Here is a 139,586-nt window from a genome sequence, read left to right as displayed (position 1 = left end):
AAACTGGTCTTTTCTAATGTGAGATCTGAGGTGACTTTGACTTTTGATTAATGACAGTTCTCCAAAGGACATATCACCGGGAAAACTTTCCACAGCATAAAATTCACTTTCAGTAAAAGAAAAAAACATCTATATCTCTGTGCATACAAAATCCAGCACAGGGTGACTGCATTCAGTGTGAAATCATACCCATGTGCCATCACAGGAGGCAAACACTGAACGTGTTTGTTATTAAAATATTTGTACTTTTTGGGCCCCAAAGGCCCACTGTGCTTTTTCTCACTTATGCATATTTCCATTATAGTGACATCAAGCAAACAGAGAAATGCTGCTGCTGCCTCTCTCCGTTTCTCTCTTGAGTGCTTCTCTCACAGGCTGTGAAAACACCAGCCCCAGGGAGTATTCATATCCCATGAGCCCTAGGGCAGAAGGCCCGAGGACACGCTTGGGGGATGTTTTAAGGGGTGTTGTGTGGAAAAGGATAGCTGCACAATTTTAAAACAAATTCTATAGATAAACGTAAAGCAGATGGTGATTGAATCAAATCCGCCCTTTTGGGATTTTGATATATATAGAAATGACTTGAAAAAGCAGGATCAGTTAGAACTTTCTAGAGTAAGACCACTAACAAACATGCAATGACAGTTATTCTTATTGATTGCTTGATTTCATGTTTTCAAATATTTAGTTTAATCACATGCTGCCTAGAGTTCAATATAGGATATATTTTTAAAAACTAGAGCAGCAAACAAGTCTTTGCCAGGTAAAGATGCAGTTGAATAGTTGAATTATAGCATTCTTCCAAGGGAATTAAGTCAGATACCCTCTGTGTTTTCTATGTATTCTCATCAGGGCTTCTCTGTTCTACTTCGTTTTGGTTGTATGTATGTTGCTCCCATGCAGGTGGAGGCAACTTTCCAGATTTTGTTGCCCTAAATAAATCAGGTTCTAAAGTTAAAAGATGTCTGCAAAAAGATTAAGAAGACCAGAGGCAACACTGGTCTGGCTCTCCTGAGATGGAGAGCTTTACTTCCATTTGTTTTGATGATTTGCTGGTACAACATACACAGCACCTTTTAGCATTTTAACAACATAATCTTCATCACACTTATGATTTAAGCTTCTGGCAAAACTACAAATGTACCATTTTTCAACATGTTCTTACTTCTTGCTGCTCACATACTCCAGCTTGGTGAGAGTAACCTTTTGCAAAATTTTGAAAAAAAACCTGTGGAGAGGTCAGACTTCAGTACAAGTCTTTCAGCATCTGAAATAGACTGAAATGTTCTTTTAAAGTTAAATTAAAAAAAAAAATTAAAAAGTTGAATTGAAATTAAAGTCATGAGAAAATCTAGAAAATGTACAAGAAAAGACAGGCAGGTGGCAAACAAAGATCCACAAAACCAGAAATGTAAGAAAACTTAGAGACAATACTCAAAATATGAAATATAAACAAGCACAAAGAGAATGACCAAAAACCATAGACACCATCTTGAAGTGATGATCACTTCGGGCCAAGCTTCAGAGTGACACTAGAAGCCTCATCGTTTGAATTATTTTCCTGACATCTTCTCAATGAATTATTTTCAAAATGACCACCAGCATACTCATCAAGAAGCTAGAATTTGGTTCGGTGTTTTTATTCTTTGACCAAAACTACAACCTCCAAATATGGATTTATTGGTAAATGGAAGTCCTCACCCAGCAACATTCATATGTATATCACCATACAAATTGATGCTAAAGGGGTATCCACTGCATTAAGATTTTACACGATGGGATTCCGATTAACTGGCGAAAGAAAGTATTTGTTAGGAATAAGGAATAAGGTGTATGAATAAATAGGCTATTCATACAGGACATTGATAGCAAAACACTTGAAACGATTAATCCCCTGACAAAGCAAAGTGGGTGACTCAATGCTCAAATTGGTCACGTCCAGGCAACAGGCTTTTAGAGATCAGAGATCTGTACGTGATGTAATTGTGAATTGGAAAATAAGAAGATGTAATGAACATGGTCAAGGTAAACTGGTGTTGCACAAAGGCCTTGAAAAATGCACGAATGTCAGATATTAAACGTGGTTTGACTTCAGGACCATTAAAAGATACATGTGAGTGAAATACTGTATATCGTAACTGATTTCACCAAAAGGTTTTTACCTCATGAATTTCCAGTACCCTGTTGAGCTGGCGTACAGGGTCCTGTGTGTTGTGGTGCTCGTGGTGCCGACCGGAAGCTTTGCCAGAAACACGTCTGTTAGATTGTGGGACAAAGGTCTCTTTGTCTGTACTCTCCTGTATGATCTTATTAACTGTCAGCCAATTTAACAGAGAGGCCTTTGGGGAGTGACAATGGGGATGTTGGGGAAGAGGAGGGGACGCCCTCCAACACACACGCAGACACACACCTTTGCTCTAATTCACACTGACCTCTGTGGCCTCTTCACTATGCCTGTTTTTGTATTTGATAGAAAAATCAATAGGCTTACTGGCAGAGAACAACCTCCTTGAAGAATTAAAACAAGAAAAGTGTTGGAAGTGGTCAATCATTTTTCTGTCAGCCAATGCTACACTTAATGATGCAGATGTGGATACATTTCCTCTAGCTTACTACTAGTGTGAAGTTGATGGTGCAACAATGATAGGTTCAATTCCAGAGATGCACAACAGTCTGAGTCAGATTTTTTGTAAAAGCTCTTTGAAAGCAGAATTTAAACATGTTTTCGTTGAATACAAAGTGTTATGAAGAAAGGTTTAGCAGAAAAAGAAAAAAACATCGAATTAAAGTTGAAGAAGAAAAATGTTATATCGGCTGAAACTGTCTCATGCAATTTGCTGCACTTCACCCTGTCCGTCTGAACACAGAAAGTCTCTAAGCGGTGCCAATCATTGCTAGTTTTACAGCTGCTGTGGTTACTAGCCCACATTTACATGACAGCCTTCTCCACAGGGAGTGGCTCTGGAGCAGAGCAGAAGCACAGCAGAGAGGGAGGGAGATGGACCTGCAAATTGAATGCATTCAAATGTTCAGGTCCACTTTCTTTTCGGGGTGGCACGGTGGTTTGGTGGTTAGCACCGTCGCCTCACCGCAAGAAGCTTCCTGATTTGAATCTTGGCTGGGACCTTTCTGTGTGGAGTTTGCATGTTCTCCCAGTGCATACGTGGGCTCTCTTTCTTCTCAACTTTACCAAGTCCTTATTAAACCGAACAGATCAATGAACCACCACACTGGAGCTAGTTGGTCAAGCCAAAGCTAATGTGAACAAACACACTTTTACCATATAAAGGTCTTCAGAGTTGTTCTTTGAACTTGTTTGAGAAAAGAAATACTCTCCTGTTCTGATCATTTATATGATATTAATATTTATGCTAAATTCATTAGGAGTCAGTATTGTTGACTGTCCTCACACCCAAAACCTTGAAGTTGCTGCCAATAAAGGTAACATAATGTGTGCCCAGCCGTGTGTTTTATTGTTTCCTTCCTCTTTACATTAAATTTAGAATGTATACAGCATATGATTCCGTTTTTACCTCTTTTATGCTATGAAGATAACACACACATTTATTTGTCTAAACCTTTGCAACTCTTATATTACTATGGAGTGTTTTTATATTCTGTTCTTTGTCAGTGGCTTACCTCATATTTCTTCCAGAGAAGAATGAGATGCTTTAAATCTCAGAACTGGTCCTGACAGGGGTATTGTTGCAGCAAAGCTAAGTTCTTGTTAAGTTGTCTCCATATCTTTTTTGAAGTACGGTACTGTAATCTTTTACTTTGCCATAAAACTTTAAAGCTTCAAACTTTAAAATATCATGAAGGTCAGACAACTAATTTTAACCACTGGGAATCAGCTTTGGAAATTGATTTCAAAGGTTTAATTCATCACCTTGCCCACAGTCTGTGGTCTGAGCCCAATCAATTTTCCTACCTTGATATCCTAATTGATGCTTTATTCTTTTAACCTGCCACAACCGATTTCATGCTTTCAGCACTTACAAAGCGACATATTCAGCCATCTGAAGTTGTTTCTATAGCCTTCAGATGAATACAAGTCCAGTTTTTCTGTTAGCTGTGATTTTAGTCTCCACCAACTTCCGAGGGAATCATAAGACAGTGAAGTGTTCACCAGCTAGTTGTTGCAAACTGTATATGACTGCAGCTGGTAAACACTTTTACTTTTCACTAAAAAAGCTTCACGCCATGGCAGAAATTCTTTGTTTGGTCAGTTGAGATTTGACATTAGAATTAACAATTATAGCTTACTGATACTTGACTCAACCCTAACCCTCCAAAAACAAATCGGAGACCATGTTTTTTAAAAAGACTACATCAGATAAACAATAAATGGTTATTCATGAAGGACATTCTAATTGTAACACAATGATTTGAAAGTTTGTTATGCAGCCACACTGTATTTGTGTGTGATGGGACAAGATTGGTCAGATAGTAGAAAGTCTGGAGAAATATCTGAAAGCTATATTTGAACATTTTGTAACTGCCTCAAAAACTGCCACAGACTGTGATAATATATTATATACCGATAACTGAATGAAGGAAATCTGATTCAGAATGGCCTTGCCAATTAGTTGGCTTACCTGTACCATAATTTTTCAGTAATTTTCATACTTAAATTGTGCCAAATCTCTGAACTTCAACTATGCTTGCAATTATTAATCTAAAAATAAATTTGAATCAGACACATTTCCGTTAATTGGTTTGAAGCAAATAAAGTAGGCTGCGCAGTGTCACCAGGGGATATTGCAAGTTACTTTTCTAGTGGTGCTAATTCTTCTTAACCAGAAACAAATCTTGTGGAGCAAAAAAAACAACAAATGCGGCTGACATTCACAAAAAAAGGAATGCTTGGTACTGTTGACAACTCGGTCAAGAAACACATAAAGTCTCTAAGCGGTGCTTTCAGGTTCTGAATCAGGATCAAAAAATCTTTGTTCAGAACCTTGTTTATGAATTGCCTCATATTGGAAACAGCTGATGTGTGACATCATTTTCAACTCCTGTGTCAAGTCAGACTCAATTCGCTAAGGTGTGTTTCCATTCCCCCTTACTGTAAATGCATCAAGTATTCTCCGCAACCACCTCAAGCAAGCGTATAAACTTTTTTGAGCATTAGTATTGTTTTTTTTTTTTATTTGTACCTTTTCCATTTACCATGTGAATAGGTTCACATGATTTATAGCAAATTTAGAAAAAGGCAATGGAAACCCTATATGAATGCATCCTCCAGTTGCAGAAAGAGTGACTGTTGATCCAAGGTCAAGCAGCATAGACAGGCCTCTTTCATGCCAGTCTTGAGGCGATTCTGAACAGATGTTGGCACAGCCAGCTGGACATGGCGACCTTGAGGAAATCTCGAAGGGGGAATCTCTTTGGCAGCGTGGGCACCAATTCTCCCCCCTGGCAAAGGAGACCCAGAGCAGCAGCGTATAAGCAAGTGATATGTGTGTGTATGTGTCTAGAAACCAGCATTGTGTGTCATTCAAGCTTCAGTGAAAAGGTACCAGTGAATCAATCACATGCCCTGTGTAACACAGCACTAAATGAAATTCAATGGACTGATTGAGTGAGTGATGGATGATTCACATACATACAGCCAGAATTAAGTGATGGAGAAACACTCAGAAGGAGAGTGGAGGAGGTGAGGGTTGGTTAGACCTCTGAGGACTACATGTGGTATGTGTGTGTTGCTGTGTGAGTGAGTGTGTGTTGCAAAAAAATTTAGACATAGAGGGTATAGACTCTGAAGGCTGAGAGCCCTGAGGAGCAGCCGTGTTCGTACCCCACATCTGCCCTCCCAGGATACAACAGAATGTGTGTGTGTTTACTTCTGTGTGTTCATGAGTGTGTGTGGTTACCATCTGGGCAGAACATCAGGGGTACGCTTGGACTGCACGGTGAGCCAGTCCACTTTTAATCTGCCCAGCGCCCTCTCCCCACCAACGAAGGTCACCGCCTCGGCAAGGACAGCACTGTCACCCCTGTAACACTGACGGCGGGGGTCGGCACTGGCTATCCATAATAGATGGCAGCTGGCTTTGGTGTACATCTTCACTTTGCCTGGGGCAGCGGTGTGAGCCCATCTTTCATTCCCAAAACTCTGCTAAGCTAATGTGCTGTGTTAATGCTTGTGTGAATCAGGAGGAGTATTCAGTCGTGTGTTTCCCTTGTAGCTACCGAGTGTTCGTGTCATTGCCAAAATAGGACAGACAGTGCTTCAACAAAGGAAACAATTATCTGAAGGTATCACAGCGTGGCAATAAATTCAACATTAATAGTTTCTAACTGCATCAAGAAGAAGAAATGAGATGTGAGGAACTTTAATGTGACAGCAGGCCTTTGGTAAACCTCTACAGTATATATTAGAAATCTGGTTTACACAGTTACCGTAGTTGCTCTCATGTAAAAGTTCTATTTCCTTCTTCTCTTGCTATGAACAAGATAGACAATTACATTCACAGGCTTGTGTCAGGTGTCTGTGCAGTCCAGCTCGCCCATCAAGAATATTTTTTTCCAACTTGCCAGTGAGACTAAAACCATTTTAAATGCAAATGACCTAAATAAGATTAGCGAGGTAGGCAGTCCGCTCCCTGTTAATTATCACACGCAGTAGTCAATTAACAGCCCTAACGATGGGACACTTAGTGTGCGTTAACCCAATTTACCACGGCTGAGAGGCAGGTGGACACAGTTACAAGGGGTAACTTAAGGTGGAATCTTGAGGAGGAGGGGGTCACATCTGTATTGAGCTATTCCTCTCTGTTAACAAAGCTCAGGGGTCAGTGACTTTGAACAGAGCATTAAAGAAATAGAAACTGTTGGTAATGCCATGTGGTCTCTCCTGGCCTATGCACCACAACATGATTGCGAGTTGGACACCATGTGGGTGGAGGGAGAGTCGGGACTCATCTGGGGGTAATAAGAGTTATCCAGGATGAGTTATCCAGGATGCTGCTCTGCAATTAACATCATTAGCCACGGCGCGGATTAAAGCGTGCTCTGATTTAACAGTTGTCACTAGGCCTTGGCTGTGAGTGGCATGGGTGAGTGACAGGTCGAAACAGAGTTCTCATTTGAATATCTGAGTGTTTGTATAGAGTATGTGCTTACCTGTAATTGTTTGTGCACAGGAATATTTGTGAATTTGCATCTGTAGCTTCTGGCATTCTTGTTTCGTGTGACCTTGTAAACTAAAAAATCAGTGCTTGCACGGAACTCTCTAGTTTTAAGTGTACAGATCAAATTAAGACAACAGAGTACCAATACATCTATGACTCAAACTGTGTCAAATTTTGGTATCAGACGGTGAATCAGACATGAACGTCCATTTAGTTTTACAAAGAATACAGGTAATGCTAAAATATGCACTCAGTGAGTCTGGAAAAAGTTTAATGAGATCTGACCATATAAAAATGTTTTTTGCAGTTTCAGTTATTAGTGTTTTAGCAATTATATTTATGGTTCAAATCACATTAAAGCATATTTTAATGTCTTTAAAGAACATACTGATGTGTATGAGGACACTACAATGTATTTGTAATCTAAAAGAATATTATAACATCCATGTTGCTGCAGGAAAAGGGTACATTTCTTTAGTTACTTTGCTGGTTTAATATTGATTTGTATCTTTTTGTTTTGCAATCCTCTCCCTTACGTTGCTGCTTACTCCTCCACCTATTGTCTGCATCGAGATCTTAACCTCAGAAAAACATTTTGGCTTAAATGTTACGAATAAATTACCATTATGTGCAAGACCATAAATGAATAAATAAAAACCTCACGAAGCAGCTGAAAATTCCTGTTTAATGTCGTATGAGTTTTTGGGATTTTTAGAAGCTGGTCCAGCAGGCCAGTCCATAGGTATGAATGTTAAAATGCTCACTTTTGCAGGTCCAGTCAGTGACATTCAGGCAGCTCTATCAGACAGCCTCTATAAAATGACACATCTGCCCCACTAACATAAATCCCCATCACAGTTGGGCCCTGCCCACCTATTTCCATCTGTGTAACCAGAGCTCTGGGCGTCAGCAGGAAGTGTACTGGTGTGAGCGGCCTATTGATCATTGATCTGGCGCCATTGATCCAAACCTCTTTCCCTCCCACTCTACTGTTCTCTCCTTCTGTAATCTCTTCGGATTTACGGGGACATCCTCTGACGCCAGTCTCCCAATGGAATGCACACATAAACTCAGCTAATGAGAATAAATGGCGGGTCTGACGTTTTTTTTTTAAATTTTATTTTCCAGCTTTGGTCAGTGTTGTTAACTACAGATCCTTCACCCTGTGATGCTTCTGAAAGTTATTTTTGTCTGTAGAATCATGACTTTGTATCCTCCGTAGTTTTTCAAAACAAACAAAACCTGTATTTGATACAATAATCATGCATGTGAGAGTGATACTGCATTCAAACATGTGAGGAATGGTTAAATATGGCACACTTACATCTTGGTCTCTTCATCAATGGCACAAATGTTTGAGAGTAAAAGCCACAACAGTATGATGTGCAGATCAATATCCACATGATTTACAAACTACAGGGCAGGTAATCACTGAGTCTAAGAGTATATGAAATATACATTACAGGAATTCTGATATAGTGCAGACCGCAGACTTTGATAAATAGTTAAGCCATTAATTTTTGTCAGTATTGATTATACAATCCAGAGAGTTCACCAGAATCATCTGTCTTGTCTTCTCCTTTTCACTCGATCTTCTTCTGAGAGCTTATTTATCATCTGATTTATGATCAGATAAGCAGCTGTTGGTTAAAACACAATGGAGATGAATAAAAGCAATAGGAAGTAAAGAGTCCTTAAAGTAATTTTAACAAATGACTTGACTTTGTTTGCCATACAGCCTTTTCTGGGGGTGTAGTTTTAATTTAATCAAAGAGATTTCTTTGGTTTGTTCATTTGAGTAGACTAGTCTAACAATGCACCACAGATTGCTATATGAACCCTTATTTGTCAACATGCTACTCTCATTCTGAGCTTCTGCCTCCACTTTGTTCCAACTGAAAGACATTTCTTTTTTTTTTCCCCCACAGTGCTTTTTAGTTATGTCTTCCAGCAACTTAGAATCTCCCCGCTCCAACCAGCACAAACATGGCTACAGCTTGTCATTACACTAACAAATGCACTGGGACTCCTGATTTAGTGAGGCGCTCTGGCCCCTGATGTATATTAATACCACAACAGTACTCCTCTTACCCAGGGTTCATCATTCATCCAGGTAAAAGAGGTGGAATTGAAAAGCAGTCCTTGTTTTTGCTGGAACCTGGATCACAGTCATTTATTGTGTCATGAGACGGGGCGGCTTCTCCGCATGTCCTTCACCTCCACATGCAGTGCCAGCTCCTTTTAGATACTAAATTGTATTTGTGTGTAATTTTGAGAAACATGTCGATGTCAACACTGGATGACAAACTTGAATATTTGTGAGTGAGGTGAGTCAGATGTGGTTTTGTGAAATTAAATGTTATTTGTTGTTCTTGCTGTAATTTTATTTATGATATTTTTGTTTAAATTTGTCTGTGCGTGTGTGTGCTAGCGACTGAAGCAAAACACTAAAGTAAAAGGATTTGCATTTCATTTCATGCATATTTTTAATCATATCTCTTTCTGGCTCTGCCCAGCATTCCCATTTAAGTCTGGTGAGGTTCTCATTGAGTGAGTGGTGCTGCTCTGGGTTCAGTTAAGTGATGACTGCTGATGACAGATGTCCTCCACCACATTGCTAGCACTTCTCCCAGACAGACCGTCCGTCCCTTTTTCATCTCTTCCTGAGTGGACGTGAGGGCTCACCCGGCGATACAAGACAAATAACACTTCTGCCAGGCCATCACTCTTTCCAGCAACAAGGCAGCTTACCTTTCACTTCACTGTAGCCAATGTAGTAACAGACTCAGCATCACCTCCTGGAGTGCTATAAGTCCTGCCACAATGTGCATGGGTATTAGTATGAGTTGCTACGTCTATTCAGGGCTTGGGTTAAAGTCTGTGTGTTTTCTTTTTAAATGGCATGTATTAATTTGCTGCAAAGTGTTAATTATTTCATCAGAAACTAAACTCCAAAATAATTGAGACAATAATCTGCAAAAAAAAAAACTGAATCCAATGATTTACTCATATTATCAATATCAATATTTTATAATAAAGTGTGAAAATAGCATGATACGTTGAAAGTCAAACATTTTACTATTTCATGAAATATATTAGCTCATGTTGAATTTCATGGCAGTTGTGACACAGCCGTGTTTACGGCTCTGTAACATCCTCTCTTCTTTTAACAACAATCTGTAAATGTCTGGTGAACTAAGGAGACCAGCTGCTGGACCTTTGGGAGAGGAATGCTATCCCATTGCTGTCTTGGTTTCTAGCCGCTCGACAGTTCTGGTCTGCTTTGTTTTAGTTTGAGTTTCATAATGCAAAATGTTTGGAACTGCTGAAATGTCCTGATTCAGGGAGGCCAGTCCAGCTCATATGGGAACACATGTTGCTCTAAAACATGTATATGCCTTTCAGCACTGATGGAGCCTTTCCAGATCAGCAAGTTGTCAGTTCTATTAGCACTAATGCACCTCCATACCATCAGAGGTAAAGGCTTTTGAACTGAACAAGACAGATGGTTCCTCTCCCCTTTTGTCTGGAGGATGCATCGTCCATGGTTTCTAAAAAGAATAAAAAATTTTGATATGTCTGACTATGGAGCAGTTTTCCACTTTACCTTAGTCTATTTTGAAATTAGGTTTTTCCCAGACACGCGTCTTTTTGGATCTTTTTCACGTTAGACTTCTTCGTGTGATACAGATTTTACCTTCATTCGTGGAGGGCAAGGTGAACCCTGTTCACAGACAATGATTTCCATGTGAAATTCATGCATGTTTTTAATGCATTGCTGCCAGAAGGCCCAAAGATCACAGGCATTAAATACTGATTTTATGCACCATGATGTCTCCAGATTCTCCAAATCTTTTGATGATATTATGTTCTGAAGATGAAAGACTAGTCAAAGCCTACATAATTCTATGTTTTGTAACATCATTCTTAAATTGCTCCACAATTTATAGACGCAGCTTTTTGCAGATTATTGTTGAACTTTTGCCCATATTTTTCTTTTGAGATTCCCTACTTCTCGAAGTTGCTCTTTTTATACCCAGTTATGTTACAGACCTGTTGGCAATTAACCTAATTAATTGCAGCATGTTCCTTCAGCTATTTCTTTTTAGTATCACTTAATTTTTCAGCCTTTTGTTGCCCCTCTCCCGACTATTTTAGGACCTGCATTATATTACAAAATTTTACATGACTATATAATAAAAAAAATATAGATGTGCTTTTTTGAATCTATTACAATTCATATTAAATATAGAGTTTTTCAGTTCTCTCCAGTGATGATGTTTTTACATTCCTTGAAATGCATCGTTTGAATTACGATACCAGCATTTTGCTACTTTATGCCTGTTATACTGGTTTGCAACAGCTGTCTCAAGTTTAGGGCATGTTGTAGGTATTATCGTTTCCGGAGCAATTGTCTCAAATCACTTCATGAAAGAAGTACACGGTGAGTATATTGATAAATCCCAGGAAACATTTTGACGTGCTGCTGAGGGATGAGATGGAAGATCATTACCCACAGCTATATGAGAAGTGATATATCGTAACTGAAATTAATTAGTCTAAATAGGAATTTCTCAACCATGAAACATTGGTTCAGAATGCAAACTTGTCAAACTTGTAAGCCTAAGCCATGCTTAAGATGTCAGCTTTGCTTTTAAAATAGGGTGATAAGAGGAGAGGAAATGTGCTGCACATAAATGTGCAACTTAATTACTGCAGTACATGTAGTACATGTAAATCCGGTCTCCTTTTTGCATGATTACATGCAAAAAAAGTGCTCAGATATCAACTGACTAGTCTGTGCGCTCAACATTTTACACTATTAAAATGATCTTTGTACAAAAGAAAAGCTTTTTTTCTTAAAAGAAAGGATTTTTTTTTTCTTCCTGACTTGCAAAGTGCAGTAAATGGGTTGTCTGTGTATCGGTGTGTGACTAGTCTACCTATTACTCAGGAGGATGCTGGTGTGAATGTGCTTATATGAAAGAGGAGCTTCGGTTGAGTCTCGACTCATGATTCGTTAACTTCATAGGCACTCTCGGGGAATCCTCAGGCCACGCTCCCCCTGCCACCGCCCTGGGCAATTATGCTCCTTTGAAATGCAAATAGTGGTGTGTGTGTGTGTGCGTGTTGGTGAGTTTACATACAGGTCTGTGTATGTCTCCATGCACAACTGTGGGTTTGAGTGTGTTTCCCCGTAACTTATCTTGAAAGCACCTAAATCCTCTGGCACCACACTGCAGCAGTAGTCAAATACAATAACATCTAAAAGCTCTGTTAGCTTGCGCTCGCTTGGTCCACAGAAAGGACCCTCCAAAACGCAGAGCCGACAAAGAACATACCTTCAATTAGCCAACGATTAACATTTTAGAGGAAGTCTGTGTTTGGGTCCCCCGGGCTCTCTGCACTCCCCACCGGTCTCCTTTTCATATTTAAATCTACAACATAAAAGTTAGTCATATCTAATCCTAAAATATATTTTTTCTATTTTTTAAAGAGATAATTTGTGAAGTTTTTGCAAGGCTGTGTAATTGCTAGGTTATGGAAGAAGGTGTACACTTATGTTTGGTAATCGTTGTAGTTCTCAAGTGCTCCTATCAGTCAGCACAGACAAAACTTTAAGGAACTGAGCAAATCTGTATGATATTGTCTTTTCTAACTGAGCAGATGATAAGTCAGTCATTCTAGCCTACATACATTTAAACAAGCACCTTGTGGGGGGGTGGCTTCAATGCTTGAGTGGGTTTGTGGTCATTATCATGTTGTGCTGTGGTTTGGTCTTCTCTGTAAGAGACGCCACTATTGATTTGCTTCATTTTTGTGTCTGGCTGCTGTCACTTAACCGTGGCATCTTGGTGTTGTGTAGGCACAGGTTGCCCATCTGCCAGCCTCTATAATAGAGTGCAACATGGAGCAAAATGGTTTTGTGTGTAAGCCATAAACTTTGTGTGAACTTGCACCACCCTCCTCTGCCATCAGACACTTAACACAGGGTAAAGTGAATTTTTCCCAAATATTCCTCTCACAGGACTCACAGAGGTGTCTGTATAACCTTTGTGTGTGTGAATTTAGAATTAGCTTTTCCAGACACATTTCACAATTCATGACTGTGCTGGCAGTTCTTATTAATGCTAGACCTCACATGCAATAGATTCAATTTTGAGCTGCATTTGCATGCATCTATAGGAAACTGTCTTATATAACTCAGAAGTGGAATTATAGGTAAATAATCAGTAATTAGCATTGTCATTGCTATGAAATACAAAAGAGAGATTAACTTAAAAAGATATATATATATAATGATTAAAAACAACCAACTCACACTGGTGAATTGAGACATTGATTCAGTTGAAGGAAACACCCTATGAAATGCTGAAATTATGTATTGATTTTCCTCCTGTCTTTCGCCCCAATGCCTCTGGGTAATTGCCTCTTTGCTGCTGCTACAGCTGAACTGAACCGTCAGGGTGTCTCAATGTCTCATGCCTGTTATGCAGACTCCCAGAAGTCAGCCTGGGTGACTTCATATTGCGTGTATGTGTCTCCAACAAAATCAGCTTGTGCACCACAGATGTAATGTATATTAACTGTTTGTGGGTGAAACATTAGAGTGACAGAGGGTAGACAATGAACAGTTTTATGCTGTAAAACTGGAATTGAATGTTGCTATGTGTACTACTAAGGATATTTATAAACGTATATATTATGCTGAAATGAAATTTTCAGAATTTCAGGCTTGAAAAATAGACCAAAAAAACCTAACAAATTGATACATTTGACCCAACTGTAATCTAAAATATCATATTGGACATTTCAGAAAGTTGTCTGAAATGATTGTCTCAACGCAGCTCATTGACTCGGAAAGTTACATTGTGATACTTTTTGGTTAAAAATTTTAACGATTTAGTTACACCCTTAAGTACAATTTGCAGGTCTCCAGTGAAGGGCGAGTCCCAGTAAAGCAAAACCACATTTAATGACTCACAACTTTGTTTTACTAAATTGTCAGTTCAGTCTTCTTCAGGACTGCAGATGATGGAGAGACTAAAACCAGCTCAGAGCATCAGATTTACGCTCAGTGGATTGAAGGGCCAAGTTAACAATCTCACATCATCGTTATTGTGGGATTAAATGTGCATATACTGGAGTTACATACAATAGAACAACAAAATTTCATGTTGTAAAGAGCCAGAACCCTGCCACAGAAATTAGAGCGTGGCACACCAGCTAAGAGAATGTAAGTTTCAGGAGTAACTCCAGTAAGTCGAAACTAGATGGATTGATTTTGTGCAGAGACATGGTGTTGAGAACTAAATCCACAGCTGGTGGCTAACCAAAGTATTTAATATCTATTGTGTGTGTTTTGGCATCTAAGCAGTTTAGTTCAGTTAAAAATAACTCAGTTGTGTTTGGCCTATAGTGTGGCTCATTTGAGTTGATCTGAGATCTGTAAATCAGCATCTTCACCATATGTCCCCAAGCGTATCGGAGCAGAGATCACTGCTCATTATTTCTGTAAACTTTATCCCTAAGTGTGGGCCCAGATATTTTTCAGAAGAGGCTCATTTTGGCTGCTTGTATTCTCACTTTATTGGTCACTTCCCACATCGCGTGCCCTTCGGAGAGAGCTAGAATATAGATCGAAAGGTAAAATTGGCAGCTTTGCCTTTTTCGTTCAGCTCTCTCTTTGCCATTGCACAGTGGAATAGCGCCACAACGATATATCCGTTTGTTCATCTTTCAAACTGTTCTACCTGAACGGTTGACAGACCCCTAGATCCTTAAACTCCTACACTTGCGGTAACAATTCAGATATCTTTACGCTTGATATAATGAACATCCATTATGAACAACCAAATGAGCAGCACTAGTGTGTCATACTGGAGCCAGGCCTTTCTGAGGGGCTTGTTGGCAAGTGCAAGCGGGGTCTGGACAGGCAAAGACCAAACGAGCTGCGTGGGATCACTCTCTTTTGGTCAGCCACTTGCGGGAGGTGATGTAAGGGTCGGGTTCATTGTGGGTTGAGCGGTGATCGGGCAGAGACTTTGGCAGTCCAATTCCTGTGTGGTGAAACTGTCTATATGGACATGCAACATACAAGGACACTGATATTCAAAACATGAGCCAGTATTTATATGAATGGGAACATAAGAATGGTGTGTTTATAGACTTTTGTTGAAAGCATATTGCTTCGTTGAATTTAATAACTCAGCACAACTAAGCATAAAACATTTTTACACTTTTCTTGTGTGGATGGAAATATTTAGCATCTTGTTAAATGTATTCATTCCTTCAAGGATATCTTTTTTTTTTTTTTCAAATTATCTGAGAATCATGTAAGAATATGTTCACCAAAATGTCTGCACCAAAAACAGATGTTCTTGAAGACAGATGTTACAACAGAAAGGATACGTTTGACCATTTCAATCTCCTTTACTAATGCGACGTAAAATCTTAGATCATATTTGTATTTTTTCTTTACGATATTGTAATTTACTACAATTTAATGGTCTCTTACCTATGAAATAACTTGCGTGTATCTCTCCGCTTTACAAACATGACCAGGGGTCCCTAGGTGAAACCTTAAAATAGTGATGTGTCGAAGGAAAACCACCTCACAGCTCCTGCTTGACAAGTGTCAGCTTTGGTGCCTCAGAAAGGTTTAATAACACAGACCTTTTCCTGAGACTTGGCACGATAAGGTCAGAAATATTTCTATATTTGTGTCACAGATGCTGATGAAGAATTTGCCACCTTGCCTTGAACTTGGCCAAAAAGAGTCTTTCTATGCTGAGGGTCTCGACTCAGGAAGCTTGACTGTTTTCTCAAAGTGGAGGACAATGAACAGTTTATGTGAAATGTCTTTTTTAGGACAATCGGTCTTGTGGGCTTCAGATAGATAAGAAGGCAAAGTGTTGATGACAGTCTAACCCGCAAGATCAACGAAACATGTTTTTCTCAATTTTCTTGTCTTATCTTTGGTCGAGAGAAGAAGGTTGTCCATCACCAAGTTTTAAGAGCACTCCTATGAAGGTGTCGTCAGGTGTGAATGTCATTCATTTGGAGGTTTGTTTTTAAGGTTACGCTGACAGTTTAAGGTTAATAAACGTTTTTAAACGGACACATCTCGCAGCATAATCAGGTAGCATAAGAATATCAGAAACAAGAAGGAATTAAAACTGATTCAAATTCCTTTGATGTGGCATTGTCTCACTCAGATGAAGAGAGAGCTGTGGTAAATTGCTCTGTGAATGTGGCTGCCGAAACCAATACTGTTTTCTTTGCTTTGCTAATTATTAATTACCCATCTCCATGCATATGTGTTTATTCCTAATTGTATTTGATGGATGAGTGGCAGCTTTGACACCTCATTAGACCAGATTAATTGAACGACACAATATTTATGTCTCGGCAATGACCAGTTATCCTACCATCTATCATTGAGATGATCTCACTGATTGAAAACCACTGGTCCGTGTAATCCTAATTATTTTGAATTAGAAAAGAATTTATAGCTTCTTGTGGCGTTTTTCTGTGATGATGGCAAATTGGAAACATTAAATGCATAACGAGGGAGAAAATGAGAGGAAGACACAATCATGGAATTAATGTGGGTGAATGTCTGAGAAGGGGGAAGGGCGCATTAAACAGAGGAGGTGCCTGTCTTGTGAACCCACGGCTTTCCATAGCACTGCTTAGCCTTAGACACAAACTCTTATGTCTTTTCAAGCTTCTGGCATAACATTTGTCTCTTTCTCATAATTCTGTAAGGTATTGCCCACAGGATGCCTATTTAGTGAAAGGCTTTTTTCACTTTTGACTAAACCTATTCTTCAACTCCCCATCCACTCACCTCCGAGTATGCTTCTGTGGAACATCTCGATCCATATTCGTGCCTTTTATTAAAAAGTTGGCTGAGTGAAAACATCTCTACTGAACTTCATATAACCCTCCACTAACTTCTGCAAAGCTTTGCCCCTCACGGGAGGAGCACAAACTAAAATCCAGCATTTGAGCTCATAGAGAAGCAACAAGGCCCAGAAGAGTGGAGCTTTTACTATCATACAGTATAAGAAAGCCTCGAGGAGCAGACTTCTTTCCCAGGTAGTGAGAACTTCCTCAAGCTTATTTTTCCACTTTTCAAGTTTCTAACACCATTAGCTGACTCCCTTGTGGTCTTGAAAGTGGTAGTGCTGATTGAATTAAGCTGTTCCCCTCTTTGAGACATTTTGACAAGCTTTCTTATACAGAAGTCAGTCAGTGCTGCGACTACACAGACCCGCAGCAGTGTGGACACACAGCACTCACACACACACATATTCAGATACGTATGCACATATCCACATGTGCATATATGATACACACAAAGATGTGCACACATATACAGGTAAAAACTAAATCTGTCAAACCATCTGAAGTAGAAATCTGCTGACCAGAATCTTTCAATGGGATACTGACCAAAGACATTCTTAGAAGCTGCTATGTAATGTCATTTACACCATACTATTTTAATCAATTTAACTGGCCTTTTTGATACACTTGGCTCAAACCGTTCTTTCTCATTTTAAAAATAGGACAAATGGTCTTTTAAAATCAGCTGGGGAGGAGTTTAATCTCATTGAATGGAGCCATAGCCAGACGTTTAGCTCCACACAGTGTAGAATACAAGATTATACCAGCCTGATATAGCCCTTCCACCACCCGTTTATTTTTATCCTCTATTAAGGCAACGATATCCTTAAAGGCTGCCAAAATTATCCTGTAAAAATGCTGACTGGTAAATATGAAAGGTTCCAGGCGGGTCTAGTAAGCAATCTGTGCGCATGGTGGAGCAATGTGACTGCTGTGCTTGCTATACCAACAGGGGTGACCCCAGTTGGTTGGAGAGGTGAGACTAAATGAAAGTCATCCCTGGTTCTTAGGGGAGCCAAGTCTGGAATACCATGCCTCTCTTCAATATGAGATTTAATGCTGCTTTGCATGCATTTTTGTTTTGTCATTTTTAATTGGATGATTTCTCAGTAGCTAAAATAATGTTAAGATCACTGTTAACCAGTTTCTTTCTTCCACGAATGACTCCCTACCTCAGTATTTTGATAATTCTATTCACCCATGGTGTAACATCTCCTTTTATTTTCGGAAGAAAGAGGACGATTTTCCTTATCAAACACGCTGTAAGCCATTTGAAAAAGAAAGTTTTGTACCAAACTTAACTGTTCCTCAGAGTGAAGTTGGTAACTGAAGAGTTAGTGCTGCTGTGTGGCTGAGTCCAACTGGCTCTAAAGTCAGATGTTAATGATAAGATTTACAAATGAACAGGTTTACTATCATACATTATGCATATTTTTATACACCTCCAAAAAGCCTCATGTTTTGTCTCATCAGTCTGTCAAGCAGATGTCAAAACCATCCGTGTAAAGTTACCTTCTTCTGTGTGGGCGAGCTGTTTTATCTGCAGGGTCTAGATGCAGCAAGCTTGCTATATACGCACAACCGTCATAAAGCTCTAAAAAGCTGACACCACGAGAGCCCTTTTTGCCAGCTGCCATATTGGAATGAACTTGAGATGAATGTATTGATCCTGTTCCTGGATGGCAATGACACCACCTGGCTTCACTTTAAAGGTGACTCCACCCAGACCCTCGTGTGTTATACGGTTGACGTGGACGAGGATTTGACTCGTGTCAAGGAGCTATTTAAAGTTAGGGCATGGGCGTACAATTGATTTTGTTTATATTTGATGTGATTAAACAGAGCGGAGGCTGTTAGCTGTTGCTGGAATCACAATCATGGCTTTTAGTGGAGTTACACAGGTTAGAGAAATGCCCTCAAGATAATATATGCCATTTGGTGATTATATTTAACCACAGTGACTGAAAACATTCTCATAATGAGCAATGCACTGAGACCAGTTCTGATAGTGTTGGGACACAAATACCGTAAGCAAGAAATTGTCAATAACATTAAGATAACATTACCATAAAGTTTTTTCTGCACTGCAAAGCTTAATTAAAGATGGTTCATTTGGGCATCCAGGTATCATCATCTCATATGACTATAACTGTTGCACAATCTGAAAACATCAGTTATGGGGAATCTGTATTTTGAGCATGAGGCATAAAATAATATGAAAAGGGAACTTAAAAACTATTCAGTTGGCATAATTTCACATAAAATACATGACACGCTCTGCCTGTTGCTCTGTATCTGTTGTATCACCCACAATATTGTAAATGATCAAAGGTGGAGTGACCGCTTAGATGTTTAACTCCACGATGCAGAGTGACGGACAAAAATATATCCACTCACAATGCAACCAGCAGGCATTCCCTTCTCTCATTGTGTGAGTCCGGCTCTCTCAATCAAGACATCGCAGCCCCACCGCAAGCCTCTGATTAACACCACCGCTCTTGTAGCTTTGTTTTAAGTCTCCTCGGTTAAATGAGAAATTAAGAGGCAAGAGATAGAGGCTAATAGCATTTATTAACCCAGCTTGAGCTTGCTGCGCTCTTCCACCAGCCCCGTCTAGTCCTGGTGGCTCCGCCAGCGTAGCCAAGAGGGGGGAGTGGAACATAACAAAAGCCAACAAATGCACCCAGCTGATTAATGGAGCCCTGTGGCTATAGCAATTATCCCTCTCCACACTCAGCCAGCAGATGAGCCAAACAAGTGTGCGGCTGCGAGAGGGAAATGTGCAAATGATGGATTTGTGGCACTCTTCTTTAGTGAGCTGCGTGTAGGTAGCTGGATAAAGACAGGTTTGTTGATTTGGTTGACTGCGGAGGTGAAGTTCTGTGTTTGAAACTGATATTTACAAAAGAAAAAGTAAAGAAAAAAAGAGTGTAACTGACAATTTATTTTGCCATAAAATATATGATGTTGCTATATTACTGTATCAGATTTATAATACCAATTACTGACAAAATCCATGCTAAAGAAAATGACTTTTTGATTCAATGCTTTTCCCATACAGCTTGATTGTTTTCCATTTCACTGATTTTTTTATTAATTGTCAGTAATTTGACTACAGCAGCTGTTGATTAAGGGTCATGTGATGCGTTTGTTATAACCGCCATGGCAGCTACATGAGTACTACTTGCTAAAATTGAAGTATGAGTCAAATAAATCATGGTAACTTCCATCACAAATGGAAGTAAGGAAGCAGTTTTGGATGTTTTATGTCATTATTGTGTTTCCTACTTCCATTGCTTCATTCTTAGATTGTTGTTGTGTTTTTGTTAGGAAATAAACCGTTACATCATGATGGGAGAAACAACGGAGTTATATATGTTTGTGAGATTTTGTTTGTCGCCGTTGTTTAAAGCTGTTGCAGTTGTCACAAACTGAATCTACAGCTCACAGTCGGGAAGAAAGACAGCACAGCCACACGGTAGTTTTAAAGAGGTCAGGAGGACACACAAAAAACAAAACACTTTGCTCATGAATAAGGAATTTAATTACATATAAGCAGTGCGACAGGGCGATTGTGTCCCACAGCCCAACACAATATGTAATTACTATTTATTGACACATATAACGATTGGTTCTTTTTATACATTTTACCAACAAGCTGATGATTGCACAGGCAGTTCAGTCTCAGTGTTTCTGACCTGGTTTTTGTTTTCTGAGGTTTGATATGTGCATACAATACTTTTGTTTGGAAAAAAAGAAAACCCAAACTGCATTGTTTAGCTCTTTTCTGCTGAATTAAATCTGGATTCTGGCATTTAGAGACACTTGAAACAGGGAATAATGTATTAAATATATATATATATATATATATCAATGTGAATCATTAACATGAAAAGAAAAACTGTGGCAAATGTATATACTACTGCCTTTATATGCGCCATAGATGCTGCCCGGACTTTTAAAAAAAAATAATAATAAAACCTCTGAAAATCATTTCTTACTTAAATACAGACTTAATGTTTGGATTACTGTTTCTTCGTTTGGCGAGAACACGATGGTGGGATTACAGGCTCAATAGATTTACTGTCAGATGCCCATCTCCCCACCCTATTGAAATAGGCTGGCTTAGCGGAAGCGGGGCAGATGAAGCTCAATTGTACGTATGACTACCAACACAAAATTTAACCATGAAAACTTTAGGCAGTAAATCTTTGAATTTTCACTTTGAATATATTCAGACAAATGAAACTCAAGTTTTAAAATATTAATGAACCAAATTAGCAGCCCAATCTTTAGGTACTTTCACATGAATGAAATTTAGCAAAGAAAATAATCTGGAAAAAGAAGGGGAAACGGCACATATTTTTGATACAATTAAGATCCGCTCCATTGTCCAACCCTGATGTAAAATCATACATGTCATCTAAACATAAGTTCTTCTTCAGTCTTTTTCTCTGCAAACATAAAAACATAAACACATCTCCTTTATTGATTATGTCTGGATGTCTTAATCAGATCAGTAGGATTATCCTGCTTTTCCTCTGCAGGAAAGTACATTAAATGCCAAAATATTGATCAAAACTGTAATTGAGAATGCACAGCTCCATCATTAAAGCAATCGGCCTTTGGTCGTATGACTCTGATATGGAGTGACATGAAAAGAAAACGTTCTAATTTATAATTCCTTTTTATTTAAAAGACGGCAGGGAAACAGAGTCTGTCCTGAGGCTTCTGGCGACACAGCAACGTTGTGATCAATAAAAGCGTGTGATGGGTTTTGCATCGATCAGGAAAATGTGGGTTGATGAAGTGGGTTGAAGGTGGGTGGCGGGGCGTTGGGTTTTCCTCTGATGGCTGCAGCATTTCACAGACGTTGTGAAGATCCACTCAAACTTCTCTGTTGTCGTCATCATTAGTAGTGTTCCTGCTGAGGTCATTATCACTCTTTGGTTTCTTGCGTCCTGTCTCAGTCAGGATTGGTTGTTCCCTTCCCTTCGCAGCGTTATTGGTGAACTGCTGTGGGAAGCAGCTGTCATTACTTTAAAGGAGGGCAGACTGTGGAAAAGCCAGATCCACGGTGAAGAGGATAAAAGACTAAAGGGAACAGTTTAGCTCCATAAGCTGGCACTGAGCCCTTTAAAGCACCGTAAACAGACCTGTAAATCACCCTCAGTGAACGTGCTGCCACTCCTGCTTTTTGCCAATTCCTGCTGACCTCTTCTGTTTACCTCTGTAGTGTGTAAAAACAGGCAAGACTTCAAAGAATCTATCTATCTATTTATCTATCTATCTATCTATCCTTATATCTTTGGGGGGTGGGGCTGGTGGGGGCTACCTGTGTCTCTGTTATGCAGTTCTCCCTTGTGAATGGACGCCGACTAGTTGCCCATTAGCCCATCTCATCTCTGTAATCTTTCATCCCCATTGGCCGCTTGCAGGACAGCCTCCCTGAGTTCCACCAATGGCAGCTGCTCCATATGCAGCAAACCCCTCCCACCTTGTCTTAAAGAGTCCCCTTGACTTCAATGGAGACTCAATCCCCTCACTGACTTACTCGGCCAGGGTGCGCTCACACCGCTGCAGCTCTCCATCCATCTGGCTCTTATCTTTTTATTGTCTCTCAATCTTCCCCGCACTCTTTTCATCTTCTTTCTTCACACTTCCTTCCCCTCTGCTTTCATTTCTCTGTCTCTTTTCGCACTCTCCTCTCTCTGTGCCAGCTCTCTTCCGCTCCTCATCTGTACTCCTGAGCCTGAGCAGGCAGAACCTGTGCAGACTGGAGTTTGTTGGGCTGAAGAAGAAGGTTTCCTTCTTCTTTTTTTCTTTTTCTATTCTGTGTGCGTTGAACAGAGGAGGGAAGAAAGACACCACCCAGGAACAGTTGATCATCATTTCACGAAGATATGTGGAGACTTAGGAACTGATCTCCTCCTGCAGCTTTTCTCTAGCTGTTTATCTCTCTCTTTTTTATTTTTATTTTTTTATTGCAATACCTGGAATGCTTAACGGGAACTGATGGATGTTTCCGAACTGTGCATCCCTGACCCTCTCTGCTACCACAACCAGTACGTGCTTCTTTTCACTCTTTTTTTTTTTGCCTAGTTTTGTATCTGTACTTTTTCTGATTTAGGTGATGGAATCATGTATTCCTTTGTAGCAAGAAAGAAAGAAATACTCTCAAGTAAACCATTTCAAAAGATCAGGAGCTCCTAATATGCTGTGTTCTGTATGGGACACCCGAGCTCAGTAGAGCCAGTAGAGCTGCATCAGCGAAGTCTGTAGGTCTGTTGCCCCAGAGCTGTCCTGCTCCACATCAGGATCCAGGGTTAAACGTCTGCAGCCATATAGAATACTGTTTTTACTACTTTGTAGCAGCAGCTCATGTTTTAGGATGAATAAAACTGCCTTTACAGCTACACCGTTTATGTGAGAATGTTTGTTCTTATGAGAAATATTAGTGCGCATTTCAGAGGTAAGACAACTGTCTGTGTTTTGGATAAAGCCTTAATAGTTGGCCCCTTTTTTTTTTAATTTGTGGGTTAAGAGTAAATCAGCCCAGTCGAAGAAAACCGATAGGGAGAAATTAATCAGCTTTATAGTGGAGATTAAGTGGTGCATTTAAAAGTGTAGGGATCAAGCAGCTTGTTTTACAGTAATTGAAAAAGAAGTTAAAGGAGCTCTCAAATCTGGTAGTGAGCACCGGCCTTTACTGTTGCTGAACTCTTTGAATACCCAGGCAAAAGTTCTTCTTACAACCAAATATGAATGAGACGGGGAAACCATGCAGTGGAATCCTCTTAATGTTAAGCTTTGAAATGGGATTAGAAAGTTTTAACCTGCTAAGCACTGTTTACAGCATTGTCATTATGGATGTTTAGACCCCTGCAAGACTAAAAGAGTAGCAATTTCTGTACTGTTAAACAACTGTAATCAGCATATAGTGTAAACTGTACTAGAGCTAACCCCCCAAATAGATCTAAGCAGCAAAGAAACTTTAACAAGACATCAGCTGGAATTTGTTTTCAAAGATGACAAAGTGTTGTTCTCTTCAAAGGCATCTGCTTATTTTAGAGCTGTTCTTTTTTTCTCTTGTATAAGAAAAGCAGATATTTATTTCTTTTTTGTTCTTTGCAGTGATCTCTTTGCACGTCATAAAAACATATTTAATTAATTTTTATACTTATTTCTTCGGTTGATCTGAAATCCCAAATTACACTAGAGTAATAAAAGGGGGCAGTGTGTACGGTGCTTTTAAATGGTAAAGATAAATGTTCGAGAACGTAAATACATTTAATGCAAATCAGTACAATCATATCTTAAACACAGCTGTTCATAGAGTCAGTTGTTTTAATGCCTCACGGTACACAGATCTCAGTTAAAAATATATCTGCTACATGATGTATTATAAACTTTGTTATCCAATATCATAATTATTTTTTTCAAACAGAACTATCCAATTAAAACTATTTTTCTCTTCTTTTAATCACTTTAAAAAAAACACGAATGGCAGAATCAAAACTGACCTCCAGTGACCGTGGGTCAGTGTATGTGTCTGTTTCTTAACTGGCACGCACCTACACACATAAACTACGTACATATGCGTGTGAGTATTTTTGCAGAGTGTGATCATGCATACGTGCATATTTAAAGATTTTGAAGTTTACAAATGGTCTGTTAGGTCACATTTGATCAGGCTGCATTCCTCATACTGACATAACCCGAAAAACTCACACCTTTATATATTTGTTTCTCTTGAAGCTGCATTTTCTGGAGGATTAAATTAAACTTAACTCTTTTGTCTTGACATTTCTCTGGTTATTCATTTTATCCAACATTTTACCTCTAGGAAATAGATGTGTTGCCACTGCTCATGTGCAAGTCGACTGACCTAAAATGTGTGTGATTAGTGACAAATAAAGCTGGGCTTAGAAAGGTTTGGCTTTTTGAAATGCTACAAAACCCTTTGAGAAGTTTTGTCAGGGCCACCTGCTTGCCAGAGGTGAGACTTATGATGACAGTCCAGCTGTAACGCTGTTCGTCTCTGTTAGAAAAGCAACCACATTCCTCTACCAGTGGGCTAATCTTGATTACATCACCTGATTTAATCTCAATCAAATTCCCTCATTAAAAACATTTTGTTACTTCTTTTACTCGTTGTGATAAATTTGATTTAGTGTGTAATCAAATTAAAAGTGTTTTGCAGATGTAGCTGTGGCTTAAAGAAAAAAAGCGGAATTAAACTTTGTAATGGTATCAAAATGACCCCCCCCCACACACACACACACACACACACACACACTTTCTCCACACTTTTTTTTCAAAGTCAAAATTTTGAGGAGAGCTGCAGTCCGCTTCCTACTTTAAACTGTTTCTGCAATCTTTTCTTGTGGAAGGCTCCTCGTTTTAAAGCCTCATAATAGAAATTTCACACATTCACAGAGAATAAACAAATTATTTTGCTGTTGTAAATGTTTAGCAAGAAATAATTTATGATTAGCCTGGACAGTTTTGACAAAGGCATCACCTCACTTTGATCCAATAAATTACATATATGTTTTTCTCCTTCCACCTGCTGTTCACATAGGTGCCCTTCACAAGCAAGCAAACAGGAATGCATAGGCGGTTAAATGTATGCACACGCACACGGACACAATCATTGACACACATATGTGCACGTACAAACGGATTAGACCAAAGAATCGCACACTGACCTGGGATCTAATTTTAGCAGTACCATACATGGAAACACCTGACTGTGTCTGTTAAGAGAAACACATCTTCCTATCATGTGTTTCATCTGCGTTCATCACGCCAATTTAAATGGTCATAAGGCACAGCGCTTATAGTTGACCTGGGAAATGTTCACGTTAATCTGAGTAATTAATGTTGAAAGAACGAAAAGATCAAAAATAAACACCGTGGTGAAGCCATTAAGTTTTCTCCCCACTTAACAGCACATACAATGTGCAGTTTTTAAATTTGTATAACAGGAAATTAAATCGCAGCAGATTTATGAAATATTTTTCGACAGCTGCCTGTTGCTGTGAGGCAGTGAATTCAGGTACTGCAAATATGCAAGAACTGGAGGTATTCGCCTGCTGAAATGTTGTGGCATGACATAAAAACCAAAATGATAATGTTAATAATAAGTACAGAAGGAAGTCGTGTTGTTATATTTAGTTTTATTTTAAACTGCGTCTGCTACAGACATTATTTCGAAACAAATTTATAAGGTTTTATTTATGACAATTCTGTCTTCTGTGTGTTGTGAAAAACAGTTATCTCCATGTTGTAAATTGAATTTTAATTGTGTTCAAAGCAAACAGTGAAAGCCAGTGCATTCAGGGTGCACTTTATCACTTTGGGGAATGGATAAGGTTCCCAGCCACTTCTGCATAAAACATAACACGATCAGGGTTCAGCTTTGTGCCAAAATGTATGAAAAGGATCAAAACTTTTCTTCGGGTGCGGGATGTGATCAATCCCAGCTTTGTTTCATAGTTGGCCAGTTTGGCCGGAAAAATTAAACCCAAAAGAGTCCACTGATGGATTGGGGGAGCAGGTGGTTGAAAAGTATTGTGTTGCATTCGCATAGGCGAGCAAAAGAAGACTTCTCTTTTTTGCGCTTGCAGTTGAGCAATAATTTTGAGAAACAAAAACCGTTCTCAACCTGAAAACTTGCTGGTGTATTTTTTGTTATGTTTATTAACGGCTCTTCTATTAGAGGATACAGCCAAGCTCTACTGGTTCAGCGTGAGAGGCAAAATAACTTCATAACATCTCGTGATCCCCCTTGATATTGTCATGTCCTTTAGGAAGCCTGTCAAGGGCTCTGAATTCATGAGGCTGTAGATGGATACTTTTTTTCCCACAGGCTCCTCACTCAAAACACAAAACTGTCTTTTATGTGCTCAGCACTGAGCGTAAGCCACAGAGAGGACTTTTGAGACGGAGTTTGTTTTATTGATCTAATGAAATTAACACACGCAGAGAAGAAGCGGTGCGTCTAATCATGGAGTGTGGGTCAGGCAGCATGTTTAATTTAATAGGCCTCATCGTAGCTTCGCAAGGTCTCACATTGTGAACTTAATTCCTCTTCACCACGTTAATTTGCATTGTGTCAATTGACCGAAGCGCTTACTGTATCAGCTTGAGTCTCACTTGAAATTCAGCCCATGCCCTAATACCATTAGGCAAATGCAAAGTTGTGTCATTTACACATTTGTGGGGGGGGGGGGGTAGAGCAAGAGGGAGGGGGTGTGGAAGAAAAGCCAATTTGTGCCGAACAAGACTGGCTTGTGATTATCAGTGGATGTTATTACTGTGGAGAAGCAGACGTTTGAAGGTTATGTTTCTGAGCAGTAATTGAAATGCAAAATAACATTAGGATCGATGGCCATCTCTGTTTATTTATGAAATCAATATCGTAACTGTCCCTCATGAGTCCTCCTGTGATTCCCAATGACGGCTTAAGTCTCCGCTCGTTTATTCTTTCTCCCCGTAACCTCCTTCTTCTGTCTCTTTTTAAAAGGCAGTTAGGGGTGTGTTTGACTTTGCAGAGAGAGCAATTTCCTAGAGGTGGTGGATGTGTATGTAGATGGGGGTTGATACTCCAGGTAAGGAGACATCATCCATGTGGGAAATCTATGCAATCTCTCCTCGTGGCAGTGACATTGAGGAGGCCATATGCTGGGAGTTTTGTGTATGATGAGTATGACTTATTTGTGTTTGTATGTGTGTTTGTGTGTGTGTGTGTGTGTGTGCATGTGTGTGTGTATGTGTGTGTCAGGGAGACAGAGAATATAAAACAAAGTATATCAGTGCAGTATAAACATACCATTCCACTGTGACTTAATCAACCTACAGCTGTAACTTTTAATCGTGTCCCACAGCCTTCTTCAGCTATCACATTCTTTGCAAGGGGAGCTTCCATTTGGATTGAATGCAGCTGAGATCTGATATAGTCCTGAAATGAAATCCCCGAATCTGAACTTTAACGCCATTGAAACGTCGTTATCCCATGACTGTCCTCAGTAAACTGTTTTGATAGCAGATTGTTTTGGCATTTTAAACACAAAGGTGAAAACTCATCTCTCAAATTAAAAAGTAGTTGGATTTTTTTTCTTTCTTTTTCTTTCTTTCACCGTTTTCCAAACAATTAAAGCATGGGATTAACTGATTAATCAACAATCAGTAGATAAATCAATATCTTCATTTTCACAGAAAGAAACCTTGTTTTGGAGAGAAACATGGAATTCTCACAAAGCCAAATTGAATACATAAAATCTAAACTAAAGCTTACAAAAATGTAGGGAATAACATTAACAAAATGTAATATCAGAGTTGATATACAGCAAATTCTGCTTTTTTCTTTTCATTTTATCTATGACAGACTAAAGAGTGGCAGAGCCTTGGTACATTTGTAGGTTTACACAGCTAGTAAGCACAATTTTAAATGTGATATTTAGGTTTAAGAGCATTTGCACTTGACTGAAGCTGCACAGGATGTGGCACAAGATCAAAGATTAAAGCTCAGATTTTGAATATCACAGCTGATTCTTGTGATTTATTTGTCTCTTTTGTAAAGATTTTTCAATTACAGGTTTTGCTTCAGCTTGTGACTCATTTGCATTTAAAAACACACACATTTTTGATGACCTTCATTTGTGCCAATGCTATGTTGCCCACGTGTTGTTGTTTGTACTTAACATTTGGATGACACGAGCCACCCCATTTTCCCTCTCGCATGACCATTCATTTCCCAGACACCGCGGCCACGGACTAACAGTGTAATCTATGTGTCAGGCAGGAAGGGGCACTCCGTTTAAAGCTGATAGAGTTTGCCCCAAACAAGGACAGCCTATCATAGAAAGATTAATGAACTAATTTCATGCATGGCTCCTTGCCTCTGTCCTTCTCTGCTTCCATGTTCGACTGTGTGTTCAGCACAGTGATTTACGCTGTGTTGCTTGCTACAAGCTTAACCTGAAGCTTAACAATAATATTTCCCTTCAGTGGGAAAATACATAATAAAAAATGGAGAATCCTTCAAGAACAACATTAAGTCATTGTGAAGAACTGCCTTGAATGTGTATTCTGTTTCATTTTTTTTATTTTTATTTAAGGTATAAATCTACTGGGTTGAAATTTGGAGACTGGATAACAAATCTCACGGAAAAGAGGTGGATGGATTCTGGATTTATGATGGGAAGCTGGGGATCTGCAGCTTTGCCAGCATGAGGAGGAGAGCCAAAATACACACATACACATGAAAACATTTGAGATTTTAAGCTGCTCTGTTGGGGCATTTTTGCGCCCATCACACTGGCTCCAAAACCACAAAAAGGCAGTTGTCACTGATTTGGGCATGCACCATGTTCCTGTCATGTTAAACACTCTGGGCGGGTGGTTGTTGCCGTGTGGCGGACAGACTGAAACCTGTTCTGCTGCTCTGAGACGTCCACTGTGGGACCGTCTCACAGCCGCAGAACAGAAAAGGCAGGTGACCTTCACGTCTGTCTGATGAGTCTTGCTTGTCTGCTCCGTTTGTACTATTTTTCTGCGCAGCGGAGCAAACACTAACCCATTAGATATTAGGTGCAATGCGTTTGAGTGTGTGTGTGTGTGCCTTGCCAAGGGAGTGGGACAGGTTGAGGAGAGTCAGGCTGTTCTCAGAGTACACTATGTCTCTTTATAATAAGAGGGGGAAAACCAAATTATAAAACTATGAAGCTATTTCTGTCTGTGCGAATTGGTGGTTCGTGCCATTATTTCATTTGGACAGATTTGAAAGTACCCATTAGAAATTTCCATTAAACCTAACAAAAAAACATCTCCCCAGCGTTGCTGTGTGCTAAGTGTGGAGTGAACTACTTTTTACATATGCCACAATGTACTATTCCATTGGGAATCCCCCTATCTGGCTGTGATGATGTATTAACTGTTACCACGCCGCTCTCACCACTTCCCTCAGACAGAAGAAAATATACTTTCCAACTGAATCTAGCGCATGCTGATTTGCAACAAGGTTTAACATGAGTCCTGTGAATCTTCTATAAACCACAATGGCCTCGCACTGAAGACTGACATAATGTTGTATCTCTCCATCTCTCACAATGTTAACAGTCTTGACTGATTAAAAATGCATAAGGAATGTCTGGGACCTGTAAGAGGAGGGTTTGTTTTTTTCATGCCTCTTCCTCAACAGGAAGGAAGCAGGGGATCAATAGATCTGATCTGGGCTCAGGGCTAGAGGCTATCTCCTCCACCGTCCTTCCATCCGCTACCCGTTAACAGTTAAAAGAGGAGTTTGTGTTGTCTTTCTGACTTTATATAAGTGGACAGAAGCAAAAGGTGGGGAAATGTGTCCCAAAACACAACTCCGAATATCAAAAAGTGGAAGCTCCTGGCAACGAAAAGGCAAAAAAAAAAAAAGTTTGGATGAATCTAACCAGTATTACCCTGCTGTTAGTTTCAGACATTCTTGACATTTCTCTGTACCACTCTCAGCCAGTATCTACGACTCATAGGGCCTGATGTTGTGTAAGATCGACAGCAACTGTGACAGACAGAGCCAGCAGTTCTAACTCAGACCCAGGCCTAATTTCATGCTTTGTTGAAGAGAATATTATTGAATGTTCCGCAAGTACAGCAACATAGAGAGGCTTTACTGCCTCAAAGACAAATTGCTGTCTACCGGTTGCAGTGGTAGTTATTGTAAGTTACCCAGCATACACAGAGCTACTTTAAGCAAAATGCATAATTGATTTTGAAAGTTATGCTTTAAAACAGAACTTGTACCTCAAAAAGTTCCCTTTCTATGATATTACTGAGAGTTTTCCAGAAGTTCGACAACACTAGAGAGGCCTTTAGGAATAGTGTGTTTGTTTGTGCAGAAATACACCCCTTTTTTAAAAATGTGCCTTCCCAGGTTAGCACCTCTTGCCCAGCCAACTGTAACCCAGCACCATCGACTGGCAAAATAACCGGGACTATCGATTGGGTCATGTATTACCCATGAACTTCCATATGCTGAGTGTAACACCTCTCTTCGTCCATTAACAGCCTTCTGAAGTTTCATTCAATCATTCATTTACTTCTGGCAGCTGACCAATTGTAGGCATTGTTTGCAAGATGTATGGAGCATCTGTTGACATGGTCGTTAGTTACCATTTTCCCTGAGAGGAATAGGCTCCTGCAGTATATCACTTGGCATTCCAGCACATTAATGGTTGCGTCTGTAACGTAATCTATCAAACTCAGAAGAACCAGCTGATGAATTTCTCTCGGGATGACAGGGCAATGATGGTTGAAAGCACCACATCAATGGGGATAATTTCATTTGTACTACATTTTACTGATGCATGTTTACCTCTGTTATCGGAGCAATTCTTTGCATGCAAGATAAAAAATGCCTAATTTTTTATAAGAATGAAGCTGTGAATAAGCTTTCTGTTGTATAGAAAGACTACATTAGCCAAAAGAGGTTAAGAAAAGTGGATGACACAAGCAGTATCTCTTCTCAGCTCCTTAGAATGGAGCAGTTCTGAAAAAGACCAAATAATAATGAACTGTTTGACACTACATGAACAGTATCACTCTGAACTGAATGCCACTCTGCTTTTGTGTGTGTGTCTCCAGGCTGCTATCAAGAATGCCCTCTGACGACCGACACCTATCCTCCAGCTGTGGTTCTTACGTCAAAACTGAGCCTTCCAGTCCTTCCTCCTCGCTTGTGGACACTGGCAGTCACCACAGTCCCAGCGGCAACTCAGACGCTAGCGGCGGCTACATTAACGGCAGCAGTGGACGCTCACACGCCTTGGACTCCCCACCAATGTTCAACCCAGGCATGCTTGGGGGTGGCAGCGCCTGCTTACGACGCTATGAAGAATGCTCCGGCAGCATGGCAGATGACTCGCCAATCAAATGCGAGTACATGCTCAATGCCATTCCTAAGAGGCTGTGCCTGGTGTGTGGCGACATTGCCTCAGGGTACCACTACGGTGTGGCCTCCTGTGAGGCCTGCAAAGCCTTTTTCAAAAGGACGATACAAGGTACTTCTTACATTCTCTTTGAACTTTTACAGAGCTGATTCCGGAAGTCTATAAAATTCTGCTCTCTTTAGTTTCCCGGGTGGTGGTATATTTTTATGTAAAGGCACTAATACAACAACCTAAAAATACAATTGAATTCCAATGCCTAAAGCCTAAATCCAAATCCCCAAAATGTGCCCAAAGAATCCAAAAGTCAGCACACAGAAAGGCAAACTGTGCTCATATGACCTATAAGCAGCACTTCACTATTGATGATAGAGTTGGAGCTAATTTAGCTATATTACACAAAGTTGCTCAGTTAAGGAATTAAAAATTCAGGGATTGTGCTCCTGTCATCGGATTAACTGTTAAAAGGGGAGGCTGTAGTTTAGGAGGTGAAGCATTTAGCTTTCAGTCAGGGCGTTGGTGGTTCGATTCCTAACTTTCCCAATACACATATTGTTGTATCCATGGGAAAAATGCTAAACCTCACATTCAGAAAAAAAAATCATCATGTTATTCTTCTAACTTTTGAAATATATGTTAACATGATATTTAAATCTAAATCGCACAGAATTAAGTTCTCAAAGACACACCAACACCCAGACAATGAGGTGGGTTGAATGACTCCTGCATGTATACACTCAATGAGACTCAAAAGTGATTTTGAGTCTGTCCAATTCACCGCTTGACAACGGTAATAATTTACGATTGATTTATTCAGCTGTACATTTTTTTTTTTTTTAACTAATCAGCATTCTTTCATTTCTGACACAGACTGGGCTACATTTTGAACCAAAAGAAAAAACATCTGATCAGGCGATATATCTCAAATCTCTTACGCAGCTGCTAAAAACTTACAGGAAACTGAAAATTACTTACATGCCCCAAACTAGAAACACGATTTCTTGCAAAGGAAAATATGATTTCTCTTTTTGTTTCTTTTATAAGTTGTCCTTAAAAAAAAAGTTTGAAAACCTGGTTTCATAGTAGTTCTTGACCAAAGTAGTGAAAGTAAATGCATAAAAACAGAACCACAAACAACATGAAAAGAAGAATATTCTGTTAAAACTTATTTTAATATTAATAAGTGAATAAAGTTAAGGTAATTCAGAACTTAAATGTACACAAAGCAAGTGTAGTCCTTTTCCATCATGATTTTATGTAGATTTTATTAGCTTTACCATGACAGTTGTGACAGCAGGGAAATCACATTGACCAGATGAGGAGCTCATTGTCATGTGTACCTCGTCTTCATCAGTGCTGCCATCCAACCCGCTGCTCTTATGGGACTAATATGGTGTAGCGATTACGAGTGTCTACAGCAGGCACTAGGCCCAGACTGTAAATCCGTCCTGGGCTGTGATTTTAATGTCTTTGCATGTGAATCATACATCTGGCATCAACTCTGCCATGTGTGGGATATATTCCAGTAATCATTGGGGCAGAGGTAGTGTGCCACAAACTGAGATCCAGATATTTGACTTTTATTTGCAGCATTTTGGTCTTGGTGCGTAAAGTCAGGCTGCAGCTGCAGGTGTCTTCTTCTTCATTGTTACCCTGTTTAATCGTATTGTTGGAAATCAAAAACCGTGACAGGATTAGTGCAGACGAAGATTTGATGAAAATTGTTACTTCACGTAATCGTCGGGGTGAAGCTCTTCACCGCACTCTCTAATCTCTTTTTGTGTTTCTTTATCATGTAGCTGTTGAACACCAAACATATAGAAACAGTAAGTAAACTGATAGATATATTTTTCACAACAAATTCTGACTTTTTCACATACTGACACTTAATTAGGAGACTTATTAATAACGTTTTAACACTCCGGGTACATTTGTAGCATCTTAATCATTTTCTTGCTCTCTAATTAACTGCCAAAATCAACATCTAATAAAAGGATAAATCCTGCTTTAGTTTAAAGCAGGAACAACCACTACTTCTGCAGAAACCCTCTCGTCCACTTTTTTGGATTAACACAAAGAGGAGTCGTAAAGCAGCAATTACACTAAAACCATTTTTTACACATGAACACTGGAGATTTTCAGGAACAAGTGCAGACAGTCTGATCTGGATTAGGCTCCTTGTCATGTTGATATGAGTTCTGCATGTCCCTGTATGTATCCACAATGGTGAGAAACAAGCAGACAGCAGCATACAGATCAGCGGAAAAGACAAACTCTCACCAGCATGCATACACACACACACACACACAGCAGCAGCAGCAGCAGCAAACGCTCCAGAATATTTGCTGAAGTGTTCGTATTTTGAGCCAAAATTTTACCACGGTGCTGGATGTAAAATCTTGACAAGAAGTCAAGAAGAATTTCAGGATTTCAATGCGTGTTTGAAAGCACCTTAAGAGAAAACATTGGCATTAGTGTCATTGTGTCAGCTTCAGATACTGAGGGGCATCTGCTGAAGTCCGCTCATAGAAAAATGATGATTAAACTGATACCCTGTGAATTGAAAAACGATTGGAAGGGTCCTGACCAAGCATCCATTTTGGCGAGATTCTTCTTGTTAACCACATTTATCTTTCTTACACTCCTGTACATTTCTAAATACAAATACACAGACAGCAACGGCAACTTTATCTCAAACTTTGATATGAGAGAAAACATTTTTAAAGGCTTTTCATATTGACTTTAAAATTTGTGTTTATATACTTTTTGGGTAGCTCTTCTACGGCTTAACTCTTTATTGTGATAATGACATATAGCCAGTTTAAGAAATCTGAAAGCACAAAAAAAATTACTTTCAATGTCATTATTTGATTCACATATAGTAGTTTGGGCTCTGTTTTTTTAACAGTTAAAAAACAGAATATGTTTCATTCTGGTCTGCAACACATTAAGGATTGTAAATAACTAATTTGTGAATTTGTGTCCTTCTTCTTTTTCTTCATCTTCCTTGCACTCTCCTTTGTGGAGGACAGGCCTGTAATGAGCTTAATCTGTCCGTCATTCGTCCTGAGCCACGGGAGTTTCAGTCAATAACAATCAGTGTTGGGTGACTGTAATTAAGAGTCAGGCATTTCATTGGGAGAAAGTAAAGAAAAAAGGAGATCGGGAGGTGTGGATCTGTTCTTTGCCCCCAGGCCCCTGCAGTCGTTACGCTTGGGGAAGGAGGTGGGGGCCAATTAGAAGCTCAGGCACGTGTAGCCGGGGCAATAACAGAGGAAGGGGACAGAGTGAAAGCGGTATGGTGAGGAGTCCTCTAAATAAAGGCAGAGGGACAAGGGACATGGTCAGTCACAGAATGGAGAAGCCACTTTAATGGAATGGTAATCAGAAAGGGGGGTCCCGGCCTCGGTAAAGGAGGAGGACAAGGAGAGGTCCAGCTAGAGTGGAGATGAGTGCGTGGATAATAGCATGGCATAATAATATATCAAAATTTAGAGAGAAAATAAGAGAGGTTAAGGAAGGATATTAGAGTGGTTGAAATGTCCTTTGAGAAATAAAGGTGGACACAAGACCTGATTAACTAAGAAGGCATGCCGACAGTGAGCTTTTAGAGATAGGCAATTTTAGTCTATAGAGGACCCCCAGTGCAACCACCCACCCACACTACACACAAACACTTAATGAATGCCCAAACAAGCATACACAGAGATTATTTCAATTCAGGTAAAAAAAAAAAGATTTCTTCCAAAAGAAAATGTAATTACCGCGTTATCTTTTTCAACAAGCAACACTAAAAACGATTACCCGCGCCATAATCCAAATTCCAGTTTTAACCAGTTTCAAGTGTGTACGCTCGCACTAAAACCCAGTAACTTTTCTCACTCTGATGTGGAAATTTGTGACTGTACACACTAGATGGTACACACACAAGGTTTGGTTTAAAACAGCCTTCTAAAACCTGCCAGTTTGCTGGAAAACTTCCTCTGCCTCTGTAGAAACTAGAAGCATGAAATAAAAAGCTATATGAGAGGTTAAACCTTCAGCTTTTATTGTACATTACTGAATTTGTGTTAATGTTTATCAATATGATATTTCAATTTAAATAGAATTTGAATGAGGTGAAATGTCGCTGCAGGTCATTAAGGGTTGAATAAAGTACGATATTAGTGTCTTAACCTTGATGTTAATATAAAGTAATGCTACACAATCCAGAGCACAAACAACGGATATTGGTGACACAGCCTGAGGAAGATATTAAGAAAAATAGAAAATACATTTAGTGTCTTTTTTGTAATTGACTAATGTCCATCAATACACATACTGAGTCATTTCCTGCTAGTACTTAACATTAAATTGTTACAGGTTTCCAAATTAAGTGTATACAATACACAAGTACTGTGTCGTATCTGTCATGGTGTTTCGTTATCACCGTGTACATTCAGCCGTTGCAGTACAATAGTGGTTGATAGATGTGAGTTCTTCAAACGCTGCTGCCCACACCGCTTACGGAACGGGATGGTTGGGACTGATGGTTGATTTTACAAAGCTGATATCCAGTTTTAAAGGTATTTCATTTCAAGGTTGTTTATCATTTATTTCACACTGTTCTGTCTGCAGTGTCTCTGTTTGCTTGAGTAGTTCTGTGAACTTATTGAAAAAAAAAAGTGTCAAAGCTCTTTTAAAGTCCATAACTATGAAATAAACATACTTCCACGGCAGTTTCTCTGACAAGTCGCCTGCACGGCACGTTGGTGCTTATTTTCTTCTCTCTTTTTTTTCTCATAAACAATCTGTCAATCCCAATTATTACGTTTCACATTTGATCAGCTGACCAAATTAATTGTTGTATCACTAGTGAACATGACTATACATTGAAAGTTTCAATGCTTCATATATATATATATATATATATATATATATATATATATATATATATATATATATATATATAAATTAACAAATACAAGTTCATTTTCTATTTGCTTAAATGATAAGTATTGTGTATTACAAGGTGCATACAATTAGTTTCTTCTTTCTGGTATACAATGTGCGCTACCACACATGAGTGCTGCAATGCACTTTATTTTCCTTCTGCTAATGCCTCTCAGTTTAACAGACTTTGCCTACCCTGAATTCAACCGCAATCTCTGCCAACATCCTGGCATGGTGCCCTGGGCCCCTAACTGTGCCTGTGACCCCACTGGCACCATCGATGCCAAGGATCCTGACAAATGTTGGCACCTTCTCCTTGACCAACGGGGGTTGTGCACGTGTGTGTGTGTGTGCAGAGGAGTTAGGGGGGGTCTGGCAGATCTGCAGCAGACAACACCTGGTTTGCTGTTTTTAGGCACCATTAATACATCGCTGGGCTTACGGGGCCTTGTTTAAACATTCAATCATGGGATGTGGGTGCTTTGGAGAGAGGATTTGTCATGGGATTCTGGGGGTCGTGTCAGCTTTTGAAGGGAGTGCATAATGGTTCAGAAGAAAATTTAAAAAAGAAAGAAAGAAAGAAAAGTTGACCGGAATCTGGTGAGAAAGACAGGCAGCAGATTCAATATGTCTGCGTTTCTGTCTGTTTTTGGATCCGAGTGATTAAATTGCATGGGAAATATTTCCATAGTGAGCCAGCAGCCGTCACGACAGACTTGAATAATACATTGAGCTTGGCTACATGATATGGGTGCCTTAGATCACCCAGTCTAACAGCAGCTCCTGGTCTTTACTGGAGGACATTGTGCAGAGTGGAGGGTGAGATTTCCCATCATCCTTTGAATGAAGAAGGATGGGCTGAAAAGGGTCACAGTGAGCATCGGGGAGAGGAGCTCTGCATTAATGAAGCTAATTTATCTGCGGATCAAAATGGTAGTGGGACTCCTGGGTGGGGAGGTGCTTTTTACATGTCCCATCAAAATGCCACTAAACCCTCCTCTCCTTCAGGGATGTCACAAAAGGTCACCTTGGGACAGGTGTGTCTGTGTGTGTATGCGCACATGTGATTGTGGCTTTAATTGTCTTTCTGCGCCTGTTGTTTATCGCTTGTGATTTGATCTCCTTTTCTACGCATTTCAAAACAAATTATTCCTAATTGCTGATGCATATCTTTCAGGTACACAGAATAATGAACTCATGTTCTGATCTTCCACAGGGAATATCGAGTACAGCTGTCCGGCCACCAACGAATGTGAGATCACCAAGAGGAGACGAAAGTCCTGCCAGGCCTGCCGCTTCATGAAATGTCTTAAAGTTGGCATGTTGAAAGAAGGTGAGTAGGTTTTTTTTTTGTTATATTTGTCATATCCAGAAGCTACACAATCAGTGAGTAAACTGATCAACAGACGACATTGCTTACAGAACTTGGGTCAATAATTAAGAAAAAGTTGCACAACTGATCTGATTTGTGTTTTTTTTTTTTGTTTGGAAGTGATCTGGGCACGTATGAAAACTGAGGTATTTCTCACCATTTTGCTCATTGTATGGATAGAGTTGGTGATAATTGCGTTCTTTTTTAGTGAGATCCTAATACTAGTTGCTAATCTCAGAAAGTAAAGAAAATAACAACTTAAAACTTCTCAAAATGGTAAAACTCAAATTTTCTGATGTCTGAGTATTTAATTCCCTTCTACTGCACCTAATATGTCCTCTAAAATGTCTTTGGTACGGTCAAGACGTCATGATAAAGCTAAAAGCAAATGTGTTTTTAGCTCCTGAAGTATTGATTAACTCAAAACATAATATATTATAAAAATATAATCAGACATAATCAGAATAAACATTTAAAAAAACTTTTCATGGCTGTGGGCTACAGGAATTATCAAATTTTAATGCTGGCCTTGGAGAGACACCGGTGACATCATGCACAAGCTTTACTTTCTTCTCCTCACACCACAGAGTTTGGGTGCACTTAGTTTAGGCCGGTTGGAGGAAAGCTGCTGAGTTGGATGTTCTTACTAAGACTGACTGAAATGTGTAACAGTACTCTTGAAAAGCGTACAGGCCATTCCCCCAAGACTTTCCTCTCCCCTGGGCTCTGGGTGTCTCTCTCTTTCTCCCGCTATGTCTGAGTCTGCCTCCCTTCCCCTCTCCTGCCTGGCGTATTGATCCACTAAATGCTTTCCGAACATGCCGGCTTACTTCCTGCACGTGTTGTTTTTCCTCCGATGCGAGACCTCTGGGAGTACAGACAGAAAATGTTGCTGAGAGATTTTCATTTTCTTTTCTTTTTTTTCTTTCTTTTTTTAATGAGAAGATGATTTTTTTGTGCATTTAGCTACAAGAATAATGTCTTCGTCTGTTATTTTTATTATTATCAAGGTATTATCAAACCTTGAGATCAGAATTTGGGCATCCTTTCTGACTTTCATGCAGCCAGACCTTAAAAATTCCTTATGTCATGCAAATAATCCCCCTGCTTAACACATTTCTGTTAGTGACACTAAATTCAAAAACAACTAATCTCTAACAGAAAGATCCATATAACTGCAATTGATCATTTGAGAAATAAAAAAGAATAGCTACTAATTACTTTAGAAAAGGTGATTAAAACTGCAAACAAAAGCTAATTTCTAAAATTTCCTAATGTGTTGACAGTATTTCAGAAATAAAACCAATTGTACCTGTTCAGTCTGTGTTTAGCTTATTAGCGTTCACCCTGATTGTATCATATGCAGTATTTATTTACTATTTCTAAAAATAGAATGGTTCGGGAATTTGTTTATAGGCTCCACTTACAGTTTTAAATATCCTGAAATAAAAACACGGTGTCACAGTTTTGTTATGTTCCTCCAGCACCAAATATTTCTTATGTTTGAGGCCAGTTAAATGCAAGCTGGTAGCACAAGACTGTATGTATGTCAGACCGGTTCATTTTCACTAATGCTGCTCTGCTGATATATTTGTGTTTGTTCTTCTCAGTCTGGGGTTATCCATTGTGCTGGCATTACAAGGCTATTTTTACACGCTCTCACTTTCTATGTCTTCAAGCCGGCCCAAACAGTTCAAAGGCTGAAACTATTAGGACATGCTTAGAGGAAAAACGCTCTGCCTGTGGGAAGCTCAGCTAAGCTGTGGGCAGTCAGTGTGTGTGTTAGAGAAGGAGTGTCACAAGCACCGCGATACATTGCACAGTTGGTGATTCTTTAAAAGTGATGGCCTTTAATTAAAGGTAAAAAGACATTTAATCTTAGCATAGTGCTGAGGTGTGACTTCTAAGACCCTGGATGGGAGGGGGGGCTTTGAACTTGGAATCAGTGGGGGGCGGAGTGGTGGGGTGTGGCTTGTCCTGCTTATTGCAATGAGATCACCAAATAACAAGTAGCCAAGGGCTGGTCATGGAAAAGGAACAATCACTTTGTGAAATATGAAAGTGGGTGTCATGTAACTGTAGACATGTGAACTGTCAGGAGACTTTTACAAGGTTCATAAGTTTATTTCAGTTAGATGAAATGACATTTGAGCCAAAGAAAAAGCACACTGAGCTCAACAAATATTTTATTCTATTATAAATCAAGTCAACATCACAGTGAACTTATCCGATTCTAAGAAAATTGGAATATAAACTAATAGAGAACAGTCAAGAAGTCAATTCAGAAAAACAAAAAACAACTTGTGTCTCCACATTTGGATAAATTGTCAAAAAGTAGAAAAATATGGGACTTTATACACACTTGTCCCACAAGCAGACCCAAAAAATTCGGGAGCAGATTGGCAGTGAGTTAAATGACAAGAAACAGTAGATTTGTATGAGTTATTCTGAAATAATCTAAGTTTAGCCTGCAGCAAAGACAAAACTTATACAGAAAACGTTGTTCCAGCAGAATATTAGCTACTACTTAATATTTGTCTTGAAGAAAATCAAAGACTCCGAGAACGAGCCAAAGACCTAATCTATGTAAATCACACAGAGCACCAATGTGATGCTAAACATGCTAAAGAAAAAGAAACTCCGTCTGATCAGTCCGTTGATGGCTCTTCTGAAAATACTTAAATAATTTAATAGATATTAGGCTTGAAACCCATTTATTTTCCACCAATTTTCCACATATGTTCCCTTTTGGCTCAAAAATACCAAGATTGCGACGATTAAATGCAGAGCTCGAGGCTTCACAAACAGATGGGGGATTTTAAGTGGGCCTGGGTGATTTCGCAGATGCAGGTTGTGGCTGTCAAAGTATAGGATTTCACAATATAGGTTTTACAAGTAAATGGTAAAAGGGTCAGGTGAGTTTGTGTCTTAGAAATTCAAGAATAAGAATAATAGAGATCATAGATACTGATAACAAACACCATATGCAAAAACTGATGTTCTGAAACATGTTTTGGACAAGTTTGGAGGAAATTTGAAGAATGTAGGCAGGTTTTATTGGACACAAAAACACACAAACAATGCAGTCTAATTTTGTAAATTATATACATATATCCCTCATGCCCGGATCATGTATTAGAAGTAATAATTGATTTATCTGATAAGTTCACATTTACCACATTTTGCATTGTAAACCTAATTTTCCATATCAGAATCTCGTATTCTCCACTCATCAGCATATTTTTGTTTACATACATATATATAAATATATGTTTTCTTTTACAGTTTTAAGTTCCCTGGTGTAAAACATCCCACAGCCGTGTCTGTACTACGGTAGTCAGAGTGCAGCAGTAACTTAAGAAACGTCTTGCTGAAGGTGCTGTGAGGGCTTGATGTGATCAGTTGTTCTAAAAGTATCAAATATTTCTCCACCTCATGCCAAGCATGCCATCCCGTATCATAAAGTGCCAGCTGCCAGGGTTTTTCAGAACCATTAGCAGGCTGGGAAAAACCCCTCCTCTTTGTGCCACCTGCCACTAATCAGCTGACTTCAATTCTCTAGCAGTGTTTACTGGCTTCAGGTGTGTTTGGAGTCCAGTAGTGCTCAGAACAAATAAGGTATTGTGAAGTGTGCCAGTATTATTTAGCAAGAAGAAAAGAAAGCTAATTGTGTCAGTAAATACACATTGTGCACATTTATATGTTTTATACACCTTCAGTCCTTATGAAATTCTGGAGGCTGTGCGGTTTACTGAAAGAGCAGATTAATTGAGTGTGAGGAACTAAATCTATGGGCTCATTGAAATCAGAAATGACAGGCATCCCTCCTGATCTAGCGTTTCTGCTGTGTCACAGCAGAGCACCTGGATGAGCTGGGTGAATGGTGAGCGGGCGGCTGGTTGAGCAAACCGGCCTCGCTGGCTGACCCCTTGAATGTCCAGTTGATGCTGATAAAAGGTCACAGGTTCAATGGAAAAACTCTCACGTAATTACAACTCGCGGAAGGTATGGTGTCAGTAACCACTGCCAGGAGCCAAAGCCTGCAGCTAATAGCAGCGCTAATACCCCTTACCATTACCATGTGGTGTTAAGTGATGCAAGAATTTTCTGGACTGAATTTATATTTTTACTTTGTGTTTTGAATCTTTTTTTTTTTGCTGCTGGAGATAGAAAATGAACTATTAGCGTTTAATGCTACAGGATCATTTTATTGTAGGTCTTTAAATCAGCATCACATCATCGTGTTGACACATTAGCATGTTTAAAAAGTATGACCCACTGAAACAGAAGCATACAACCCTGTAGACCTACTCAATTTCTGCCATGAAGGAAACTCTTTAACAGCTTGAATAAACGACACCTAAGCCTAGAAATCAGACCCGGGTGGTTTAGTGATAGTTGGGTGTTTTTGTAGAGATTTTCTGACACTGCTGTAATGTGGTGGATGAATACAAGCTGCCAGACTATTTTGGCAACCTACACCGCTGTCTCGCCCTCATCCAACCACAGATAGGGATCAGCAGTCTTTCCTGAGCGAACGTGGCTACCAGGGTAATGTTACAGCCTTATTTTCCTCCAGCCACATACACAAAAGATTAGTAAAGCCATATCCAATATCACAGACTGTCAGGTCCCTTCCCAATCAATAGGCTTGGATCAGAAACCAATCTATACACGAGGATTACATCATCAAAATAAAAATATACAATATGGGTGATTATAGTTATGGCTTTGCACGCATTTCTCTGCACCGTTTAAGGAACGGTGCAGAGCTGCTCTCTGTCTTTGTTTTTTTTCTTTGTATTACAAACTTGTCTATGCAACAGCATATGTGTGGGGCCTTGTTTGCTTTTTAGGGTGTCAGAGTAGCTGGCAGGCTGCAGCTGAGAGTCAGCGCCCACCCAGAGGCTCTGCGCTGGCCTGTCCTCACTGTCTGGCAGGTGATAGATCAGACACGGAGGCTAACACGTGTTCCTCTGAAGAGGGGGATTTAGTGAAGCGCTGACCTCTTTACAACCCTCTCATACACAGCACACATTCACATACACACATGTCAAGTGTATATCACCCCTGACAAGCGACATGGAACCGGACCTTGAGGTGCACGTTTCCTGCCAGCAGCCTTCTCCCTTTCCTCTTTTTCTCTTTTGCCCACTCCAACACACAACAGTTTGTTGGAGTGCACACCACAAAATGAGCACCTTCCACAGCAGCTCACCAGGGATCCTGGGATCAACCCAGCCATCTCCGGCATTGCAGATGTTTTCGATTATAGGCACATTTGTGTTTTCAGTATGGCTCTGTAATACACAGTAATACCACTTATGGACACGCCAGCTCAGCTTCATGAAAAGTGTAAAACATGATAAAGGGAGCAATGCCAGTGGTCCCAGTTGTGGGAGAACAACTCCAGCTTTGTCTTGTCAGCCCATCGGGGGGTTGGAGCAGGTGGGGCACCATCCTGATTTCTTCCTGTCTTCCCTCCCTCACAACAGCCCACCCAGAAATCAAACAAATCTGCCCAATGCTTGCTGTAACTCTTTAGAGGCTGGCAGACTTGGCCTTCAGCAGAAACCTGGAAGGGCACCGTCCGTGTGCTCAGTGAAGGGTGAGTGACTGCTCAGGAGAAGAGGGGGTGCACCGCATCCCTCTGATTTTTCCCAGCTAAAATAGGGAGCTCCTAATCTCCCTTTGGCAGCGTTAGCTAGCCAGCCAGTTCTGACACATTCTCTAGAAAGTAGCGCCTCTGACAGGTGAGAGGCTGAAAATAGTTGCGTGAGATAGACACACACATTTACACACACGCACGTGTTCAGATAGTAATACGCAATCTGGATTCGTACTGTGCTGGATGGCCACATCCATGTTTGTGCAATGGGATCTTTTCATTTTCATTTGATTTAATTTGTTTATGCTTGGTTGGTTTCTCACTCAAAAATATAGAAGTGGGAGTATAGGACAATTTTTTTTTTTTTGTAGTAACATGAAGAATTTAGACTATGTTGGATGTTTCTTGTGTACTTAAGTGGAAATATAATAATGGTACATAATTAACAGAACAAACAAGATGCAAAATATTACAACATTTTAGTGTTTCTTCTGACTGGCTTTATTTGAATAACTGCATTTTGAAGACTATGACCTTAACAAAACATAAAAGGAGTACTGGAAACTACTGTGGTGAGGTAAAGAGTTTTCAAATTACTGAATAAATTATTCACATTAAAGAATTAAATGGCTCTACAGGCAAAGAGTACACAAAGCTGCAGGAAAACACAACTGCTTCATTCAGGATTTTTGCTTTGAGGTTCCACGAGTCAATACAAATAGTGAATGTGAAAGGCGAGTCGGGGTCAGGTGGCCATAAAGATTGTTCAAATGTAAATACACCTCATCGTCTTTCTGCACACACATAAACACATAAATAACAAGGAGAGACTTTTGGCCTGTATCGTTGTCTTAGTCCAACTCTGGCAGGCAGCACAAAAGTGTATGACACCCTCATTACTTGTAACCCGACATCCATATTTTGCTTTACACACTTTATGAAAGGCCAGCAAAAATTAGGAAAAAAATATGTTTTATGTTTTTAAGGTGCCAATCCACCTGCCTCCATATCACAAGCTTGTTTCTGAACCTGCATTGTCCTGAAGCATGAAGGCTTGTGTGGTAGTGAGGCTTGAGGTGTGGAATGTTGTGCTGACGATGCCTCCCTCCTCCCCACTCCCCAGCCCTCCACAAGGGGCCTCATCCAGCTGTCTTGTTGTGGTCAGATTCTCAGTACTGTTCCGTATCACATGGGGGGAAGATAATCCTGCATTGGTTGAATCTGGCGCGAGCTGGGACAGGCAGAGCGGTGAGGGTAGAGATGTACACCCAATGCTAAGGGGAGGGGAGAAAGAGACAGACAGAGGGAAAAGTCAGTGAAAGAAAAGAAAATGAAGATTTTTCTCGCAGAAAACTGATACGTTCAGCCAAAAACAGCAGCTTTCTTTGTCTTGTTTCCCATCCCTCCCATTCTTCAGCATTATCTAACCCTTCTTTTTCCTCTCTTGTTTTCTCTGCCCTCCAGCCTCGGGTCTCAGCCATTTTCAGTGCCGCTAAGCTGTAAACTGAAACTGGTTAGCGCTGAGCTCTTAATTCTTGTCAGCGACTATTAATTATGAGCCAGTTGGATGTTCTAGTTCAAACAGCCCCTGCGGATCTTGGAATTCAAAGTCCGGCTGTTTGGTCACTTGTCGCTTGTCACAGCCTCATGACCCAGCAGCCCACAGCAGGGAAACCAGCAAGTGTGTGTGTGTATGTGTGTGGATAGTTGCAGCAACAATTCACTGTCAGTCTTAAATTTATGGTTTATACCTACTTAATATGCTTTTGCATCGCATAAGCTTATTGTTTTGGAAGCCTTTACTAACTGCATATCCCTTTATTAGGCCTGTGTGCGTTGTTAAATAGAGAGAAGCTTTTGAATTGATTTAATATCTAGAGTACATGCACACAGTTTCCTGAAGTATAATTTATTATTTTAAATTTAACTTAAGCAAGAGTAATGGTAAAACAACAGCTAAAGCACCTTCTACCGCAAACCCAGCTCCTGGCTGCCTAACTGACTAATTAAAACCACATCCACATGTGTTCAAAGAACAAGAAGTCTATTTGCAAGCCTTATTGATTACTTTAAGGCGTACAAATGGAAAGCTGTGTTAGGAGAGGGGCTCTCGATTTAGCTTCAATCTGCCAGGCATAAAATGATCTCACTGTGTTTGCTGGGAAGAATGAGCTCCCTCTGGGCACGCTGGGTAATTAGGTTAGTGGATAGTCGGTGTCAGGAAATTGAAAGACCATCCTAATCGGATTCTTTTGTTTCCAGGGGAATCAAAGGAATTTATATGAGTCACTGGGAAATCTCACACGACTCAATTCCACTTGACCATGTAAAATCTGTTTGCTCTCCCTCAGTGCTCAAACAACTTTTAATACACGCGTGTAAATTCAGCACATAAGGTGCATCGAGCCTGTGTCCTCTGCGATGGCTTTGGAGATAATCCCAGATGTGTCACGGTTGTGTGTTTAGACCTCTGCTGAACAGCCCTGCTTGAGAGTCAAAATGCTGAAAGTAGAGGAATAGGTTTCACTAATCACAGTCTTGCTTTTTTCTTCGGCAAAAAAAAACAAAACACTGACTACGGTTAATTATATTTGGATTTTTTTTTAGTTTAATGACTGAAAGAATAAACCCAAATGTAACATCAGAAGATTCTTATGAAATTTAGCTGATTGAGAGAAAAGTGAAGCAGGAAAAATAACTTAAATTTTTAAACTATTACAGTCGATCGAATTCCTCTTCATTATATTCTTCTAAATAATCAAAATTAGACTCTCTTTGGTTTTGCTGCCATTGTACAAATGTGATCATTGTTTTCAGGTGTGCGTCTGGACCGGGTGAGAGGAGGGCGACAAAAGTATAAGCGGAGGTTGGACACAGAAAACGGCACCTACCTCGGCCTCACGATCCCCCCTCCAGCCAAAAAGCCATGTACGTATTCCAACTGTTTTTTATTGGTTTTTATTGGTTTTTGGAGGATTTTTTGGTCTACTCATGTATTTATCTTTCACTAAAATCTGGGTGAAAGATCTGCATCACAGAAAAGTTTAATTGTGCACACGTAAATACTACACAAGTTTGTTGGGATCTAAAGCTGTAAACTGCAACACTGTGAAAAGAAACATATAGATACTTTACAGCATCTTATTGATAGAAACGTGCTGATCACTGGTAAAATTCAGTCAGATTCATCATTCATGCAGTCTCCCATCTGACTTACTAAACTATTTAAAATAAACTCTTCCCCCTCTCTTTATCCCTGCATCCTCCCTTTACTCTCTCAGTGACAAAGATCGTTTCCCATCTCCTGGTGGTTGAGCCAGAGAAGATCTATGCCATGCCTGACCCTACCATGCCTGACGGAGACATCAAGGCCTTGACCACTCTGTGCGACCTGGCCGACCGCGAGCTGGTGGTCATCATTGGCTGGGCCAAACATATCCCAGGTGATGAATGATGCTGTTGTGTTGGATCTAGCTGTGTGAACACAGATGTTTTGATTACAAAATATACATTGTACCACGTGCTTTTTGAATATTGATTTGCGGTGAAATCAAAATCAATAGATCAGCACCAAACCATACAACTGCCATTTGCTCAATTTCTCGAAAAAAATATCTTAGATAAGAAACAGAGTACCATAAGTTGCTCATTTTAAAAAATATATTATAAGGAAAGAACTTCATGTTTGCTGTTTGACTTGCTCAAACATTACAGTGAGATTAGTGAAGTAGTTCACAGACTGTTGTACATAACCCCTCCATCCTCCCACTCACACACATGTACACACACAGGATAATTAACATCTGCTACTCATCTGCACCTATGGGAGAAGTGAGTCCCATATTCTGAAATCTAATCAATAAAGAGCAGCTGAAACCTTTGATTTGACTGGGTGGGATGGGAGAGTCTGGGGGCTGGGATCCGCCCCTATGTCAATGTATTCCATTTCAATTCCAGACTTAAAGAAAGCAATCCTCTTACTTACTTAAGGAGACTACGCAGAGCCTGTGGTAAAATTGATTTATTTGGAGAAACACTGGCGGATTTCCCCTCTCCTTCTTGGTGAATTCTTAAATAAGACTTTTTATGCAAATATGAGATCTTGTTTTTCCCCTCTTTATTAGAGACAGATGCAGGTTAGACTGAAAACATAAGCAATTTATTGAGCCAGTCTAACAAAACATGCAGAAAGTTGCACATGTTGCTAGTTATTTATTACTCAGCTATTATTAGGTTAAATAAAGTGATATTTTAATTGTTTTTTTTAAATGAATTTTCAAAAGGTTTATCTCAGTTTGTTGAGCTTTGGTAATTTGGTGTGTCCAACCGACAATACAAGCACAAAGTTTGTTTACTGGTTCATGACACAATGATTATTTGCAATCTAAGCACCCAAACTGAAAGTCTGTTATTAAAATATCATGATAATCCAGATTGATTTATCTGATACATACCTAAACATATCAAGAGCATTTTAAAAAAAAAATGTATCCATCTTGATTTTAGCAAACACTAATCAGCTGCTTATCTGCCCAGGGTTTCCCCGAATCATTTATTTGTCTTCAGATTTATGTTTGACACTTGAAGCAAGACCATGAATCTTTTGCTGAGCAGAGGCAACTCCGTTCGCCGCTGCTTCGAACATGACAACGTGGCGCCCCTGAACCAAGCACAAAATCATCATCCTTTTATAGGCAACTAATCACAGTGTCTGCCCTTGTCAAACTGACGTATTATCTGATATGTGTGACTGAAATGATCTGGACTCAGTAAAGGTTCACGCTAAAGTGTAGCTAGTAGGAACGAGCTTAATACTGGTCACACCAGGGATAGTCCTTCCCTTTGCAGAGATGCTATCTCACACCAACAGAAAATGAACCCAACATGGCAATAGGTCGCTCTAACATTACGACAAATCAGCTTCACATCTTAATGACTTGCATGGGTAAATAAAGGTTAGATTAAATATTTTTAAAAAGTCAGTCATTTCAAAACTAAATTTGTCAGCTTTTTGTCATAGTCAGCAATAGTCTGTGGCATTGTTCATTCCTCTGCCTTCTCTCTGTGGCTGATGGAGGAGAAGCCTCAACAACTATGTTTCCATGTAACTGTCAAAGCACTTTGACGTGAAGCTTTGAAATAGTTTAAAAAAGGAAAAGAACTGGATCGAAGCACATAAACTAGGCTGCATGCTGTCTTCAGAGGGTGGCGTTATAGGGTCATTTTTACACGGCTCTAATAAATGCAGAGGAAGATGTAGAGATCGCTAACTGAAAACAAAAAATAGAAGAAGAAACAAAAGAAAAGAATGTACCAGGTGCTAGAATTATTTTTTGGGCCTTGTACTTTCGATTTGATAAGACACATGAGTTAAATGCTTATTATCTCAGAGCTCATTCAGCAAACACAGCATACACAACGCAGAAACAACAGAAACGTTTTACTCCCATGCCAAGATGTGACATAAAGTAGCCAACGGTTTGTAGAAAACGGCGATAGAAGTTATAAGTAAATGGCATGTCTGTTTGGCAACCCTGCTATGATCAATGAAATCTGTTGTGGAGTCCAAAGCAGCTCTTTGAACATCAGAGGAAAGATTGAGAGGAACTGTGAAGCCTGATTAAGCAATTGGACAGCAGAGTGCTTGGTTTTAAGGCAAGGGTGCCGTCTTACTAATCTGGACAGAAGAACAAGCATTAACAAAACGAGAAATTCTGCCCAAAATGCTTCTTTTTTTTTTTCTTCAACTCTTTTTCGTTCAGCACCTTTATAAATGTGATACATCTTGACAACTAGTACACTGGTACAGAAAGGATATATTTCTTGTGCCTTGTTTTCTGCTACATTTTCTATGTAAATTATAGATCGTGTATGCTGTGAGAATCTAAATTCAGACCTGACATAAGTATTTAAGAAGCATGTGGCACTCTTGGGACACTTTATCCGGGGCCACCGGGTCAGCATGTCACCGAGTAACGATTAAGACAAAAAGGGGTCCCTACAGTTTAAGAGTCCACACCCACCATTACACTCATAGCCCACTGCCCAAATGGCCTTAACAATGAGGTAATAAGAGTCCTTAGTGCGGATTGCTCCATTAATGTAGGAGTCTTTTACCATCCAGATGTGGTGAGCTGGGAAGAAACACGCAAAGCTGAATGGGTTTTCTGTTACATATTGTGATATTGAAGGATTAAATATTCGTAGCGAACAACTGGGCTCAAGATAACTTATTTCAAAGTGTTTTGATGTTTGAGACGACAGCTGTAACTTGTCGCTCAGTAGCAGCTTATTGGCCGTTACACTTAAACACACTGGCATGAAAGAGAATTTGTTGCTCGGCTGTCTGGGGTCAGGAGCAGCAACTAATTTGTGCCACACACGCACACACATATCATTTCCAACGTCTACACAACGTGTAGATCGTAAGAAGTCAACAGCACTGAGCGGCTTCTGGTATTTAATGCTCACTCAGTTCAGAGCGTCGCTTTCCTCCTCTTCGATTGTTTTTCTCGTTTTTTTCTGCCTCTCCTGCCTACACAAGCACACACACACGCACTCCACTATCATATCTTTCACTCTCTCAGGCTTCTTGTTCTCCAGTTCCCCAGGCTCTCCCCCTCCCACTCCTCCTGCTCATATAGGGCCCTCTAGTCTCATTATTACCTCTGTCTTTTTATTAGGCGCATTAGGGCTCTTAGGAGGCCTGTAATGATACTAAATGAATAGAGAGTGAACTGCTGTCTGTTTTAGACCCAGCTCTCAATGACAGCTTCAAGCTTCACTGCCAACCACTCAGTCTCTTCACTGTGCTGAATAGGGATTCAATTTGTTCTTTGATCTGTACTTGTACTGTACTGTTGCGTCGCCGAACCACTTTTCTTTTATACAAACAATCGCCTTTGGCGTGTTGAGAATTTCTATTGTACTTTATAGTAATAGTCAGCAATGACATATTGTTAATGGCATGCTACAGTGGCTATATGGCTTGTAGCATGATGGTGTGTTTCATGTAGATTTACAGTCCCAGTATGTTGAATCTAATTTGCAGTGCAGAGACTGAACTGACTCGGTGTTGTTGTCATCTTCACACTGCAGTTTAGGCAACAAAATAACTTTTGTTCTGGCTAGAGAAAGATCATGATGACAGCTGAATGTTTAAAAAAAAGTAATAATTTTCAGTATGACCAAGTACAAATTCCCCCCTCTCATCTCTTTTATGATGAAGTATTATGAAGAGACAGTTACATACAGTCCAATAAGATCCAGTTGTGAAATCTAGAAATACAATTCCTCACTCAATAAAACTTATTCTTTATGTTATTTATGATATTTCCTAACCCTAATTTTGGTGGTCGTCCAACATGGCTCATCTAGCCAGAGTTTGCCACTATAGATTTGTCACTATATATTCATACATTTACTCACCTGACTGTCTGCATTTCGTCTGCTTTGGCCAGCCTAAAGTAGATCAATGGGTCTGTAGCTCTGTGGCTGAATGTGTCCACACATGTGAGAAAGATTTCATGTTGTATTCCTTTTATAACCCTTGGCAACACACTTTTTCGGAATGGTCAAAGGACCAGTCAATGCACTAAAGAGTGATTACTGCTCAGTTTTGCGCAAAATGTCAATAGAATAACAAAGAAACTGATTCTGATTTTTGTACTGGTTTCAAAATGTGAACCAATATTTCATTAATAAGTGCATTGCATCCACAGTATGTTGTTCCCTTGCTGTGTCTACGGTGTTCCATAAGAGTTTTTTCAAATATCGGTGTATAGCGTATTTTAAGGATTTAATTTGTTTAGCTAAATAGCTAAAAGGAAGAAGCCTTTACATTCCCCCCTGTGACATTGTTAACCAGTAGAAATTTAAGGTATCTCTTGTCTCTGTTCATGCTTTTAGTCATCAGGCAGTGAGACTGCAGACACGAGGGACATTGACGTTCCCCAGTTTGCTCAATATTGTGTCATGTTTGGTCAAACGGCAGTAAATCAGTGGGTGAAATATTGATATTTCATCAGGGGGGAATCACCTTCCACAACGACACTTAACTCAGCCTCCACAGAGAGACGTACCTGAATCTCCAGGGTGACCTCGGCGAGTCAAGAAGTCACTTCATTGCTTCTGTAAATTGAGTGGAAAGGGAAAGAGAAAAAAAAGTGGCTGTGGGGAAAGGGAGGTCTGATTGAGTAAAGGAAGTAAAGGTTGAGGAGGGGGTTAGTTCTTCCACAGATGACATGACCACTCAGAAATAAACCAATGTTGGTGATTCCAAGCTTATTCTGACTTTCTTGTTGTTCCATAATGAGAGGTTGATACAGTAGATATTAAAAAGTCTTATTTTTAGTCTGAGTCATTACTTCTTACAAATACATGAGCGGATTTTAATGCAGCTTGTTTACCAGTGTAGTCATGATGTCCTTCCTCTGTGTTCTAAGTACACCTCACAGGATTAAAGTCATCAATTTTCTTGAAAAGGGTCTTTTGGGAATCTAAATTCATGCATTGCTGATACAGCCTAGATATCTACATTCAGGGATCCTGTAGTCCTCCCATCCCCCCACTAAACATGTACCGGATGTCCTCCATCAGCTGTCTGTTTGTCAGATCTGAGGCTTGGATCGATCCCCCTTTCGCATTTGGTGGACTGATTACAATCTACTAATCAATGACACCCCCAGCACTCTTTTCTCTCCAGCTCATTCTCTCTCTTTCCATCGTTTCTCTATTTGCTTGATAAGAAACATCGGGAGGGCCCCTTTTAAGTCAAGCTGCCCAATTCCGATCCATACAAGTTCACATTTAAGTAAACAGCGTGGTGGGTTCAAGGCCCCGGTCAATACCTCACAATCACCTTCCTATTCACCATGGAGTAGTGAAAAGTATTGTGGTGGTTGGAGTCTTTTCAGGTGTCCTTCTGTTTGATGTGGTGTGTGTGAATGTTAGAGGAGAGAGTTGATGGGTCGACCTCGAGATCTGGATGAATTGCCACTCTGAGTTCAAAAGGGGAAGCACCAAAGAAGAAGGAGAAAGTTGTGTGGAATATGCTTGTAAGCTTTTGTTTAACTTGAACTTTTCTAGGTTTAAAGTATTTACCATACTAATATCATAAAGTATTAAGTCTTTATGTTTATGGCTTACATAACTGTATATTTTAAGCAGTTTTAATCCAAGCTTCCAGACACACATTGGTATAAACTGATGTAAACAGAACTTATTTGCAATGTACTTTCCTTCTCTTACCAGTTTTCTGATATCTCGCTTTTTGGGAATTTTCAAATATCATCAATCATCAGCATACTTTAGGTTCTTGTCTGCTATCCTCAGTGGGCTGGAAATGCAATTCAGTCATATCCGCAATGTAGTTTTTGCATTATATCCTGCTTCCCGTTGCACAACACATCACATACTGATAGTCTCTTGTTGTTCGGTATATGTAGAATGACACTGACCTAATGACAAATTATAAATAGTTACTTTAGCCTTTTCCTATAAAAGGCTGATTTAATTTCATACCAATAATTTTGTCACAAATAAAATTACTTTCTTCTATTCTTTCTAAGAGGTAACAGGGGTTAAGTTTGTTCACACTGACCGGGGTCTCATGTGCTTAAAGACTGGATTGCAGAAGGACTGCCTGTTGATGGTAGAAACAGCCCTGGCTCATGTTTCAAAGGCCCTCTACACTGGACAGATTTATATTCCTCCCTTAAGCCACCACATACAGCGGCTGGCCTCTGTTTCAAGTTGGACTTCTCGGGGATTGTACCGCAATTGTACATAGTCCATAAAACATATGGAGGACTCAAGTTGGCCAGTTTCAAAGTTAATAAGCTGATCAGTTTCAGTGTCACATGACTTGACTCTGTGAGTGCCCAGCAATAACTAGAAAGAAAATCCCACAATGTAACAAACTCTCTCATTTCCGCAGGTTTTTCCACACTCTCGCTTGCAGATCAGATGAGTTTACTGCAGAGCGCCTGGATGGAGATCCTGGTGCTGAGCATCGTGTTTCGCTCGCTGCCTTGCGAGGATGAGATCATGTATGCAGAGGACTATGTGGTGGACGAGGAGCAGGCAAGGATCTCAGGCCTTCTGGACCTACATGTCGCCATCCTGCCGCTGGTTCGACGCTACAAGAAGCTGCGCATTGAGAAGGAGGAATTTGTCACGCTCAAAGCCATCGCGCTCGCCAACTCTGGTAGGGTCATTCCCGATAGTACTCACTAAACTTGAATGCTGTGTTGTGCATTTGGTGTCCTGGATATGCAAATATACAAACTCTTACAAGCTAAATTTTGGGACTAGCTCCTTCATTTATATGCACTCTCTGTACAGTATACATTCTACAATCCCACACAGATGAACATAAGTATGGGGCAGTATGGCAGTATAGGGGTTTAGGACAAAGTCGGGGCCTGAGGATTGTTCCATCAAGCTCCCAAAAAGAACATGGCCACTCCACCACCGACTCACGGCTGCAATTGAGCCACGTCAGCATTTTAATCATAAAGATGGAGCGTCAGCAAATTAAAAAATACTGAAAGTCAAAGTGAAAACTCGGCAAAATATTTCCCCGTTCATGCTTGTGGCCTTGAGGTGCGACACACATCATGAGACAAAAAAAAACAAACACACATGCACAGACAAAGAAAATCAAATTCAATGAAGTAGAAAAAAAATTAATCAAACATATTTCAGAAAACATAACAAAACCAGATACCCAACAAAAATAACAAAGCATCAAAAACACATCATATCCTATTAGATAAATAGAACTTAAACACAATGACAATTCAGAAAACAAATTAGATTGAAAATAAGGGGACTTTTTGAAAATCACACAAAACAACAAGAGCTCGAACTTAACATTTCAACAACAAAAGTGTTTTGTTTCCCGATTTGTTTATGAGTTTTGGGGAATGATGTTGGGATTTTTTCTTTCTTTTCTGTTTTAAAGGTTTCATTGTTGTGTTCTTAAATGTGTTTTGAGAGATTGATTTTCTGCATTTGTTTTCTGCCATGTTGTTTCTTTTTCTCGTTGTATTTACGGTTCTGTTTTTGTGTCGTTTGTCGCCTCGGGGCCACTGCTGTAAACCAAAGAGTGTGTTCTCAAATTACTTTGGATTCACAAATATTTGACCTTTTAAAGGCTGATTTCTTTTGAGGTATCGTCAAGAACTTTAGTATTCAGTGACACGCCACCTCTGTCTCCTGTAAAACATCAGTCAGAGAAGAATATAAACAGTGACCGATCATGTAATATTTGTAAAGGAAAATATGCAACAGAGCTATTTTACTTGTTTTCATTGGACTTAAGCCTACTGATTGTACAAATTGATCCATTTGGCTAAATATCTTTTATTTTTCTCTACAGTAACATGAGCCTGACTGGAATGTAAAACTCTCAAATCTCAAATAAATCAAGATCATTGGCATATAATTAAGCAAGTGTTGATGAATATCTTGAATATCTTCAACAATGACAATTTACTCACAAGAGTGGATGTAAAGGTCAGGAGTATGTTTTATTTTTTCTCTTTTAATTCCACACAGGTGTGTGAGTGTGTGCACAGCTGTGCTTTAATTTGCGTGTGAATACACAAGCATGCGTGTGCGACTGTCAAATCGCGCTCCCATTCTCTCCATCTCCATAACAGTGGCTGCCAGCGTGCCTCAGCCGAGGGAGATATATTTAGCATTTCATTAGAAAAACAGGGGCTGTCAATAAAATGTGTTAAGTGGAGTGGAATGAGCGTTGGGGAGCGACGGGCCTCGTTTGTTCCAATGTGAAGATGCTGCGCCCGTATTGACAGTTTGCTTTTCATGAGGCTGGGCCTGTCCCCCACTAATCAATGCCTGTTAGGAGTCTTTTCTCCTGCCTGACTGAAAAATGAAAAATGCTGAGCCCAGAGCTTTAGTCTTCTGATGACAAACACTCTGTGTGAGAGGTAGAGGGAGTAAATGAGAGGGGAGGGAAGGTGATGGAAAGGTAAAAGAGAAGTGTGAGAGAGGAAGGCACGGGGTTGTGAGGGTGGCTCAGGGAGGGCAAGAGGGCAACTTCGGCTCGTTTGAACAAAGTCTCACAGAGCTTCGGCTCCAGTGGTCCTGTGGATGTGACAGCTGTGGAAATTCAAGGCCATTGATTTTGTAATTAGCAGAGTATCGACGGGATTGATGCCAGGCTGCTGACGGATTACATGGAAATTGTTTCTTCAAAGTTAGTTTTGCATTCCGCCCCTAACCTCCTTAAACACACACACATGACAACACACATGCTCGCTCTGTGCTTTTACACACTCTTGAAAATATTTTCTTTTCCCCTCCCTCTTTTCTCTTTCTTGCACACACACACGCGAGCGCGTGCGATGGCACAGCCAAACGAGGATCAGATCAGTATTAACATGAAGGTTTCAAATGAAAAGTGCTGGAACACATGTGCGGTCCACATAGCCTAGTTAATTTCCCAAGATAGAAATGCAATTTACACAGAAGGCGACTGGTAAAAGAGACTTAATCAGTCAGTTAGGAACATAATTAGCCTTGTACTTTTCCTTTTTTCTGCCTCATTTACATGTTCGTACACGGTCTTAACTTCACTCCACAACTTTCATGACACATAGCAGAGCTGATCTAATTCACTCACTCTTCAGTCAGTAGCCATGTTTGGTTTTGCTTTTAAGATGATTGTGTATGACTTGATTAAATTATAATACCATATAAAGTTGAGTTTTGTTGCACGCAGTTTCATCCATGAGCTGATGAGCTGTGTATACAATGTATACACAGATTAGACTTGACGTTGTAAATCTGTGCTGTAAAACAGGCTGAAAGCAAACCACTGCTCATCCATTAAAACTCTGCATGAGCTCGTCCTTTTGAGGACAAGCCTGTTTTTCTCTAGCGTGTAGACTTATACATGGAGAGCAGTTTTTAATAAGTCTCAACTGGTTTTATTTTAGAGCCTATACATAAGGGGGCCAACTGCTCTTTCTTATGGAAATGAAGGCCATCTGCCACCATCATTCAGCTGAACGATATCCTAGTAATGCAGCCATCTGAATTCATTAGCGGAGAGGGGGATGTGGTGGATGTATGTGGTCCATGATACCTAAAAGAAATGAATCTTTTTCCTGTCCCACTGTACATTTATTCAGTCCAGCATTACCTGTATCTCTCCCCAGAGTCTCAGCCACATACAGGCATTTATTTAGGGAGTGTCATTAACCACTAAGGAGAGAAAAGCTCTCTTTAAAATTACTTGTTCACATATACAAGCTGTGGAATGTAAAACCTCATAATGCAGCTGCAAGTTGCAAATGAGGTTGTTGCTGCAGCTGCAAGTATTTCTACCGTCATGCAAATGAACAGAAATGCTGCTCTAAGATATGACAAAGACGAAACATCTCAAGCCAAAACTTAATTAATTTTTAGATTTTCCAGTCTTTCATTCTCGTGGGGGAAAAAAAAACAAATACATGTTTTAGACACTTTGTCTTAATACAGTTTGTCTTCTGAATACACATTTGATAGAATAATGTGTCAGCAAATTTAGATATGTTATACAAAAAATAATGTCTTAATGTAAGTAATCAACAGGGGAAGTTTCATGGTGTTCTCGCAGTTGGAAATTTTACACTATTCTGTTGTGGTGTAACAGCTGTGTTTTCCGTCCTTCTTTCTTCTTCATTTCTCCTCTTGCTCCAGACTCCATGCACATAGAGAACATCGAGGCCGTCCAGAGGCTCCAGGATTCCCTACACGAGGCCCTGCAGGATTTCGAGGGCTCCCAGCACCCAGAGGACCCCCGACGGGGAGGCAAGCTGCTAATGACCCTGCCTCTGCTCCGTCAGACGGCTACCAAGGCCGTTCAGCACTTCTACAGCATCAAAATGCAGGGCAAAGTCCCTATGCATAAACTATTTCTGGAGATGTTGGAGGCCAAGGCTTGACGCCTGGGTCAGATGCTTGACAGACAGTTGCATCACCCGGTCCGAGGCGAGTGACAGCCCGTCAGAGATAAAGGTGGAGTGCCAATTGAGTCAAAGGTTGAAGCTTGGACTCCGGAGTCATTTTAACACTTTTAAACAGTACTAAGGGTAAAAGGAGGAGTTGGACTAGTTTTAAAAAGGGTGACTATCAACCAGATTGAAGTGGGATCATGCATATGTATATAGAGATGTTGTGTACAGAAATAAGGTAATTGGGGTCTTGTTATAACCAGAGACCCATTGCTCTATATCACCTGAAGCTTCTGTGAATTTCTTTCTTATTTTATTTTATTTTTAAAAATGAAAGTGTGATAATATAAATGTCCAAAAAAACTGTACAGCTACGTAGCCACATGATGTGTTTCTGTTTCCTTATCTCATATTTTCTAATCTCAGTTGTTAAAGCAATAGTCTATAACTGGTCTACATAATATATGTGTACTGTAAATTGTGTGAAATTGCACTTGACGTGGGGGTGGGGGGGGTGGGGGGGATTGTTGGACATATTCTTAAAGTCATCATCAAAAAAAGTAACACCGGATTACCCATTTCCTCATAATGTATTTACCTCGTGGTAGCTTCATTGACTCAGTGGTTCAGTCAACTTGGTGCTTACAGAAGGACAGTGGTTGGCTGGTGATCACTGCTCACTAAGTGTTTGCACTAAGCATCTACGAATAATGTGGCAATAATGGGTATTGTACAAGCTAGCTCTGTCTGAGTCAGCGTTTTTTGCTTGTAGAGACTGAACCTGTCTTCTCTCTGTGTTAATCATACACGCATACTGGCAACTAAACATGCTGTGAAACATAGACATGAGAACGATAAGCTATATTTTGTGCTGAGGATTTCTAAGCTTAACTGTACAGCTGTGTGTCAAAGAGCTTTTTGTTAAGGGACACGATACCAGCAGCATCTCTTAGATTAATGCTATCTAATACTCTGTTTAATGCAACCTGATAGCCCTGCAATAAATATTACTTTTGTGATGATTGTATTTTTCAGTCTGCGTCACATAGCCACACATTCAATGATCTGGTCATTTTTACATTTAAATTTAAATTTATGGTTGCATTGTATTGTCAAGATTTTTTTTTTCTTGTGTCCACCTGTCTATGTTAAATTTTTCAAACAATTGTCACTATATTGGCTATACTGACTTTCATGGCCGATCTTTCTGGGCTTCCAGTGTCACCAGCTGATATCAGGATAGCAGATTTTGTTTTTACATGGTGGCAAAGGCATAACCCGCTTTACTCTGGTTTACTTTGATATTTTTAAGCCAGTCTCAGCCAGTTTCCCAATGGCTAACTCACCAACCAAACAGGTGGTACAGTTATTTTTCCTTTCAACAAAACTTTATTCAGAATCTGATCATGGACATCCAGGCCTGCACTTTCTGTGGATCATTCAATGTTTGGATGCAGAATAATTCAAAATTTACTTAACGATAGCTGATAAAAACTAAACCTCAGTGAAACAAAAGCAAATATCTGTGTGTATTAATTAGTTTTTTGGTCAGTCATATGTCTTTGCCAAAGTCTGTGTATTAGCCTCACACATCTAGATTTTGAACACTTTTAATTGCTCTGGATTTTTTTCTTTTTTTTTCTCAGAAAATTTGAACTACAGGGTAAAATATTAAGGCTCAGCCATAGGATGCTGAAATTGTCCAGGTTCATATAACAGGACAGCTATGCTATATCACGACTGTCTTTTAATTCAACATCATAGCTCCTTTATGAAGCTGCAAAACATTGATTAAGGTGTCGATAGGCAGTAATGGTTTTTATCTCTCTTTTCTTAAACCAACAGTCAGCTGTGGATATTTGTCAGTAAAATGGCATTTGTATCTGAAAACAACTAAAATTTCGCTCTGAACTGCAACAGTGATGACAGAATGCAATATTGCACCTCACTGATGCTTTGCATCTTCGTTTATTTTAGTTAATATAGATGAAGGTGCTAATCATCGAATAAAGCTCTGTGTACAAACATTGACACTAATAAATTAATATAATCCAGAAATTATCGTAAACCTTTAGAGTGTAATATTTATCAGTGGCAAACCAGTTGCCAAATCATTCAAAGAAAGCAGTAATCGTAATGTGATAGTTAACAACATGCCATATTTCTTACTGTCCTAATAACCTGAGCAGATTTCATGAAAAATGCAATCGTAAAATCAAGATATTATAATGATAAGTTAAGCAGCTGTTCTTAGGATTTTAGTGAGACAGATATTGTCCCTTGTGAATGTTTTAAAGCAGTTGTCTTTAAAGTGTCAAGTGCCATTAGCTTCTGCCCAAACGAGAAGAAAACATAAAGCCAAGCGACCAGTAACTATGACGATCCCCAGAGGGACACTATTGATTCACTGTAATGTAATGCATAGATAATTATAACCCAATGCCATAGAGAATACGGTGCCTATAGCGCACTTCCCCAGTTGTTAATCAGCTAATCCATCCCGGTTGAAATGAGGGATGTATTTATTCAGTAGCAAACCAAAGCAGAAAACTGATACCACTGCATTTTGAGCAAGCCTGCTGTTTCTACATAAATGGGGGGTTACAGCATATTGTTGGTGATTAGAACTTAAATCTACTGTCTTCATTCTATTTGTGGTGGGGATTACTCCAAACATGATTAGCATTCATGCTTTTTAGCTCAGTCGATATAATTATTGATCGAACATCTGCTTATTTTTGGATACAAAACAAAGGGTGAGGTCTAAATAAGACATGTTACTTATAGAAAAAGTTTTTATTGCTATGGTTGTAAAAGAGAGCAATCTGTGTGGTGCATCAGTTTATGTTGTGTTGGTTTTGTAGCGTGTGAATGAACACAGTCTGACTTGACCAAAACTGGAAAAGCTCCCCCTGTTCTAATCGTTCACCGACTCCCTCTGTGCACTTTGAAGACCTGTAGCAGATCATTGTTCCCCAACTTTCCACTCTACCAAATTAATATTGAAAAATAAAAGAAAAAAAATGCCTACTTTATTTTCAGACTTCTAAAACGGTTCTACTACATCCAATTAATTCTAATAGTCTCCTAAGCTGAAATTCTCAATAGAAATGGAGCAATTAAATTTCTGCTTTGGCTCTACCTTAGGGACGAGAGACGTTTTATTTCGGTTGATGGTGGGGAGGGTTCTTGTTGAAATCCGCACAAAGGCGATTTCATGGGTGTCTGTAATAGTTTCGCAACATAGCAGCGATCACTGGGCTATGCAAGGCAAGTACGGCCACCTGTGTTCCTTGTGTCGTGGAGCATCACATTGATATTTAGTTGTGCTTTGTTTACAATGTGAACATGCAATACAAATGCATTGTGCATATTTCACTGTACTATACTGTAACTGCTGTGCATTGATGTGACTAAAATCCCTTGTTTAATTTACGACTTTAATGTATTCTCATGTGGGATTAGGAACTTCAGTTCAAATTTAGAGCCCACTGTGAAAACAAGTCAGTGTACTGAGTCATATAAGTGAGAATAAGTTCATTATATTTGGTCTAAGATGGGATCTTACTTTTTCTGTGTCTTTGTGCCTCTCCATGGTGAAACACTCTGTGTCATCATCCTTTTTGGTTATTAGCACATTAGGACATATAGCGGCTGAAGTTGTCTCGACCCTATACCTCAGTTTATATTTTGAAAATTACACTGGGTTTGGAAGCGGGCCATGAGTTCCTCCTGGGAATCTGTGCCACAGAAACAAAGTGACATCACCGGCTGGGTATTAAAAAAAAATGTAGATGAACGTACTGCAATTGGGGGAATACATTCCTCGGAGGAGAGAGCTGCTTGTTCGCTGCTCCATTTGAGATTTTATCTCCATGCTCTCTGAGATGACGAGATTTACATAAAACATGGAGGAACCTCCCTGGCCATTCTGGTCCGCGGTGTATAAGGAAACCTGCTTGGTGTGTGTACCGCAGACATGTTATTACCCAAGGGGTTTACTTCCTTAAGAAGCAATATTTTAACATTTGTGATATATAAATCAAGTTAAAAGGGAGCTTTGGTTCATTTAAATGAAAAACTTCCCCAATACTTGGAGGAGGACAGGCTAACTATGCACACTGTCCTGGAAAGGCAAAACCCCACAGCTGGGATACACTGGACAGTCCTGTGTGGCATTTTCATGTTTTGTTTGGTGTGTTCATGTTTTATGTATCCATATGTAAATATATGCTTTTTGTGGGGAATGAATCAAATCTAATAATGCACTGAATGTACAGTGACAATAAAATGACATGGTTTATGTAATCATTGCAAACGAGCTTTATTGAAAAATCATGAAAATAAAACATAGCATATTTACTTTAACATGAAATACACAAATTTGTTCAGAATTGGAAGATATTCTATGGTCAGTACACTGTTATCTCTAATCTACGTGAACTTAAAAGAGTTTTTTAATTGAAATTAAATTAAATGAAAAATGTTCATGTAAATCGCACAAAACTTACAAAAAGCTTCGTGATAAACGTGTGCCTCGTGATAATTGCCTATGTCAGTGCAATCCTTTGTTTAAGCACCTGTTTAGATGAAGGCAAAAAAAACACATATGACAACATAAAATCTTATATGTGTAACATGTTTTATTGGCTTTTTCTGCTGATTTGTTAACTGATACATATACATATACATAGGTTTAGGCACACACACGTCCAAAAGAACATTTTCAGGTAAGAGTCAAAGCATTTAAGTCATGTGGTTGGTTAGTTTCTTTGTCTATCTATAATATATAGTTGTTTTTTATTATTTGTTATGTGGTTGTAATGATTCTGTTTGATCAGATTTTTTTTTTTTTGCATACAATGGTTATCAATAAAATCATCTATAAGTAGAAAACCTAATCCGTTGCTCTCATCAGAGCCGTCTCGTGGCCTTGTCTCATACAGTAGAAAGGTGACCAACTGAATGCGTGCATACAAACATGTGTCTGTGTGCACTTGTATGTTTAGCAAGACGGTGCCTCGGGGTGTAACGGCATCCTCCTGCCCCAGACCGTCAGTCGGATGACTGTCTACACAATGTCCCGGTTGACCTTGCGTTGGCTACGACACTGGCTGAATGCACATCTGACACACTCCCTTCCTTTGTGGTGCAATCCTGTGGAAGTCATTTCATTTACTGGGCTTTCAACTTCAGCCAATATGGGGGCTGGGGGAGTAAGTCTGTGTTTAATCAGCCTGCCACAAAGCATTCCCCTAAACAAAATCAACCATGATGTCCTGCAGAAAAAAAAAAGATCTCTCAACAGAAGATTGAATTAAACAAATAAATGGGCTTGTCACGTTTTCATTTTTTATTTATCATCTTGGCACGACTACACTCGGCACTCCATATTATTGCTGCAACAAACAAGTGCGTAATAACTTGTAGCTTGTTCTGCACTCTATATCAGTGTAACAATGTTATAGTAGAGTGGTTGTGTAAGTGTGCACTGACATTTAAGTAAAAAGAAACTGCAAGGCGAAGAAAAGAAAAACAAAGAAGGATACATGCTATCCTGCTATCCTGTGAACTTGTGTCTGCGTCAACCAACAGAACTGAAAGTGCTTTTTTTCGAGTTCTCCATCTTCAGTCATATAGTCGGGAATTAGGGCATGTCCCACTGTCCTCAAAGTTTCCACAGTTTCATCACCAGTTGTCTGTACTACTGTACTTATGAAGAGGGGGCTGAGAGTGTAACACTGCGGCCTGTTAATCAGCCAGTCATGTTGCTTGCTTTAAATCTATAATCACACTCGGGGTGCAACCTTATTCTGGGGCTGCCGCCGGCTTCTCTGCTCTTCTCTTCATCCTTTGCCTCATGTGGGGATTATTCATCAGCTGAGGTGAGAGTCCACTGAGAATAGGCTGTAAAGTGTCAGTCATAGTTACCCAGAGTGGTGTTGTCTTAGAAAATGTAACTATGTGAAAGTGAGTGAAGGAGATAGGAAACCATCAATATGCTCCCTGTGTAAATTGAAGAAGGTCATGATTTATGACTCCTGGCTACAGCATACATACATGCTGAATCTACTCTTTTTTTTTTCCGCTCCCGCCTGACTCAAGGACAGGTTAGTGTGCTCATCTCCGCCACCATGCAGTCTGTGGCACTTAGTGATAGACAGCCCAGAGAAAGGCTGTCGGTTATCAAAATGAGCTGAGCGCCATCTATGGGCATGAACAGTAACTGAAGGCAGGCAGAAACACACTATCAGTGTGGTACATTCACCTGTGATATTCCACCTGCTTCTTGGTATTTTTCATCACCTCATCAGTCATGTCCATCTCCCAGTCTTCTTTTTACTGGGGACTCAGACAGAGAGGGGACAGCTGTGGGTTTTTAAGGCCTTGCAACAGATGCAAACCCCGCATGGCAGTGCATCTGTTCAAGTCTCGCAGGCTGAGTCTCAGCTAAAACAAGTTACAGTTCATATTGGGGTTCTCACTGGTCTTAGCCTATTAACCAGTGAGCAGATGGAAGTTATATAGCTGGGTGTTAGGCCTGAAAATGGACTTGCAAGCATCTTGCTGTCTTAAGTATGCAGTTTAAAATGGGCCAATTTAAATAAGGCCACATGAAATAAAACAGGACTCATCCGTGAATTCATTCCAGGAGGTACAATGAACACCACAAAGTGTTCCCTGAATTTTTAAATTTATTATTTATTTGAATGATTTATAGCATCTTGGTGCCTCTGACGTTGTTACTCTGCCTTTGGAGGGAGCCAGACATAGCACATGGTGCGCTCATTAGCATTTGACCTCCACATTATGCTTTGTTTACCTGCCTCTCCTTGCCTCTGTATCTCCTCAGACAAAATCAGGGCTTTCACAAAAGCCTCTGTCTGTGACACAGTTTTGTTACCAGGCGGAAGAGGTAAGCGCCACATTTGCATTGAGAGATTTTTTTAAACAACTTGAGCATGCAGAAACAAGTCGGGGAGCAGTCCTCTGGGACATAGCCACTCCCAGATGCTGTCGTCCTGGCTTTGGAGTCCCGTCAGCCTCAAAAATCCCAAGAGATGATGAAGAGATATGTGAACAAAAGTTACTGGCGACAGTCACTGATACATCCGTTTTTGTAAAGGAAAGAGACTGTTGAGTCTGGCCTGGAAGTTGTTTTACTAATTGCTTATGTGGAGAATGTAAATAAGGAATTCAAAGGTTTCCATAAGTGTGCAAAAGAAATCTATGCATTGTGCTTCGTGGTGCCTCGTGCTATTTGTAACTCTTACATTCAGGCAGCTATGCCAAAGTAGTAAAACACACTTGATATTAATAATATCAAATCAAATGAGGGGAAAAAAAGAATTAAAATCTGGGTGGAAAAAATCATTACAAATGCAATTATATGCTCTGTGAAATATTAACATTTCCACGTTTCATGGGCAAGCAGGTCATGCATACAGTATGTGTAAAGAAAATCGACAAGTAACAGGAGATTGGCAAACATCTACAAAAATACATCCACAAACACTGCGCACTCACACAAACACACACACACACATTGTATCAGCAGAGCAGCGGGTGTGGCAGGTAGCTGTCTCTGCTGTGGTTAATTGCACAACGAGAAACTGTTCTCTAATTTATTTCTCGCCTGTCCATACAAGAGTGATCATGAAGCCCCATTCATTTCACAGAACACAATTTTCATATTTAATGAGCATGACTCCAATACAATTACAGTAATTAGTCAAATCTCACTCACGGCCAATGGAGCTCACCACCATTATTAGTGGGTCTTATTAATGATGTTGCACATGTGGTGCTCGTAGGGTAATTGGGGGCATGTGTGGGTACGAGAAAAGGGGTACTGCAGATTGGAAAGCAGCGGTGGTGTCAGTCTGTTTTCTGTCTTAACTGGGCCTTCTGTTAAATGGAGGTCTCCTTGATTATAACTTGGTGGCCAATCGTGGTGGGATTCACCAAAACGTAAATTGGCATGAGTTCAATTCTGCATATATTTAGTGTATTTTAATCAAAACGTACCAAAAATAAAGAGCAGGAGAGAGAAACAGATCTTTGATGCTCCATTTGTATTGAGTTTACAGTCGTGTAAAATGAAACTACTAATAGAATCCAATGATTTAATGATATAAACTTTATTTCTAATATATATATATATATAAACTTTTTTTCTAATATTCTGTCTGCTCATGACAGTGCGATACTTAAAAAAAATTGGGAATTGGGTATGTTTACGTCTGTGTTGTATCTTCCTGCCTCTAATAACACTCTTTTATAAACCTTTAGGAAGTGAGGAAAAAATGTAAGTCATAACCGTACTATAGACTATATTATAACATATAGACTCAACCATGTATTTCTAATTCCAAACCCAAACTGTCAAAGGGTGAGAGCGCACAGTGATTGTATGTGCAGAGCGGGTCTCAAATGAATGAGCTCACTCTCAAAGATGTTCAGAGTGACAAAGGAATGCAAATGGACGTCATCAAGCAGCAACAAGTGGAGATGTTGGGCATCAATGTACTAGCCAATTAGAAGTTAAGCTGCATTTGTGTAAGGAACATAGAGATCAAAATGCAGTCATGGTACCATTTATTGCCTTTATTGTGAGGGTGAAACATTTTGCACTGGTTACCAGTGTAGCTGGTTGACTTTCTTTCAGTAGATCAGCTGGCATTCAGCGTCAGTTGAACCGTGACAGATGTGCAAATTCCATGCGCTATGTCAGCTTGTGCACACTTGTACCATCGCAGATGCTGGCTTTTCATACTCTCTAATTTCACACTGATCGGTCAATTCCCAGGGAAGTTTTCGACTTTGCCTCAATGCTTCTTTAATGAGCTCTGTACGGAGCTCTGTAATTTTAGTTTGTACAGTAGAGTTTCTGAATTCATTAGTGCACATGCAGCAACAAATTGTGTTAACTGAAATTTCATAATTTAGGGATCTTCACAACAGGATCTTGTTCATTTTTAATGCAGTTCTGCAATGCAGTTTGCATAGAAAGATTTCTCCAGAGTCTCTAAATATTTTTATACTATGTATCACACATGATAAAATGTCTTATTCAGCATTTAAATTAAGTTGTTTAACTGCTTAACCAATTCAGGGAGTCTTTAACAGAGTGGAAAACCCTTCCTTGGCTGTACTTCTGAAAAACTCAGCTGACATATTCTATGCATACAATCATGTTACTGACCTGTAGCCTATTAGCCTAGTTAGTTATACAGCATTCTACAACATTATACAGCTTTTCCAGTAATGTGTTGCTCGTGTCTCAGAAATATGACTCTGACATCAGAGATCAGTTTCAACACTTATTATGTTGCTTCATCTTCAGTTGAATATAGGCTTTGAATGACTTGCCACTCATTGCACTCTGCTCTTATTTCCAGTTAAACATCCTTACTTTTTTTCACAAATGGGGTTTGTACATGCTAGCTTGAATAATTGCTTACCAGCTCGGAGCATCACTGTGCACCAGACCCAGGAGGATCACAACAAAAAGGACAAAAGTAGAAAGTGGAGGAAGAAGCCTATTTACTGTGAGTAATGATACTGCAGTGTGTGACATTTTGGAGTTTTGAGGAGCTTCTCTGTCCCGACTGGTCCTTATTAAACCTGTGAGCTGCGTTTGCATCTGCAGCAGCTAGTCATATATCTCCTCTCCTGTGGAAAAAGGCTCATGGTTTGCTTTACTTGTGCAGCTGTGGTGAGAATATTTTCTGATATGAAATTATGATAAAACATTTAATGGACTGAAGCTTTTTACATATTACTAATGTCTTATAAAGGAGGAAGCAAGACAAAGGCACACTGCTATTTTAGGGAAAGCTAACAGTAATATTTAATGTGCTTCGAACCAGTTGGTATCAGGGTTTATGTTTATAGGCAAGTGATAATTCTAATCAGAGAAATACGACTTAATGGCCTCTTATCCAATTAAGGGCAGTGTCACCGCCAAGTTAATGAGTGTGACGCTGCAACAGAAAAACCTTCATTAACACCACGTAATTAGCGGAACACAGTGGAATTAGACAGCCCCATTGACAGTGCTTTGGTGTTTTCATAATTAGACATTGGAAAAGACAACAATTAAGCCAAATCTTAAAAGCCTTCAATCTCATTCAAGCCAAGGAGGACATGTTTTGTTTTGGGAAAGCTCTGGAGATGCTGCTGCTGCTGTGTGAAGTTTGAATTTCAGCTCAAAGACAAGATTTGAAAGTGAGGGAGGTCATGACAGCTCAGACTCAGAGCAGCATGAAGACATACACAACTATCATAGATGCCATGTTTGCTACAGAGGACAGACTGGTGACTACTCTTAATTTCTTCTTTTGTTGCCCAAAATAAAACTTGTGATTTTCCTTGGAACCAAACTGTAGAACAGATTAGTGTTTCATCTGGCAGAGTGCTGGCAGAGTGCTGCAGCCATGCAAAAGACACAAGACAACTTGATCTTCTCTTATCTAATACAAAAAAATTCCCCCCATTATTAATAATTCAGTGTTGGAGAAGTTCATTGGCTGCCTAAAAATTCAATTACTGCAGGTTTAAATTACATTGAAAGAAGCTGACCTGAATTAACTGCCCTGAGAGTGTTTTTCTGTGTTTGTACAAATTGATTTTTTCCAACAAGACTCTTCAGGACTTGACTCTGTTGTTGGGATGCATCTCAGTCTGAACCGAGTGATTATTCTCACCACAGCAAACCACAGGGCAGGCCTTATTAGTGATGTGCTAATGTGACATTAATTGCTTTTGCTTTTTCACTCCATTAAGAGGCTGCTATCTGTTACAGGAGTGTGGCCAGATGGTTTATCAGCCCTGCACTGGCAGCGATGTCACAAATGGACTGAAGCGCAGAGAGAAAAGAACCACAGCAACAGTCCACCCCGAGAAACCCTGTACCTGATCAGCAAGTGTGCCGGTGCTGGACACTCTATAACCGAGCTGAAGATGTGGAATGTTAATACATAATTAATATACATATATACATAATTAATACATAATATAAGTATATATCAATAGGGCTGAATTCCCTGTGAATTGGGATCAGATCGCTAAACACATCAATAATTGACTGAACAGCAGGCTATTAAGACTGCGCACCAACTTGTGGTTACTTTGAGAATTTCGAGACTGTCCCTCAGCTCTACTGAAATAATGACTTTATAATTGCTGCATCATCCAAAGAAATCATCACTCACATAACTTAGAGACGTCTGTGCAGTGATTGCAGTTATAACTACGTGTACAACCATCTCCCACAGAGAAAGAAGCTGCAGAATTGTCTTGTACTCTTTTCTCCCAAAGTTTACATCATTGCAGCATTGGGCGCACTTCAGTCAATAACTCGAGCCTTCTATTGTTCATGTATACTGGGACAAGGACTTTTTCATTTGAATTATTTTGTGTCTTTGCGACTGAATGCAGTTTCTTTGTGAAAGGGTATGGTGTTCTCTTGCCAGTAGCTTTCACTAGCTTCTATACATCCTGTCACTTTGTTCATTTGCCATCACTTCCTTTTCTTCTTTCATTAGCTCCAGAGCAGACTCGATACTGTGATGATCCACATCCCATCTAGTGATATAATGTACTACTGAAGTGATATTTTATCTATTTTATCTCGGCTATATCTCAGAACATAGGAGGTTTTTTTATATATATAGGATTATAGATCTTGCTTTTTTTCCAATTCTGTTCTGTAGTTGTTGTCTACTTTTGTGTTTTAAACATTTCTTTCAACAAAGAGCACCTTTTTGTTTTTGATGAGGAGCGGTGACAAGTCATCATTCTAAATATTGGCAGCCTTTGACTTCTTGCTGAAAATAAAGATGCTGCATTAAGCTGCATAAAGCCAGGACCAGGGTCAAATGCTAAATAAGAAAAAACTGGCTTGAGAGACACCCAAGGGAAGCTTCTTCCTCATCCTCTATGTCCTTATTCTCTTCCTTCTTTGTCCTTACTCTCCCGTTTGCAACCGCCCCCGCCCCCCCCCCCCCCCCCCCCCCCCCCCCCATCCCCTGCCTTGATGCCAAACCACTATGACCTAGGCCAAGATCAATAGCACAGTTTAAAGAGGATGGACTGTGTAAATAAAGATGATAGATCCTGCCAATGAGGATGCCTTGACTACTGGTGGATTCTGAACAAGCCTAACGTCAATGGCTGTCAGTACAAATCTGACAAATTTTTGGAGCTTGTCTTAAACATGGGACATAAAGACCACAAAATTAACACTGTTGGATCCAAAAATGAGAGGTTTATTTTCAGTTAATTGTGTGACAGATGATGATGAAGCTTTTAGGGATCCAGAGCAGCAGGTAGGTATGGTAGGACAACCAATAGCTGTGTTCTGAAATGTATTGAGAAATATCTATTTGTAACTATTTTTGATAAGTTAGCAAATAAGTTAACACTCCAAAGAAGTTTGCTGTTAATGTGTTGGGGTACCATCACCAAGGTGCTTTGATGAAATGTCCATATTTACCACCCTGGGAATGAGAGTAGATTGATTCTACAGCGTATTTTACAATGTGGCACACCACTGCAGGCGAAGCTGCTGTGTAAAGTATTGCCTGCCATCAGGCGCAACTTGGGGTTTCATGTCTTACCCATGGGCACTTCAGTATGTGGTGGGAACACCATACTGCCAACTTTGCCAACTTTGTGATTAGTGGACGCCTCACTTTAACCAGACTGCCCCCCTACACAGTCTTCAAGCTTCTGCTGTTTTCTTTTCTTGGATTTGGAACGCACCAATCACGTAAGCATGCTACATTCAGAGCCGAGCGGAGTTTGCCTGTAACTTTGCAAACAAGAACCAAACTGGCTCTTGTAGTTCGAAAAGCCCCTTCAGAGATTCCGGCTACAGATGTTTGCAAAGTTAGTTTTTAGTCCACAGCTCCATTTTTTAACTAAAATTAATTGATTAAAGTCAATGATCTGACATTGTACAATTTCTTCTAAAGCCCCTTTAACCCTTTATACATATACAGTAAGACTGACAGAGGCTAATGTGCAGAATCAATGTTATTTCCCTTTAACAGGCTTGTTTCCCTTAGGGAATAAACTGAGGATATCAGCTTCGTAAAAATGCTTATCCGATACATCCAGTGAACAGGTGAAGTTTTGGTATAATTCATTGCTACAGCATCAATATAAGCAAGATTTATGTGGGTTTTTTATGAGTAAACAAACCCTTTTGAACACTTTTTTTACAGACTACATTAGCAGATATCATCTTATCATCCCAGTGAATATATAGAGACAACAGAAACATTATTCACCAACATTTACACAGCATGCATATCAAGCACAACACTTGTGTTGCAAGTGTGGAATGTCATAATTCTGCTGATCTCACACTTGTGACAGAACACATTTTATATAAACCAGCCTACTACCACATCTGTGAGCTACATATATAACACCATCTGCTGAACCTGGAGCCAGCCAGCCACTCATATTAATCATACAGCCCACTTCCCTTTATGACACAAAGTAAATAGTCATAAATGCTCTTATCGGTCTTTCTAATAGTGAGGACATAACAATCAGATTCATGGTGGCATAAACTATTACATTTCATCCTTATCAAATCGAACAATCACTTCTTTCTCATGAGCATCGTTTATAACAACTGGACAGCTTGTTGCTTAATGAAATTCAAAGTCCTCTATCGGTTTGAGGCATCGCCCTCTCCGTTTACTTATTTACATATATTCATGTGGATTTAGTTTTTTCACAACAGTAGCAGGCGTGACGAATGCATGACTGTAGTCCTGCAGGGACACGTGACTCCATTCAGAGCTAATCTGTGATCAGGCAGCTTCTGTCCTTTTCTTTAAGGTCTGTAAAGTATCAGGCTTCATTTCATTACGATGCAGCATCTTCGTCATCTTAATGCGATCCGGTTTCTTTAGAGTATTGTATGAATGACATAACTGCATCAATTTGTTTGCAAAGTTTTATAAGACATTGTAAGAGTAATAACATTGAAGTCAAGGCATGTAATTCATATTTTTTGAATCCCTTACTCAAAACTCTAAACAACACCTGTTAACTGAATGAACTGTTTGTTGCATATCAAACATATATAAATTTGAACCAGGGCATTCTTCACAATCAAACACGGGGGGGAAATTTCAAACCTCTGATTTGTATACTCCTACCTCTGGAACACTTTGATTAATCAATTAATATTCTTTTCTCAAGGTCTTTTTATAAACCTATCATTAATAAAAGAAGACATTCAATTAGCAGCTAAATCTTGATTGCCAATTTTGTCATAACAGGCTCCCTTTCTATGCTTTTTTTGTTTGGGAGGGGGGATGGTTATAGTTGGGAGTATGGCGCGGGTGGGAAGAATTAACTAATTTCATTAATCTAATTGTCATCTCTCTCAACCATCCCACTAATAAGTACAAATTAATATGATTAATCAATCTGACGACATAAACTCATTCAATTACAGTTTTTCAAAGGCAAGTGGGTGTGTTGGGTTGATAGGGAGGTGCGGCAAATGAAGGGAGGAGGGCGTCCAAGCGGCTTTTTCTGTGAGGAGTTCAGCCCACAGCATTGAAGTCAAGCCAGGCAATTAGTCATTGTGAATGATATATAAATGGAGATGAAGTGTAGAGGACAGACACCCCACCAGCAGTCCGATTTGATTCAGAAAAATGTATTCCTTTTTATGCACAAATAATAGTCAACCTGTCTCTGTCTATTTTTTCTTTCCTTTATCGGGATTTTATATGAGAGACTGGCAGGGGGGGGGGAGGAAACAGGTTTTGTTTAAATTTGCAATTTAACATGTAAATATATTCCCAGTTGGAGTAGTTCCTATAAAAGTTATACACTTTTAGCTTTTAAGGGCCAGGCAACTTACTCTGACTGGTTAAACTTTGAATTCTGCATCAAATGAAAGAAGATAATGTGACGCTATTTGTCCAAAAGATGAAAATAAACTGGAAAATATTAACACAATAGAGGCTCAGAGAAACACAGATGGAGATCTCCATGAAAGTGTAAAAAACTCTCAATGTGACACCTGTGATCTCCCAACCTTCAGAGGGTATTTCATCAATAACCATGATTAATTAATAGCTAATATAACTACATGTGCACGGGATTGCTGTAGGATGCCTTTGTCAAGTGCTACAATACAGAATTAAATTCACATACGTCCACTTTAAACTTCACTGATTCTTAACTTCTCTGGGCTCTGAGGCATCTGGGATGCACCATCCCACAGTGACATTGTTTTGTACTGTGGTCACACAAATCAGTATTCCAGCAACAAGTCCAAAAGCTGGGCTCTGTGATTGGGTTGAATCAGTGTTCTTGGCAAAACTCCTTCATACTTCTGTGATGGCAGCATGAATGCAAAAACGTTCATTGTGATCTTAGAGCAACATATGCTGCCTTCAAAAGCACAGCTATCCATGTAAATTTTAACTAGACAGTACCCTCAGTACGCTAAGTGTTGTGAGAAGGAATGGCAACAATACAAAGTGGTAAAATGTTTACTGTCTCAACTTTTTGGGGAATTTGTTAAAGGACTGAAATGAAAATATTAATACATATATTCATATATGGCAATACGCATGTGTCATATTTCACTGCAATGTGAAATAAATCATTTCTTATCTATAATCAATGTTTTTTATTCTTGTACATTCATTTCCTGTATTCATTTGTGATTCTTGTAAGGGTTATGCGAAATACTAAATTATTATTAGGCTTGCAGAACAGTAGTTGCGTAGAATTTAACAGAGAAAGTTAAATCATTAATCACAGTTATTTCTTTAACAAATATTCATCCACTAAAATAAAAAAAAACACAAATTCCTTTCTATAAACGATGACAGTGTGACACGACCCAGCAGGCACATTACCTAGAGTGGGTAAATGGATTTCAGCAGTTTGGTTTTTCTTACTGTGACTTCTCTAAATGTTTTGTAAAAAAAATTTGAAATGCAATAGACCAATATCATTTAGAGTGATTTAACAGTTAACCTGTTAAATAACAGCAACCCATTCTAAAACAAAATGTAAGCATTGGATCTTAGACCAGTCTTTCACCCCTATAAAATCCTTTGGGAATTATTACCCTCTTACATGTGTTTCTGTGTTCTGTGGGCACCTATTAAATGTCACAGAATAGCATTAATCTTACCAGTGAGTGGACAGTGCTGGAGTGTGCTCTTCATTATGTCGGATGGAGGCTGAACAGTGCGAGGTGGGAGACCGTGGTTGAGTTCATAACAGCAACTCTCTCGTTTGTAATCACCCGCCTGTTCATTCCCATTAGAGCTGCCATAAACTCTGCTTATCGTTTATAATCGCTCAGTACATTGGGATATATTAACTCAGGTTTCGGAGTAGCCAACAGGCCTAAAACTGGTAGCTAAATTTGGAACATAATTAAGGGAAAACGTCACAGTCATATTTAGCCAACACTGATATTGAAATGATTTAAATTTGTGCAACATGTGTAGTGCATGCATAGTTTCGTTCTCTTTTTATTACTATCTCCCTTTATATCATATTCCATGAAACTGAACCGCTAACATTAGCCTTTCCCATGGCTGAATTAAAGTTATTCCATCCAAAACAAAAAAGCGTTCCCTTATGATGAACACTTGAAGCCATATTCCACATATAATAGATTACAGACCAAGCACACACATATGTGGAGTACAAATTAAAAGAAATATTTGTCTTGCAACATACACCAAACAAAGTACATATAACCCTGCTGCAACCCCTACTTACTAAAAGTTAGAGATCCTATCTTTTAGAGTTGAACAAATTATTGTGTTTCTGTTGTTGCATATCAAGCTAAAGTATGTCTTGAATGACTTTGGAGGTCATCAAGTGACATCAATTTCTATTTGTGTACTTTATTTGCAACTAAATTCATGTAGAATCTAGATGGGATAGACCTTGTCTAAGCAATAACAAAAATGAATAAATGTAGAGCTTTTGCACATTATCAACTTTGAACATCAAGGGGCAAAGGGGCAGGTGCTCTACCACCTTTAGCCTCTTCTCTGTGTGTGCTTAGTTATGGCTCCCTTCAAAGAAAAGGGGAAAATCACAGTCAGTCATGTGCACCAACAATATTTCATCAAGCTCTGCATACAGAGAGGTTCATATTGTTTTCCTTTTTTAGAGGGTTTGAAGTTCTGGTATATGATCTTTTAGTGATAAACCTTAGTTCAGCAGCAAACAATTGCTTGCTATGTGAAAAACTGGTGTTGTTGTGATATGAACTTAGCAGAGCGCACAGCCTCTCCCCCATTAACGATTGTATTTGGGGCCCATATTTATTTTCATGTTGTCTGAAACATATGGATTGTTCAGGGGTTCCTTTGCCTCATGTGAATTGCCCACCAGGATTCACTTAAGTAGTTGTCCCAGATAAGATGCCCATTTTGGGCCCATGTCCATTCATTACCCTTGTACTGCCCATAAGAAGTGTGGGACTTTTCCTGTGTGGGTCCCATTCATATTCCACATGAGCCCTCTGTGTGCCTCTTATCTCTGCATGTGTTGACATACATATGTGTCTCTTAAAGGGTGAGAAAAGTTCTGGCTTTTTTTTACATTGAATAACACCTTTTGGGGGGTTAAAAAGACACCCATGAATACAGAGATAGATTAGTCCAAAAGATTTGATGAAAAGATTAGAGTCTTCAAACACATTTTTAACAACATCTCACCTGAGGAGGAGAAAATCTAGATGACTCAAAGATGTCCTCCTTGGCCAAAACAAGTAGAGGTAAGCTAATAGTGAAACAAAAGGAGACACTGTGTTAGCGACTGTAAATCAAAGCACTCTGCCAACACTTTCTATAAAATAGAAACAGCAACTGAATGTTGAATTTGATTGGAATGTATCTAATTTTACTTGTGCTGGACTTTACTTTAAAAATACCCTTACAGGACTTTCAAATCAAAAAATTATTTGAATTTAACTGAATTTAACAGAATTTAATTGAATTGAGCTGTAATTGTGTTGCTCATATTGCTACATGTAATCACAAGCAGTGACACACACATTTTGTTAACCCAAAAATCTCAATCAATGACTGAAGTTACCCTGACATCCAACATCATGAAAATCCCAAAAGAGGCCAGTATTGGTCACCTTAAAAAACAAGTGAGTACCTTTCACTCTGGTGCTGGAGTTGAAGGCTCCATCATTCTCAGCAAGCTCTCCTCTGGAAACAGCAGGCAGTACTGTGAGGATCTATTTCTCAAGTGCTTTTGGTACAATTCTTCCTGCCCTGCTGTGTGAGAAGCTCCAGAAAACATGTGCAGATACCTCTACTAGTGACTACCTCCCAAACAGACCACAGTATTTTAATTAGGGTGATGTGTGCCTGGACAGGTGTGCCATAGACGACTGTTGAATATTTCTTCTGTAGACTTCATATTGGGCTCAATCCTCCCTTCAATGACCACAGTTGTTGGTCGTCTCAGACATGAGCAGGAGGATGAGTACATGGAGCTGGTCTATCCTTACATTGTATCATGGTATTCAAAAGAGATATTTGTGGATTTATGGAAGACAAACAGGAAGCAAAACATAATTTTCCTCCTAGAACGGGGGTTAGAAGTGGTGGAGGACTACAGATATCTGAGTATTCATCTGGACAACAGACAGGAACACTGAGGCAGAACAAGTACTGCAAGTGTACAGTATTTACATCCTGATGACTGACTGCTGGCTGACAGCTGAAAGGATTTAATTGTCCCCAGCCAAGCCACAGAATCATAGTTAGGGCCAATCAAGATTTTCTTTATCATGAGAGCTGTGATGAAATATTAGATCACGTTGCATTTTTCTTCCAAGTAACTTCATCGTATCAGCAGCAATCAGGGAACAATGACTTTCAAAGGTTCACATGCTTATTAAGTGGAATGTGTTCTTAATATACTTAATAACATGTTATGTTTGGATGTTATTTCTTGGCATATGTCAGGTAAGAAAATCTAACCATTTGAGTCTTTTAAGAGCTGGATGTTTGTTTAAAGTTTGGACAATTTTGAAGCCACAAGAGTGCAGACCACATGATGAGCATTGAGTACATGGCAGAAACTGTTGGGAGTAGATTTTTTTTAGTTTTTCCACTTATTTTAAACAATGTTTACCAAACTTGGAACATCTTTCAAATTATTTGGAGAAACCAGAAGACAACAGACATAAAAAATTTGAGACATTATATACCGCACTCTGGCTAAGTTAGTGGGTGTGGTCAAATCAAATAAGTTCCATATACTCACTGACCTCACAGACTTTTGAGTTGCATTTACATTTATGTAAAGGCTGTGTTTCCACTTCTAAATGTGTCAATTACTGTCAGTTCAGGTTGTAACCAATGCAAATGTTGAGTTATAAAAGCGGCAACAGAAATCAAATTGGATCTCTACAGGAAATGCATGTTTCAGTCAAATATAACACTTTGTTGCAACAGATTCATTCAGTTTCACTAAACATCTGTTTTGTGTCTTGTCATCACAGTCAGCTGTCATGTCTGCATGCTAAACAGTCCTGTCATTGAATCAGATTCACATTGTGATACTGATCCCTTTATGATTCTTATAGACAGAATGTTGCTTATCTTTACTTCTGATGCTTCCACAAACATCATTGAGAGTCTCTGATTTCTGTACAGTTGTTATTCAGGGGATTCAGGCTTCTTGGGGTAAGGGTGATCCTCACCGCATCCCAGTGATTACACTCTTAGTTGGAGCTAAAAGATCTTTCATAAGATACCCATCAGCATGACAATTGTTGGAATGAATGTCTCCAGTTTTGTGAGTAATCAAAAATCTGACAATAGTTCTCCGGTGGAATTCCTGGAATTCTGCCGGCCGGGAGCTTGTGGATGTTGGTTGTTCATAGAACATATTGTGCCTGTCAACTGTTAATATTTGTATTATGAAGTCTGTTCCCCAGTAATCTTGAATATAGTTCCTCTACTTAACACCTCACGCTGCTGGTAAACAAAAGTGCTCCACCAAAGATGGGCCGTAACATATTCGAGACATCAATATAAACCGTCACATATCAAGACAAAATGCATCCATACAGCAGATACATAACCAGTTTTTCAAGGGCATTCATTTAGGTGAATTATCCTTTGCATTCTTACTGTAATTGCTCTAATTCAAATCAGCTTCTGAACGAAGATTCATACATGAATGAACTATGATAGATTGATGAGTGTACAGTTGACTTGAGCAGCTGCTGGGATCTGATTTGTGTATTTCAGATCTCCTCTGCTGACAGGAAGATATGCTGGCACAGCAGTTTGGATGATGCCCTTTAATGCACTCTGTCTCATCAGCCCAGCATTACACCCCCACCCCACCCCCACCCCCCCTTAAAACCCATATCTGATCGAGCAGTGTGATTTTATTTGTTCTTACATTTGGAATAGTTAACAGAGGTACCATCTCTAATTTGTGAATTGGGGTATTACAGAGGAGACAATTAGACCGGGATTCGATTGGCGTAAAGAGGCTTGGATGCTGACAGTCAAGAGAAGGCTTTCAAATGTCATACCAATTAATCTATCCAGCCATCAAACAATATTCTGGAAACAAAGTCAGGGGGGGCGATCAATCCGCATCACTTTTCTCCTCACCGGGTTATGGGAAAATTGATTTGTCAAACAAAGCATTTTAGAAGCAGTGCATGGACTTGTTCGGGATCCATTAGCGTCCATTGAGCATTTTGTTTAACATAGGATTTTCATCACAGAGAAAATGCCGTGTCCTCAATATTGTGAGCCACAACTTTACGATTTCAGATTTCTTTGTTCTTGCTTAGAAAGCTTCAGAAAATGCTGATGGAGATCAAAAAGGGCTAACACCTTGTGCTTTTGAATATCTTTTATAGTTGTTTTACTCTCATATACTTATCAAAATGGTTGATAAACATTTGAATACTAAACTTGTTAGTAACACAACAGAGAAACTAATGATAATCAGCCTTGATCCCTCCCATCTAAAAAACCCACCAAGCATTAGTCCCCAGCTTTGGTATTATTGTACACTATGGGGCAATCCTGCCATCCTATACAGTGCAGCTTCCCTAAGCTGTATCGTGAATCCCCTGCGCAGTGTATTGTTCTAAGACAGAACTGTATCACATTGTGCCCGTCATGCTGTTTTAAAGGAGAGAGAGCTTCCTCTATGGGATTTCTCCAACCCCCTTCCCCTGATAATCTATCTCTCCCTAAAGGCTAGGCCTCCATGACCTTGTCTTATTCATCGAGGGCGTCTTAAACTAAAGAACTGAATCCTGAATGGGCCATTTCCCCTCTTTTAACACCCCTTGAATGTCATCAGTGAAATATGAAGTCATTAGGCGATATTAAAACACTGCTGACAAACTAATTAACGGGAGACATTAAACAGGACCAGCTTGATTAATCCGCTTTAACGATTCCTTTTAAGTGGTTCTGGTCAAAATTAACACAGATTTACTGGTGATCTTAAGAAAAATACTCTTATGTGTATCAGGCCTCAAGGGCAGCATAAAGTCAGTGGTCATTTACCTCGCACCACTCTCGTTGCCTCTAATGAACACAAAGTCTCCACAGACATCCTGAACTCACATAGTTTGACTTTAAGTCTAAAACTTACTTTTAGTTATACGGATGCACATGTTCTAAGACTTTTACAAAAGAAATCCCCCCCTATTTTGATATTATGTTAATCTACTGTCTTTTTCGTACTTGTGTTTGATATGAAATCTATTGCACGATATAATACATGAACATAAAACATGATCATTGTTAACACAGGTAATGTTGAACATTCTAATATATTATTGTCATTATCATTATCTAAAGTATTATTATCATACTTGCCATTATAGTAGTATTGTTATTGTTATAACGGTTGTTATTTTAGGAGGTTTTCATTTAAACTACCGTCAACTCTTAGTTGCGGAGTAGAAATGCGCTTGTGTATGTCTCCCTCTAGTGGTGGAAGTATAAAATGCAACGTGTAACTGTAATTACTGTGGGAAGCCGATCACAAATAGCCTCGAAAAGAATAATGATAATAATTATTATCATTATCTTTGTTGTTATTATTATTATTATATCAAATGAAGGTTTGATAATAATAATACTAACATTAATACAAATTTCAAATTCTGTTCAATGTGTTGCAGTTTTGTCTATCTTAGGGTATGCATCCATCTCTCAACCCTCTGTGTCATAGTAGAGTGTCATAGTAGAGATTTCTCTCTTTTCATGCTTTCCAGGATACTATCTTTCCAAAAGGATGGTACAAACAGCTATCCGTGTGAACAACAACAGATGAAAATAAATTGTTGTGCTTCCATCAAAACGTTCATCTAAATAAAGATTAAATAAAGTTTTAAAAAATAAAACAATATCCGAATGAAATATGTGAGCTCATTATTCTCAGTTAAGAAAACTAAGAAAAGTAATAAGTCATTTTAAAGCAAAATTATGTTCTGTAACTTTTGAACTTTGCGCTTCCGGATGTGGTCATCGTACGTGTGACGTAATTCCGTCTTCAGCGGCGTGTTCCGCTTCGCTTCGTCGGCCCTTCAGCGACTTGTAGTGTTTAAACGTTTATGTAACATATTTTTCAAGTCTGAACGTGTATTTTTTTTATCCTGTAACTGATTAGGGTTTCACTTCAGTATCTTTTATTTGATTTAACGCACCGCCGGTTGGTTGATTAAATGACAATGTCGCTATTGGTTTTTATGTAAAACACTGGTCGACGTTAGCTTTGTTAGCCACTCTGAGCCCAGCTGCATGATTGCACACCGGCCGTGTGCGGCTTTGTTTTGAATTATGTATCCGTCTTGGGGGAATTACGGTGCACCTCCGTCGCAAAGCTATGGCGGTCCAGGGCCTCGGAAGCCCCCGGTTGGCAGCCACACCAGCCCGGGGTCGGGGTTTGGCGGCTTTGAGGCCTCGTCCAGCGGCTCGCTCTTCTCCAGTCTTCAGGAGCAGCACCGCCAGCAGATGCAGCAGCTGCAGATGCTGCACCAGAAACAGCTTCAGTCTGTGTTGCATCACGGCAACAATGCTCCTGCGTACGGTGGTGGACATTCGGGTGGATACGCGGGGTCATCATGGCACTCAGGAGGACCGGGACATGCAGACGGTGGTGATGGTGCTCAGTCGCACTATAAGCAAGACGAGATACCGGCTCAGACGGCTAGACTCCCTCCAGCCCCTAAACAGGGTCTCCAACAGCCTCCTCCACCTCAGCCGCACCCCACCGAGCCTCAAGCGGTTCCTCCTCCTCCAGAGTCCCAGGTACCAAATCCACCAGACATTAGTGGTGCTACCAAAGCCAGAGAGGCCAATAACAAGGACTCATCTGCGACAGAAGACAGTAAATCATTACATTTGCAGGTACTGTTTTATATCTGCCTGGTTTGATATGATTTGGTGCATCATTTAAACCATATGTTTGCATCCTTTGTTCTACTTTGAACCCACCCCCCCCAAAAAAAACCTCACCCATAAAAGCATAAAAGCATATACATGCATAATTGTAGTTTGCACAAGCATCATGTCAACAAGCTTAAAGTGGTGGAGTTCTTATTATAACAAATAGCGCTGTCTTCATATTTATTAATATGTTTCTGACCAGTACAACTGGAATTCTGATGTGTATCAGAACTACTACATTGATCACTGACAGCAGAAAATTGCATATCACACACAAACATGATCTATTGAGGCTGTGAAAAACCTCTCCCAGAACATGCAAGACATTTCATTCTTCTTTTTTTTTAAAGTCAGAATATGTTTGGTGATTATTTTATTGGTGAGCAAAAATATCAGTTTTTCTGAGAATAATATCGATTATTTCAAAGTTTCTCCTGAAAGGCCATGTGGCGATTTAGACCGCACTTGTACAAAAGCACCCTCATCACGCGGTCTTTGTTTGGATAAAGAAATGGTGAATATTTAAAAAGTTTCACTGCTCGTGTCGTGAGAGTTTTTCTTGGATTGTTTTGAATACAAGAAACCAGAAAAAAATGTGTCCGATTTGGGACATTGTGTTGCTTGACGTGTCGTTTTTAACTGTTGTCACTCTTGCTGTGTGATTTGTCATGTTTAGAGAGTGGCTTATTTTCATTTTGAGACATTCTTTTTGGTTGGATCTTAGGTTCTACCGGCCCGCTGCGGAGGAAAGACCTTTGTTTTTCAGTCTGTGTCTCACTGAATTATTGATATGGGCAGATCAAATATGTGACTCTGTTTCCAAACTGTTCCTGTAGCAGGTGCAGTGTACTTAGGGAGGAAAAGACAGCTCTGTTGTGCTCGCTCTCTTTCTATTTGGGCTGTTTCACATAAAAGTTGAGAACAATTTGAAGAAGTGCCACACGTGGTTTTCCCGAGCCTGGCAGGGGTGAAGTGTTCTTCGGTTGTTGTTTTGTTGCAGTTGGCAAACGGCTCGATGCATTACCCACACATTGTGGCATGGCAGTCCCATATTGAGACAAAAGTCATACAAACTGTTCAATTTCCTATTATTTAATGACTATTTGAAAAGTATTGTCTGTCCCTAGTGTAAAGCACTGCGGAGTCATGGGGAGACGGTAGTGGATGTTTTTTTTTTTGTTCTGATGTTATCAGAAATCAGTGGCTTGGTTGCTTTCGCCACAGCTTCTGTGACTGTTTATTCTTCTTTGTTGGAGTGCAGCAGTAGCTTTCAGTCTTCTATGTCTCAGGTGACAGAGCATCCATCATCGCTCCTTTTCAGCATCCCCCGGCATGTTGTTCTGCCGGGTCATCGTGTGAGATCCACCTCTTCTGTGTTGGCAGATCCAACCTTTTTTTGCCATTGAACTCTGATGGAAAATTGAAGCAATTACAATTACTTGTTCCACGAAAGCTGTCAACAGGTGGGAACCCAGGAGCTGCCCTGGAGGCTAAACTGAGTGCGTGGCCGGAACAGCCACTTTGAAACCGCTCTGTCAAATCCACGATTGGTGCAACATTTGCTTCATTGTTTGTTGCCTCTATGTTGCAGGCTTTACTTATGGCCTTGCTTTTGACAAGCTCTTCTCTTTAAAATACATTGACTTTTAAATCGGGACAAAGTGCCTTCATTAGTAAAGCTCCCGCCATGTTGGTCAAACCCAGGTCTGGTGTGACCAAATCCCATCTTGTTTGCTACACAAGGCTAAAGGTGGTCCAATAAGATATTAGGATGTTGTTTGTTTTGGTCGGGCATTGTATTAGTTTTGTTACCGATATTTCTTTTTTTTTGTAAGGCAACTTTTAAGACACAATATGTTGTTTGTTTTGGTCATTTGTTGTTGAGTTTGTATCACTCCACTACGTCCCCCATCGCTAACGTAAGCATAACATCGAAGTGTGATGATTTCTTTGGTCTTTTACAGCATTAAAACATTTCTATCATTTTTCTAACCATTCTATCTTTTTTTTTTTTTTTGTCGGCTGCAAACAATCGAATGTGTTCTGTCGTTGCATCGAAGCAGATTCGCTGTCGTTCACCTCAAGATGCATCTTAGAACTGAGAAATTCTTACGTCTGCACTAAGCTTTCTTAAAAGTGACATTTGAGCAGATTTATTTGCAGAGATGCCCTTAAATTCCAGAGTCCAAATTAACATAAAGATGGTCAATGAAATCTGATAAAAGTTGTCCCGTGTTGTTGTGTAAAGAATCCAAGAACAAACCAAATTCCACACACGTGTTTTCTTAAAGGCCTTGTGTGTAAATATTGTGTTTTACAAGTGATTCGTCATACCTCTGTAAGTTAGTTTTTCTTATGAATGAAGACCACCATAGAGGTTAAAGGTCCGTCATGTGGTTTATGGGATGTTGTTGTGATTGTTTCTGCCAGGAGCAGCAGCAGCTTTGGTACAAACAGCATCTCCAGAACTTACAGAAATTAAGGCAAGAGAAGGCCAAACAGAATCAGAGGGACGGTGATACCTCTTTGCCACCGATACCCCCCACAAGTCAGACAGTTCCTCCTCCTCCTCCCTCAGAACCACCGAAAAACAAACCGCCTCCACCCCCTCCTAAAGAGGAACCACCTCCGCCGCCTCCACCTACAGAAGTGAGGGTAAGCACCCCTTAAATGTCATCTTGAAAACATCAGTTTCACACATTAAAAAGATCTGCTCGTCTTGTGTATGTGGTGGGGCTGGGCAGTATACCCACTTTTTAATTGTTACTGGTATTTTTTCAAATGAGGTATGAAATCGGTCATTATCTAACTGATATAACCTGCAGTCTAGTGTGACCCCCACCTTTCCCTCCGTGTATGTCGGCTACACCCTGTGCTGCAAACTGGAGGGATTTCAATTTGATTACAGCAATCTCTGAGATATGAGATAATAATATGCACATGACGCTAAGTTAAAACTGAACATTGAGCCTGATTCATACTACTGTCACATGTTGGGTTTTAGCCTAGAAATGTCGGTAATGAATTTTGGTCCACATTGCTCAGCCCTAATGTGGACAAAGATTGTATAAAACCTTTCGTTTCCTCTGAAAATGCTATGCAGCATCTGTTTAAGGAAGAGATATCACTTGAAGTTAGTATGGGCTGAAAAAAACACTTCTGTGTGTAAAATGATCTGGAAATATTGCCAGAGCTCATCAGAGCCCTGTGGTTAATTGCCATTTATTTGTGAAATAGGTTAGCAGCTAAATTAGCTGATACAAGCTGAACTCACTTCATTCTTAAGCCAAAGTGTTGATCGTTAAGTAGCAGTGTTTTAAAGTTCCTTTACAAGGAAGGGGGATTCATGAAGAAAGTCGAAAGAAGAGGAGGTTGTACTGCTGAAGATGATTTTTTTGTACAAAAAATAGCTTGTTTATTTAAAATAATACAAAAACGGCACAGAATGTTTCAATAAAAAAATGTTTTAATTAAATGAAAGTTCAGTTTTGACATTTTTTAAGTATTAAAAAAAAACTTTTGGAAGTTGTCACTTATCCCTGTGAATTTAATTTGGTGTGTTTGATGTGTTATGGCTATACTATGGTCACTAATTCAAGAAACAATTCTACAAATAAAGACGTATTTATGTTTGCCATTTACTCTGTTTTTGCATATCCAGGAATGACATTTCCTCACAGGCCTTTATGAACATGCCAAGTCCAGTTTTCTAGAAATTTACATTGTCCTGAGATCTAAACATTGTTTATGTTTTTTTTTGCATACATTTACAGAGTGAAAACGTAGGAAACTCACCCACACTTACTGACACAGTAAGTCAGACTGCCCTGTCTTTCATTATCACAATGTCCATACATATTTCACTGGTTGCCATGTCCGGAGTCATAGCTCATGGGCCCAAGCACATCCATTTGTTATTCCCCTGACTTTTTCATATTAATTGCCCCTTGTTTGTTGTTTAAAAAAATTGCACAGTGCTTACGTTATTAAGTGATTGTTTCGTAGACTCTCAGTAGTGCCTTGATTCCATCTCCAAATATTTCCTTTCTTGCATTATCAACTGCTTAGTTTGTCTCCTCCAAATATGTCAAACATGTTGTGATTTAAAAAGATAACGCTCTCCCTCAATGTTTCATTGTTTTAATTTAAAGCCTGAAGTCCCAAAAGACCCAGAGGAAGCTGCCCGTCTCCAACAATTACAAGCTGCAGCAGCACAGTGGCAGCAGGTACAACAGCAGAGAGCAGGTTTACAATACCAGGCTCTCATGCAACAGCACGAAAAGCTTCAACGGATCCTGGAACAATACCAACAGTTTATTCAACAACCTGCAAACCTACAGGTTTGTAAATGCCAGACTGCCAAGTGTGTTCACCTATGTTGCCTCATTAAGCTGTGTGGAATACATATAATTAATGCATCATCACCTTGATTTCCTTTATTTGCAGTCAATGTCTCCTGAAATGCAGCTCAGGCACTATGAAATGCAACAGCAGCAGTTTACCCCTTTATTCAAAGACTGGGATCGCTCCTTTGCTTTATGGTATGAGCAGTTCCAGACCTATCCCCACAAAGACCAACTGCAAGACTATGAGCACCAATGGAAACAGTGGCAGGAACAGATGAGTGCCACCAATGCTCACCTTCAAGAAAGGGTGGCCACTCTTACTGCCATGGTGCCATTTGCCTCAAGCCAGTATAATAATGCAATGATTGGACAGTTTGGACAGTACCCCGGACAAGAGATGCAAATGCAACAGCAGACGGTAAACCCAAGTGTCCCACCACCTCCACTTTCTGTTGGCCCTAATCCTCCAGGTCAACAGACCCCTGTATTTGGAACACATTCAGAATCACCCGCTGCACCCCCTGTGCAAGGAGGTGTTCCCACTGGCGTAGGAGTCAGGCCCCAAGGTCCCCCAACTGGGCCGCCACCAGGCTTCAACAGTGTTAGACCGCCACGGTCAGTTAGAATTGTTTTGTACTATTATGATTGTTGTTAATATTGTTGATTGTTGTTAATATATATATATGACCAGCATTTTAAAAACAAAATGTTGTGTAAAATGTGTTTTTAGCATTTAAGTTCAGGTGGTCTTTGTGTAAGTATAGTAAATATTTTTTGTTTCAATAATTTTAATTGACGTCTTGTTTTCTGACTGGTCCCAGGGTAAGCAGATTTGACCAGCCACCACCAGGTTTTGGTGGTCCTCCAAAGTTAGACCAGCCACCACCAGGTTTTGATGGTCCTCCAAAGTTAGACCAGCCACCACCAGGTTTTGATGGTCCTCCAAAGTTAGACCAGCCACCACCAGGTTTTGATGGTCCTCCAAAGTTAGACCAACCACAGCAGCGGTTTGATGGTCCTCCAAGGTTTGATCAACCACAGCAGAGGTTTGATGGTCCACCAAGGTTCGACAAACCTCAGCAGCGCTTTGATGCCCCCCCAAGATTCAACCAACCACAGCAGCGTTTTGATGGTCCTCCAAGATTCAACCAACCACAACAGCGTTTTGATGGTCCTCCACGCTTCATTCAACCACAACAACGTTTTGATGGTCCCCCTCGATTTGACCAACCGAGGCAACGCTTTGATGGTCCACCTAGATTTGATCAGCCACAATCACGCTTTGATGGTCCCCCTCGATTTGTCCAGCCAAGGCAGCGTTTTGATGGTCCCCCAAAATTTGACCAACCTCGATTTGGTCAGCAGCCTAGGTTTGAGTCCCAACGACCCCCTGGTCCTTCAGCTCGTATTGAATCTCCACCAGTGCCTCAGCAAAAACAACAGCAAGGTCCCCAGCCTAAGCCAGAGCCGGCCACTCAGCAACCTGCTGGTATAGATTCCAAGACTCCAGAAAAAGCAGCTGATCAGCCAAAGTCTGATAAAGAAAGAAATGAACCACAACCAGAAAAGACCAAGAGTGAAGACATGACAGATGACAGTCTGCTTGGAATTGAAGGCTTTTTTGTTCAAAATGACCCCATTCCTCAGACATTACCAACTAATACAGAATCTGAGGAAACAGGTGGCAATAATGCACCTGAACATAGTGAGAAACCTAAACCAGTTAATACTAAGCCTCCTGTACCTGCTGCTTCTACTGTGGTGTCAAAACCTCCAGCACAAACTTCCGTCAAACCAGATGGACCGGTGACAAATAGCAAACCACCACAGATTGAAAAGCCCACTTTAATCCAAGCACAGCCACAAGGTTCTGGTCAAATGCAGCCAAGGCCAGAACCTCCCAAGCCTCCCCCTGGTAGGGGACGAGGCCAGCCCCCATTGCGTGGACACGGACGTGGTCAAATGGGATCTGGGGAGTTTAGGGGACCAAACACTGTACCGACTGGGGACGAGTTGGCAGAAATGCCATATGACTACATGCGTCCTGAAGAGAGCATGGCGATGTCAGAACAGCAAGAGGACTACCACTGGCAAGATCCTTCATATGAGGAGTTTGGTGGTGATGAGTCAGAGATGCCTCCTGAAGAAACATGGATGCCAGAGGAACATTACTTCCAAGAGGAAGAGTACTATGACGAGCCAGTAGGACCCCACATGGGGAGAGGTGGACCCTCAATGATGAGAGGAGGCCCCCCAATGGGAAGAGGAGGTCCACCTCTAGGTAGAGGAGGTCCCCCAATGGGAAGAGGTATACCTATGGGCAGAGGAGGACCTCCCATGGGCAGAGGAGGACCTCCCATGGGTAGAGGAGGACCTCCCATGGGCAGAGGAGGACCTCCAATGGGCAGAGGAGGTCCACCAATGGGCAGAGGAGGACCACCCATGGGGAGAGGAGGCCCCCCTATGGGTAGAGGGGGACCGCCCATGGGGAGAGGAGGCCCACTGATGGGTCGAGGAGAGCCAATGGACATGCACTGGAAAGACGCTGAGTACTCAGAGGAAGGGGACTGTTTTTGGGGAGAATGGAGACCTCCAATGAGAGGTATGAGACCCCCATTTCCACCTGGCCGGGGCCGCCCCCCACGTGGTCACCCTGGTTTCATGCCTCCAGGTCGAGGACGCCCACCTCACCCAACACATGGACCAATGGATCATGAGCCATTGGGCCATGAAATGGACTCTGACGATACCAATATGGATCCATCAATGCACCCGATGTACCATGGGCATGACCCTTACAACCACCCAATGCATCCAGATGCAGGTAGAGGTAGGCGACGTATACCGCCGCCACCACCTCACGAAATTATAGATCCTACTGAGGAGCCATCATATGCTGAAGAAAGAGAGCAAGAATTAGATTGGCATCCACCACATGGTAGGGGCCCCACAATTCCTCCACACGAGGTAATAGATAGGGGAGGAATGAGGAGGAGACCTATGGGTCGAGGAATGGCAAGGGGCATGTGGCGGCCAGGTCCAACACATGAGGAATATGAACAGGGGCATAATGAGGGGTACGCTGTAGATTATGATCACGGGGAAGATGGTCATCGCTGGCGTTCAGCACAGGACTATCCTCCTGATGACTTTAGACCAGATGCTAAATACTACGAGTCCGAGTGGAATAGAGAGCGTGCTCCTCCTGAGAGGGACTATCCTCCCCACATGCCACCACCAGAGCAGTCCAGAGATGGACGTTGGCAAGAGGAAACTGAGAGAGGTCGCCCCTATTCATATGATGAACATGGCAGGGGAAGAGGAGAACTCAGAATTCGTGAATACAGAGATGAGCCGCCATACAGACAGGAGGAGCCACCACATCTACCCCCTTCAGACTGGGATAGGCCCTCAAGGCTTCATCCACCACCAGAGAGAGGATATCCTGACTATCCAGAACGTAGATCCCACTATGACGATCATAGAGAAGAACCTCCTATGGATATACCTTCTTCTCGACCATCTGCCACAGACATCCCAGAAAGCTCAACTGAACCAGCAAATGTACTGGCCCTCTCCCAACGTCAGCATGAGATCATCTTGAAAGCTGCTCAAGAGCTTAAACAAATAAGGTAAATTTCAGTCTTCAATTTTGATTGATACATGTCATTATAGAATAGTACTGTATTATTTGATATTCATCTTCAGATTGGTCTAGTGTATGAAGGTTTTGCACATTCATCTGTCCTGTTTGCTTTATTATGGTTGTAGTTCTGCCATTTTACTTGTATGTTACTTTTGATGAACTTTTTCCTGGATTTAACTTGCCTTAATGTGTATCCACAGGGAATTGCAGGTGGCAAAGACCCCTAGTACTGAGCCACAGACTGCCACCAATGAATCTCTGCCAGAGCTACCTGCAGGTCTTCTTGGTTTGGAGATCCCACCAGATGTCAGGAATGTTCTAAAGGTAATGATGATACCAACATTGATATTAGCCTTATTGGCGTAAGGGCATTGTTGCAAGAATGACACGACAGTTGAAATGATAAGCAACTATTAATTGCCTGACGCATTTAAAATTCAGGTTTTTTTGTGATTTTGAGTTTCACAGTTTTGCTTCTTTGGATTTCGCTGTAAAATGTTGTAAAGATTAAATCTCTCGCCCCCAGGGTATGACTGTGGCAGTGCATACAGGCGTTGGTGTAGATTACCAGCCCTCCCACCATGCTGCACCCATACCGCCAGTGATTCCTAAGACTGTTGATTACGGACATGGGCATGGTATGAGTGGCAAATATAAACAGCTTATTTATCACTTTTAGAAAAGACAATGTTATTTGGTAGGTGTTGATTGACACTTAATGTTTCAGAGCCTGGAGCCACTGTTGAACGGATTTCTTACGGGGAGCGAATAGTGCTGCGACCTGATCCAGTGACAGACAGGGGCTATGAAAAAGGTTGATTTTATTCTGTAAAGATTATCTTTTTATGATGATTTATCTCTAAACATAGTTAATCAATGAACCTGATTCCCCTAGAACCGCTTGGTCTCAGAGATCCTTACAGCAGAGACCCATATTATGACAGACGATCAGACCCATATATGGACCGCCGGGAGTACAGCAGAGAGAGGGAATTGTACAGAGAAAAGCCTCCTGAATACGAAAGAGAGAGATTTGAGAGGGAGCGCTATCTTTCGCGTGAGAGAGATGACAGGTAATACATTTTTTGTTGGGTCTAACGTTCTTTTTTCCTATCTACGGAGAAGTATTCGACTTCTTTACATCTGTGATATTTTTTCTGTTTTTGTTTTTTTTCTTTTTTTTTTTAAATTCAAGCGCACATGCCTTGGTTGAAGAAAGGTACTTTATCACTTTGTGTCAGACATTGTGATGATCTTAAGTGTGCTGGTTTGAAGTGAGCTATTTTGGCGAGGAAATGAAATGTAATCTCATCCCGAATGCAGGTCTCCTCTGGCTTCAGCTCTGCGCTCAGGCTTCAGAGACAGAGACAGGGATATTCGAGACAGGGAGCGCAGTGGCAGTCGTGATCCAGATGAACATTACGGAAGGCCCGGCTATGACAGACCTCCATATGAGCGCCCCGGACTTGACCGCGTTGGACATGAGCGTTACAGCTCACCCTACAGTATGTAGAACACATAATCTATTGATACACACATTCATCTTCATCCGTCATTGAAAAATAAACTTAAGACTCTCATCTGTAAAGGATGTCTGTAGCGTGCAGATAATATTTAGGAGCGATCTAGCCAAGTAAATTTTTCCCACAAATTTTGAATTTATAGAATTTTTTAAACCATTTTGTGCAGTGGACAGAAGAGGTTATCCAGACGACAGAGGGCCTCCCACTGCAGCACCCCTCCCACCTCCACCGCCACCACCTCCAAGAGCGGAGAAGAAGCCTGAAATCAAGAACATTGACGATATCCTGAAGCCACCTGGCAGATTATCCCGGCCTGAGAGGGTACTAATTCCTGCTGCAGATTAAACTTGTGTAGGTGTTTGATACTGAGAACTCACTTAAGTTCTGTATTTCAACAGATTGTCATCATAATGAGAGGCCTCCCAGGAAGTGGAAAAAGCCATGTTGCAAAACTCATCCGGGTGAGTGAAACCACTGCAGGAAATCATGCTAACTTTTAGAAAAATTAGGGCATGGACATCGTTTCCTTTAACAAAGGCTTTTTTTTTTCTTATTGAAGCACATGAAAAAAATGTAAGCTGATTTTTTTTTCCCTCCACCTCTGCAATATTTAGGACAAGGAAGTGGAATGTGGCGGTGCACCTCCAAGAGTTCTTGTTTTGGACGATTATTTCATGACCGAAGTTGAAAAAGTGGAGAAAGACCCCGACACCGGGAGGAGGGTTAAAACCAAGGTGAGTCAGACAGAGATGTGATTTAACGCATGATCGTAGATGCAATGCGGTAAACGTTAAAAAAACGGTGCTAACACATGCTGTCATGTGCTCAACAATTGTCCTACAGGTTCTTGAGTACGAGTATGAGCTGGAGATGGAGGATACCTACAGGAGCAGCATGCTTAAAACATTCAAGAAGACTCTAGATGACGGCTTTTTCCCCTTCATTATTTTAGACACTATTAACGACAGGGTTAAGCATTTTGATCAGTTCTGGAGTGCAGCCAAAACTAAAGGTTTCGAGGTGAGTTGTGTTCATGAAGGACTCAGGAAAAAAAACTGCCCTTTGCCATATATTAAAGAGTTGTTTTCTTTCTCTGTCGTTTCAAGGTGTATGTGGCTGAAATCACGGCAGACACTCAGACTTGTGCTAAGAGGAATGTCCACGGGCGCACGCTTAAGGATATATTGAAGGTTTAAATAATCAGATAACTGATAATCCAGATGATTGTTTGTGATCGTTTCTCTCTTACTGTTCACTAACTCAAATACAAGGTGCGCACACTTATCACTGGAGTATTGTGCACACAGATGTCCAGCCACTGGGAGTCTTCGCCACGTCACATGGTGCGCTTGGATGTCCGGTCCCTGCTTCAGGATGCTGCTATAGAGGAGGTGAGGCTTTCAAGATTTGAGTCTTCTCTGAATCTTGCAGTGCATCAGTAACTGGAGCTAAACCACTGTACGTTTGAGTTTTTAGGTTGAAATGGAAGACTTCAACCCCGAGGACGAGACCAAGGAACCCAAGAGAGAAGAAGAAGAAGAGGGTGATCTGGTAGGACATGAAAATTTCCCTTTGTAGCAATGTAGCTGCCAGGCTCATTTCCACTCCTTTGTTTTTCTCATCTATTCCACAAAGTTTATCAAGTAGTTTAACATCAGCCATTTGTGCTCAGTGTTTGCTTCATTGACCAGGTTAGCTGTATCATGCTGTATCAGCTGTATCATCAGTAAAGATGAGTGAAATTATCAGTATACTTGAGTATTAGCAGTGACGGCGCAGTTAAAGCTGCAGCAGTCTATACACAAGTCTATATAAAAGGATCCGGGTTCCTATTTTGTTGGGAAGATTTGCTCTGGTGCTCCTAAATAACTTCAATTTTATTTTCAACTTAACCTTAATATTAGAAGTTGTTTTGGTTTTTTTTATTTAGATGGTTGCCAGAAACATAAGTTACATAAACCTGGGTGACATCAGACCCTGAATCTTTCATTCTAAGACAAATTTATATCAAAAGTAAAACCAATTGTATAAAACGAGTAAAGCTTGATTAAAAGAACACGGTCAACCGAAAGATTGTACGGCAAATCGGGAAAGATGAGACAAGATGAAAAGTCTTTTTCTTTTTTTCTTTTTTTTATTTCTCAATGTGAAAAATCTTCTCAGTTGTTCCAATCACAGAAGACACTATTCAACTAAACAAACAACACGTGGATAACCTCCCGCTGCACATACTGTTCAACACTATCATACATTTCAGCTGCTTTGATTTAAGGAAAAGTAGAATCCTACTTTTTGGGCTCTTTGAGTCAGTGGTGGCATTTGTTTAATTCATCACCAGCTTTGCTTCGTTGTCCTTTAATCCCCCGCAGCTGCTGTTGCATGCGATCTGCCTGCTGTCATTTTACAGTAAAAGCCTCGTAGAGAAGTGAAAGGTTTGTGTCCTCCATAATGCTGCCGGGCTTTTCATTTGGAGCATTAACAGGGAAACGTTGTTTTACCTCGACTTGGAAATGGAAACTCTTTATGAGGGGTGAATGGAGCACTTAAATGTGACAAACAATACTCATCAAACAGAGAAAATGGCAATGAAGTCCTGCCTATTATACCGGCTCATCAATCACCCTCAGTTTAGGTTAAATTTATGGTAATCATTTGTTCATTAATTTATATTCATTCGTTTTGATATTTGTGGTTATCAGATTTCAAAAGAACTAAGTTTGTGACATTTTTTTCCTCCCAAATGTATTCACCTTTGCCTTCGATGGGAAGAAACATGCTTTCAGTTATAAGGAATTTCTATGTAGGTGAATCAAAAAGCAAAAAACGAATAAAAAAGTTATATAATTAGTCACACTGTTATTGATAATCGGGTGTGAACCTCGCCAATCTCCACTTAATTGTGTGAAAAACGTGCTCTACTGTGAACCCACTGTTCGATGGGAGCTTTAAAGGTTTACTGCCTTTATACTAGATTTAAAGCTTTCAAAATATGTTTGCTATACGTCTGCTTTTTCAATGGGATTGCTCCCACCTGGAGAACTCCTGCAAAGCTTTGGACCAAACCAGACGGTTGGGAAAACTTTGAAATTAAAAAAGGAAATAATCTATACCCTGGGAACAAATAGTCATATGCAAGTTTATCTATTAAACTTGTAGCAACTTTGTTTGAAATGACTCTAACATGGGTATGGTTAGAAGTTTTGTGGGTTTTTTTAGATAAAGGGTGAATACAAAATGTTTACCACAAAGTGTCTGTTTAGACTCTTTTGTTTCAATGAGATGGAATCTTTTTTTTTACCTTTCTTTTTAATATACACTGCCTGGCCAAAAAAGATACACAACTTTGATTAGAAGCAAACATGACCAACTAAAGAGGCGGCTGAAACTCCTCAGACCTGGTTAGAGATGTCCTGTGCAGCATTAAAACCCATGAACCATCATCTTCGAGGAGGATATGTGCTCAGAGTTTAACTTTGATTAAATCCTCAAAATAAAGTAAGAGCCTGTCCACAGTGCAGAGATAACTCGAGGTATTGGGACTGGTGTTGTCTCTATAATACCGCTGATAAGAAAAGAACAAATAAAAGAAGTTTTCAGTTGGCTGGAGAGCAGAAAGATGGGACTCATTGGAGAAAAGGTCTTGTGCTCTGGTGATCCAGATGTTCCCCGTTTCCCGGGTGATGGGGGCATCGGGGTAAGAAGCGCCGCACCCATCGGGTCGAGTTATCATCTGGGCTTGCTTCATTTGGTCAGGTTTCAGCAACCATTTTTGTGTCCAAAAATATGAGGTCAGCTTGACTGCCTGAACATACTGAATGAAAAGGTTTTCCATCAAGAGACTTTACTTCTTCCCTGATGACACGGGCGTATTCCAAGATGACGGGGCCAGGATTCGCTGGGCTCAGACTGTGACCGTGTGTGTGAAATGATGACAAAATCAAATCTAAAGGTGCTCCAACAAAGAAATAAGTGTTTTTTTTGGTCCAGGCAGTGTATGTATACGCCTTAGCGTTCTATGATTTTCATGAGTCTTGTTCAGAATACGGCTGCCTCTCATACCTCTGTATGTCTGTTAATATTTGAAGTGAAACATAAGCTCACTGTGCCAGCTGAAATCATCTGTTCTCGCACCAGCTGTATTTATAAAACCACGTCATCTTTCTTACTTGACTTTCCATGTTAAATAACTGCTTTATTTGCTACTTATTGAAAAACATTGCTCACTGCAGTATCTTCTTTATTGAGTCATATGAAGTCAGTCTTGTTGAAGATGAACAGAAAGCAACTTTGTTTGCCAAGATAAGTGAATGGAAATTTAAAAAGAAAAGCAGCTACTTTTCTGCAGTTCCACACAGCGTATTTAATTTTAGAAGTCTTTGTAAACTGAATTTAACCTTGACATGGACTCTGTGTGAACTGCAGGTCTAAAACTGCTGAATCCATCAGTTTTGTAATATCCAGACACTTAAAATGTTGGACGCCACATGGTGCCAGAAATAATAGATGTGCTGCTGTAATGAGTGTAAATTATTACGGAGTGGCATTCGTCTTCTTCAGGAAGTTTGCTGCCAGTCCAGCTGCTCAGTGTTTGGGATCCATGTGATAAGGAGCGTTCGGTTAGTTTGTGTTGCAACTTTTCACTTCCACTGTTTTTAAACCCAGGCTGACACGCCAGCTCACTGAGAACAACTTTTGTATTTGACTGTATCACTAAGTGTTCAACACCAGAGTTGCTGAGCTTTAAAATGTACTTCATGTAGTTTCCTCCTGTGCTCATCTATGACCGTTTGAGTCAAAAATGAACAGAAAAGTTTTCAAATAGTGTTTATATGCAAAGATGACTGAAGTCTTACTTTGTTCATATTATTTTTGATGTCTTTAAGTTCGTTCTTTTTTTTTTTGTTGTTGCCAGTGTTTAACACTGAAAGTCTGAGTAAACTTGAACATTTTAAACACACTGATCGAAACCAAATACATGCTTCCGCATGCTGAAACAAAAGACTTTAGTTTGATTCAGTGTACCACAGTTTATCTGCAGTGCATTTAATCAAACTTTTGCAGCAGAGCGGAGACGTAAATGCCAGAGAGATTTTTTTATTTTATTTTATTTTTTTAAAAACTGGATCGTAATTTGCAGCTGCTTTATTCATACCTTGAATGTGGGGCAGGGGAGTGTGTCAGATAGACATCAAACCTTTAACAGTGAAGAGAAATGATTAAAAATATGATTAATCCAGAGGATTGGAGATGCTAATTATCTTAATGTGAAGGTTTTCTGTGGGCTTGAAGGAGTTTTGCTATAATCATACAGATCATTTACAGTAAGTATACAGCTTAAATCCAAACACGTAGGCGTGTTGTGGAGTTCCTGCGTTGTTTCCATTCATGTCTGCAAGCGAGCCGCTTTCTTTGTGGAATAAGTAGGTTTTTCCACCACGGGTGGGGCTCGAGCAGGGCTTGTTCAGGGCTTGTTCAGGGCTGTTTTCTTTTGGGACAAGAACAAAGTCAACTCTCTGGGACTCTGTGAGAAATTTCTAGACAAAGCTCGTCACTGATTGGTTAAACTCTGGAAAAACAAGCCCGTTGTTAAGAAACATGATAAATAAATACATGTGTGAAAAAAAAAAAATAGACAATGACATGGAGTCAAATTTACTCTAAAAACTTCTGTTTTTTGTGCTCATTCAGAATCCATGTTGCAGTCAAAGCCTGTTACAGAGTTCCTCTGATGGCATTTCAATATAAGCAAACGCTAAGAGGGGGACAGCTGTTCCTCTTGTCACCCTGTGTCTGTCTTGAGTAAAAAAAAAAAAAAAACATCTGTTGTGTATATCGGGGCATTGCTGCCACTGGGATGGTGTATTTAAAAAAATATATATTTAAAATCTGCATAACTCCACAGAGAACCTTTCAACTTTAGTCTATTTGAAATGCTGAAACCTAAAAGGTCTAAAATTAGATTTAATCTGAACAGCTTCTGCTGTAAGCTCAACATGTAACAACCCACATCCACGTGCTCATTATAGAGACAAATGACAAATATATAGCACGGTTTTAACAAAGAGGAAGAACAAAAATGCCTTTTGTTTGTGTACAAGGCCTGGGAATGTCTAAAGTTGACGAGGGGAAATTAGACAAACAAGTCCCGAATAAACACTTTCTACATAAATGACTGCATACAAACGTATTCTATATGATATTAAACACGAGACATATTTCATTTCAAACATTGTCCATCTTTTACTGCAGCACGTTTTTGTTCTCATGCCCGTGTGCCTCGCACCATCAAGCGTTTTAGAAGAAGAGTCTCTGTTGTGCTCTTTACAAATACTTCACAGAGAAATTTGCACTCATCAATCCTGGCATATGTTTTTTTCTTCTTCTTTATTAGTGGCACGACACCATGTGTTTTTCAAACCTTTTGCCTCCGATTAAAAGTCCTCTGGCTACCTGCTGTTATGATGACATAATGATTTGATGGACGATTGGAAGTTTGTGTGAAGTGGAAGTCGTTCATTTAAGTATTGGATTGCTTGTACCGCTCATGTATTTAGCTTCTTCTCAGGCTCATCAATCCTTTGCCACAAGACATTTATGTTTTTTTTTTGTGTGGCTTGGTGCATATTTTTCACATGCAAGTTAAGGACCACGGAAGGGCTTTGAGAGGCACTTCTCCATACCTACATATGGTCACCGGCTAAATTCAAAGTACATGTCATAGACATTAAAACAGCTGATTATACGACCGGTGCCCAAGTTGCAGCTGGGAAACTCGCAGGTGTTCTTGAATCCAGGATTACACAAAACTCTGGATTTATGGCCATCATCGCAGGCATCGCCTTGTTAAAAACAATTGTTCGAACACTTCCTGCAGTTGGTGGTGTGGATGCATACATGCAGCCATGGCGCAGCAGTTCGACAAGACATTCGCAATGTTACACGTCACGTTCCTGGTGATGTCGGCCTAAGACATTTTTTAAAAAAAACTGTATGGGGTGTCTGGGGGAATCGCAAACTTGTCTTGACTGGCTGCGATGCGCTCCGTTGGAAAAAAACACAACCACACCCAACGTGTCTGTGCAGTTAGCAAATAAGCTAAACAAAAGCTGTTATCGGTTTCTACACCTTTTGTTTGCATGTGGGTGAAGGTGGTGGCTCTATTCGGTGGACACTTTACCTGGTCCTGCATTGGTTTAACTTGCACATTAAAGTGTTGCATCATAGAAAAGAACATGTTATTATTTTTCTTTTTAGAGAGATGTGATTGATCAGGGCTGCTGATGTGAAGTCTTGATTGTAAACGACTAGCATTTAGCCATCTAACAGCAGATCAATGCAGACATTCAGTCACACAAGTCTAACACGTCAAAATGGTGAACGTGTCTTGCGTAGGTCACGTTGTAATCTCTGCATTGATCTAACAAGGACACCTAAATCAAATTTAACCCGAGGTTACGCTCTCGAAGAGCCGCTGACGTCTTTCAGTGTTAGAAAGGTGCTGACTTTCAGAGCAAACCTTAATCCAAACGTACATTAACCTGATATGTCAGGTTGTTGCCTAACCCTAAAATTCATTTGCTAAGTCCTGATGGTTTGGATTCGATGGCCCAAAGTTGGAAGTTGAATCATATTTATTCAGTGTGTAAAAAAATCCGCCATTATTTAGATATTTGAGCATTTCATCTAAAATTAATTATGTTACTCCTCCTCCTCAGTGAAAATAAAAATGTTTCAAGATAATAAGGCACTCAGTCTCTTTATATACCTTATGTAACCCTGAAACTTTCAGTTAATTAATTAGACATTTAGTTATCAATAGTTTTCCTTCCGTCCCAAATAACTGCAGCGCAGAACTGTGAATAATGCTACATTGTGGCGCCGCGCACAAACCGTAATTAAACACTTTGACAGTGAATGATCAGATCTCATTTTGTGCAATAATTTAGATTATTAGCAATGTTCTGCACAGTTCTAAGCTCTGAGCATCAAAGCAGAACACTGGTGATGTTCATTCATCAGATTCTTATGCATTTAACCGAGTCTTGTACTTAAAACATCAGTTTTTCCACAGCTTACAGTAACACTATATTTCAATGTCTGCATGTCAGTGTTGCCAGGATTTTGTATGCCTTGATGATGCCATTTAATGCCAGTTTTGCTTGATGTTGTTTGTCTTTAACCTCTGATAAACCAGTTTCCTCTCTTTCCAGCCAGCCCCTTTCCCCTGCTTTCTCCTCTCTCCCCTTATCCCCGTTCACCCAGACGTTTAACCATTGCAGTGTCTTTTTTATATAGGGTTATATTCCAAAAAGCAAATGGGAGATGGACACATCTGAGGCCAAACTCGGTAGGTATTTCTTTGTTGCTCGTTTATCTAATGACCCAAGACTGTTACCTCTGTAGTATAGAGGCTTTTGCTTTGATACATTGTGTCTTGATAGCTAGGGCTGGGCAATGTGGTTAGAAAATGAAATACCGTCCTTCGTTTGTTTGTGTCGGTGCTATTTGTGAGGAATATGTGCGGCTTGGCGGATCATTATTGGGGTCCCTTTTTTTTCCTGTGCACCAACAAACTTGGCCTACCCAAGTCTTCTCCAATAAGAACTGAAAAACCTCCACCGGCGTACAGGGAAACGCCTCCGACTGAGACAGCTAAAGATATGTACTTTGTTTGCAATCCACTGAAAGCTTTTGCTTCTGGTGCTGCAACAGAATTCTTGCGCTGCTACCAGTCTTTCCAATACACCGTTTCCCTTTTGGTATCGTCGTCTTTAGAGATTTCCAATACTCCAGCCTGCTGTTGGCTGTTGCAAGCGCTGTAGTTTCAGGACTACATAGAAATACCGGCACTGACATTTGAGTTACACAGAGGAAGCTTGATATATTGCCCAGCCCTAATCATAACTAATGATAAAAGATGTGTGGTGAAAATGGTCCTGTCAGTGGCTCGGACTGGGATTTCTGTTGTCAGAGCTCTTCCTTCTGTTTCTCTGTAAATGATCTGACAGCAGCCCAGGCTATATGTGTTAATGACTTTTTGCAAGAGACTTCAAATGTACACAAAGTCTCTAAATATGAGTGAATGCGTTGAATATTCGGTATAAGAGCGCCGCTAAGACAGAGTGAATGAATGCCGGGATGCTCAGGTTAAAGTTTTAATGGCGGGGATGAGTGACCTGAATGGAAATCTTGCTTTTATACAGACAAGTTAGACGGTCTGAGAAGCGGTGGGAAGAGGAAGCGTGAAGGTGAACGCATGTCAGGCCTGGAGGACTACCTTCAGCTGCCAGACGACTATGCCACACGCATGTCCGAACCGGGAAAGAAAAGGGTAAATTTAAACGCTGCTCTCCCAAAACCTTTGCTTTGCTCGTCTGAAAGTGGCGAATAAAAGATTGAAACATAAATCTAGTTCCTTATAGTTTTTTGTAAACGCATTGTGTCAAATTAGTTAGCTGAAATGCTGTTTATTCATCCGTTTCTCACTCATAATCCCAACTCCCCCGATTGTTCTCCTTGCTGTTAAGGTACGATGGGCGGATCTTGAAGAGCAAAAGGATGCAGATCGAAAGCGCGCTATTGGTTTTGTGGTGGGTCAAACGGACTGGGAACGGATAACGGACGAGAGCGGCCAGCTGGCACAAAGAGCTCTTAACCGTACCAAGTATTTCTAAGAAGATAATCGCATCCCTGATTTCGGTTTACGGAGAGGTACGCATGTTTCTGCTTCATAGCACATCATCAAAAATGGTTGTAGATTTTACTTGACTAGTTCAAAGGGTCGTTATGTAGATGTGAAAAATATCAGTAAAGCAAATGGGAAAAAAATGGTGACTTACATTGTAGAGTTTCTTTAGAGCATGGTTCTGTAAGGTCCTTGTCCATGTTAGGTGTGAGTATTCTCGTGCTGGGGCCACTTTTTTTTGTTTTCTTTTTGCCTTTCTGTGAAATTAGACTATATGTTTGGGTGGCCATCAGCTGTAGGTAACAGCTGAATGTATGGAGAAGTGCCTCTCAAAGCACTCAACCTATCCTTTAAAGTCAGTTTGACACCAATTCTTACTACATTCCCTGTCAGAAATCCACTGATCATAAATTCAATGAAATCGTTTTTTTTTTCCCTCATAAGGATTTGTTTTCACCATTTTCACCATTAAGAGCACTTGTTGAGATTTCTGTGGTACGGTTTTAACTATATTCCGTATTAAAAGATAATTACCAGATTGTAGCTAACGCACTGGGGAAAGGATCTCGAATTATTGCGTGAACCAACCTAACTTGACTGTGGTGATACAGCAAGCAAATGTGACCCAAAATGACGTCTTTTTTTCTCTCCGCAGGGGTCCAGAATGTGAACTTCCTGCAGCTGAGGGGGTGGCGAGACGGTTGCAACAAATAGCTTTCAAACTCTTTGCCGGTGACCATACGAGACGTGCTTTTTACCCCCTCTGGAAATCCATCATCAAATTTGTAGTTTCTAATCTGTTGCGAGTCGTCACGCATTCAGTCATGTTTATTTTTTTTTTTTAATTTTTCGCCTCTGTTTTATACTCTTTCCGACATTTCATGTACTGTATACGTGTAGCACTGTTTCTTGGTCAACACTTAGTTGAAAGAGACAATAAAAGTTTCACGTTAATGGAGTTGTCAGTTGAGTTTTGTGACAAAGAGGCCCAGCTTAGTAAATGAATGTTACAAATGGCCGAGTGGATCAGTCCAACCCTCCTGTAATTATGTTTCTCATTGTGTACGGCTGATGGAGAATAAATTGTTCTTTTACCCCTACACATATATATATCTATATATATATATATCTATATCTATAGATATATATATATAGATATATATAATGCTAAAAATTAACATGACAGTTTCTCAGATGAAGGCTAATGTCTGTGTGAACTTGATATGCTTCTTTGGATTCCCTCCTTCTTTTTTCTTTTTTTTTTTTTTAATTTCCTTCTTTTAGGGTTGTCTAACCTAAATTGCAGCAACAAAGTTGTCGCCCACTTTAAGTCACGGTTGAAATCTTTCATTGTTGCCTCATCTCATGGTTTCTACCCACAGGCAGTAAAGTCCGTGCATGATTTTTTTAAAGGCTGAAAAGCACCAGCTCGCACAGATTTAACAACCTTTTGTGGCCGTTTAAGTCGGGTTCCTTCGTGGCGAGACTATTTTGTCTTATTTTTGCTCACAATTATTGAATAAGAAGAAAAGAAACGATTTTGCCAAATTCAGTTGACGGTTAATCTGCGATCACTTGTGTGCCTACAATAGTGAGAAAATAATTCAGGCTTTTGGCTCCTTTTGTTTTAGTTTTTTTTAAAGCTTTGTACAAACAAATTCAGTATTTAAAGGAGCTGAGAACTGCCAGCAGTAAATATAGCTTTGGTTAACCTGCAACTTAAAAAGATATTATTCTTTATAGAGGATCCTCTCTGCCTGTTTAAGGCGATCTTTTTTCTGAAATGTGTACACGTTAGAGTCTTCACTCGCTATGGAGCACACCCTGCGTTGAACTGTGCATTACTTTAAGTTTTTTTCCCATTCATTTAAAGTCCGGCTGGCATTTTTTTAATACCATCCTGCGATGACTGATGCCCCCCACTAGAACCAGTTGCTGGGCTGGAGTCAATTCAGAGAAGGTTCAGCTTGTGAACTTCTTTAAAACTGAGCCAGATTTATAAATTTATAAAGCCAGATTTATTAAATCTCTTCTAATTTATTGTTGGAACCTCCCTCTGCTGCAGTCTGAATTTCTATTGGGGACATCGGCGTTTGTGTCATTTTCCCTGCAAGCCGCAGGCTGCATTTATGAACTCTGTTGGAAACAGCAGTCGGTGTTTGTAAAGGCTGTTTTCAATGCTGAAGACAGACTTCCAAACGCTGGCCAGTATTCTTGGATCCTGTTGCATACAGGATTTATAAAAGTCGTTCAGGCAGGATCTACAAATGCCAGCATGTAACCTAAAGATGCCACATGTCTATGAATGTAGCTGCAAGCACTTTGTAAATGCAGTAGAAAATGGCCATTTTAGTGCTGCTTTGTGTGCATTCAGCATCATTCACAAACACTGACCGACAATATTAACACATTAAGTATCAGGGAAATTACATGTTATTCCACTTATCTTGTTATTCCATATACAAGATGTTTTTTTTTTCGTTTTTTTTTCTTTCTTCTATCTTCAGACTAGATTGTAAAACAGTGTGGTTACACATTGGGTCTTGTTGGCCTCCGTAACCCTGCCCCCACCCCCTGATGTAAGCGGTTCTTTGCTCAGAAGCGGTAAAGAGCTGGTGGTGCTTTGGTGGAAAGTGGTTTATGAGAGGCTCAAGTCTTGTTCACCCTCCTGGCCAAGGCTTCTCTTGATGATCTTTCATTCTAGCATCTTTAGGAAATGTCCTCCAAATGCATTGCTCATCACAATCCTTGAGCTGTGTTTCTGTTGTAGAAGTGGTCCGAAATCTGCACAGATCGTGAAGTTACTTTGACTTCCAGGCTGGATTGAGTCATTCATTTGTCTGTTTATTTCTTTCTTTTTGTCCTGACTTAAAGTGTAACTTCCTTTCTTTCTAAACTGTCCTTTCCATTTAATCTGATCCTAAACACATTTCAAGCGCATAATTTAGCTTTTGATTAGACCACATGTGCGAATAAGATACATTTGTCTTAAAAAGTGGGATTCCTTATCGTAATGGGATTCTGAGCGTAGATTGATGGGCAAAAGGATTTTTGCAGATAAATCTGCACACAATGCAGCCATATTGAAATATTTATTTGGTCAGAATGCCTGAAGAAATGCCGACAAATATCTTTGGCTGTGGTCATATTTAGACGACACTGCAAAGATATTGGTAAATGCTAGCTAGCTCGTTAGCCTGCTTACATGGAACATCCTTAAATTACGTTAAATGTATTATTAATTGCATTTCTAATTATTTCTTCTTCTCTGGTGAAAGCACTGCTAGTAAGAACATGCACCTTCCATTTAATGCTAATTCAATGTTTGTCAGGATGCCTTTAGGGTCTTTTCTTAAAGAAAAAAGAAGCCACACTCACTTTTCAGACCTGGTTTCTGTATCAATCTTCCACACAGTCTGGTTTTAATATGGAGCAGAAGCATAGATTTGCCCTTTCAACTCATTTTACATCTACAAAACGTGTGGAGCGCCAGAGGAAGTCAGCACCCAGAATTTGAATTATTTTTTTTAAACATATCTGAATTTCATTTGGACCATCGACACAGTAACTGAAGACAAGAGGAATGTCAAACGCGTCACTCCAGATGAAGACGTTGTGTTAACTGCCTGTGGACTGCCAGATAGAGAATGAATGGATCCTTTTGGTAAGTATGGAAGAGAGAAATAGGACTGTTTTGTCAGCTATAAAGCTGCAGTGTACGTATGTGTATATATACATATATATATACATATATATATATATATATATATATATATAATTTGCTGTACTGAACATAAAACCTTTTCCTACCTTGGTGTGAACTTTTTGTATTTATTTCTTTTTTTTTTTTTAATGTTTCTTAAAACTAAAAGTGTTCTCTGTAACATGAAGATGCCTCTCTGAACAAAACACTTTTCAATCCTGCAAACGATATTACTATTTAACATGTTCGAGCATGTTAAACAGTAACATAACTTTGCAATGGCTCCAATCGAAAAATAATGTGGGGAAAAAATGAGCAAGTCCACGTTGTGACGAACCGCTGTGGCACATGATGTCTTCCGTTTTGTTTTGTTCTTTTTTTTTTTATCCAGAAGGATGTCTTTTAAATTCTGCTGGCACGTCACTGTCCAGTTTGCAGATCACCTTGTAGATTGTCTTCTTCCAGGATGGATCGCAGTCTTTGCCCATTGAAATGGCGACGTAAAACTCTCTGAGTGTAATCTCAGCCACTTCTAGGAACCTTTCGGGGACCTGTGAATCCATATGGGACAGGGAGGGTATGGGTTGTAGATTAGCATCACATTTCAGATAGTTCTGGTCTTCCAGTCAAGGTAAGTAACAAATCAACGGTTAATGAAGAGGCCAGCGCTGAGAATGCTTTTGCAGATTTGCGGGCAGCACCTTTGTAATGTGGTTCTCCACTTAGACAATATCCCAAAATGAAAATAAAGATACGTTGGTAACTGGATTCCACTCGAGTTCAGTGACCTCGGGGTGTGTTCACTGTGGTCGGGGATTTACATGCTCACAAACTGTTGAAACACCCCCAGTTTTTTGTCTACTTTCAATTTTTTCCTCTTTTGTTAAAATGATAAAACATTTTAATCTCCCACTGAGTTTTTACTTATGAATATTATTATCCATATCTAATTGTGGAATTAAAAAAAAAATAATCTGACCAACTAATCTAGCCTTGTTTGACATTCTGCTGAGTGGTTTGAACTTGATCAGATCCTCTTAAAGCTTATTAAATATGTGATTTAACTGTCGCTTGCACAGTTAAACTAATAACAGAGCTGCTGAGTGTGAATGTTTAAGTCTGCTTTTAAGTGAAATAAGTCGTAAATTACACGGTTTGGTTTTCTTTTTACACTACAGATGGTGAGGGTCTTAAAAAGAAAAAGTCTTTATTTCACTTTTCAGTAGGCCACTAAAAAGGATTTTACCTTCCTGTTTGTTTGGGGTTTTTTTTCAATTCATCAGCATTAATGACAGAAATCATAAAGATTAAGGAGAGGATTAACCACAGAAGAAAAGAGTAATTATTTCAGTCTAATTTCTAAGCTTAAGTAAAATGTTTTTACTTACTTAACCACATTTTTCTCCTTTCTTTATGAACAGGTCAGCACATTTTCAAAGTTAATTTTGAGAAACTGACTGTTTGTGTCCTTTAAACTGTTCAGCTTGACTTTCTGCAATAAACGGCATGAAGCCAAACTTTTCCCACTACAATGAAGGGACGCACACAAGCCTCTTGTGGCAATATTGAGTATTACTGAACATTTAAGATCAAATTTGACTTTTCTTTTCTGTTTTTGCCCTGTTTCATAGTTTAGAAAAAAGAAAACGTACTTTTTGATTGAATGGAAATTATGACTGAACCCATTTTCACCTTTTGTTAAACCTGCCATTTGTTTTCACACCTTTGCGCATCTAAAAACCTAACGCAGACTTTAAGGAGGTCGCCCCCTCTCCCGAAAACCGCAGCCTCCTCCGATTAGTCAGCTTCTCGGCCCAAAGCATTTGCTGCAATTTCTTTCTGTCAACTCTCCAATATTGTTAGAATCTGTAGTCGTGGAAGAAGGACTTGCACGATGGAAACAGAAAACCTCTAATTCCTGCTAAATGAATATACATCAGTGCTGCTTAATTTCTTTTTAGTCATTTTCCTGTGGAAATGAATAAAAATAGGAAATACTGGTGCTTGCTCAAAAGGCTGATACAGTTGATGCAGTAAAGAGGGAACCAGTGGAGTTCTGCAGTGTTACAAGCGCTTGGTTTTCTCATGAATGCTACTAATGTGTAATCGCATCTCTAGTGGAAGCGTTCACCACCCTGCGGGCGTTTGACAAATTCAAATGGCAAAGAACCCAGTGTTCTTGTTCTCAAATAACATTGGTGTGGAAATGTTCCGATCATTCGCCAGGTTAGACTACAGGTTTACGAGGGCTCTGCATCAAATACAGGGTGTCAAATACTCTGCACTTACACCGCAGCCTCGTTAAAATCATGTACTCCACTCTTATAAAAGAAGTAAAAATATACTGATGGAACCCCACGTTTCATCCTCTTGCTGCCCTTTATCAGTCCCGTCCTGTTGTTTTCTCTCCTTGAAGTGAAATTCAATTTTTTACTGTTTTCAAAAAAACTTCTAAATAGCTGCAGTAAAACAATTCAAATTAGCTTGGCCTGTTGTTTTGAGATGTTTTGTCTTTAATTTAATTACAGAATGATTTATTTGGCGATCTTTCAGAACTAACTAATCGCCTTTCTTTCTGCGTTAAAGCTGTAGATAATACTAACCTTGTTTTCAAACCAGTATTTTCTAATGATTTGTTTTATGTTATGTCCCAAACGAGAGCTGAAGTAAACCTTCAGACTTTTAACACTGACACTTCTGCAGTTAACATCTAAAAAAGAAAAAGAACCGTATAAACTGCTACATAAGGATGTATTGTGACTAACCTTTCAAATGCTACTATAATAACCTCTTAGACAGACAATCTTGTTGATTTATAAATGTAAATTATAACAAATAATGATGGCGATGTGACTTTTTTTCCTTGTAAAACTAAAAGCTCTAAAGCAAGGCTCACACCGGTCCCTCCCGTTTCATTATGATGCAGCGGTTAATGTCCAAGCACAATTTTTTACCTCTTTCTCTGTGGCTCTCTGTGGAAAAATGAATGCGCAGGATGGTTAATTTGTTGACCAACCTGCTCTGGTCAGTGGTGAATATTAAGAGCGTTCGCGTGGACAGTGTCCACTCACATTGCTGTGTTAACACGACACCTCGCAGCTTTCAGAGACGTCAGGTTCGCCTGTTGTCCACTAACACAGTCAAGACTTATTGCATCCTACGCTGTCTTCTGTTAGAATTTAGAATAAATTATTAAATTCTGCTGTATCTCTGCTGGTTACATTTCAGATCACCTCTATCCTCCACCAGTCCTCAAATAACTTTAACTGTCTGTCTGTCTTCCACTGTTCTGTGTGCCGTTTTGTAACTTATATTATATATTATATTAATACTTTTTTCTTTTCTTTTTTTTTTAACTCTGTTTTCAAGTATTACAGCTTATATAAACTCGACAATTGTTTTTCTCATTTTAACACATCACCCCCCTCACTGAACCAATCTGTGCAGAATGCCAAAATGACCAAACATGACATCTTGACAATTAAAATTGTCACATCGGGATTTTTATTATTTCAGGTTACGTTTAATATGTCGTGAAAAATGATGTAATGTAAGTGTAAATGTAAGTGAAAAATAGGAATATGTATAAAACTATAATTGTGGATACATATTTGCGATTTAGAAATCCTCCAAAATATTAGGAGCACTCACAGAATATATCCAGTTGAGACAGTCTCTGTCACCACTTTCTTCTCCAATATGTGGCAATAACAAAGGAGAGCTGTCTGTTTAAAAAGACTGAGAAATGCACTAGTTTCCAGATTTGGGACTGCATGTGAGACAATAACCAACATTTTTTCCAAAAGCAAAAGACACAACAAATATCTGCGTGACAATTCAGGATCCCTGCTCCTCAAATAGACTGACTCACGTTTAGGGGTTGAAAAAAACCATCAATATTTAAGTCCTCCCTCACCTGGAAGTCGTTGGCTTTGTTGTAGTGCATGTTAAGAGCTCTGAAAAGTTCTGATTCTCTGCCCACAGTCAGATCCCTCACGTCAGCCACTCCCTCCAGGAGAGCGCTCCGGGCAAACTTCTCCATCTGGATGTAGTAAAACTCCCTGAAGTTACTGAACCACTTGATGAGCTGCGAGGTGATGCAGCGCGTGAACTGAGGACGACACACACGGCAGGTAAGTGAGCTGATGAAGGGGGACAACAGCGGGTCATTTGAAACATCATTTTTCTGTAGAAGTAGAGCAAATAAAACCTGTGAACTCCATTAACAATATTGTCGTGTCATTTTTTTTACTCATCAAATAGTTTTTGTTAGGTTTGTGTTTTAGGTCCCAAAAAAAACCAAAACAATACCAATGATGCTAACATGTAAAACAGATTTTTTTTTTTAAAGACCCTATTTCCTCACCTGCACATCATGGAAACACATCCTCAGTACCAGCGAGCTCGGGTAGCGAGTGTAGAAGAACATGAGCTTTGCTTTCTTCAGGTGGTTAGTTGTCAGACCCTCCTACAGAGCCCCGGTGTTAAGGATGAAACTCACACATCCTGGAACATAATGGGACAGCTTTCTTTCTTAATGAGGCCACAGGCATTTTCTCTCCCAAGAATTCATTATAGCTCACGAGATAAGGAGAGGCTGCCCCTTTCTTAAGCTTTTTAAAGATCAAAGGGAGCATATATTGCATGCTGTATGGTGTTAAGGTGTCGACCATAATGAGGCTTAATGACACTGTTTTATTTAAAACTCAAATGAGCAGAAGTGGATTTACCTCCAGTGTGAGCAGTTTGCAAGCTTTAATAACCGGATATTGGACTTAAAGCCAAAAGAGGACACAAAAGATCAAACACTGCACTTCAGTAATAGAAACCTCTGAAGGATACGTTCAGCATGTACAGGTTATTTTTCATCAGGCTGTCGGACTCTGTCTTCACATGTGGGAGACACAGGCTTTCCAAAAACATCGGATCCGCTGACGCGGTGCGAGTCTGTGGGCTCCTCACAGACCTGGAGTTCACTTTGGATTTCACTGTGACCGAATTCCAGTGTGTGTCGGGTTTCATTTGACCAGCTTCGGAGAATCCATCCTGCAAGCATCTGAGAGCATGTTGATGGTTCCTCTCTGCTGCTTGATGTTCATGCAGAGTGGAGTCATGGCCGAATGGAATTGGAGATTTTGAACGATGGGGAGGCGTCGACCTGGATTGGGGAACAAACTTTTTGGGTTGTTCCAGATGAGGCTTTTGTACAACCAGCGACAGAGCTTCTGTTTGGACCTCCTCCGTCCCACAGCAAGACAATCCTAACTTGTTCTCCGCACACACTGATGACTGAACAGGTGTGGCAGTCATGGAATTCTCCCCATCACATGGTGGTTTCTGCAAGAGCGGCATGCTTTTGAAAATGGAGTCGACGCTCCTGCTCACAGCTCTGGACAGTTCGTACTTTAAAACGTCTGCCATCAGCTTAACTCGCTCTGGTTTGGATTGAAAGTAGTTCATCAGCTTCACCCTCCTCCACCCTTGATACTTTCTGTCTGTGTTGCTTTCAAACTCGCTGCACGAATCTGTGACTGCATCACCTGGAGAGGTTTCAGGAGAATCCCTGCAGCTGGGGTATTTTTCTTCTTCACGGCAGCGTGTGCTTTCAGTTGCTCCATCCATGTGACTGAATCTTGTCCTGAGCTCTCTGAGGTGCTGATGCTGTCTCTCAAGCTGCTTTCTTGTCGCCTGGTTTTGACCCATGCCTCTGATGCTTTCAGATCCACTTCTCTCTGTGTGTTTCTGAGGTATAGCCACTTCTTCATTTGCTTCATCTCCCTGCATGTAGTCGGTTTCCTCACGCTCACTTGTTGTCACATCTGTGCAGGTCATACCTCGGATGATATTCTCGACTCTGGCACGCTTTGCTTGATGGCCACTCTTTAGGCCCCAGTCATGGTGACCATAAGAGGCAGGCGCAGGAGACGAGTGTCGTCTCCGGGTTAAATGTCCAACGCTGCTTTCTCTGGATGAACTGAACTCCATTTGGCTGGAACACAACAAGGTTGAACCACTGCTGTAAAAGGACATATCCGGCAGAGTTTTCATGCTCTCGCTGTCTTTGTGTGAGGTCACAAAAACACCCGAAGCGTCTGAATTTGATGGCACTGGTGCAGGTTGAAGAGAGGCAAGATGCTCTGGGGTGCAGTCATTGAGGCAAGTGTTGCCAGATGAATACATGCCTTTGCTCCAAAGACTTTGAGTCATGCTTGTTAGGTAAAAAAAAAAAAAAGATAGTAATGAAAGAAAAGTCATTTGTAATGTTATGTAATGCTATGCATGATGCAAATAAAGCTGTAGATTGTCTTATAGCATTCTCATTTATAGAGCTATATCAACTACAAACAATTGATAACCTACCTGAAGCCTTCTCGAAAGGACCAGAGGAAGATACAGTCCCGAAGCTTCAAGGAGGAGAGGAGGACTCACTTATAGAGGACCCAGAGAGTCCCTTTAGAAACCAGGAGGTGTGGTTTAATATGCCCCATCCCATCCCTGCCTATCATATCATTTAATATTATATTATCTGAATCCGACAATCTTGTTGGCTTTCACTATAGTTTTTAAACTTGAGAAGTGCATGAGTATTATAAGACAATGTACACCATAATTTCTATAGGGACCAGCTGTACTACTTGTACGCTGTCAGAGCAAACAGAAAGTGGTACAGTCCTGTCATTTTGAAAAAAAATATTCGTTGACAAATAAGAATACAATAATTCAAATTCAAGCTATGTCTAAATAAAAAAAAATAAGGTTCGTGGTCATATTGTATTGAAGTCTGGTTAATATCGGCTCCCCGCTCCAGCCGCCATGCACAATGGACCCCTCCCGGTCAGCCGCAGTGGTTCCTCACCAGAGGACCGCCTCCGCGCCAGGGAGCAGCGAGCTTCCGGACCGCTGCCTCAGCCCCAGTCTGGGACAGAAACACGGAGGTGGTAACCTGTCAACGAGATGTTATCGCGGTCCCCGTGTGTTTACCGGACGCTTGGCCGTTCTCTATCGGCGGCGAGCCAGGTAGGTCGAGCGGAAAGCGGTGACATGGGGCTGTGTTGTTAGCTAACTGAGCGCGAAGGTCTCAGCAGCTGTTAGCTTGACAGGCAGCGGCCTCGTTTACAAAAAAACAGACATACTGACATGTTGGTCAAGAGGCTCAGGACAGTGCTTCCTGAACTTTGACTAGAACTCTATTACGGTCCTGAATGAAAACTTTCTGGCAAACAGTTACAGCATTTTAGTCAACCGTAACTTGACCTGTTCAATAACCACAGAGGGACCATCTCTGTTACCAGCCACCGTGGTATGATGCGGTGTAATTATGGCAGAAATAACCCACATCACCGGTGTACAGCTGGTATTAAGGCCCTGCACAGATCATACCCGAGGTCTATTATACTGATATTATATTATACTGGAAACGAAGATGAGACAGTGATGTTTCTCTCAGAGCAGAACAGTCTGCTCTCCCCCAAACACGCTCAGGGGTGTTTTACTCTGTCAGTTCATTTGATAAATTGGCTGAAAAACATAGCTGAGTTCATTTTGACCTCAGTCCTTGTGACTCAACGTTCAATGTCAAGATTCACTGGAGGCATGAAAAAGACAGAGGAGAGAGAAACTCCTGACTTAAGTCTTTGTAATAACAGGAATGTAATAACTAAACAGTAGTTTTGCAGGTCCAACCTGTGAACTTCAGCTCTACAGCCTACATATAGGTTTCACTCCGGTTTCACACTTAAACCACTTTTTTTTTAGTGTGGTCTTTATATTTCTACAATCTCTTTTCGATTGCAAACCTGTTCTGTTTGGTTGCATAACGCAAAAAAAGTCACTATTTACTTTCAGCCCTTTGCTGTTTGTAATTCTATGTTCTTTTGGAAGATGAGAATGACTGAAAGTCAAACAACTCTGTGGCTGCGCGTCTGCATGTAGTTTGATGAATTTTAGACGACTCGGTCCACTTGTGATGAGGACTTTCGCATCAGTAGGTTTTGGGTTTGGGTGACGTGTGAAAACGGCAAGACCTAGTCCAATGGGCCTCTTCTCTCGTGGCCCGGGCCCTTGAATACACACACACGTATGACTCATAACTGACAGCGATGGTGTAGCTTTACCGCAGTCTGTTTTGTCAGCTCTGGAAAAATCCAGCAGTTTATCTGATTAAAAAGCTCTGAAACTTTACTCGGGGAGGGGTAATGGATTGTTCATCTGTTTCTAGTTAATACAAAACTCCTTTTTCCTTTGTTTTGGAGTACATTTGATCAACTTAGCAGGCAGACTATAGACTAGTTGGCAACAGCCTGAGGAATAGAAAAACCTGTTAAAAGTATGGCGAAACTATTTTAACGGTTTTAAGTGAAGATTGCCCCCCCTTTATGTTTAACTTTTTAATTTTTTATTTATTTTTAGACCTCCAATGTGTTGATCCGACAAAGATTTTTAGGTAAGTGTACTTCTTTCCAGCCGCCGGATTTGAGGCAAAGAGGAGAGTTTCGGGTGTTTGCTGATTTTCCTTCTTTCTTTCTTTCCTTTTTCTTTTTCTTTCCACTTTAAGGTCACTCTCTCCGCAGCCAGCCGGTTCACAGAAGCTCTCAGCCGTAAGTGTTCTTCTCTGTGGGTCTGTCTATGAATGCTCATCGGTAAAAACAAATCTCTGGAGAGCCTCAGCCTTAGATCTGAACATATTGAAGCTGGTCAATATTTAATTCACTTTGCCATAAATAAACTACCCATGAAAGTCTTAGGGAATTCAGCCATTTAATGTGCCAGCCAGCTTATCTCTGCATGAAAACAGTTGCAGCCATCAAGGAACTTAGTTTGGGGAATTGCCTTTTTTGTTTAATTTGTCTTCAACCTTCTACTCGACATTTAGCGGTGAACTTCTGTCATCACTGAGTGTGTTCCACATCAGACACTTCAAGACGTCTGCTGTTCACAGTGTGTACCTAAGTACTATTCTGCATCACATGCACATCTGAGCTCTGCCTTAAATATAATTTACAGTCACTGTGAGTGTGTTTTTTTCCTTCCTTTCAGGGGATGAAGTGGTCACAGTCAACACTCCTGCATTCGCAGAATCAGTGACAGAGGGGGACGTGAGGTGGGAGAAAGGTTGGTATTTGTCACCACCGGTAAAATGTGGTTGGTGTAACTGTTGTGACACTGTGTTGTGAACGAGATGGTGTGTGTTTTTTTTTCTGCATTCAACTTGCATTCTCTTGATTTTGATGCCAAGCGGTGGGCGACTCGGTCACAGAAGATGAAGTGGTGTGTGAAATTGAGACGGACAAGGTATGAGGAGCATAGACAGGTTTTTCTTTCTTTTTTTCCCCCTTCCGTATGAAAATCCCGCCAAACGTCTTTGTTTTGTGTTTGCAGACGTCGGTACAAGTCCCCGCTCCTGGAGCTGGCGTTATTGAGGAACTGCTGGTGCCCGACGGTGGGAGAGTTGAAGGAGGAACGCCCCTTTTCAAACTCCGGAAAGGAGGTTCGCCTAATTACACATCAGCTGCCAACACACACACCTGACATTAAGATCCATCTTTGGTGATCGGATGACAAATGTTTATATAGATGAAAACACAGGATTTAGCATTTCTTGAATTACGAGAAAAGTGAAACCTCCTGTCGCAAAATGTGTATTTCCTGAATCATTAGATCCAAACTACAGTTGTCACTCTTCCCCACTGAACTTTTTAGCTGCTGCTGCTGTGAAAGCTGCTCCGTCTCCGGCTGCAGAGGCACCTGCAGCAGCACCTGCAGCCCCTCCTCCACCCGAGGCTTCACCTCCTGCTGTGCCACCACAGGCTGCCCCAGCCACGCCTGGTGTGTAAAGCCTTCATTCATTCACTTATTTAATCTACGAACGTGTTTATCTCGTTCGGTCTGTAGAAGTTGACTTATGACAGCTTGTAAACTGGTTAATTACAAGCATGATGTGTCCCTTGATTATATCTTTCTAAACATGTCACTTCCTGTCATTCACTTCTTCTTTGTGTAGTTTCTGCTGTCAGGCCCACTCCTGCAGCTCCAGCACCAGCTGCTGCTCCTTCAGTCGGAGTCAGAGGAGAAAACAGGGTAACGCAGTGGCACTCTCAGTCCAGCGCCTTCTCTGTTTTTACCATTTCCTGCTCATCGATGGAGGAAATAATTCATATCGAGCACTTGTTTGTGTCCCTTTATATCCAGGTGAAGATGAGCCGTATGAGGTTGAGGATCGCTCAAAGACTGAAGGAGGCTCAGGACACCTGTGCCATGCTGACCACCTTCAACGAGGTGGACATGAGGTGAGCCAAAGCTGCTTCTGAAGACACAAGTCCAACTAAACCCTAATAATATTTCATATGGTGTCTAAATGGACTCATTCTCTGATGTCAAACATTTTGCTTCAGCAACATTCAGGAGATGAGGAAACTCTACAAGGAGGCTTTCCTAAAGAAGCACAGCATCAAACTGGGTTTTATGTCAGCTTTTGTTAAGGCTGCTGCGCACGCTCTGACCGATCAGCCTGCTGTCAATGCCGGTAAGAGAACACAGACAAACTTTTTTTTAGCTTAAAATGAAACTTTCTTAACACCCAAAAAATATTACAGGCAGTTAAAGGTGTTCACAGTTCCACCTGAGCAGGAACTTCTATCCCAGTATGTTTTCTTTAATGTGCAGTGTGCAAAAAAACCCAGCTGCATAGAAGTAAGTCGTGTTTGTTATCAGTTACCCTGACTATATGTGAACCTTTAAGTTTAAATGATAAATGGGCCAGAGAGAAGTGACAGACAGGGTTTTTCTCAAACTTTGATGATGAGGGGGATGGATTTACAGATTCCATTTACCGGTAATAGATGGCTCCTGTCTTTGGGTTCGGGTTAGCATTTCCTGAGCATTCATACTGAACTATGTCATTAAAAGCACCACTGCTCAAATGTTCTTGTTTCACTTGTTTTGATTTTCTGTGGATGTTTTTTTCTTTTTTTTTTTGCTACAGTCATTGATGACACAACCAAAGAGATCATCTACAGAGACTATGTAGACATTAGCGTTGCTGTGGCGACTCCAAAGGTATGACATCCACACTGTGCTACTTGTTGGAAATACCGGAAGTAGAGTAACTCTGACTAAAGCTAATCTCGCATGTCCCGTGTCGTGCCTTCCTCGTCGCAGGGGCTCGTTGTACCAGTGATACGTAATGTGGAGACCATGAACTTCACTGACATTGAGAGAGCCATAAATGCACTGGGAGAAAAGGTAACAATCTTTGACTGTGATGAGCACTCTGCACCACATATTTGTCCTTTCCGTCTGCAGCCTGTTACTGAATGAAATCTTGTTCTTTTTGCTTGTATCACAAAGTTCTGGAAATCATTTGCCTTGTGATTCTCAGGCTCGTAAAAATGAGCTTGCTGTTGAAGATATGGACGGAGGAACGTTCACCATCAGCAACGGCGGCGTGTTTGGCTCCTTGTTTGGCACGCCAATAATTAACCCACCACAATCGGCAATACTGGGCATGCATGGCATTTTTGACCGACCTGTGGCCATCAACGGCCAGGTGAGAATTATCTGTCAAATCAACAGGCTTTTAAATGTTTTATTTTCTTTTTAAATTGTAAAAAGTCTCATCTGTGAGCAATCCCAACACGTGCGAGTAAAATAAAAACAAGCCGCTGCTTTGGCAGGTGGAGGTCCGGCCCATGATGTACGTGGCGCTGACGTACGACCACCGGCTCATCGACGGCAGAGAAGCCGTCACTTTCTTACGCAGGATCAAAGCCGTGGTGGAAGATCCACGGGTGCTGCTTCTGGACATGTGATGTTTCTACCAAAATGTTACTCTTCTTTAAAGACACTCAGCCACATAACATGAACTCCGCCAAGCAGACGACGCACAAATCACACAGAATAGCCTTTTAAAACGTTGTTAGGAGTGTTCAGTCAAACTGAAGAGGAATATTGTTCCAACACTCGTGGCACTTAAATGTATGCTGTTACCTGTAGAGTAATCTGAAGTGTCTCATATTTGGGCCTCAGCTTTCCATCCGCTATCAGTAGTTGTTTTCTACAACATGCCTTGCAAACACAGTCTCAGACTGCAACATATCTTGCTTACAGGGGTGTTATTACTCCTACATGACCCTCAGATGAACAAGCAGTTGTCTCATCGCAGCCACTGGTTGCATGATTCCCCCCCCCCTACCCGCTTGTTAGTGAGTGCTTCAAGGCCACTTTTTTCACAATGGGGCCAAACAGATGAGTCAAATAAGTTGGAGACGTTTATTGTTTCTGCAGGTTTCTGGCGTTGCTTTGCTTTGCTGCATTAGCAATAAGGAAATAAGGTTTGTGGGTGGAAAAAGTGTTTGTGCCAGTTCCATGTCTTTAAATCCAGGTCCACTGTCTGATGTGACCCAGGTCAGTTATCCTCCTGCTCAGCCTCGCACAGTCATACATGTTCTGAATTGTAATGTCTTATGTTTTAAACCTCCCTTGTTGCTGCAAGGTCTTTGATCAAAGTGTTAACTATTATTCGAGTTTAGTCAATCGGACGCGTCTTTTCTTGATTTGCTGAAGCTGTGCAAAACACACGGCAGGATGCTGCGTGACAGCAGAAATGTTCAAAACGCACAGCGGGTTTTTATGCTGAAAAGCTGGATCAGATTTTCAGTGTCCTGTCGTATATTTGAAGTAATTATTCAAAGAAAGAACTTGAAACATCAAACTTTTCAAGAGTTTTATGTCCTGAAACGTATGTCTTAAATTGGTGCAGAGTTGCTAAATTGCCAGGAGTTGAATTGGGATTGTTTGGTTAACTCGTGGCAGTTTTCTGGGACGTCTCGCTCTGTGAACTCGAATTCATCCCAGGGATTAATCACGAGCACATTAATGCCAGATGAACTCCACGTTCATTTTCAGAGAACAGCCTTGGCCTTTTCTGAAAAGGACCCAGAAGCATAATGAACGCACAAATCCGAGGCAACTGTATCCACGATCGATCTTTGCTGAAACATTTTATCTCGTGCCAAATCCGTTTTGCTCGTGAGTTCTCTGCTGCGGACGAGTTGTGCGCCAGCGATGGATCTTCAAAGCCTCATCAGTCTGCCTGCCGCTCAGCTCTTGAGAAGCTTCAAATAATGGGATCATCTCTGACAAAGTCTTAAGGGTTGCTTGGCCCTTTCTCCCACTTCACAAAAACAGGCTCAAGTGTGTGCAGCTGTGTGTGATGCCTCTTCAGTAATTCTGTTTACTTTAATAATCACAGGGGACAATGGCTCCTAATGTACGTCTTTGTTTCTCTGCCAGAACCTACACAAATGTCTGAACAACACTGTTTGGAGGAAAAAACACAGAATTCATTACGAGAACACAAAAAACCCAAACATTAAATTACCATGAGAATACTAGAGGTTCTAATGGGCCTGAATACGGCGAACAATGATACAAGGGCTCCTTTAATTTAATTATTTACTTTTATGACCGCTCAAGATTCCATTAGCGCTTTCGAGATCGTGTTAATTGGCAGCGTATGCCAGTGGGTGCATAGATATCTGAAGGGTTTGTTGGTAGGTTTTTGTTTCGTCTTCAAAATTTGGCCAAATCTGTGAATTTCCAATTGGACTGCTCAATAAGATGTGGGTTTCAAGTCTTTGTGTCCATTCAGATGAAAGATGGCCCATTAGAAATTGGCAGCTAGCTGTTTGTTTTCATTAAGCCACATCAGAGAGATAATTTACCTAAATTATTCTGTTTTGCCTGCTCTTTTAGATAAGCTAATTATATCAATACCGTTATATAAAGAATTGGATTTCAGTCCATCTGAACGTGTGTTTAAGAAGAGTTTCGACATAAACAGCTGAGCGCAGCCTATATTCAGGTTTTCCACACAGTACTGGGCAAAAAAAACCTCAGCAGCAACAGCATGCGTTGACCCCCCCCCCCCCCCCCCCAGGGCTCATTTTGAGATTTAAGACAGAAGACACTGTAAGATAATTAGAACTGCGGCACGTCCTTCAAGACACCAGGAACGATGTACCCGCAAAGTGCCGGTTAAACTGTGCACAGATGTGCTGAGAACTGCAGCTTTGAGTGCAGCCGCAACAGTCTGATTCAAGTTTTGATGCAGTTTGCTGATGAATTCATGAATAAATTCTTCCAACAGTCCTTAAAGTCTGATGGAGCATCTGAACGCATGAACCCATCCTGTTGAGGATAAAAAAAAATGTTTAAAAGTCTTTTTAATGGGATTTATTTGCCCCAGGGTGTGTTGGGTCACAAATTAAAACTTGATATCGTGCAGCTGCAAATGGACGCGATCAGAAACGAGCTTGTTTTAACACTGCGTCTGTTTATTTGCTGCTCTTGTTCCCAGTGGATTCAATAAGGTGGCAGCAGCGTGACAAAAGTCCAGAAACTGCATGTTGGCTTTATTTCTAGTCTTACAGCATTTTTTTATATTTTTTATTTATTCAATCTTACGTAGTTACAGCAGCTTTCCTAAGCCAGTACAGCATTTATGACCCACTGACCAAGTCTCCTGCTTTTTTCCCATGGTGCATTCTGTTCTGTGTAATAATAATATCCTAATTTGTCCACCATTATATTAGATCATATAGGGTAATTATAACATTATCTGCTACCTGGAAATAAACCTTTAAAAACACAACAAACGTGGCTTTCATTTAAATTCATGCAGTATCTTATTTTGACAGATCATCTGGAAATAAAGGAGATTTTCTACAGTCTGAAGGGCTCAATCAGGTTTTACTGTTTCATGTGACCATCGTATTAGTTATGTTAGTGCAAGTATAATGCCTGAACAAAACGTTTCACGTGTTTGCAAAAGGCCGGAGCCTTCTTGGCAACTTTTAGAAAAGGTAACAGTGACAGTTCTGTGAACGCCTGCCGTTGAGCTGGGTCATTTACTAAGAAGACTGGTGGAAGAGGAAACGGACCGCATATTGTCTTCTGATCTCTATCGTATCCGACAAGACGTAGGAATACAGCCAGGTTTTGAAAAACCTCTGAAGAATCTATTCAGATTAAAAAACGAGTGGATTCAGTGTGGAATCGTTGTGTTGAGGATGCTGCTGTTCTCCAGCACCTAAATAATGCATTCAGGAAAAGACCAGGTCAGAAAGAAGCTGACAGAAAAGAAGAAAAAGAGTGATATAACGCTGGAGCCCCTGTCCATCACTGACACACCCAACAACTTCAGAATCATCTGAGTATTTCTGGAGATGACGGGACTCTGAGGTGTAAAGAGTGAAGAGAAACCCCCGAGGTGCTCCTGTGCTTCTGACCACCTTCTCAGACACACAACCGAAGCTTTTTTGTCAGGTAGTCAATAATCCAGGCGGTTGTGTATGCATCCATCTCCCATTTCACTATACAGCACCTTTAACCTTAACTATGATTCTATGCACAACCAAATTCTTACTAGTGACCTTTTTCTCTATTAGACAATATTCCGATTATGGTGTTTACATTGGTTACATAAAGGATTTTCAATTCCATTACCTCAAATTTCTAACGTTACAGAGCATACGCTGTTTGATGACTCAAACTACATTTTGCATCCCCCTTTTCCACTGCCATGTTTGCACTAATCCAAAGGCTTCATCGTATCCATGTGATCAGAAAACGCTGTTTACATGACACAAGCCGTAGTCAGAGTAAGGCTGGAATATTACTGTGCATGTAAACATACCTGTTGACCGCACAGTGCTGACAGTTAAACCAAATACACATCAATGCATATACTCAGCTGGTTTGTTAGTTTTTAACTGTCCTCCGGCCTCGGGGGACTAACAATGGGGCCACATTTAGCTGTTTACACGTGACACAAAGAACAGACACAGATGAGACCGTGCTTCATGTCATTGTCCCATCTGTGGTTACCGCTGGAGCCACCTGACAAAAAACAATTGATCTGCTGGATATCACACCTTGAGACAATTCATCAGCACACCCTTCATAAACCTGCTCTGCAGGGCCTGCATAAGTAATGCCATTTATGCATATTCATGAGTGTGCCATTTCCTTTACAGACCGTTTCATTCAAAGCTAACTAGCGCTGTAAAACAACTCGCTTGCATCTGGCCCTATTCTTCTTCTCCCCTCGGCCCTTTGATATGGATGCCAGCTCTCTTTTTCTTCCCCCTCTTGTTCTGTTGTCATACCTGAAGATTGTTTTGGATGGAGAGAATGAGCCAGAGGACCCTGCGGTACAGCCACGGACGCAGGTGACATCGCTCAGGTTGATGCAGCTGCTCGGAGGTTCAATTGTGCACGCTGGATGGAACACATCTGCTTTGAGAGAGGGAACGGCACAGGAAGCTGCTATTTGGAGACACCCATTAGTGGTGTGCAGTACCTTTGGGTTTGTGCGTTTGTAACGCCACATTAAAGACACATTAAAGACAAAATTGAGTGCAGCTTCTACGGCCTTTTATTCATGAACGGACGTCACATATCCTTGTGGTAGCAGCGCCGTGTGTTCCTGCATCTTTGACAGCTCAGCAAAACTGACTGCAACAAAGAGAGACACCTTGAACTGCAGTGGACTCAACATGCAACCCTCAACACAATTTTCTAAAAATATTTAGAAAGTATTTATTTAAAATTCAGTTTCAGCTGTTTAGCGTTGATACGTCTTGAGTTGTGAATTCTGACTTCCTACAAGTAGAATCTTAAGGTTTTATCAGTTATAAAGCACCGGTTAAACAAGACATGACTGTGGGAAAAGCTTCTAAAGGGGCCTCGAGTTCAAGTTCGCATGAAACAGCAATTTGGTTTCACATTTTTAATTGTTTCCTGTAAGGAAGGGCAGCATTCTGCGTCAGAAATGTGTGTTTGATGGCAATGTGTGAGTTTCCCAACAAAGCACTTGTTTTTTGACCTCTGACTTTTGACCTCTGACTTCTGCATTACAATAAATATACATTTGTAATCATTGAATTTGTCATTGAATGTATGTTATTGGTTGTAAACGACTTTTTTCAAAACCGATGGAAGCCAATCTAAACTCTGACACTGACATAAATCTGCTGGTCCATCTCGGCTGTTTACAGTATTACCATAAAGTTCACAGACTAACCTGTAGCTTATGGTGGCTGAGCAGTTCTTGTCAAGCTTTTTGATCAGCCACTCAAGTTGTCGTTTATCGAGAGGTACGTTAGCATCCTTTATGTGGGAGTGAAAACACAGACACAGTTAAGTCCCTTTCATTGATGCATTTCTCCTATTTACCTGTGGTGGAATGAGAGGTTATTTACCTTCATCGCCTTCCTGAATGCAGAGGTGGAGACTTGCATGGTTTGTTCTTTATCCAGAGCTTGGAAGAAATCCACACCGCTCTCGTTTTTCTCCTCAAGGAATTTCTATAAGAGAATCGGCAGCATGTTTCTCTTTTGGAAAGATTTCAGTTCTTTTTTTACTATTTTAAAAACAAACAACAAAAAGCTAAATCTTCCACGGCACAAAATGAAATGGTGGTAAAAGTTTGTGTTCATTATTAATCTTTTAAGACACTGACCACAGCTTATGTTGGAGTGCTGACATCTAATGTTTTCTCCACACGTCTCTCCCTTCACTTTACTGACCTTAAAGATGCCGAGGGCGGATAAGTTCCTGGTGACGGAGCTCAAGACAGAGTACTGAACATCCAGTGCTGGACACCTTTGACGGGCTTCTTCCAGCAGCTCCAGGAAGGTCTCGCACACAAACACACTCTGCGCTCACACACGCACATACACAGGCGCTTTCAAAGCACAGAGGCACTACTGCAAGTGGATGCAATTGTCAGATATTCCCATCCAGAAAAGGTTCATGTTTACATCGATGAAGACTTACAGAAATGTCGATCTCGTCCACTGCTGAGTTGGTGGTGTTTTTAATTGTTTTGAGCAGCGTCAGCGCTCCAATATTTGTCATGGGGTTATGAGACAGCTGAGCAATTGGGACACAAACACACACACCCGCATGTTACACTTCAAATCAGAAGCTTCTATGAGTCAGCAAAGTTTTAAAATGAAACATAGGTTCAGGAGTCAAACCTTTTTTTTTTTTCTCACCTTGAGAACCTTGAGCGTGTTGTTGAAGGTCAGGCCCTGGCAGAGCAATGCCACAGCCTCATTGTCTATGCTGTTACTACTGAGGTCCAGCAGCACCAGTGTGTTATTTTGTTTCAGAGCGTGGCTCAGCGACTCCACCTCGATGCGGCCAAAACCGTTGTGCGACAGCCGGAGCTCCTTTAGCGTCGAGTTAACCTGAGGCATGGACAAAAAAAAAAAAGCTGAGAGGAAGCGGCCTCCACTGATGATGGCTTGTGGTTGAATGTGTTGCGTTAGTTACCCGAAGACCGGTACTCAGAGCCACAGCACCGCGCATACGAAGATGATTCCAGCTCAGATTTAGGACTTCAATACCCATATTACTGCCTTTTGGAAAGAGGAAAGGAATTCAAAATATTTAACCCAAAACATTAGGTTTGCTGCGTTATTGGTTATTGGCGAACAATACTCCCATCATGCACCCTGGTCTTCATTACACCCTGGACACTGCTCCCTTCAGAGGAACTGTGTAACAGACAGCCAAGGATGGTGCTACCTCACATGCTAAATGCCAAAAAATGTTCTGGCTTCCAGGATGTGTGGCCCACAGACAGGGATGTCATACAAAAAAAATGTAACTAATTTTGACTTGACTGATGAGTTCACTCGGTCATTGTACCTAATATGTGACCGAGGTGTTCTCCTCCCGCTTCACAGAATCTGTTGTGACTCAGATCCAGCTCTTTGATCACATAATCGCTCTGTCAGATCAGGGGGAAAATGTTCAGTTTAACTTTGGAGGACACCTGGGTGGGACAGATTCACAGAGATTCTAAATTCAGCGCTTTTAACTCACCTGCAAAGATTCTAAAAAGCACTTAGCAGCAGAATCGTCAAAGTCGTTTCCTAAGAGAACAAGAGGAAATGGATCTAAACCGGTTTGTGATCTTTATTCCTACTGTATAACAGAAATGAGCAGACGTGCACGTTAAAAAAATCTCAAGGTTGGAACTTGACTGCACACCTGAAAGTTTGATGGATTTGACATTATAATTGTCCAACAGCATGCGGTTGACGACACTCGCTCCTTTAAGACCCAGCCGGTTGTGGGAAAGGTTCTGCATTAAAATTGTTCAGATCCAAAAATATCTCAATCATCTCAAGAAGATGGCATCTCTCTTCAAAAGCAAGCGAGCGTTACTTTTGTGAGGATCGTAAAGTGTTTAATATAACAGCTTAGGAATAGTTACAAGACTCTGAATAGCGATGTTTTCTTGAAGCATGTTCCTCAGGTAGCGCGTTCCTTCTACCTGAATGTTGTTGTCCTCCAGCTCAAGGTGGGTGACAGCATTGTCACTCTAGAACATGAAAAGATAAATGCATGACTCGTTAAATGAATCATAAGGGGATGCTTATAATGAAGCCTTCACTAATTTCTCTCTAAATCTGCATTATAGATGTAAATGTATTACAGACTCCTCATATGGTCAGAATCTGAGCTCACATTTAGCCTCTTAAAGCTAGAATGCACTAAGAATTCATTTACTGGTATGAAACAACTTTGGGGAGTGGAGTGAATATCTGAATGAAAGGATTACTTGCAGAGCTATGGCCAGAGCTTTGGCCCCCAGAGGTCCCACACAATAGTGGTTCAGGTTTAGAACGGGTTCATCCACATGACGGACGAAAGAGGAAACAGGGATGGCTCCTGTCTGTCGACAGGCCAGCAGGTACCGTTCTGTTCGGAATGAACTCTGTCTCTGAGTGGTCACATCTGAAAGGAAAACACCAGGAGGAGGTGGAGGCGCACGGCAAGGAGGAAGAAACAGGTACTCAAGTAACTGCAGCATTCATCCCAGAAAAAGAAAAAAAATTAACTAAATGAGTCCAAAACTGGCTGCTTGAAGCAATTTCTGGATCCAGATTCAGATCTGGACTGATATCAAAAGTTAATCGCTTCTAAGATGAGTCATGCTCCACTTCTGGTGATAAAAAAAAAATGGGCGTGCAAATCGATCCATAACTTTTCGAGTAAGCCCACTAACAAACAGACCAAATCAACCACAGGGGCACATGGAAGATGTGAGAAGATGAGATACAGGAGATGTAGGCTCACAAAGAGACTAGTGTGACTACAAAAAGATGCATACCAACTAAAATGCAACACACAATGAGCTTAACGATTACAAAACAAGAAAAAAAGAAAGAAAGAAAGAAAAAGACCAACCAAATTTACAAAAATTAGATGCAAAATTACCAAAAGAGGATACAAAATAAGCAGAGATGCTAATTGAAATTGAAATGTATTTACTATCTTTGACCTGTTTACATACCGTCATCCTCCAGGTCCGTGTCCCACTCATCTCCACTGGATTTCTCCTGGACCTCTCTCTGGTCCTGGCTTCCTGTGGACGGGACAGGCTGCTGTTTTCCATTGGACTGAGAGCCTTCCTGACATTCCTCCATCGCGGGTAAGATATGGGCGGTTTCTTGTAGCACTGCGAGCCAGATCAGGAAAACTACGTTTGCACAAGAACCAGGGCCGTTTGCTCAATTTAGTTTTAGTTCACTGTTGTTTGTATGACTTTGCTGAAGTCTCGTTTGTTACGTCTAAAAATTAAGGTGAATAATGTATAAGATGGAGCAAACATGCTCTATGAACATGAATTAGCTAACATGCTAATTCTGCCACTCAAAACGACGACGGTTAGACCAACGTCTGAGGAAATGAACCGCAATATAAACTATCTTGCTTTTCTGTTTTTAGGACAGACAGTCATTTCTCTTTTTTCAAAACAAACCAACAAAAAAAAAAAAACAATGAAAAAAGTCAGTTTATTGTTCAGAGAAGAGGAAACTGTAACCTACCTGAGCAGCTTTTGTCACTTTCTAATGCTTTTACCAAAGATAAGCCAACGGTTTTCGGGCAGTTCCAATTCTGAAAGTAAGAAGAAAAAAAATCTATTTTTTTTTTAAAATCTTAATGATACTAATTGTTTAACCAATTATCTACTACCTTATCTCGGTAAATAAATTATCTCAGTAAATACACAAATGTCCTTCCTGTATTTACTGATATGGTAGTTCCCAAAAGTGTCCACGAGGTGGAGCTGATGACCACCGGTCTCCGTGTCAGATACACTCCATACTGTAAGCCAAAAATAAAAATAAAAACTGTTTATATATTGTGTTCATTTGGTTTTGTTCATTTTACTGTCTTAACCTCGCCTGTGCTCGGGTTCTTTGCCCTTATCCTCCTTATTTCCACAACTGTTTACAGAGGTCACTTTGTAAGATATGAATAAAAACAAATGTGACGATTAAAAGATTTACTCGATTGGAAAATAGAGCAAAAAAACAACACATCATTGTTGTTTATAGTGGCGTGAGACAGGGGCATATTCCCCATTGTGTTTGTTTTTGACAACACTCCAAGGAGACCGATTGCTTAAGTTTTCCCTCTCCCACTTTTGCTGAGAGTTTCTGCTGCTCAAACGTTTGGGGCCTCGTCTACCGAGTCCTTTGTTTAATTTGTGAGAGGCTTTTTCATCTGAGGAATGTGGTTTATTTAGTGGAGGAACACCTGAGAGTTTGCCCCCTTTGTACCGCACAGCGGGGGACCCACATGCACAAACATGCATGCATGGCCGGACAGGGCCCCATAACACAGAATGCATAAGCAGGAATTACAAGATGCCCAGAGGAGGCTGGGCAGAGTTATATAGTCTTTATGTAGCAAACCTCAAAATATCTTAATTTGACCTTTATGTGAGCTTTAGCCCAAAGAAGGCAGCTACATCTCTGGATCTTTTTTCTTTCTTTCTTTCTTTGTATGGTAAGAGTTTTAACTTGCATTTGTGAATGCAGCTCCAAACGGTGTTCACTGACAGTGGTTCTTCAGAGGTTCCTGAGGCCCCGCAGGGATTTCCACTGCAGAAGCAGGTATGTTTTATTAATGCACCCCTGCTAGAGGGCCTGACGATCAGCTATTCAGTGTTGGTTTTCAGCCTCGTTCGATCCATACTGAGAGTTCTGTGAATCTGTTTGTGATTTTACGTACAGAAGATGAGGAAATGTGGAGACTCTGGGAGTTCTTTTGTCCAGCTGTTCTGGGTCAATTCCTGTTCCTGTTAAGCTCAAACATTTACTTATTTCACATCTTAAAGCCATCACATGCTAATCAGTCGAGTGTTGATTGAATATTTTTCCCATCTTTAAGACAAGAGACGGGGATTTCTGCTCTTTTTGTGCCACTGTTACACTGTTAATGCGGACAGATTATCGTTGTTTCTTTGGACGACTTCTTCCTCGTGGTTCCTTTATGTTGCTCCCCCTTTTCCCCTAGAGAGCCGGGGGTGCAGCAGCCACTCACAATACAATAAGAACCTTAGTGTCGATGTAATAAATGATCGTTCATTTATTCGTAAGAGGCTTTTTGACCAGTAGCACGACCATGTAGGATGAAGAAAAACAAGTTCTAATTCTGTGAAATATGAGAGAAAGATGCTGCTGTTTAGAGGCGGCCAGACATTAGCAGTGAGCTCAGACTCAGCCGTTTCTCCTGCTGAGCCTTGAAAAAAAAGCGAGCTGCAGTCATCATGAGAGAAGGAAATGAAACGCATGAGTGATCTTTTTTTTTTTTTTAAGAGTTGTGCAAATGAAAGTAAATCCCTGATTCTGGCAACAGGGCCCAGCAGAAGAAAACACGATTGCACCACTCCTGTCACTCGAAATATGAGAACTTGGCCGCTTGTAGCTGGAGGAAACAGGCGAAGTTACACATCTGAGTAGGTGGGAAAAAAACAAAAAACGATGTGTTCCTTCTTGTAGTTAGAAAATAAAATTTAATCTATACAAGGTAAGAGAGTTCATACATAGATACAGGTGCAGAACAGACACTGAAATACTGCTCAGCTGAAGAGATTCCTGCTTGTTTTCACAGCTGTTTGACAGCGCAACACGGACAGGAAAGACTGAAAAGACCAATCACATCAAGTGATTAACAAGCATTTCATATGTTTATGTATACAAAGCAGTATAAAACAAGTACAATAATGAACAGACAACAACTCCAAAAAAAAAAAAAAGGAAAACAGGGTGTAAACATTTTGTGAATATGTGCTTTTCATGACGCCAGCGTCACCACAAATCGGATCAACCGGTAACTGCCATCGTCGAGGCAGAGTATAGAAATCAACATTTAAAAAAAAAAAAAAACTGTAGTCCATCTGGTGTATTTGTATTGAGTATTGTAACCTAAAAACTCTACACCTGTATATTTCAGTTAGCATACAAAGGAATACTGCAGAACACGAAGCCTTTGTGAGTCTCTGCGTTGAAACAATGCCACACAATCTACTCGGGGCTTTTGTAACAGAGCACCATGTTGCTATTAGTGTGTTTCCTCAGCGCTGTTTCCAGTCGCTCTCTACCGCTTCCATTGGTCCCTTTATTGTAGAGATGGTTGAAGTCACAACTAGGCACAGCAGGTGTCAACGACAACACTCATCGTGGAGATGAAACTGGGTGCTTTCAGTCTTCCACTGGCCAAAGCCAGCTCATGTAGCAGTACTGAGGAAGCCCCACAACCTCAGATCTTTGGGCAAAAGTCTCCAGCTTGGAGCTCAAGTGCTTGTTCAGAATTGTATTGCCAGTTGTGTTTCGATTTAAATGGCAGCTGCGGTGGTGCTAGTTCGGGCATCAGGGCCTTTGAGTCCCTGCTCTCCCAGTTTTCACTTGGTTTCGGCAGACAGCTGCTCCAGCAGGGGGTTGGCCTCGCTCTCTGGTGTTTTGATGCTGTCGGTTCTCACGATGCAGGTGGGCCTGTGGAGATTGAGCATCACCATCAGCTGCTGCCTCTCCATGCGGAGTTCCTCAATCTGGGCCTTCAGCTCAGAGTTCACCATTTCCAGACGCTCCGATTCCTGGGCAAAGAGGTTGAATTATTAGATGCTAATGGACAAAGAAACAGTCTGGACTGCTTCAGCTCTCAGCCTTGAAAAAGTTGTGCAGATGAAACAATCATGGTTGCATTGGCTTAGCTGGCCTGAATGGCTTAGGCACCGTTCAAGTTGACTAAAGTCAGATTAATCTTGGCTGCTTAAAGCATTCTACGGCTGCTCGTCAGTGTGCAGTGCTGAGTCATGAACTCACCCTTTGAAGGAAGTCGGTGCGTTCCTTCTTTTTGTTTCGGCATCGAGCTGCTGCTACCTTGTTTTTCTCTCGTCTTCGTTTCCTCCTTTCTTCATCTTCATCCCTCTGCAAATAAAAATATTTTTTAGCATAAAAGCAGACACTAACTGCGTGTTATATAAAATAAATATATAACTCGACTGATCCGGCCGCTTCATTTTCCTATATGTACACTTAGCCTAATACTTTTGGAGGTAAATAACACCTGCAGTGACTAAAATACACTAAAGCCTAAACCAGTCCTGACTTGGTGTTTATTTTCCCCACACCCTGCGCTGTTTCCTCTTTTCTTTTCCTTCTCACCTCCGTCTTAATGGCCAGCGGCCTCTTTCCCAACCTCCCCAGGAAATGCAGCGGGGACAGCATGGAGCCCAGCTGGTGGAAGTCTGCCAGCTTCAGCTGATCGGTGAGCGTGGTGGCCGAGATGCCCGCCAGCGGGCCAAGGCTGGGCAGGGAGCCCGCCGCCAGCGAAGGGTCGGGTATCTGTCCCGGCATCATGTCCGACCCGGCCACCACCGCCGCTGTGGGGGGAGAGAGGAAGGAAGAGAGAAAAGAGGAAGAGAGGGAACTATTAGGATGAGAAGATCGGGCCCAAAACCAAACTGCTGATGATGAAAATGCAATGCAGCTTTTTTGGCGATACAGTGGAAAGCCACAGAGTACACACCTCCTTTTAAAAATGTCTCATTTCCCTTTTAGCCAAAAGTAAAACCAATAACCAGCAGAAAAACATCATACAATACATAACTAAATATAAACTATTCAGTTTTCCATCAAATGAACGTTTAGTCAAACTGATGTCTCTGCTGATAAGCATGTCACTTTTTTTTTTATGAGAGAGATTCATGTCTATTTTTTTCCCCCTACAGTTTTGCGCTTTCTGGTGTTAAAGAGGAACTAAACACTTTTAAACATCATCGCAGCCATCTAGTAGCAAAATGATCCTCTTCGTGATGTTTTGGCGTTTAAACTCTTTTACAAAAAGATGATTTAACTCGGCCTGCGCAGCCACGGCTACTATTCAAGGATATCATTTGCTAATCTGGTGCAAATGAAACATTTTCTTCACCAGACTCATAAATACAGTAACTTATCCATAAGCCAACATTCTAAATCCCACACAAAAGTGCCTCTGTATCTATAATAAAGTAAGAAGCAACCCTATCCTATCACATACTTTGACGTGTTTCTTTTTCTTCTTTTTGATAATTCCCTTCTTTCTGTCTTTCTGTCGGGTCGTTGTTTCCGAGAAAGAAAGCAAAACCTGACAGCTTTGACAGCTGTGTTATCTTCTTAGTCGGCAGCTGATGAAAAAACAAACCCAACACTGTCATCAGCTCCACGCATGCAAAGGAAAGCCTCTGCTACGATCACGCAAACAGAGCCCCATCTTCCACACTCGCTTCTGATCATTTCAGCGGTTTTGGACTTCAGCGTTCGTTTGGATTTGGGGGGTTTTTCGTGAGGAGGGGGGGGATTCGAGGAAAATCAAAGGGCGGATAACACTCATGCGTTCAGTCACCACCCTCTTCCAGCAATTTAGGGTAGTTTGGAGGCTTTGACCACAGCAGTTTTTAATGTAATCAGGGAGGAATGAGGGACTGAGAGGAGAAAAAGGAAAGGTTGAGCAGGAATAAAAGGAAGAGGCTGGAGAATTAAGACGTCTCTAATTACTGAGGCCGGGAGTTGGAAAACTTCTGATGGACAAATAAAAAACAAATGTTACAGATGAGAACAGAGTAACATGAACCCACTCTACCCTGCCCAACCAGACAATCTCTGTGGAGACGCAGACGGAGGAACGCGATTGAAAAGCTCGACAGAAATAGTTTGTGCAGATTTCATGTCGACAAAATAAATCCTGCAAAATAAAATGGAACTGGCCAGTGGGTGAAGAGGTCAAATCGCCACATTTTCTACTGTTGAAATGTTACACAAAGCAGAATCGATGGATCAAATTCATCCTTCGGAAAACAAGCGCACACCTGAAACAACCGGTGCTCCAATAAACTTTATTACGCTGGCAACAGATAGGATTACCGAGCAAACCCGAGGCCACCGAGACTTTCAGACAGCACACACGATATCAATGGAACTTTGACATTAATAGCTTTATTCACATTTGCCTCCTGAGCTTTCAGCTGCAGCTGAACCTCTACAGGTTTGGCACAAACCGAACAAAGCCCCTCTCATATAGAAGCAACAAAGACGTGCATTGTGAGGTGCTGCGAAAAAACAGCTGACTCTGCTGGTGGGTGACTAGCTGACAGGCCGACTGTATTGGAAGTTGGAATTTTTTTTCCCCTTTCTTCACGACTTTTTTTTGGTAGGGCTGAAGGATTCGGTCTATTACAAAGGCTATAAAAGAGCTAATAGAAAAAGCAGTGGTTATGTAACTCTATTCTAATGCACTCCACCCTGCTTATGGGCTGGTTTCTAAGTGTTTTTACAGTTGGACTCGATTTGACTGTAGTGTAAAACGGAGACAAAATAACTTCATCAACACGGAGGCACAGAAGCGTTGCTTCAGCGCCGACTCCCTGAGATACATTATTTCTTCCATCTTGATGACATGATCGCAGATTTTTGCCATCGGTGCTGCTTCGGAGCGACAGATGGACACCCTTGAAAAGTTGCTCTCATCCGTTTGTTTACAACTTCAGCCATCAAAAGACATAAAAAGGAAGATGCAGTACACTCACAGTCGGAAACTCTTCCCCATACTCTTTCCTGACTGTTTCACCACCAGCCACAGGTTACTCACTCAAAGGAGAAGCTGGTGTGTGGACCTAGTGTCTCATGATGCATTTTATTACAGAAATCCTGACCGCCCCTCCCTCCTCTCTCCCACCCCAATGTATACTCCCATTTACACGGCGCTTGGCAGCAAGCCGTTGTTTTTGCTGGAGAGGAAAGGAACACGACAGCCCTGGTTTTTAAAAAAAAAAAAATCTCTCTCAGACAAAATTCCTTCTCTCTGAGACTCCTCGGAGGGATGTAGTGGAAGGTGCTCAGACTTTCTCTGCTGCACAGAGGCTGTCTGAGAGCAAGGAAATCACATCGCAGCTGATCCAACATATTAACATTTACTGCACATCCATATGTTCTACTGAATCGGACAGAAATCGGGCCAACGTGAGAAGAACATTTCCATATGTGATTCAAGACTCGAGGTGCGTGTCTCTCCCTTATCTAGATGCAACTCTGGGATAATTCAATCAGTTTTGATGCATTCACCATTTAGTTTTTAACTTTTCTTTCATAAATATGTTTCCTTTGCTTGCTGATGAGCTGAGCTAAATGATAAGCAACCGGAGCAGGTTTGCAGATGCTGCCCACTCACCCTTTGTCAATCAATAACTGTGATGGAAGTCAAAGGGGGTGATCCAAACTAACTCCTCAGCAAAGAGAACAGCCACCGGGAACAGAAGTACCCATTTGGACTGACTGAGCCAAAGCAGAGTTGGGATAGCAAAGCTGGCCAGACACCCTGGGCCTGTTTACAGATTTGTATCGGGCTCCAACGTGGACAAGCGCAGAGCAAAAAGACACAAAAGGTGCATACATGCTGACTTAAAATAAAATGTCACTCCTGGACAATTCTTATTTTACATGCAAAACACTGTAACTGAACCATGCTCTGCAAGGAAAGCCCCCCATTCCTTGGTATGACTTGTTGAAACATGCAGGTGAGGCCAACACTTGCGACATACACCAAAACCTACAGACTTTTAGTATGTAAACACACACACACACAAACACACACGCAAAAAGAAAAAAAAAATCTGATCTGGCGACTTCAAATCAGATCAAACTAATCAAAAATATCCACAGGTAGGTTTACCAGGAGCCAAAACAAATGATGCAGAAGCAAGATGCCCATCAGTTCTGAGACAGAAAAGTCCATTCTGGACAACTTGGTGTTGTTGTAAACTGCAGCACAGACTAAAACTCTTGGTCTGTCTCACTTCTGAGTTAAACACGACTTTGAAGCTGAGCTGAAAGTCTGAAAAATCCCCCTCACAAACTCGAACACCCATTCAACCCTCGAGACACGAAACCCTTAAAAACCCTCATCTGTACAACCAGGGAAAGGTTCGCTAATGAAAGTCTTGCAGGGCGCAATTATGCTCAGAAGCATGAGTCAAAGTGAATTTAACATTTTTCAAACGAGGCGTATTTCGTCTTTGTTTTTGTTTTTTTTTTCCCTTTCCCTTACTTCTCAGCAGCAGCAGCCAAAGTTTGGTGGTCAGCATTCAGTGATGCAACGGCGTTTCTGTGCTTTTGCAGTCAAGCAGAGAAGCCAGTACCACAAGTTTTGGACCCACACTTGACTTCAACAAAGACACATACAGAGTTCAGCAGCAGTGTGGGCACCGCTAGCACTTAGTGTTAATTGAGAGGAGGTGAGCTGAGGCCAAGGATGGGGAGCGGAAATGTCGTGTATTAGTTATGGAAATAATGCACCGTTCAAATATGCATGTTCTGGCATCAGAAACACCCCCCAAAAAATAACCATCTGATCTGAGCAGTGTTAAGAGAATACACCAGACTATGCTTCTGAAGATTAGACAGAACCATACATAAGGTATATATATACGATGCAGTTCACTGGTTCATTTCTCACACACTTTATCTGTTTTCAACTGGAGTAAATGTGTCCATTTCCTGAGAGCAATTAGCAGAGCTGAGGAATTCAGCTGAGGAATAGCCAGCAGCACGACTGGAGGCCCCTTTATCCCCCATTCCTTATAGAGAATTTCAAGGAGACGGGGGGGGTTCCAAGGCTACTTATTACCTTTACATAGCTGCTTTTTAAAAGGGTGCATACAAAACTCACCAGCAGTGGCCAATTTAGATTAGTCAGAAACTGTGCAATTTTTGAGCTGCCAGGCTGCTCCGTGCTCGCCAAGATGCTGTTTCACCACTTCTCACAACATACTTTATTAAAGTCTGATCTTGGATTAATAAGGCATCACTGCGGCCACACACCAGCATATCTGCAAAACATCTTGCAAACAGCATTTGCAGCTCCAAATCTCTGCACACATGCTGAAAATGAGCAATGATCAAGGAGGCTGCGGCCAAGGTACACTCTCTCAATCCACAGCCAAGGTCTCGGTGATCATCATTACAGTCTGCACTCAAGTCAGGCTGTGGACTTAGTTACAGCCTTTCGCAATCCTCTGGGGAAACCAGGGAATTTGGCACCAACTCTCCTCGAGGACAGGACAGTCCAAATATACAGTATTAACACTCCTCCAACTCCTCATTCTATTTTCATTGGACCGTCAAGATGAGAAACAGGCACGAAGAGAGGAGACGGCGCATTATTGCAGTCTGCTGCCCTGATCTACTGGTGTCATCTCTGACCATTAGAATCCAGGGGTGACTGTGAGTGGGAGTGGAAGTGATTATCAAAACAGACATTTCATTTCAGCTTTCGTTCTTTCGTTTTTGCAAGTTCTTGCCACAGACAGAAGGAACTTTGCAAAACTCTTTCAAAATAACTTCCCAAAGCAATTCAACAGTCATTAACATTCAACTCAAACTTCTGTCGACACCGATGACACTTCTAGCTCAGTCTTACTTCCATGTCTCAGCAGTACACAAGCTGGCGCAGCGCATTAAGCCCGAGGCAGACAGAGGAAACTTGAGCTACTTCATGTTACTGTAAACTTCAGCCTGTGAATGATTTTCTCAAGTCAAATCCAAGCGCTAAGCACCTGCAGATATGCACAAAGCATTCAAACATTACTGTGTGATCATTGGCTGGGTTCCTGCTCGGGTTTTTTTTTTTTTTTCCATTCAAACAGTCACACATCTATATTCTGCATCTGGGTGGTCCTGTTGAATTATTAGAATGCTACTATTTTTCTCCAGGTTGTAAATCAAGATCAGATTGCATGGCCGAGAGCTTTTGCACAGCTCAGACGCGGATTAAATACATCAAAATATTAAATGCGTCTCTTACAATGTATACAGTTTGCTTCGGTGACCAATCAAAGGCAAGTCGTGTGCAATCCCTGACAGAAAACTATTGTCCAAGCACGTACAGAAAATTAGATTTAATGCCGCCTGCTGAAGCAATCACCAGCATTACGTAACATGCGGTTGTCACTTTAAAGCTGCTTCATACTTTGTCCTCTGATATTTCCTCATCTGCCCCATGTCAAGCAGACACTTGCACAGTGCAGGCGCTGGAGTGATTAAACAAGCTCCAGTGGCAGCCGGCTGTGTGATTCTTTAGTTGCTCTCAGAAACTTCAAGCTAAAACATTTTGTGACAAGGGCTCTTTTTTTTTTCTTTTTTTTTTTTGTCTAAACACAAAAAACTGGTTTCAGTTCCAAAAAAGAAATTCAAGAAATCTATAAACCTATACTATTTCTCTAAAAGCACAGGATTTAATGCCTCCTCTCACAGTTACACCTTGGGAGCTTTGTTTTGTTTTTTTTAAAACCATGTGGAAAGGCTTATGGAGACTACAATGTGATTCTGATAATGTGATACCCGCAGCAGTGAATATCTGCTCCCTCAGCATTAGTATTAGTACCAATGAGCTGTTGCATAGTTGGCTCTCTCGCCTGCAATGCGTCTGCTGTGAATTCAGCGTGCTGGGGTGCTGCCTGGCAATTCCAGCTCTCCAGAGACGCACTGGAAGGCATTTCTACTTAAAATAAACCCTGTGCGCCCACGTCCAGCCTCTGAGCCCTGTCGGCCCTGTGTTGCTTGTCGGCTCGCCAGCCCTGTCCCATTAATCCACTGCAGCTTTCCATTTATGCGGAAACCATCTTACGGATGTGTCCAGGCAGGCGCTGGGCATTTAAAACCTCTGAAACACCCTCTCAGTCACTTAGACCCACGCAAACACGGATACAGACACAAAGGAAACATCTATAAAGAACACACAAATAGTTTCCCCTGCATGGCATATATTTGTACATGCACTGCACCAGCTGAAGGGCATGCATGCACTGTGTAGGAAAACTCTGAACCTATGACCCTCTGACAAGACCCCCCACCTGCATCGCCACACACCATACAAAATCCATCCCTGCCAATCATATTTTCAATTCCATGACTGACCTTTAACCTGCAGGCCACTGAGGGCAGATAAGCTGGCCAAGATAGATGTTCTGTTACACAGTAAAGTATAAATCATCCCTCATCCAGTATCCAGAAAACTAGACATAAACACGCAGAGCATGTGTGCTATGATGGCCCAGAGCAGAGATTACAAATATCAGGCAATCTGAGATCACATCCTCAGCTGTGCGCACATGCTGCCGAAGACACTTCACACTTCACTTATGTTTCAAGGTGAATTAGCTACACCAAAAGGGCTTTTTTTTCTTCTTTTTGTAGGGGGTGATACTCGAGAAAATAACGGTTTCACTACTTCAGAAAAAGTTTTGAAAACATAATACTTACTCAGAGAAAACCAGTCAGTCGTCTTCTGTCAATGATGAACTTTGCTTGGACGCTGCAGAAAGATGAAGAGGATATTTGTCACTTATTTGCTTTTGCAGTGCAAGTATTAGCTTTGTTATTAGAGCTGGAATGACCAGCGGACTGAAAAATAAATCTGGGGGGGGGGGGGGGGTCTGGCACCGGACAGTTTTAATGTTGCAACAGTCCGGTCAAATGGCACAACAAATGTATATGAGACTTGTTCAATTTTGGAGGGATTACAGAACAGAGCTAACTGGTGAAGAGTCCGAGGGCCAAAGGGATCTATCTGTAGGCCCTTGGTCCAGAGCCTGTGTTTGAAGTGATGGCTGACATCACTTGTCCGGTAATGAAACTAAAGTAAAGAGATGCAAAATAATGGCAGAGATACTGAAAGGCACAACAAAGGCAATACATAGAGGTTGAAAAGAACCAGAGAGAGCCTCAAAAATGAACAGACACAACATGGCAAAAAAGAGGCAAATAAATGAGCACAAATAGATGCAATTAGACTCAAAATGACCACAGAGAGGCACGACAGCCACTAAGAGACAACAAAACACACCCTTGTCTTTGCGGGTGCCTTGAGTCTGTGTTGGACAACGTGGGGGCCGTTTTACAAGTCTGTGCCCGGGAGCTCGTGCCTTGGGGCTCGTGCCCTCATAACCTGTCCTGAACCCGGGTAGCCTGCCTGATGCAGCAGGCTCGCTAAGCTAGCGGTTAACTTCTTTGAAACCCACAGAGTGTGGTGTGTGTGTGTGTGTGTGTGTGGCGTTACATAACTGTCTTCAACAGGCTAACGGACACTTCGGTTTAGCAACGCTGAAAGGAAGAATTCCCGAGATGAAAATATCTCCTGACACCGGCCAGCGGGGGTGTAAATAACGAGCTGTACAGCGACAGTTGCTACAACAGTTGTAACAACAACGTCTTTAACGGTTGTGGCAGCAGCGAAGTGGCTGCTGCGGCAAAAAGGAAAAAAAAAAAAAACTTTAAAAACTGACCTCGAGAGTTTTTTGCGGCAAATGTGCACGAATACGTCTTCACGCTATTGATGGCGATAAGACAGCAGCGTTCGCACAGGAAGTCATGTACAAATTAAATTCAGCGGGTTCTATCCCTACAACGTGGTAGAAAAGTGCGGAAAAAAAATGCAAAATAGCCGAAGCTCTGTACCAACAACGAGCAGAAAAACAGCCTAGCGGGGTTCAAATAAGCGGCTGCATATCAGCTCGAAGGTTCAAACACAGGCTTACCTGCTGTGCGTCCAAAAGCCGCAGTCACAACAATGAGGCGGTGTGAGCGTCGGGAGTCAGGTAGGCTGTTGGACTGAACAGAGGTCGTTGCATCAGCCCGTTTAAGTACTGATGTCGGCTGAGGCTCAGGAATGCGGAACTGAGGCCCCAGACGTAAGCATGGATGAAAATACTGTGAGAGGAGGGCCGAAGACATTCAGCTTTGTTTGCTCCACCCATAGCAACCAGAAAACACACACACAGAGACGGAATGGAGGACAGGAAAGTTTCAGCGCAGACTGACAGATAGAAATACCGAACACACGCCTACAAGCGCGCTGAACGAGTCGCAAAATAACGCCGTGCGCGTAAACACGGTGCGCCAACAATTAACTATCTCGGTTCAATAAGATATTCATCTCATCAGCTACTGTGTTAGGTGGTCAAAGAAAGTTGAATAATGACAAATCAGTGTTTACTTTGTAAACCAAAGAGGGGGAGAACGTGTTAAGAGGCCTGGAAAAGCATTTGTTCACGTGCTTAAATAAAAAAATAAAAAAAAAACATTATGAGAGCTGTCGGAATGCAAAGCAAAAGAATCAAGTAAAACAGGAAGGATATTCTGCACGCCTGTGAGAAAGAGATCGCAAACGTCATCGTCCAACAATTTGTGCGTCGCATCAGTGCGCTCACCTGCTAAATAAGTGTTAACCGGGTTCCTGTCCGGCTGCCGGACCGTAGTCGAGCAGCACAGGGGAGAAGCTGTCTCCTGGGGCCGAAGTGTAGTCTCACTTACTTCGGGGTTAACCCTCTTCACTTCTTACAGCAGCGAAGAGCACAAAACACAAGGGCTCCGGGTTGGCAGTGCGATGTGGCTTTATTCTCATCAACTGGAATAGTTCCACTGTACATTTATTGTTATTAACTCCTGCTCTCGTCCTCTTCTCTCACCCGCTCGCTCGCTCACTCACGCTCCGTGCGCGCGTGCGCGCACACACAGCACATCTGCAACGCTACGCTCATAACATAAGTGTAGAGGCTGCTCAGCCACATCAGTTCTGATATTTGTCTCCAAAATATTGTAGAGTAGAGATGAAAAACAACAGTTAAGACAGTTAAGCCGGATCAGCGCCAAATTATAACATTTATCTCCTAAATAGCTTTAAGTATCAATGACAGCCAATGTTAAGAGCTGACTGCTCATGACAGCCTGAAGTAATGAAATATTTAGGTCATAAATGCTGATGCATTCTGTCATTCAAAGCTTTCCTCTGGCAGTGTTGCTCCCTGATGTTTAAGCCTCTCTGTCTATGACTGCTGCATGTTGGTTTCAAATTCATGTGCTGAGAGTGGAACGTTTCTTTGTGCTCATCTGAAATTTGAAATTTGAATTTAAGGTGTGTGCCTGTAAGCAGGATTTGTGACATTGGAAGTAGTTTGGAAGTCAGTTCAATAGCCTCAAAGCATCCTGATGAGGCAGTGTGAGGCCAACAACTGGTCAGTAGCAAATATTTACATATCTTTCCAGTCAGCGAGGAAGTGTCGATGATTTTAAATATTCAAAATCAAACTTGAAGTTTATATGAGGCGGAAAAAAAACACTCTGAACACGAATTAATGTTTGTTGGACAATATTTTTGTACGTGTTTAAATGCGGAGGGAGATTTTTCTGCTGAAAACAAGAGACACGAAACAAAATGTATTCAGCACATTTCATTTCAGTTTCATGTTCATCTTCACCCTACACGCTTAAACCATTTGACCGGCCCAGAAAAAGGCCACCTTTGGACGTTTGTCCAATGAGCCCAAAGAGAAACGGCGCCACAGAATCAGCATTGAGCCCGAGTCCTTCTGTTGCAGCTGGTGAGGAAAGATTGATGCCAAACTCCTGCGGATTTTTCAAACACTTTAGCTGCTGTGAAAAGCTCACTTCATTTTCCTTTCAGCCTTGATTAAATTGGAACTTGATTCATAAACAGAAACTTGAACACTCGTGCACAAAATCATGCTTCAGTATTTCTGATGATGGTGCCAGGAAGTTCCAGAAAAAAAACATTTTGATGACTCTTCCTGCTGCTTCCCCCTAGTGTGGATGGTGATTACTGCATCCCTTTAGACTATTAACATGAAGGAAAACATTTCTTTTCATTTTACCGTACAGGGCCTGCAGTTATTGTCATTCAGGGCTGTTGACAACACAGCAATTGAATGCACCTTTTGATTTGCTGGCAATGCATGAGGTGGATGGTATGAAATCGTATCCTTGTGGTATTCTCAAAACCAAGTGACATGTTTTAATATGAGTTTAATGAAATGAGTGATCAAGCAGCTCATTCTTCACTGTGCCTTTTATTACATGTCAGGTTTTATCCGTGCCATTATCCGAGGCTCACTTGGGTTTGACACAACGCCAGCTCAACCGT

General features: G+C 40.7%; 6 protein-coding genes across 10 annotated transcripts; 3 read left to right on the top strand and 3 right to left on the bottom strand.

The window, feature by feature from the left end:
• The first annotated feature begins 22,617 nt into the window (after positions 1-22,617).
• Positions 22,618-58,947, top strand: esrrgb (estrogen-related receptor gamma b). Its single transcript, XM_072361989.1, has 7 exons — positions 22,618-23,113; positions 31,689-32,104; positions 38,139-38,255; positions 46,720-46,830; positions 47,184-47,345; positions 53,840-54,109; positions 57,616-58,947. The coding sequence occupies exons 1-7, from the start codon at positions 23,064-23,066 to the stop codon at positions 57,858-57,860; spliced, it is 1,371 nt and encodes a 456-aa protein (XP_072218090.1). The 5' UTR covers positions 22,618-23,063; the 3' UTR covers positions 57,861-58,947.
• A 21,503-nt stretch (positions 58,948-80,450) lies between these two features.
• ylpm1 (YLP motif containing 1) lies at positions 80,451-101,495 on the top strand. 4 transcript variants are annotated; one of them, XM_072361853.1, is made up of 23 exons: positions 80,451-81,307; positions 83,777-84,001; positions 85,120-85,158; positions 85,498-85,686; positions 85,793-86,307; positions 86,514-86,639; positions 86,718-89,324; positions 89,539-89,662; positions 89,865-89,976; positions 90,066-90,152; positions 90,234-90,411; positions 90,662-90,843; positions 91,028-91,182; positions 91,260-91,322; positions 91,476-91,595; positions 91,705-91,881; positions 91,968-92,051; positions 92,169-92,252; positions 92,338-92,412; positions 99,157-99,208; positions 100,065-100,192; positions 100,389-100,572; positions 101,202-101,495. In XM_072361853.1, exons 1-22 carry the CDS (start codon positions 80,738-80,740, stop codon positions 100,533-100,535), a joined length of 6,039 nt encoding a protein of 2,012 aa, XP_072217954.1. In that variant the 5' UTR covers positions 80,451-80,737; the 3' UTR covers positions 100,536-100,572; positions 101,202-101,495. The 4 variants fall into 4 exon arrangements, with proteins under 4 accessions (XP_072217954.1, XP_072217955.1, XP_072217952.1 ...); XM_072361854.1 differs by having other exon boundaries at positions 80,451-81,208; positions 86,514-89,324; XM_072361851.1 differs by having other exon boundaries at positions 86,514-89,324.
• Positions 101,496-104,537: 3,042 nt separating this feature from the next.
• LOC140266755 (prospero homeobox protein 2-like) lies at positions 104,538-110,456 on the bottom strand. The gene is made up of 4 exons (XM_072361855.1): positions 109,092-110,456; positions 108,616-108,717; positions 108,166-108,360; positions 104,538-104,800 (listed from the first exon to the last, which is right to left on the bottom strand). The coding sequence occupies exons 1-4, from the start codon at positions 110,454-110,456 to the stop codon at positions 104,633-104,635; spliced, it is 1,830 nt and encodes a 609-aa protein (XP_072217956.1). The 3' UTR covers positions 104,538-104,632.
• A 653-nt stretch (positions 110,457-111,109) lies between these two features.
• Positions 111,110-116,958, top strand: LOC140266753 (dihydrolipoyllysine-residue succinyltransferase component of 2-oxoglutarate dehydrogenase complex, mitochondrial-like). Its single transcript, XM_072361850.1, has 15 exons — positions 111,110-111,266; positions 112,659-112,692; positions 112,804-112,846; positions 113,122-113,186; positions 113,286-113,360; positions 113,485-113,540; positions 113,628-113,736; positions 113,949-114,074; positions 114,250-114,326; positions 114,438-114,535; positions 114,641-114,771; positions 115,231-115,304; positions 115,407-115,490; positions 115,627-115,794; positions 115,922-116,958. The coding sequence occupies exons 1-15, from the start codon at positions 111,204-111,206 to the stop codon at positions 116,054-116,056; spliced, it is 1,338 nt and encodes a 445-aa protein (XP_072217951.1). The 5' UTR covers positions 111,110-111,203; the 3' UTR covers positions 116,057-116,958.
• A 2,334-nt stretch (positions 116,959-119,292) lies between these two features.
• Positions 119,293-124,753, bottom strand: LOC140267553 (uncharacterized). Its single transcript, XM_072362872.1, has 15 exons — positions 124,621-124,753; positions 123,886-124,061; positions 123,538-123,645; positions 123,312-123,405; positions 123,144-123,193; positions 122,967-123,048; positions 122,589-122,674; positions 122,309-122,503; positions 122,088-122,183; positions 121,838-121,966; positions 121,511-121,615; positions 121,325-121,418; positions 120,416-120,527; positions 119,431-119,539; positions 119,293-119,337 (listed from the first exon to the last, which is right to left on the bottom strand). The coding sequence occupies exons 1-15, from the start codon at positions 124,751-124,753 to the stop codon at positions 119,293-119,295; spliced, it is 1,614 nt and encodes a 537-aa protein (XP_072218973.1).
• Positions 124,754-127,280: 2,527 nt separating this feature from the next.
• Positions 127,281-137,395, bottom strand: LOC140266962 (jun dimerization protein 2-like). 2 transcript variants are annotated; one of them, XM_072362110.1, is made up of 5 exons: positions 137,185-137,261; positions 135,911-135,962; positions 128,783-129,000; positions 128,441-128,545; positions 127,281-128,211 (listed from the first exon to the last, which is right to left on the bottom strand). In XM_072362110.1, the coding sequence occupies exons 3-5, from the start codon at positions 128,975-128,977 to the stop codon at positions 128,020-128,022; spliced, it is 492 nt and encodes a 163-aa protein (XP_072218211.1). In that variant the 5' UTR covers positions 128,978-129,000; positions 135,911-135,962; positions 137,185-137,261; the 3' UTR covers positions 127,281-128,019. The 2 variants fall into 2 exon arrangements, with proteins under 2 accessions (XP_072218211.1, XP_072218210.1); XM_072362109.1 differs by lacking the exon at positions 135,911-135,962 and having other exon boundaries at positions 137,185-137,395.
• Between the last annotated feature and the right edge of the window lie 2,191 nt (positions 137,396-139,586).

This window comes from Leuresthes tenuis, unplaced genomic scaffold (genome assembly GCF_036924035.1).
Source record: "Leuresthes tenuis unplaced genomic scaffold, fLeuTen1.0.hap1 SCAF_13, whole genome shotgun sequence".
NCBI lineage: Eukaryota > Metazoa > Chordata > Actinopteri > Atheriniformes > Atherinopsidae > Leuresthes > Leuresthes tenuis.
The sequence above is the reverse complement of the archived record's forward strand: the minus strand, read 5'-3'. Positions and strand labels throughout refer to the sequence as shown.

Bases quoted from the DNA above. Each gene is read 5' to 3' on its own strand.
- esrrgb (XM_072361989.1), top strand. From the start codon at position 23,064: ATGGATGTTTCCGAACTGTGCATCCCTGACCCTCTCTGCTACCACAAC. The intron at 32,105-38,138 runs GTACTTCTTACA...GATCTTCCACAG, and splicing joins TTTCAAAAGGACGATACAAG to GGAATATCGAGTACAGCTGT. The intron at 38,256-46,719 runs GTGAGTAGGTTT...CATTGTTTTCAG, and splicing joins AGTTGGCATGTTGAAAGAAG to GTGTGCGTCTGGACCGGGTG.
- LOC140267553 (XM_072362872.1), bottom strand. From the start codon at position 124,753: ATGGAGGAATGTCAGGAAGGCTCTCAGTCCAATGGAAAACAGCAGCCT. The intron at 123,646-123,885 runs GTAATCCTTTCA...TTCATGTTCTAG, and splicing joins CTCTGGCCATAGCTCTGCAA to AGTGACAATGCTGTCACCCA. The intron at 123,049-123,143 runs GTGAGTTAAAAG...CTGATCTGACAG, and splicing joins GCTTTTTAGAATCTTTGCAG to AGCGATTATGTGATCAAAGA.
- ylpm1 (XM_072361851.1), top strand. From the start codon at position 80,738: ATGTATCCGTCTTGGGGGAATTACGGTGCACCTCCGTCGCAAAGCTAT. The intron at 84,002-85,119 runs GTAAGCACCCCT...ATACATTTACAG, and splicing joins CTCCACCTACAGAAGTGAGG to AGTGAAAACGTAGGAAACTC. The intron at 91,323-91,475 runs GTGAGTGAAACC...TGCAATATTTAG, and splicing joins ATGTTGCAAAACTCATCCGG to GACAAGGAAGTGGAATGTGG.
- LOC140266755 (XM_072361855.1), bottom strand. From the start codon at position 110,456: ATGACTCAAAGTCTTTGGAGCAAAGGCATGTATTCATCTGGCAACACT. The intron at 108,718-109,091 runs GTATCCTTCAGA...GGGGCTCTGTAG, and splicing joins ATAACCTGTACATGCTGAAC to GAGGGTCTGACAACTAACCA. The intron at 104,801-108,165 runs GTGAGGGAGGAC...ATGGATTCACAG, and splicing joins ACAAAGCCAACGACTTCCAG to GTCCCCGAAAGGTTCCTAGA.
- LOC140266753 (XM_072361850.1), top strand. From the start codon at position 111,204: ATGTTATCGCGGTCCCCGTGTGTTTACCGGACGCTTGGCCGTTCTCTA. The intron at 114,772-115,230 runs GTAAGAGAACAC...TTTTTGCTACAG, and splicing joins TCAGCCTGCTGTCAATGCCG to TCATTGATGACACAACCAAA. The intron at 115,795-115,921 runs GTGAGAATTATC...CTGCTTTGGCAG, and splicing joins CTGTGGCCATCAACGGCCAG to GTGGAGGTCCGGCCCATGAT.
- LOC140266962 (XM_072362109.1), bottom strand. From the start codon at position 137,380: ATGTCTTCGGCCCTCCTCTCACAGTATTTTCATCCATGCTTACGTCTG. The intron at 128,546-128,782 runs GTGAGAAGGAAA...TTTTATTTGCAG, and splicing joins CGCTGGCCATTAAGACGGAG to AGGGATGAAGATGAAGAAAG. The intron at 128,212-128,440 runs GTGAGTTCATGA...CTCTTTGCCCAG, and splicing joins GCACCGACTTCCTTCAAAGG to GAATCGGAGCGTCTGGAAAT.